A 121,896-nucleotide genomic window follows, 5' to 3' on the forward strand; every position below is an offset into this window, starting at 1 on the left:
ATTACCAAATGCCTATGGATAGCTCAGATTGGATATCCCATAGATGTTAAAAAAAAAACTGGACAAGTACAAAATTGAATTCACTATCTTTTCTCAAAAGCCATTCCCCCCAAAAGGATCTATATATAAGCTTAAGTGATCAACAAAACAATAAATCCAGCCTTGATTTGTCTTGTTTGCTAATTTCCAAAGTGTAACTGGTCACACTGAAAATTTAACAGTCTGTTCTTGAAAGCCTATGGGCTGGGTTCAAATCCAGTCTCAGACACTTAATAATTACCTAACTGTGTGGCCTTGGGCAAGCCACTTAACCCCATTTGCGCAAAAAAACCTTAAAAAAAAAAAGAGAGAAAAATTGGAAAGCCTATGGGCTCTGGCTCCAGGACACCTTACCTGTTCCTCAAATAAAACAGTTCATCTCTTGAACCCACATCTTTTCACTGGCTAACTCCCACACCATGGGAATTTCTGGCAGAAAGCAAAGAGGAATTAAGAAGACTTGCTGAGGATAAAAGAAGAGATTGTAAAAGTTCGCCTGAAACTTAACATTGAAGAATAAAAAAAAAAACCTAAGATCTTGGCAACTGATCCCATCACTTCCTGACAAACTGAGGGAGAGGATATGGAAGAATACCACAATTTCAGTCATGAAATTAAAAGGCATTTGCTCTTTGGAAGGAAAGTACAGCAAATCTGCGAGTCATCACTTTACTGAAAAAGATACATATAGTCAAAATTATGGTTTTTGCAGTAGCAATATAGGGCTGTGAGAGTTGAATTATAAGGAAAGCTGAATGTCACAGAATCAATGCTTTCCAATTACAGTGCTAGAGAAGTCCCTTGGACAGCATGGAGATCAAATCAGTCAATACTTAAAAGAAATTAATTCTGCCTACTCATTAGAAGGACAAATACTAAACCTTAAATACTTTGACCACATAATGAGAAGTCAGGACTTATTGGAAAAACTCCTGATGTTGGGAAAGATTGAAGGTAAAAGGAGAAGGAGATGGCAGAAGATGAGATAGATAAAGAGTCATGGAAACAATGAACGTGAACTTGGACAGTCGTTGAGACAGGTTAGAAGATAGAAGGGGCTGGCATACAGTATTCATGGGGTTATAGTCAGACAAGATTGAATGACTAAACAACAACATCCCCAATCCCTTCCTCACTTTTTCTATTCAGGTTTTCAGACTTTTTTCAAGGCTCAGCTTAAGGTCTACCTTTTGGCCCTCCCCATCCCCAAATCTCTTCTCAGGGTCTTCCTTCTGAGATTACCTCCCATTTATGTTCTATAGATTTATATGGTTATTTGCACAATGTCTCCTCCATTAGAACATGATTTCCTTAAAAGTTGGGATTGTGTTTTTTTCTTATTTTGTATTTTCAGCCTTTAACACACAGAAAGCTTGACAACCTGTCTATTTTTTATACCACCTACATTTCCCAATGTATCCCTCCCTTTGTCCTCTCAGAAAGCCATTCCTTACAATAAAGCATAAAAATATTTAAAGTGCTTTATAAATCCAGGACCATAATACTCATACAGATGGGGAAGGAATTTGTAGTTCCCTATATCTATTCCACTAAGTTTGGCTAAGACTACGCTGGTTGCTAAAGATTTTGTCTCCTCTACATGGCCAAGATGGAAAGAGCTGCCTACACTTTTGAGATCTGGGGAAATGAATAAACTGTGACCTGAACCCCTGGAAGTTTTGTCCAGTTACCTGACATGACCATGGCACAAGATGGTCCCAGGCAGCTCAAAGGACAGGGTCTGGAATCAAGGAAAAGAGACCTGAGGAAAGACATCATTGTGAAAATGTAATGTTTTTGTTATTGTTTGTGTTTCAGTTTCTATGAGGAAAGACAAATCTTGCAAAAATGCTTTTCTCTACACCATCATCCTTATTTTCAATTATAACCCTGACAACATTGAAAATTTCTCCCCAGGGCCCAGTTGGCTCTGCCTTCTGTACTATCAGCTAAGTGGAAATCTGTCTATCAATTGTTCAATCAGCAAGTCTGCATTGGGGCCTGACTATTGTTTTGATGGCCCTGATCTAGGCATGTGGGTCAGAAAGAGAAAATGCATTCCTTGCCAAAACAGAAATTGGGAATTCTGGTACTTGAGACAAATTCAGTTAAGTGATGGTTGTGAGTGAGGGAAATGCATAGATCTGGAGACCCTTAAGGCAGGCACAGGTACCAAAACCCTTGATCCTTGGCATTTTACTGGTCTTGGGTCTAGGCAATATCAATAATAACAATAATTAATATTTATATAATGTCTACTATGACCCAGGCAATGTGCACTTCACAGTTATTATTTCATTTGATCTTCACAACTTTAAAAGGCAAGTAGTATTATCCTCATTTTACAGATGACAAAACTGAGGCAAACAAAGGTTAAGTAACTTGCCCAGGGTCACACAGCTAGCTAGTGTTTATTGCTGGATTTGAACTCCGGTTTTCTTTACTCTAAGCCCATTGCTCTATCCATTTCAGCACCTAATTGTACGACTAGGAGGCACATGGGTGGTAGTCTTATTCTGGTTACTTGGATGGAATTGAAGGGGAAGACTGGGACATGACTATGATAGCAATGATGACTTGATACTGGTGAAAAGGGGGTATGCTTCCCTCCTCTCCTTTAGGGTGAGATCCCCAAAATAGCTACTCATAGGTTCCCATTAGGTAGCCAGGAAGCACAATGGTTAGACCATAGATATTTACTAGTTGTGTGAACCTGGGCAAGTAATTCAACTTCCATTTGCCTCATTAATTATTCAACTTCCATTTCCCTCAATTTTCTCAAATGTAAAATAGAGATAATAACAGGGTTATTGTGAAGCCCAAATGAGATAATATCTGAAAATCATTTAACACAGTGCCTGCCCTTTAACAGAGGTCTGTATATTCCTTTCCCCTTTCCTTCTGAGTGACTCAGAATCATTGCTCGCAAGCCCCCATTGATATATTTGCCTTTTCTCTAGTCAGCCTGAGGAACAATTAGTTCAAAGGAAAAGTATTTAAAGAAATGGCAAAATAAGGAAAGTCACAATAGAATGAGGGATGCAAATATAGGGGAGGTTACTCCTAATTTTGTTGCTGCAAGACCACAGATGTATTCACTTGAGATTATAACATTGCTTTTTCTGGATCTGATTGCTTCTCTAGTCTTGAGGAAACTGCTGGCCATGTGACCTCAAATGGATTTGAAGGGGACAGGTGAGTTTGCTAATCTCTAGTGAACATTGCTCCACTCATCTCAAATCATCTCTTTTTTTTTCTTTTTTGCTTTTTTGGGGGCTTTTTTGGCAAGGCAATGGGATTAAGTGATTTATCCAAGATCACACAATTAGGTATTGTGTCTGAGGTTGAATTTGAACTCAGGTCCACCTGACTAGGTGACACCGTGCCACTTTGCTTCCCCTAAGAACATCTTTTGATGGCTCCTAAACATACAGTCTTTGCTGGGCACTATCTCCTACTACCAGCTTCTGGGTACATATCTTTAGGGTCCTTTCCAACTTTCTCAGCTCCCATTTTTTAGAGCAGGAGTTGGCAGACTACTGGCTAAAAATCCAGTCCACCACTCCAGTTAGGAATGGTTTTTACATTTTTAATAAAAATTTTATTGTGCTTTAAAATGTAAAAAACTATTCTTAGCTTGTTGTTAAAAAAAAAAAAGCAGTAAAGTCAAATTTAGCCCTGAGCTATTGTTTGCTGAACCTTAATTCTAGGCTATAGTAGCTGTTTAAGACCATGGTTCTTAACTTGGAGTACACAGAGCCCCAAGAGGCAAATAGACACCTAAGATGTCCTTTAATTTGGAGAGGAAAAAAAGATTAAATCTTTATTTCAGTAGAATTGATATCCTTTTAAGTCCTATGTTTTTCATAGAAAATCCCCATTTCTTAGCTGAAAGGTTGATGGACCTTAGGGTTCTCTGGACCCCAGGTTAAAAGTCCTGACTTTAAAGATTCTAGCGACCTTGAAATGGGTTCCCCTATGACCTGATGACCAAATGTGACCTACAGTTGAGTTTTTTTTTTTATCATTACTAGAAAGTTAAGAATGATCATAGAATTTGACCTTCTAGCAGGAAAGGGGAAATTTCCTGAGTAGGGTCAGCCTTAGAGATTGCCTTGCAAATTACTCAAAGTTCAAAAATCTAGGAATCTAACTTTCTTCCAAAAGAGGGAGAATTTCCTGGGCAGCATGAACTCAAAGGGAGAAAAGTGGCATACGCATGTTTCCTGGTGCTGATACATCTGGAGAATCAAAGGACCTGAATTTTGCACTCTGTTATTATGATGAGCTAATTGAATGATATGGGTTTAAAAGGAACAGTGGTTCCCTGTCTAGCCCTCCATGTGATTTCCCAACTTGGGGTATCCAAGTCCACAAAGCAGTATTATATGCCTGAATAGCTCTTCATTGGCCATTCCAATTTCAGTTCTTCAGTTTTCTTCCAAGGGGAGTTCAATCAAGAGGATGGTTTTGAGTTAGGAGGATTTTAAGACCCTAGCAATAGAAAATAGGACTCAATGAAAAGGAAGACATGTAGTGATCATTTATGGCTATTGGACTCCTTTCTTTCTGTATTGATTTATGGAGTTCCTAAGAATCTTTTCCATTTTCTAGATGACAGAATTTTTCTGGACTGGATAAATGCATTTGTTTACTTGAGATGTCAAAATAAACCCCCTCAATGGAGTACTAACAAAATATAATGTGATAGTTTGGTGGATCGAACTCCCTAAGATCAAACTCAGAGCTTAGAATTTGGACATGGGGTAATCAATCAATATCAATAAACATTTATTAAAAGTGCCTACACACTCTGGATACAAAAAGAGGCAAAAGATAGTCCCTGCTCTCAAGAAGCTTACAATCCAATGGGGGAGACACCATGCAAACAAATGCATACAGGGGCATGTTATATACAAGTTAAATAGATATACAATTAAATACATAAATATATACAGGGCAAGTTATATACAAGATAAATAGGAAGTAATTATAATAGAAGGAAGGCAATGAAATTAATGGGAAAAGCTTCCTATAAAAGATGGAATTTTCTTTGGGACTGTGCTGAGGCCTGACACAGGTCAGACAATTTTGTAACTGCATAACTACCAAGTCCCATGAGAGAGATCATAAAAGAAACAACAAAAAAACAAACAAAAAACAACAACAAATAAACAAAATAGGAAAAATAAATGAAATAAACTGTGTCTCCGATTCTGGTTGTACCTACTAAGCTCACTCACCCATTCCTGGACAAGTCCTGCTCTCCTTTAGAATGAAATCACAACTTTTTCAATTCTCTCTAGAAGGGGTTAATGTTTTTTCCTAGTGCTGGGCTCCCAGCCCAGCCCAGTGAGAGGGCTTGGCCTCCCTCTTGTGAGTGAAAGAGCAAGCCTGTAACTGAGTGACAGGACAGAAGAAAGCCAGCCTCCCCATATTTTGAATTTTGACAGGAGAATGACTCCTAACATCTCTAATTTCTCTTAATCATTCTCTCTGACCCCAGGGGAACATTCTCCTCTTTAATTTGCCTGGCATTAGCTAGCCTCAAAATGGCTATAATTACCCCTGGGATTAAGTAAATGGCTGTTGGAGGCAGTGAAAAGCTTCAGAGACATGGGAAATGGGCAGCTAGCATTGTCTTCGCTCAGTTGGCTCTCCTTTCTCTCTTTCTCTTCCACCCCCGCCTTTTTCTCTCACTCTATTCCTCTGCCTCTATCTCTATCCTGGGTGAGAGTTTTAAACTGTCTAGATATAATGGCAGTATAATAAGTCATCAAAGCAGGACAAACTTAGTATCTCATTTTATTTTCACCAAAACCCTGGAAGGTAAAGTAGCAATTATGTTTCCATACCCATTTCATAGATGGAGAAACTGAGGCACAAAGAACCTGAGCAATTTGCTCAAGTTGAGAGGATTCTCCCCAATCTTCCCAGTAGATTTGCATGCCTTAGATAGAAGAGGAGGGGACCACATTTCTTCCTTCTGATACAAGCTTAATAAATTTGGAACAGACTGAAGCTCTCAAAGGAGGGGACTGGAAGGAATTCAGAGCTGAATGAACAGAGGAAAGAAGAGTTGGCGCAATGAAAGCATTGTTTCTGCCCACTCCTTCTCCTGGGGGATAGCTCTTATAGGGCTGGAGGGAGGAAGGGGAGGGAGGAAAGTAGGAGAGAAGGCTCTCTCTTAGCAGCTGGACAGCCAAAGCCCAGCTGCCAACATTTTCTGAGCTATTCTCTCTTCCAATCAAGCATGAGGAAATGGCAAAGGAGGTTTATATCCCTTTCATGTTGAGACCCAGATAGCCTGAAGCCCAGAAGAACAGAATGGAACAAGGTAAAACAGAACTAATTGGAATGAAAAGGATAGAATGGAATGACATAAAACAGAATAAAATGGTATTTAACATAGCTGAGAAATGGAATTGAATAGAATGGGACAAAAGGGGTGAAATGAAAAAAATGGAGTGGCACAAGATCCTATTAATATCTATTATTACCTATGGCACATTTAAATAGTTCCTTATAATGAATTATTAAAGATTTTCGGTTAAGGATTAGATTTTTCTCCTCCTGTGTTTTATCTCTTTATAGAGTCATTTATATCAAGTAAGGTCTAAATCATAGAATCTTAATCTTGGAAGGCTCCTCAAAGGTCATTTATTCCAACCCCTGTCTCATCAGGAGAGTCTTAATACATCTTCCCTGACAAGTAGCTATGCAGGCACTTCTTAAAAGTTTTCAGTAATTATTGTTGCTCAATCATCCAATCGTGTCTGACTCTTCATGACCTTGATCCATGGGGTTTTCTTGGCAAAACACAAGAACAGGTTATCATTTGCTTCTCTAGTGTGTCCCCATTTTAAAGATGAGCAACTGAGTCAAATAAGGGTTAAGTGATATGCTAAGGGTCAACAGCCAGTAAGAGGCTGAGGCTGGATTTTAACTTAGATCTTCCTGACACCTAGCTGCCCCCAGAAGAGGAAAATTTAGGAATGATTTAAGGAAATCCTTTAAAGCCAACTAGGCAATGGAATGGTCTGCTTTGGGAAATAATAGTTTCTTAATTACTGAAAGGAACAGGTAGGTGGTCCAGTGGATAGAGCACTGGGTCTGGAGTCAGGAAGACTTGAGTTCAAATGTGACCTCCAACACTTTCTGTGCGGCTCTGGATAAGTCACAACACTGCTTGCTTCAGTTTCCGCATCTGTAAAATGAGATGGAAAAGACAATAGCAAATCAATACAATATCTTTGCCAAGAATAACCCAAAAAGGGCATGAAGAGTCAAACATGACTGCAACAACTGAACACAAGTCCAAGGTCTCACTAATCCTTTTTGGATGCCACATCACCTTTAAAACATATGTGTTTTATGTTTTTTAAAATTTTATTTTTATTGGGGGGAAATTATAAAACTCAAACAATATCCTTAATAAAAAAATAAAAAAATTATTTTTAATCTATGAAATAAAATAAGCATTTCCATAACATAGTACAATTAAAAAGTTGATTATGTGTGAAACTGCAAATCTTCTATGCACAACTTACTATTCCATTCAACAAAATGATCATATAAATTTCTTTTTTTCTTCCTTCTCCCCCACCCCAACCTTAAAGATGGCTACCATTAGACTCAAATAAGTATATAGATGCAAAATTATTCTATACATACTTCTATTTATCAGTTCTTTCTCTGGATACATATAGTGTCATTCTTTATATGTCCTTTATAGCTAAATTGGGTTATAATAGACAAAATAACTTATTCACTCAAAGTCATTATTAAAACATTTTTGGGGGTGGCTAGGTGGCGCAGTGGATAGAGCACCAGCCCTGGAATCAGGAGTACTTGAATTCAAATCCAGCCTCAGACACTTAATAATTACCTAGTTCTGTGTGGCCTTGGGCAAGCCACTTAACCCCATTGCCTTGCAAAAAAAAAACTAAAAAGAAAAAAACAATATTGCTGTTACTGTATGCAATGTTCACTTGGTTCTGCTCACTTCATTCTTCATTATTTCATTCCTTACATCTTTTTTTCAGACAATGTTGTCTTTCATATCTTGTATTTGTGAAGTTGAATTTTTTCTAATAGGCCTCACTGGCATAATAGGGGGTAGGCAGTGTACAAACCCTAAAGCTGGCCTATCTCTCCTCTAGTCCCCAAGGCTAAAATTATATCAATCATCCATCAAATATCTCTAGTCTAGAAGCATAATGGTTAAGATGCTACCCAATCATTTTAAGGGCAAGGGTAGCTGTTAGATAAATCAGCTTAGCTCAATCCCAAAAAAATAGACACACAAAAACAGATATTTAAAAAGAACAAAAAACTACTAAAAAAAATCATCATGGATTTCAATAGCCAATTCAAATACTAAAGCAAAACAGCAAGCAGAAATTGAAAAAGTCCTATAAGTAACTTTTTTCTATACCAAGAATACATAGAGATAATTTCATTCTTCAGCTAGGAGAGAGAGGTAAGATAAGAGAGGAACAATTTCACCCATAGGAGGTCTACTCTTAGCAGTCTCTAGAATAGCAGAAAGGTCAAAGAAGATGACAGAGAGCCCTTCTCTGTGTGAGAATCAGAAGCCTCCAGAACAGCATTAGAAATTCTCTCAATGGGCTCCTGCCTTTTTGATGTCTGGACAATTGAAGTGAGTTCCTCACCAAAGATACACAGGACTTCAATCAACATTCTCCCAATCGGGAATTGTGCTTCTCAAGTACAAAACACTTACTGAAGAACTATCCATTTTCAGATCAACTCCATACTTGGAGACATTTATCCAACTGAATTTCATGTTATTTGTTTCATTCCAATTCTCTAGAAAAAAAGTCAAGATCTAAAAAGATTTAATAGACTAGAGCCTATCTTGGCTCTAACAACCAGTGTACTAGCAATCTTCCCCAGATTTTTTTACTAAAAGGACTTACTATAGGGCACCTTTCTCCCTTGCCTTCCTTTCATCCTTTCTCCAATTCTGACTGCCCAGACTCCATGGAATGTCTGGGCAGGAAGAATGACATATCAATTGGGTGAACTTGGAATCGCCAACTAAAAGTCTTTCAGTAAAATGGAGGACTACCAGGCCCAACCATTTGCTATGCCACTATTCTATCCTGAAACCTAAATACTTTCATCTGATATACTGGTACAACCTCCTAGATCCCTGGACCCTACCCTGTACCCTTAGTACTTTGGGGCCCTTCCATCTGCCAACAAGTTAAATGTTTTATACAATATGTTGTTTTCCCCAACTAGAGTGTGAGCTACCTGAGAACAGGGACTATCTGATTTTTTTCTTTTTGCATTAACAAATTATTTTTCTTTAATGTGTTCGTCTGTAAATTTGATTTACCATACCTGCCTTTATCCAAGTCATTGATAAAAATATTAAGTAGCACAAGGCTAAATGAAGGTTGCTAAGATACTCTACTGAATATCTCCTGCCACAATGATGCTGAACCCTGAATATCTATTCTTTGAGTTCAAAAGAATCTGAGTCCATAACATTGTATTATTTTCTAGTCTGGTGGTTTGTAAATTTTCTTGATTATGAATCCCTCTCAAAAATGAATTTTGGAGGGTGGCTAGGTGGTGCAGTGGATAGAGCACCGGCCCTGGAATCAGGAGTACCTGAGTTCAAATCCGGCCTCAAACACTTAATAATTACCTAGCTGTGTGGCCTTGGGCAAGCCACTTAACCCCATTTGCCTTGCAAAACCCTTAAAAAATGAATTTTGGGAGTATGAATCCATAACATATGTATATTTCCTCATTTGTGAATTGCTTGTATAATTAAGCTAATCATTATGTAGATGCACACAAAGACATACAAAAATGGACATTTAAAAAGAATAAAAGTAAAATAACATTTAATTCTAGAGTCAATAGGGAACCACTGGAGTTTATTAAAAATAACTTTGGCAATTGTAGGGTGAATTGGAATGGAGAAAGACTTAAGCAAGATGACCAAGTAGGAGCCTTTTCCAATAGTCCTAGTAAAAGGGTGTGAAGGCCTGGAATAAGGTAGTGGCTTTATGAGAGAAGAAAAAAAAATAAGAGAAATGTTGTGAAGAAAGTAACAAGATTTGGTAACTTATAAATATGTACAGGAAAGAGTGAGGAGTTAGATTACACTGAGGTTATGAACTCAGGTGACTGGAAAGATGGCAATGTTCTTGACAGTACCAGGGAAGACTGGAAAAGATTGGCGGGAGTGTAGGGGGGAAGACAACACAATGACATCTATGATGAAGACTTTAATCCATTCATTATCCTAGGTGACTCACTCTGACTCACTGAATTCCTTCTTCAAAGTGCCACTGACTTTGGTCATGAGGTGATCTAAGAAATAGGGAAGTATGGCATTTAAAAAGTTTGAAAGATAATTTCTAGATAATTTAATAATTTTATTAATAACATCAGTATTTTAAATAAAAGGGCCAATGGCACTCTCAAATGCTAAAGGTAATCATGGCAACAGCCTCACAATTTATATGCCCTTGGAAGAGAGGTGTTCCCAAGAGTGTCAATCAATTCTGATTAACTAACAATTAAAGGAAAATAAATATTGCAACAAGAGGCTAAATTTATTCTAATGAACTTTGATTATGTCATTTACTTCTCAGTTACCCTAGTCTTGGGCAATCTAGGCAAAGAATTTATCCCCCACCAAAACCTGAGCATAAAAGAGTTTCACCTTAGATTAGAAATCTTATCTATATCAAGACTGCCTTGGGGGGGGGAAGGGGGGAGGAAGTGTAAAATTCAAAACCATATAAAAATTATAAGTAGACCCTACTATTGTATATAATTGGAAAGCACATAAAATATTTTTTAAAAAGAAATCTGTTCTAATTGGATGGAATAGGAATACCCAGAAAAAAGGAGAATATTAATATCATCTTTCATTATCCCTGTCCTTGAGAGATTGGACAAAGAAATAGAACAGGAAAAAAAAAAAGCTTGGGTATCCCCCAGGTTTCATAACTGATTATTAATGTGAGAAGGAAATAATTTCTCTCAAGAGAATATGCAGATTAGTATAAATCTCTCCATATTCATAAGAATAATACAAGATCATTTATCAAAGGTTTAAATTTAGATTAAAATATGGTAGCTTTCCCTGAATTTACCTGTTTGGTAACTATTTAGAGTCATTATTTTACTAGCTATTCACTCTTCCTTGGCTGAATTCAGGAAACACCTATTTATTTGAGGAAATTCTCTCAATCTTCATTTTTTGTATAAAGATTTGTCTTTCAAGGGGCCGCTAGGTGACTCAGTGGATAGAGCACTGGCCCTGGAGTCAGGGGTACCTGAGTTCAACTCTGGCCTCAGACACTTAATAATTGCCTAGCTATGTGACCTTGGGCAAGTCACTTAACACCATTGCCTAAAATTTAAAAAAAAAGTTTAAAAAAGTTAAAGATTTGTCTTTCATAAGAATAGCATCTGTTTATGGAGATTGTATTAGTTTTAGTTTTCCTTTAAGGGGATTGTCTGGGATTTCACTGGCACAGGTCACTAGGATTTGACTTATTATTTTGGCTTCCTTGTCCCCAAATCATAAAAGGCCCAACTACTAAGAAATGGTTTTCTAGAAGTCTTAGCTGAATTTCCATTAAGATTAGCCTCCTGAGTAGTGGTACTTTTTTTGTCTGGTTCTGGTACCCATTATGAAAGGTAGACACAAGTGAACTCTCAGTGGCCCAATAATTTAGTAATGGGGTGGGGTGACACTCTGAGAGTCTGATGTCCTGCCAAATCCTCCCAGCAGACATAGCTACAAGCTGCATGGTTTACATATGAGAAAGCAGGCATGATTTCTGTTTATATTGATCCATGGGCAGTAGCCATGGGTCTGACTGAGAGGTCTGGGAGCCTATGGTGAACAGAATTAGAAAATTAAAGGAGGAAAAGAGGAATTTTCTGATGCCTACCACTTTATAAACTTATTTGTAAGGACATGTGTATTGATATCAATCAGAACATTATATGCTCTCTGCTGAACTGAAAAATAAAGTTAGGAACCTGACAAAAATATCTAAGTTTGGTGACTGAGTCCATTATCAATCAGTCTGGACATAGAGACCTTGGTGCTATCCTATATTGTAGTGGTCTCATTATTAAATGATTCCATTAGCTAAGAATGATGTAGCTCCTTTTGTTCAACAGTATTGCTTGTGCCAATCAGAAGCTTCACCTTTGAAAGATTATGGCTCTTGACCTGCCTCTGATTGGCAAATTAATGATAATGTCCCTTTTCCTCCATCTCTGAAGTTTGAGTGTGATTGATACTTATTCAGGATATAAGATTGCAGTGCCAGCTAAATCTGCTACTGAGGCAGCCAAGAGGAGTTAAATGTAATTTTCTAACTCCAAATGAGATAGTAGTCTGGGAGTGCCGAGCTCAAGTCCACAGGAAAAAAAAGGCAGACAGAAGAATAAACTTAATCTTAGCTGGGAATACTCTACTATCTTTTGTTAACTGCCTGGCTGGCTGCCTGCCTGGCTAGGTGTGATGGCTCATGGCCCTCCCTAACTGCACCGGGGTAGATGGTAACAGAGAGATTAGCTCTTCAATCATCAGCAGAAACACAACAACCGAAAGCATCATGATGACGCCATCAAAGGACATCAGCATCCCTCTAGTATCAGGGGGGTGAGTTGCCGTGACTACACTCTCAGCATGTATGCCTTCTCCCTAATAATGAGGTGGCATTCTATGGGAGAACATATCTTATATGAGCATGTGGGTATCTTCTATTCTCTCTTTGCTGTTCGATCAAATGTCTTTTATTAGGATTTTATTTGTCCTCTGGCTAACCAATATAAAATATGGGGAGAGAGGGACCCCATGAATGATAGTTTTGAGTGGGTGTTAACTCACAAAATGCTTTGAACTTAGAGTGACTTTTCTAGGGAGCCATATGGGTGGGGCAAGTGTTACACAATACCCAAATGCCACAAAGAGTGGGATTTTCTGGCAATAAAAATGTTTTTTTAAAAGACAAATGAAAAAAGTGTCCTTCATGAGCCTTCTTGCATGTGGTACCTTAGACAACTACCTCACTTGTCCCTAAGCATTCACTCTTCCAGTCCTGGCTATGGTTATGTCCAGCATGTATTCCTATAAGAGCAGGATAACCCCTAAGGAAAAAAAGTCTGTGGTTTGTTTTTCCAAGGAGTGGGGTCATTTGGGCTAGTAAAAAATGTTTTTCACTCCCCTGTCAAGAAAAATAAATTTGCTGCCTCTCCAAAGTCTTGCTGATTTGAACTATTACAATCTGTCTTCTCAAGTGCTTCCAACTTTTCCCTCAATTGTGCAGCAGCAGCATCATTGTTGTTTGAGGTATTGCCATCGAGCTAAACTAACAGGTGGCTTTTGTCAGTCATGTGCTCTAGGGTAAACATGCTACCCCTGTAACGAAGTTTTTCCTGCTGACGCTTGTAAATTCTTCACACAAGTCTCTCTCTTTCTCATATTTTCTTTTTCCCCTTCCTCCCTCCAAAGTGCCTATTTCTTTTTTTTTCTGGGTTCAAGTCTTTTTTTAATTTATTTTTTATTCTCATTTTGTACAAATGTTTTTCTTTACATTAATAAAATATACTTGTTTACAAGTAAACAAAATACCCCTCCCCCCATGAATATAGATAGACTTGCTTGGGCAAAAAAGTAAAGGGAGGAGAAAAAAATTAAAATTAAAAAAAATAATAGTAATAATTGTAGGTATGGCCAGGTGGTGCAATGGACGAAGCACCAGCCCTGGAGCCACGAGCACCCGAGTCCATATCCAGCCTCATAAACTCAATAATCACCCAGCCATGTGACATACAAGCCACCCGATCCCCACTGCCCTGCAAAAACCAAAAAGAAGAAAAAAAAAGACCCAAAATAAAATAAAATAGTAATAATAGTAGGGGTGGCTGGGTGGCAGACAGAGCATTGGCCCTTGAGCCAGGAGCACCTGGGTCCGAATCCAGCCCCAGACACCCAATGATCACCCTGCTATGTGGCCCCAGGTAGGCCACCCAGCCCCACTTGCCCTGCACCCTCCCCCAAATAATAACAAAAAATGTGTTTCAGTCTTCGTTCCAACACCATCAACTCTGTCGTGAGTGGATCACATTCTTTATGATAAGTCCATCACAAAAGTTACTTCCATATTTTTCCAACGTTGCCATTGCTGATCACAACTCCCTCCTTTCTTATTTCTCCACTACCATTTACTATATTTTCTCTGTCCTTTCACTCCGACTCTGCTGTAGGGTCGCTGAGTGGCGCAGCAGACAGATCCCTGGTCCTGGGACCAAGAAGCCCTGAGCCCCCATACCACCCCTTAGGCCCAGAATCCACCTGGCCCTATGGTCCTGGGCAGGCCATCCAACCCCAGCCCCTTGCAAGAGAGTTTTCTTATCTTTTTCCATCTGGCCAATTTTGCTTTTTAAAGCATTCTTCTCCTCAATAACTTTTTGAACTGTTTTATCCATTTGACCTAAGCTGGTTTTTAGCATGCTATTTTCTTCAGCATTTTTTTGGATTTCCTTGACTAAGCTGCTGACTTCATTTTCATATTTTTTCCTGCATCTCTCTCCTTTCTTTTCCCAGTTTTTCTTCTAACTCCCTCATTTGATTTTCAAAGTCTTTTTTGAGCTCTATCACATAGCCTGAGCCCAATTTCTGTTTTTCTTGGAGTCTTTAGATGCAGGAGCTTGTGCTTCCTCATCTTCCGACTGAGTATTTTGATCCTTCTTGGGCTCATTTGCAAAATATTTCTCAATGGTCTTCCTCTTGTTCCTTTGTTCATTTTCCCAGCCTAAGCCTGTTTTTGGGGGGTGCTTCCTGAGCTTTTGGGACACTCCCACAAGGGTCTCAGTGTGTGAGGTTCTGTCCTCCCTCCTGGTCTGTGAATGACCATAAGCGCCCCCCCTCTGCCATGGGGCTGATGTGGGGGGGGGGCTGCTGTTCTATTGGGGGGGCCTAAACTGGGATGAGGATCTGAATGTGGTCAGAGCCCCAGAATCCTGTTCCAGGAGCAGAGGACAGAGCTCTGCAGTCTCTCTCTCTTCACTCCCCTCCCTCAGCTCAATGGGCTCATGCCCTGGGGGCTCCTGTTTACTGGCTCCACCTGCTTCTGTTTCTGGGTCTAGGCTGCCCGAAAGACCAGGCTGTTGGCTGTGTGCCCTGAGGGCTGGGCTCCACGTGCTCGCTCTGGCAGAGGTCCCCTGCTGTTCCTCCACTTTGTGCCGGTGCTCCCCAGGGTGTAGCTCAGGAGACTCCCCCGCTGCTGTGAGCTGGGGCTCCCAGTGCCCTGGGGCTGCCTTCAGGAGGCTAAAGTTCTTTGGCTCTGGCGGGCCACCCCTCTGGCGGGACGCCCCTCCGGCCCCAGGGAGCAGAGCCTTTCTGCTCTTTTCCAGGTTGCCTTGAGTAGGAGAACTGCCTCACTGGGTCCCTTTGTGGGTTCTGTCTCTCGAAAGTTTAGTTAGAGTCCTTAGTTTATGAGTTTTTATCAGAGAGCTCCTAAAACTCGATCCCTTCATGTCACCATCTTGGCTCCGCCCCCCAAAGTGCCTATTTCTTTTGCATTAACCCCTCATTCCAAGGTCCCAATGTCCAATGGAAAGTGTGGTCCATCTCCTTGACCTTTTCCCTATCTACCATCAGTATTAGCAGTGGAGAAGTAGATAGAGGGATACTGGAAAAAGAGAGGAAGAAAAGTTTAGTTATAATCCAGCTCTCTCCATTCTTTGTTTGAGGGAAAGGGAGGACTGAAAGGTGTGTCTGTTCATGAACTCTGCGATTTGGGCAAGCTGCTTAACCTCTCTGGACCCCAACCTTCACATCTAGAAAATGAAAAGATTGGACTAGATTATATAATAGGTCCTTTCTAGCTGATGACCTTCATTTGACAGACTAGGAAGCTGAGACTCAGAGGTAAACAGTTGTTTCAGAGGTAAACAGATGCTACACAGGTCTAGGACTAGAACCCAGCTCTTCTGGCTTCCAGGCTAATGATCTTTCCATTGCAAGGCCCTTTCCCCAGGTTGGAGGTATATACACTCTATGTTCCAAGACAGGGAGATACCAGCAATTTATTGCTTCTGTCAAAATTTAGTTCATAGATTTATATTTAATAGAGTATTCAAATTAATTTTTATCTGGCAAGGTAAAGTAAATCCTTATTGGGAATTCTAGAAGTTGTAGTCTCCATAGCCCTGGATGAAACTTGGATCTATTATAAGGTTGGGTCAGAGTGTCGACTTCCCATGGCAGATAGGAGTTATTGAAGCAGTCTGGAATGGAGCTGATAGGAGACTCTGTCTAGCTACAAGAGATAAAGAGACAAAGCTGGGAGGGCAGTGGCAACAGAAACTGAGTGATGCCAGACACTTTGGATGAGGATTGATAAGGCGATTGGAGTTTCCCCTGCTCATTACTTTACCTACCTATTGAAGGAGCTATAGATTTGGCCTAGGAGGATGACTGGTCCTTCTTGCTTCAACCCTTCTCCCCATACCTGTTGGCTAACAGGTAGTTTTTAAATGATTTTTCTACATTTACTTTTAAGCTCATTCTTCAATCTTATTCTGCAACATTAAAATTCATAATTGAATGCTTTGACCTTCATATCTGTGAATTGGTTGAATGCAGGAGAGCTAATGGACAATGCCAGTGACTAGCTAGAGATACACAGAATGGAACAAGGTCAGAGAGTCAAGTCTCCAACCAAAATATTACAGTGTCTGGCTGGAGATTTCACAAAATGAAGATGTTTGAGAATATTTCCAGAATGGTAGAATTTAAAGTTGTTCTACAGTAGGAGATAGAGAAGAGGGGGTTGAGGGAGGAAGGGAGGAAAGAAGAGAGGAAGGGAGGAAGGAAGGAAAGAAGGGAGAAAGGGAAGAAGGAAGGAAGGAAGGAAGGAAGGAAGGAAGGAAGGAAGGAAGGAAGGAAGGAAGGAAGGAAGGAAGGAAGGAAGGAAAAAGAAAAACAGAAAGACAGACTCAGGGACTCCAGTCCCTTCTGTTCCTATCCTCTCTAGTAAGGTTTAAACATAGCAGGGCAGCTGCCCTATGAAATCAATACTAGGACAACAAGAAGAGAGATCAGTAAAGAGAGCCTGATCTTCTAAGCCTGGGTCCAGCTAGCTGGAGAAGTCCTTCAATATGCACTCCACCACATACACATACACATACACAGGATAGCTGAGCACAGGCTATAAGGCCAGGAAGATGGCAATTGATTTTCCAAACCCAACAAAAAGAACTTCTTCCCCTCCAACCAAGTGAAAAAAAATAAAACAAAATCTATGCCATATGTTATATCACTCTGTCAATAGCACTTTTTTGAAAATTGCAAAAATAGAGTCAGAAACTTTCTCAAGAAAATATAGCATGTAGGGCATGAATCAAGGTCAGATGTTTGCTGGGTGAATCTACTCCATTAGGTAGAAACTAGGGAAACGTCTCCTTCATTTTTTGCAGTTCCTAAGTAATTCTTTCCTCTCCAATGGTAGATAGAAGTCAGGAGATCTCAGATAGAAGTCAGGGTCTGACACATGTAGGATTAATCCACATCATCCTCCAGTCTTGCTTACGAAGGTTTGAAGGTAGAAGGTGATACCGCCATAACCGGGGTAAGGGAGATTTGGTTCCCTTCCTTGCCCCTAGATGAGTAATATAATCATTGAATTTAATCACAAATGATAAGATTTAATGTGTATAAGATGTTAACATCCTGTTTTTCTTTTTTTTTAGGGGTTGTTTTTTTTTTTTTTGCAAGGCAATTGGGATAAGTGGCTTGCCCAAGGCCACACAGCTAGGTACTTAGTAAGTGTCTGAGGCTGGATTTGAACTCATGTACTCCTGACTCCAGGGTCAGTGCTCATCCACTGTGCCACCTAGCTGCCCCCTTGTTTTTCTTTTATAAAGTAAGAACACCTGAACCAGGAAGTAGTCACTAGAGGATTGATTGGCCATACCTCCTTGCCCCTTGAATGACATAATTCAGTCAGTCCAAGGCAGTCAATTCTAGAAGACAGCAGGTAGAGTAGTAATCTGGTACTGTGAAGGACTCCCACTGGAGGAGGGAAACAGCAGTGAAGTTTAGGGAAGACAGAAATCTGGGTACATAAAAACTTCATAATTCCAAATCTATATTCAGGGTCCCTAATCTCCCTTGCCCATTAGAAACTCAGAATTCACATTCCACCTCCTCCTTTTGAAGCCTCTGAAAAACTGATCTCAAGATGGAAGATAATAAACTCATTCACACTGAGATAGAAGTGACTGATAAGGTTTTATGTGTCACCTTCCTAGGAGAACTGCATTTCAAAAGAAAATAAAACCTTAAGTCCCAGAAATAAAATTCAGAAATTGTGGAGTTTAAGCAGTGGAGGAGATACCTGAGAGCTGCCTATAGAATCAAGGGTCCATCTATGGCTGTAAATGACTGGCCAGGGGTCTACTTATAAAGCTGATCCTAAACTAGACATAGGGTCAATAAAAACAATATGACTCAGAGAAAAATCATGACACATCACTTCAAATCAGTGAGGAGAACAGGGATGATGGACAAGGATGAGAATGAGGGATAGGGAAAGAATGATAAAAGTTGGAAGTGAGGATAAAAACAATAGTTTCCTCTGTGGGTTTTCATGATTCTCTTCTCCTCTAGTCCTTCTGCCTTTCTAATAGCTCTTTCTCAGTCTCCTTTGCTGGTTCATCTTCTGTGTCATGACTATTGGTATTAAACAAGGCTCTGTCCTGAGATCTCTTCCCTTTTCTCTTTAGACACATCAGGTGAGCTTAACCACTCCCGTGGGTTTGCTTATCATCCCTATGCAAATGGATTTCAGATCTATATATCCAACCCTACTTTCTCTCTCCTGAGCTCCAATCCCCCCATCGTGAATGGAATACTTATTGAACATATTGAACTAGATATCCTGTGGGTATCTCTAACTCAAAATGTCTGAAACAGAATTCATCTTTCCCTTCCCCTGGAAGCAGAGAAAAGAACCAGATTCTCCCAAACAGACTTCCCAACACAGTCAAGGGGAGAATCTATACATATGTGCTTATACTTAATAAATTTTTTTCATTATACATTCATAATGCTAGCTTATGTAATACTTAATGTTTTACAAACACTTTAATATACATTATTTCATTTTATTTTCACAACCCTATAAGTCCAGGTATTATCTCCATCTTACAAATAAGAAAATCGAGGTTTAGAGAAATTATACTATGGCTTATTATAGATCACACAGTAATAATAAAGTTTCATAAGTGGAACTTGAACTAAAGAATCTACTGAATACAAATCTGGTACCACCTTCATGATGCAGACTATCTCTGAAATATATATGATATATTAAATATATACATATATGAAATATATTTTATATATACTGCACATATGCAAATAGATCATATATTTTAGAAGTAGTTTGGTATAGTGAAGATGATACCAGAAGCATGCATGTATATATATATATGTATTAAATATATTAATATACATATATAATGTATATTATTTATCTATCCATTGATATATTATATGTATATAAATATACATTATGTTTATATATGTGCATATAATATATATAATATAAACATGTATTTTATATGTAATACATAAATAGATGTAAAGGATTTCCAAAAAGTCTTTGCTAACAAAATTGTTCTGTCTATTAGTAGTTAAAAGATAGAATAGAAAGAATACTGGGTCTGGAGTTAGGAAGACTGGAGCTCAAATCCAGATTTGAATACTTCCTAGCTGTGTGATTACAGTCAAGCTACTCAATCTTTGTCTGCCTCGGTTTCCTCAGTTGTAAAATGGGGGTAATAATAGCCCCTATCTCCCAGGGTTGTTTTGAGAATCAAATAAGATATTTATAAAAACTGTCTGGCAAATAATGGGTGGGCACTTAATCAATACTTGTTCCCTTCCCTTATATGAACATATATGAAAAATATATATACTAAGACTAATCCATCAGGAAGAGACACAATACTGTGCAATAATGCTTCTACTCAATACTGAGAATACAGAGAAATAAAGAAAACAACCCTTTATGTAACAGTGAGTACAACATGCACCAAGACAATTTGGGAGGGAAAAAACACTAATATATTAAAGAGAGATCAGGTAAGATTTCATGAAGGGGGGCATCTGAGTTTAATCTTCAAGGTGTTCTTTTACCTATATTTAGCAAAAGAGGATCATAAAAGGGCTTCTACTACTTGAAATGGAAGACTGAATGCTAATGAAAACAAAAAAGACAAAACTACTTAATTCTCATTTTGCTTCTCTTCCCTGTCAAGGAATATGCTTCTGAGATTGGAAACAAAAATGGCAGTGGGGAGTTTAAGACCCAAAATAAGTAAGGAAATTAAAAGACAGCAGCTGGATGCATTTTTTAGTGAGTTCAAGTGACCAGTCTACTGCTTCTTATATAATCTGGCAGATATCATTGCTGAGCCAAAGGTGATCTTTTATTTTAATTTATTTATTTATTTTCATCCATATGCACATGAGAGGGGAGAGGAGAGGAAGGGAAGGAAGAGGAGGGGAGGGGAGAGAGATTAGAAAACTTTAAAACTAACATGCAGGATAGCATATAAACATACATAAATATGTACTACACACATACACACACACATATATGTGTGTGCATGTGTGTATATATATATATACATATATATGTATATATATATATATATATATATATATATATACACATATATACTCACAGAGAGAAGAACAGAGACAGAAACTGAGAGTGTATTATGGATCACATATACAGTTGCCCTGCACATTGCAGGGGTTAGGAGCATAGCACCACCACATTCTGAAAAATCCACATACAATTCTCTGGTTCTCCCTTTGTACCACAGAAAAAAGGCCTCCTTTGTACAAAAGAAGAATTGTTATGGTATTAAAAGATTAAACATGTTGATATTGTACAATACTATCCATATAATTTATGTGTTTCTGAGTTTCTAAACTTTTTCTGTGTCATCTCCTGGCCTTCCTATGTCATTCAACTTCCACAAAATTCCCATTTAATTTCTTAGGCCAACCTGAGATATATCAAAACTGAGATAGGAAAGGTTGTGATGTGAAAGGTATAACTGCACACACACACACACACACACACACACACACACACACACACACAGATCTTTTCAAATTGTTTAAAATAGAGATTGCTAATCTCACATTCAGAAGTCCCAGAGAAACAATGGAAGAAGAGAGACATGGACAAAAAGAAAAACAAAGACAGAGATGGAAAAAAAAAGACAGACTGACAGGCAATGAAAGATGGACAGAGATAAAGAGATAAACAGAGAAACAAACAGGGAGTCAGATACAGAGACAACCAGAGACAGAGAGAGGAATTAATCCCTTTTTAAGACCCCTCTAAATGGGTCACTTCCTGGAATGGTGGACAATCTTATCTAATAATAGCTTTCCTACAGTCATCCCTGAAGGGGAGGGGGATATGGGGGGGAACCAGGGACCACCCAAGGGTTGCTGCAACATTCCCAACATGTTTTTCCAAGATGAAAAGTTTTTTCCCCCAAAAAATGGCCAGAGTAACTCAATACATGCTACATGGGGTGGCATCATCTCTATACATCCTCTGTGATATAAAACAGCTGCTACAAAAGAAATGCTTCTATTCATTTTATCTTTTATTCTAAAGCAATTAGACTATTTAATAATATAAGTAGCCTTAGCACAAAGGCGTTTGATTGACTGCAGTTGTGTAGGGAAAAGCCATCAATAAGTTGGGGCACAAAATGAGCTGCTGAGTGAGGAGGCCGACCTGCCTTGAAATGACATCAGAGTCAGAGGGAGATTGACAGCCTGCTCTACCTAGGGCCTGTTGACGAAGCCCAATGGGGCTAGATGCACGTTACCACAGCGCCACCTAGTGACTCTATTGAGAATGATGTTGACATGACATGATAGCTGTCTTCAAGCATGTGGAAAGCTGTAAGGTGAAGGGAAATCATGTGTTCTGCCTGTTCCAAAAAAAGCAGAACTAGGAGCAACGGTGATTGTTAAATCATCACTGATGAAAGACAAATTTAGTCTTGATCTAGATAGTAGAAAAACATCCCAATGATCAGAGCTGTTGTGGCAAGAAATTAAAAACTAAGTATTCCTCAGCTAGAGAATGACTGAACAAATTATGGTATATGAATATAACATGGTGTCATTTATTGTACCATAAGAAATATAAAAGTACAGGGGCGGCTAAGTGGCGGCCCTGGAGTCAGGAGTACCTACCTGGGTTCAAATCCAATCTCAAACACTTAATAATTACCTAGCTGTGTGGCCTTGGGCAAGCCACTTAACCCCATTTGCCTTGCAAAAGCCTTAAAAAAAAAATATGAAAGTACAGATTTAGAAAAGCCTAGGAATTCTATGAACTGCTACAGAGTAAAGTGAGCAGAACTAGGAGAATAATTAATATAATTATTTTAACACTATAAAGGAAACAACTTTGAAAGGTTTAAGAACTCTGATAAATATAAAAACCAATCAGAGACAGCTGGTAGCACAATGGATAGAACTCTGGAATGGAATTAGAAAGACTCACGTTCAAATCTGGCCTCTTATTATCATTTATAAGTTATATGACTCTGAAAAAGTCATTTAACTTGTGTTTGCCTCATTTTCTCAACTATAAAATGGAGATAATAATAGAACCTTGCTCCAAGTGTTGCTGTAAGGATCAAATGAGATAATATTTGCAAAAAACACTTAGCAGAGTTTCTTGCACATAGATGCCCTCCTCCTTTCCCTTTCCAATCATACTCATACATCAAAACAAATTTGGTTAAGCCTATTTACTTTCTAACACTTGGCAGAAAAGTGAGTGATTCAGGTAGAGAAGAAAGTATACCTTTTCAGACATGTCCGATGTGTAGATTTGTTTTGTTCAACTATACTTATTTGCTACAAAGGATAGGCTTGTTTTATCATTTTTTTAATTTTATAATTTTTTCCCCAATCTCACTTCCCTCCCCCCATCCTCACAGAAGACAATCTGATGGGCTTTACATTGTTTCCATGCTATATTTTGATCAAATAGTAATGTGTTGAGGGAGAAGTCACATCCTTCAGGAAAAAATAAAAAATAAGAGATAGCAAAATTACATGTTACCTTTTTTTTTAAATTAAGGGTAATGGGGTGGCTAGGTGGTGCAGGTACCCACCCTGGAGTCAAGAGTACCTGAGTTCAAATCCGGTCTCAGACACTTAATAATTACCTAGCTGTGTGGCCCTGGGCAAGCCACTTGACCCTGTTTGCCTTGCAAAAACTTAAAAATAAACAAACAAATAAATACATAAATAAATAAATAAATGGTAATAGTCTTTGGTCTTTGTTTAAACTCCACAAATCTTTCTTTGGATGCAAATGGTATTCTTCATCTAAAATACCCTAAAATAGTCCCTGATTATTGCACTGATGAAATGAGCAAGTTCATTAAGGTTGATCATCACTCCCATCTTGCTATTATGGTGTACATTGTTTTTCTGGTTCTACTCATCTAGCTCAGCATCAGTGCATGCAAATCCCTCCAGGCTTCCCTGAATTCCCATCCCCCTAGTTTCTTTCTTTTTTTTTTTTTTTTTTAGGTTTTTGCAAGGCAAACAGGGTCAAGTGGCTTGCTCAGGGCCACACAGCTAGGTAATTATTAGGTGTCTGAGACCGGATTTGAACCCAGGTACTCCTGACTCCAGGGCCAGTGCTTTATCCACTATGCCACCTAGCTGCCCCAATACCCCTGGTTTCTTATAGAACAATAGTGTTCCATGACATACATATACCACAACCTGTTCAGCCATTCCCCAACTGATGGACATTTACTCAACTTCCAATTCTTTGCCACCACAAACAGTGCTGCTATGAATATTTAAGGATATATATTTTTTTAAATAATGGCAGATGAGTAATTGGAAAATAGTGATAGTCCACAAACTTATCTATGAGTAATTGATTAAGATAGATTGTCTTTAAGGGCCACTGTCTGTCTCTGGGATGATTTTATAAGGAGGAAAGTCACTTAATATTTCTACAATTAGCTGTGTAGTAGTATTGCATCTATCTCTCTGCTAATTGAATATTATTTCTCATTAAAACTGTCTCCTTGTTGAAGATTATTCAAGTATCACTTTTTTTTGATACAGTGGATCTATCTTACCTAGGCAGGATATCAAGCTAGAATTTTAGCTATCTTCTTCTTTAAATCTTGTTAAGTCAACAGGAAATAATTTTAAAATTCATGCTGTGCTACTGAATTCCTTAATAGGGAAGGAGGACCCCAGTCTCTATAAACAGAGCCTGACCTACATAGCAAATAGCAAATAGACCCATTTATCCAAATAGGTAACAAAAAAGGTAACCTAGATGGCAAAATGGATAGTGTTGGGCCTGGAGACAGGAAAATTCATCTTTTTTTTTTTAAGGAATTTTGCAAGGCAAATGGGGTTAAGTGGCTTGCCCAGGGCCACACAGCTAGGTAATTATTAAGTGTCTGAGACCGCATTTGAACCCAGGTACTCCTGACTCCAGGGCCTGTGCTTTATCCACTACACCACCTAGCCGACCCCTAAAAAGATGTATCACTCAATGTTCCTTCTCATGGACTCCTACATTATGTGACAAGGTGAGCTTTCCTTCAGAGTTTGACCAATGAAGGAAACTCATCACTGGCCCGTTTTTGTTTTATTGTTTTTATGTTTTTGCAAGGCAAATGGGGTTAAGTGGCTTGCCAAGGCCACACGGCTAGGTCATTATTAAGTGTCTGAGGCCGGATTTGAACTCAGGTACTCCTGACTCCAAGGCCCGTGCTTTATTCACTGCGCCACCTAGCTGCCCCTAGGAAAATTCATCTTCTTGAGTTCAAAAATGACCTCAGATACTTATTAGCTGTGTGACCTTGGGGAAAGTCACTTAATCCTGTTTGCCTCTGTTTCCTCATCTGTAAAATGAGTTGGGGAAGGAAATGGCTACACTCCAGTATCTCTGCCAAGAAAACCCCAAATGGGACCATGAAGAGTGAAATACAACTGAAAAATGACTTAATAACAACAAAAGCAAACAGAAAACAGAGAAAAAATTTAAAAAAACAAAAGGGAAAAGAGTAAAAAGAGAGTCTCAGATCTAGCCCAAGAGAATATCCTGAATTTACAGAGAAAGCTTCTCTGCAGTCTCCAGTATAGTGATCTGGGAATAGGACGTGGTCAAAGGGTCCTATATTCCTCAACATACCTGCTTCTCCCCAGTGTTTATCTCCTCTTGGGTTAAAGGGAGATTGAAACTTTCTCTTAAAGTTGGAAGTCAGAAGATTATAATCTCTCTTCTCTCTAGTTCTCATCAATTCTGCCCTTCACAGAGAGATAAAGCATTAAGTGATCAACCCCCATCAAAAAAGAGTGCCATACAAATGGAGGCTTGCATTATTCATATATATATTCATATATATATATATATATATATTCATATATACATATATATTCATATATATATTCATCTATATATATAAACAGATAATTTTGAATATATATTCAAAATTATCTGTTTTATCTTTTATAATTATCTCTATCCCTTGTTTAGTGAAAGGTGTATGATCTATTTTTCTTTATGGTGTGGTCTTTAATATTCAGATGTTGTGTACATGTTGAATATATTATGGAATATTATATAAGATGCCAGTGTGAATTTAATTTTTGTCAGACTGCTTTCCAATTTTCATAGCAGTTCTTATCAAAGAGGGAGTTCTATTTTTTAAATTTATGTTTGTAAAATGCTGGGTTATTTAGCTCAGTTATGACCAAATCTTCCTTGTCTAGTCTGCAATATTCATCTACTTTTCTATTTTTTTAACCAGTAACAAAAGATTTTGATACTACTTTATACTAGTTTGAGATCTATATTTTTTCATTATTTTCCTTGCTTTGTTTAGTTTTCCAAATGAATTTTGCTATTATTTTATCTAACTCTGTATAGTGTTACTTAAATAATTTGATTGACATAGCATTAAAGCTGTAAATTAACAGGTAATGCTATCATTTTTTTTTGGTTTATACATCTTCTATACCCTCATATTAGTTGCATCCTTATATTCTTCTATCTGTTTTCTTTATTGGTTTGATTCTAATTAAATTAAAACCACTTCTGGCCAAGATGGCGGAGAGAAGACAAGCACAGTTCTAAAGTCTCCTGATCTCTTCCCCATCTATCACATGAAACAAACCTCTTAAAAGAATTCCGAACCAGGAAACCCAGAAAGAAAAGCCAGGAGAGGAAAATCTACCTCAGGATTTGTCTCCCACAGCAGCCTTGGCTGAGTACCGGCAGGTGAGTCTGGGCTCCCAGGGAAGATCAGCCCGGGATCAGCCAGACTGACAGCTGAATTGGAACCAGGAGTCTGAGGGCCCGAGAGCTGGACCTGCTGGATCAGCGGTGGGGCTGGACGAAGGGGGCTTGGGTCTGCCGGGAAGCAGAGGCGCTGGTGTTGGTGCTGTCCCCCTGGAGCTTGGGGAAGGGGCTGCAGGGAGAGGTCTGGTGCAGGAGAGCAAGCAGACACCTGAGAAACTCTGAGCCCTCCATTGCACTGAGGCCTCCTCCCAAACAAATGCAAACTAATTCTGCCTCAGGCCCAGGTGTGTGAGCAGAAGAACCAGTCCAGCTGAGGAATCACCTCAGGCCAGGGTAAAGCCCACCATTGAGTGAAGGCAAAAGAATTCAATAGTTCCAACTCCTGCCTTCGGGCAAAGGGAGAAGGCCTCCCAACCAAGGTCACAGACACTCCAGAGAGGGCAACCAGCACCTCCTACTGGCCAGCTAGAGAAGCTGCAATCAGTAAAGCCTTCAGCGATCCCTAGCCCAGGTGAACCAGCCCCTCCCAAATCAAGGTCTTAGCATAATGAAGAAGGGTCAGCGGAAAGGTGGATCCATGGAAAAATTCCTGGAAGGGAAAGACCCCAACTCAGAGAGACCTGGAACCTCTGAGGAGAATACAATCTGGTCTCCAGCACAGAAAGACTTCCTTGAAGAAATAAGGAAGGAGCTTAAAAATTTGGGAGAGACAATTAATACCTTGCAACGAGAAAAAAAAATCTCAGAAAGTACAATTGGACAAACACAAAAGGAGAATAAATCTCTCAGATCCTCAAATGAGCAAATGCAAAAAAGAAATTAATTCTCTCAAAACTTCAATTGGTCAAATGGAAAGCTCTTTCAAAAGTAGAATTGACCAACTGGAAAAGGAGTTGCAAAAGGTTAATGAAGAAAACTCCTCCCCCCCCCAAAAAAGAACAGAGTCTACAGAAACTAATGATTCCATGAGATAGCAAGAGTCAGTTAAACAAAATCAAAAATAGAAAAAATAGAAGCAAATGTAAAATACCTCATCAACAAAACTACTGACCTCAAGAATAGATCGAGGAGGGGAAACCTGAAAATTATAGGACTTCCTGAAAACATTGAAGAGAAAAAAAGCCTGGACTTAATATTACAGGACCTAGTGATGGAAAACTGCCCTGATATCATGGAATCGGAGGGCAAAGTAGTTATTGAAAGAGTACATCGATCCCCACCAGAAAAAGATCCTAAAATGAAAACACCAAGGAATGTTGTGGCCAAATTGCAGAACTATCAGATAAAAGAGAAAATCCTGCAAGCAGCCAGAAAGCAGCCAGAAAGAAGCAATTTAAATATCAAGGAGCCACAGTAAGGATCACGCAGGACCTGGCTGCATCAACTTTAAAGGATCGAAGGGCCTGGAACGAGATATTTCAAAGAGCATGGGAGCTTGGAATGCAGCCAAGAATCTACTTTCCTGCAAAGCTGAGCCTTCTCTTCCAGGGAAAAAGATGGACATTTAACGAAATGGAAGAGTTCCAAAAATTTCTGATGAAAAGACCAGAGCTAAAAAGAAAATTTGGATATCAAACAGGAGGTTCAAGAGACACATGAAAAGGTTAAAAAAAAAGGGGGGGCAGTAAAAGGCAAAAAATGCAATCCAGTAAGTTGAAACTGGCTATATTCCAGCATGGGGGGGGGGGGAAGAGACTCTCATAAATCCTGAGGAAATGTAACTCTAACAGAGAGAAAACACCTAGCCAGAAATGATGGACATCCATGACCTATCCATGAGACTGCTATCTAATGGGATGTAACTGGCTTTAACCCCACTTGGGAGAAAAACTCTAATAACTCTCAGGAATTTTGACTCTATTGAATAGAATATACTGAACTAGAAGGGACAGACACTCAGAATTTTCTGACATAGATAGAATGATCTAAAAAAATACACTACCTCCCTAAAAAGGGGGACAGGAAAGAGATGGGAGGAGGGAGGGGATTGAATGGGACAAATCTTATTACACTAAGAGGTACAAAAAACCTATGGTAATAGAGGGGAAGAAGGGAGCAGAGGAGAAACACCTGAATCTTCTCATCAGACTTGCCTTAAAGTCAACCTACACATACTCAGTTAACTTATAAAACATCTAACCTTTCAAGTATTAAAAGAGGAAAAGGGGAGGGGGAACGGAGAAAGGGAAGGGGAGTGGGGGAAATAAGGGGAAATAACAAAAGGAAGGGAAGGGGAAAGGGAAAAAGGGAAAGGGGAAAGAAAGGGGAGGGTGTGATATAGGAGGACAAACATACTGAAGGGGGTGGTATTCAAAAACAAAATACTGGGGAATATGGATAAAAGGGGGGGAAAGGGGGAAAAATACAAACAGAGGGAAGATAGCACAGAGGGCAATAAAGAATTAGTAATCATAACCTTGAATGTGAATGGGATGAACTCTCCCATAAAATGTAAGCAAATAGCAGAGTGGATTAAAAACCAGAATCCTACAATATGCTGTTTACAAGAAACTCATTTGAAGCAGAGAGATACATATAGAGTAAAGGTAAAAGGTTGGAGCAAAATATATTTTGCTTCAGCTGAAGTAATTAAATTAAAACCAATATTTAGGGGTTTAATTTAATTGAATCTGTGCAAGAATTAAGTATGGATTAATCCCCAACTATTTTAGGCATTCTATAGATATTTTGAAAAGGTCTTCCCTTACTATTGTTGTCTCCTAGATTTTTGTTTTATATACAAACATTACTTTTTGTGGGCTCATTTTGAACCTGCATCTTTGCTGAAGTCATTGTCTCAATAGTTTATTTGTTGATTTTCTATGTAAATCAACATTTATCAGAAAATAGGGATCATTTTGTATCTTTTTTATATTTCTGGTTTTAACTTCTTTCTTTTGTAATGTCAAATAAGCAGGGGAAATGAAACATATTTGTTTTATTCAGGTATAAACAGGAAAATTTCCAGTGTTTCTCCATTTCACATAATGCTAGCTTTAATTTTAGGTATATAATTTTTTCATATTAAGAAAAGATCCTTCTATGACAATGCTATATAGAATTTTATTATAATTGGGTATTCTATTTTGCTCTAAGCTATTTCTGCAATGACTGATATGAAAATGGGTTGGGAAACTTTGTTTTTGATGTGATTAATTTTGTTCATTGCTTCCTAATGTTGACCCCTCAGGTTTCTATGATATAAATCCAACTTGATCATGATTTGGGGGGACAAATTAACACATTCATTTTGCCAAGGCTTTAAAATTTTTGAATTGATATTCATTCATGATATTGACAGGATACTCACCCTCTTTCTGACCCTAATAATTTATTAGAACTATTTCTAAATTCCCCCAAACTCAATCTTTCTTTTCTATCACTTCTCACATATTCTTTAAGTTCTTCTTATGCTGAGAGACTATCCCTATTTAGCCCCTTTACTATTTTCCCATGGATTTGATTATCTCCCACCTTGGGTTAAAGAAAGATCAAAATTCTCTCTCAAAGTTCTCAATTATATGTTCTCCTATCCTGTATTTCTACACAAAAAATACATTGATTTAACCTTAGAAGAGCATATAATTTAGTCCATGGTGCTCCAGTTTAGCATCTCCAATTTCACTTCTTTGGTTTCTTTAATTTCTGATTATATCCTTTTAAAGTAATTCTATGTTAGTTATTAGGTTTGGGGATTTTGTTATATCCTCACCCCGACTACCAACAGGTTAATCTTTCTCTTTTAAAAAGAATACCTTTTAGACAATTCTGAAAGACCTGTGATGGAAAATACCATCCATATTCAGAGAAAAAACAATGAAGTCTGAATGTAGAACAAAACACACTATTTTCACTTTTTAAAAATTTGTTTTATGGTTTGTTCCTTTCTCATGGTTTTTCCCCTTTTGTTCTGATTCTTCTTTCACAACTAATATGGAAATATTTAATATCATTGTTTATGCATAACCTACATTTTCCAACAGCCCTCTTCCCATACCCTCACCTAAAGAACTATTCCATGTAATTAAAAAAAAAAGAAAAAGAAGAAAAAAGTTCTTCAAAACTAGCCAACATATCCAAAAAAGTATGATTTTTAAAAATAATGTCTTTGGAAACAATGTAAAGATTAACAGACTGCCTTCTGTGGGGGGGGAACAAGAATGGGGGAAAAATTGTAAAATTCAAAATAAATATTTCTTAAAAAAAATGTCTTACACCCAAAGCCCTTCACTCCTCTCTTATCTCTTGTTTGGTGCCAAACTTAGCTATTATAATTTGACTGCATTCAGTTTCACTTTTGTCATAATTGATGTTCTTTTCATTTTCATTACTGTAGTCATTGTGTAAACATTTTCCTGGTTCTGCTTACCTTACTATATGATAGTTCATATGAATCTTTATATGCTTCTCTATATTCCCCACATCCAAAAGAAGAGTTGGGTAATCTCACTAAAATTTGAATCTTGCCTTGCCTTTGTTTGGAAAACCAATAAGGGATTAGGGGTTAGACTGACTGACTAATTTACCTGTACTTTCCATGACTCTCCTAGAATCTCCAGCTGTTTCCTAGATCCCAGAGAAAATTATTTCTTTGGCAGTAGTGATGTACCACTGTACCACTTTTGACTGCAAATTGTACACAGAAATTGTGCACTAACAAAGTGTTTAAAAAAAACTGCCCATGTATATAACTATCCAGAAAAACCACATACTAACCTTGAAGAGATTCTGTCAAATCAAGGAAAGGGGGGGGGCAGAGTTATAAGCACCTATTAATCATTTACTATATGTAGGTCAAAAGAGGATATAAATAAATTAGATTTTGTCTATTTTTTTAATATGGGGAGATCTTTTTGTATCCAGACTCATCAAAAAGGTTAGCAATCCTGCCTACCACACTGAATAAACACTCTTGATACCTTTATCCAAGTCACTGATTTAAAAACCAAATCAATAAACCAAAACACTTTAAATAGCACAGGGCCAAACACTGATCTCTGAGTCACTCTAATAGAGAGTACTTTCCATGTTGATATTAAACCATTCATAACTGTTCTCTGGGTCTGACTGTTCAAGACTGTTCTAAGCCCACACACCAAGTACTATTGCCTAATCAACATCACACAAGAACAGCTTTAGAGACTTAGTTAAATGTTTTGCTAAAAATCTAAGTAAACTGAAGATAGTTAATGAATACACCTCCCTCCTCTTTGTAGTAAGGAAAATAGGGGTAGAACTATCAGAGATTAGCAGTTGTTTGGACTGTAACTACTTCCACATATACCTATCAAGAAGCATCATAATGGATAAAACTATCCTCCGACATATTTTTGGATGGCTAATACTGGAATTAGATTTTACAAGGTTTTTTCCTTTCTTTTCTTTTTCAGTGTTGTGAAGAACATAGGAGGGAAAGAAAATAAATCACTGTTCATTGAAAATAATTTTTTTTGAAGTAGTATAATATTCAAGCTCATGATTAAGAGCTGAAATAAGGGGATAGAGAAATGAAGTGTCACTTGCTTCAGCTACACATGTTCCCAGTTATGTTGATTAGTTTCACTTAAACTGTCCTCGTTACAGGAGTATAGAAGTGATATGAGGGAGAAAAAAAGAAAACTAATGCAAAAAATAAAAGACAATTATAAATTCAAATTTTTTAATTAAAAACTAAAACTGAAAACCTAAGTAAAACTGCATCTATAGTATTCTCCTAATTTACCAGTCTAATAACCTATCAAAGAAGGAAATAAGATTAGTTTGGCATGACATTCTTTGTGATCACTTCCAGAATTCACTAAATATATCTTTAATAATCCATCCTAGAACCCTGTCAGGAACTGAAGTCAAACACTTGCTTTACCTTGTTCTTTGACAGTTACATTCTGTTTTTTGTTGTCAACCCCATTCAAATTCATGGTTCTTGAATTTTCTATATAACAATTAACTCCAAGTTCAAAAGTCCAGAAATTCAACCTTCTAGCCAGAGAAAATAGATTCCCTGGGCAACATGATCTCAAAATTGTACTTTCCAGACAAGAAAATGAATTTCCTGAGAAGCCTTAGACATAGCCTCTTGATTCACCCCAAGTAAGTTCTGGGTTTCAGTCTTTCCAGATATAAAATAAAATTGGGAAAAATGACCCAAGGGAACTAAGATCCCATCCAGTTTTAAACCTATGACTCTACTGAAGCCTGGTCTAGAGGTTGACTGGAGATCAGAGCTAGGATTCATTATGGGTGAAGAAATCACAAAAGCTCTCTGACTCAGGAGGGTAAGAAAAGGCTTAAATTTTAATTCACAGGTTACTGTAAAAAGTTCACAGGTTAAGTTCTTTGGGAAAGCAGCAGAATAGTGAGTTTCAATAGAAGTAGTGAAGTTAAGCAAAGAAACAGCTACAAACTGAGCTGGTGGGAACATCAAAGATAAGAAAGGGAAAAGGGAAGAGGAACAGTCAGGAGACAGGTAGCTGGGCTAGGATCTACTTGGATCCAGCAGCATGGAGAAGAGGGTGGGAAGAACTTTTATAGGGGGTCTAGCACACCTCCTGTGTGAGAAGTCGGGGGGAGGGGTCAAGGAGTGACCAACCTAGACAATGACTGAAGTCAGACTTAGAAGACTACAAAACAGAGAAGTGGAGGAGGGGTAGGGAAAGAGACTGAAATGGCTTTTTTTTTCAATTATTAAGATTTTATTTGAGTTTTACAATTTTTCCCCCAATCCTATTTTCTTCCCCCACTTCCCACAGAAGGCAATTTACCAGTCTTTACATTGCTTCCACGGTATACATTGATCCAAATTGAATGTGATGAGAGAAAAATCATATCCTTAAGGAAGAAACATAAAGTATAAGAGATAGCAAGATCAGACAATAAGATATCAGTTTTTTTTTCTAAATTAAAGGCAATAGTCCTTGGTCTTTGTTCAAACTCCACAGTTCTTTCTCTGGATACAGATGGTATTCTCCATTGCAGACAGCCCAGAATTGTCCCTGATTGTTGCACTGATGGAATGAGCAAGTCCATCAAGGTTGATCATCACCCCCATGTTGCTGTTAGGGTGTACAATGTTTTTCTGGTTCTGCTTATCTCACTCAGCATCAGTTCATGCAAATCTCTCCAGGCTTCCCTGAAATCCTGTCCCTCCTGGTTTCTAATAGAACAATACTGTTCCATGACATACATATGCCAGTTTGCTAGGCCATTGAAGGACATTTACTTGATTTCCAATTCTTTGCCACCACAAACAGGGCTGCTATGAATATTTTTGTACAAGTGATGTTTTTACCCTTTGAAATGACTTTTTTTTTTTAGGTTTTTGCAAGGCAAACAGGGTTAAGTGGCTTGCCCAAGGCCACACAGCTAGGTAATTATTAAGTGTCTGAGACCAGATTTGAACCCAGGTACTCCTGACTCCAAGGGTGCTTTATCCACTACGCCACCCAGCCGCCCTGAAATGACTTTCTATTATTTTAGTGAATTTGAGAAGAAAATTAGCCTGATCAATGGGGAGAAAGTGAAAGACTCACAGAAAAATGCCAGACTAGCCCAGATAATGATTCCTTAATATTACAGGAAAGGCTAGACAAATATTTCTCTAACATTTCATCATCTCCTCTGCAAATCTTTTCCCAAAATACTAACCCATCCTAATTTCTCTATTTTTGCATTTATCCTGTCAGAAAATTAAGGCCTTATTATATTAAAATATCCATACTTCAGATCTGCATGAACTGATGCTGAGTGAGATGAGCAGAATCAGAAAAAACATTGTACACCCCAACAGCAACATTGGGGTGATGATCAATATTGATGAATTTGCTCATTCCATCAGTGCAACAATCAGGGACAATTTTGGGCTATCTGCAATGGAGAATAGCATGTGTGTCCAGAGAAAGAATTGTGGAGTTCAAAGACCAAAGACTATTACCTTCAATTTCAGGGGGAAAACCCCATTATCTCATTATGTAATTTTGCTATTTCTTATACTTTAACTTTCTTCTTTAAGGATATAATTTCTCTCTCATCACATTCAACTTATATCAATGTATATACCATGGAAACAATGTAAAAACTAACAGACTACCTTCTGTGGGGGGGGGGAGCAAAAATAGGGGGAAAATTGTAAAACTCAAAAAACTCAAAATACTTTCTAGAAAAAAAAATCCATACTTCAATGAATCTGATTTCGTTGATGTAGGTATTAACTTAATTAGGGCAGATGGGGGAAGCTAGATGGTGCTAGTGGTCAGAACACTGACTTTGGAGTCAGGAGCACAGGAGTTCAAATCCAGCTTCAGACACTTGACAACTATCTGTGTGACCTTGGGCAAGTCACTTAACCCTGATTGCTCTCACATCCAGGATCATCTCCAGTTGTCCTAATTCATATCTGGCCACTGGATTCAAATGGTTCTGGAGGTTTCTGGAGAAACTGAGACTGGTAACTTAGCACAGAACCCTCTCACTCAAATCCATCTCACATGCTTATCATGGCATCACCCCCCCCCAGTGTCACAGTCCTCTTTAAGAACGAAGGACAAATATTATTATTATTAGGGCAGATTTATGATATACCCATATTTAATTTTTATAATTCTTGCCCGTGTTCTCCCATATTTCCTCTACCATCCTAGAGATCTTCCTCCAGGCATTTTTACAACTGAGTAGCAGTGCAATACTTGAGCTATCCATCCATTATCTTTCACTATCTCCATGTCTGATCACACTTTATTAAACTAGCATTTAATATTCTCTTAGAGAGGCCGTGTGGATAGAACTGGTCATAGTCAAGAAGTCTTGAGTTCAAGTTCCACCTCTGACTTCATAACCCTGGCCAAGTCTCAAACCCTTAGGTATAAAGCTATAAAGAAGGTTCCAGGATAAAGTGCCTCTTAGATTTTAGAAAAATCTGGATTCACAAACTGATACGAAGAAAGCAGAAATAGGAAAACAATGTAGAGTAACAGCAATATTTTATGATCAACTTAGATCTTAGCATTATAGTGATCCAAGATAATTTCAAAAGACTCATGATGGAAAATGCTATCCCTATCTAGAGAAAGAATTGTTTAAGTCTGAATGCAGATTGAAGCATACTATTTTCACTGTTATTTTCTTTTGATCTATTTCTTCTCATAACATGAATAATATGGAAATATATTTTACATGGTTGCATATATATATATATATATATATATATATAAACTTGCTTACTATTTTAGTGAGGGGAGAGGGAGAAAAATTTAAACTCAAAAATGTTTAAATGAATGCTAAAAATTATATTTACATGTAATTAGAAAAAATAAAATACAATTTATAAAAAAGGATAAAAAGTAAAAGTGCCTCATTAGGAACTTCCAACCTCCAATAACAGGTCCAATCTACCAAAAAAAATCACTTATTTGTTCTTATGCTCTTTTCTCTGAAGATAGTGGTTACATCTTAACATTCTGCAGTCTTGTTCCAACTTACTTCCTAAGCTTATTACACATTTCTCTTCAATCACTCTATGGCCCAATCAAACCTGCTTACATATTCTACCTCCTGCCCTGCCCCTCTAGAGTACATTGCATTCTCATCTCTCCCTCCTAGAATTCATACTTTCCTTCAAGAATCAGCTGAAGCCCCACCTCCTAAGAGGCCTGACTTCTCCCCATTTCTTACTGTCCTCCCTGATAAGATTTTCTATTTGATTTTCTCTGTGTGTGTGTGTATGTATGTATATATTTCTGCTAATAGAATGTAAACTTTAAAAATCAAAATAAAATATTAAGTTCTTTGAGGCAGGAATTTTTTTTTTGTCGGCATTCCCATCAATACCTAGAAAAGTAGCTAGATCCTTAAATTTTAAAACTAAATTCCCAACAGAGTTGGATAGAGAGCTGATAGTCAATACATACCTGCTAAATGTTTTATTACTTTTGATTGCCCTAACTTTGCACTTCAACAAGATTTGATCCTTAACCTGTAGCTCAAGGGTGCTCAGTGCTGCCGGAGTATACAGGTGAATATGGTAAGTTTCCTGCCATCAGAGCTGGGGGTTTTATCTATTGCCCTTGATTTTTCAGGTAGGGTATATGAAGGAAAGGAGTTAGCCAAAATAAAGCTCCAACCATAGGCCAGTAAGTTACAAATGAGGAACATGGTTCCATCACCCCTTCTGTACATATCAAAACAGGAAAAATCCCATTTCCTGTACATGCAGCAACTGCCCCCTTCTGCTCTAACTCAGCTCTACTTGTCATTTGGTTGTTTGTCCACAAGAGAAACACAGCCTTTGGCTCAGTTTGCTCATTTGTTAAAAAAAAAAAAAAAACCAACCAACTAGAATCCCTACAATACAAAATAAGGGTTCCTGGTTCTTTGTTTTTGAGAAAAGGGCTCCACTGTTCTCCTACTCCCAAGGGTGGGATATTTCATCTTCCAGCAAATCAAAATTCACCCAAAAAGTGTGTGCATCGAAGTGTAGCAATGGGGAGGAGTTGTGAAAGTTGGGTACAAATTAATGTTTTGTCAGTGTATTTTTTTTTAGCTTTGTGGAGGGATGGGGAATGCTAATAAAATAAGGGTGGGAGAGGGGTGCATTTGAAAATGTTCAGTCTTATCTTAATCTTCCTATTCCATTTGCAGTTTCTTTGACAAGGATACTGGAGTGATTTTGCTATTTCCTTCTCTAGCTCATTTTACAGATGAGGAATCTGAGACAAACATGGTGAAGTGTCACACCTAGGCCACTGGGTGGAGGAAAATGAGTCTTCCTGATGCCATGCCTAGCTTAGATCCACAGCACCACTTAGTTGCCCAAATTTGCAAACGGAGGTGATGTCAAAACAAAAGGCATCCATAAGAAACATATGCACAATGTGTAGCTAAAAAGTAATGTGACTGATTTAATAAACATACCAGTCCTAAATAAGGGATATCTCTAAGAAAGCCAGTTACTCCAACAATAGTATGTAGGATGACTCAAAGGTCCTTTTTGCCTTCAGAACCTGCAGCACATTCTCTGAAATATCCTTGGGCATGACAAATCTTTGCTTGTTGAGAATGGATTTGACTTTCAGAATGCCTTTTGGCTGGTTCCACAGCTCAGAGAGGAGGTGGAGGAGGAGCATCATTCATTGAGGGATTTAAAAAAAAAGTGACTAGAGCTATGAGTGCCGTTTTCCCTCTCCCCCCCCCCCCAAAAAGAGAACTCTTCAAAATATTTTAATAACCTCCCTGAAATAAGCATAGTGGCTTCCACCTTAGCTTTAAGGAGATAATCATTTGAACAGATAAATTCTGGTTAAAAAAATGTGATGCTCACTTCAGTTTTTCCCTGAAAGTCAGGTTGCCAGGAAGATGGAATTCCCCATTATGTCCAGAAGGTGTCATTAGTAATACACATATGATATTTAGCACTAGGTGGAAAATTCTGCCAGGGGTCTCTGAAAACAGGAGACTAGCAATCAATTCAGAATTGGCAAGCTCTGGAATAGTGGAAGGACTCCTTCTTTCCTGACACAAGTAAAATTCCTATTTTTTAGTGCTTTGCATAAAGTACTTCTCTACTACTGTGAGGTAGGATTGTTTTTATGGATACTAAAAGGTGAGGCTCAAAGAACTTGATCCATCGCACAGGATTGTGTAGAGCTTTGCTCATTGTTGTCTATGCATCGTCTCTGGGAAAACTGATTAATCAACACCTTATCCAGGTGTCTTCATCTATTCTGTATCTTGCATGTGTCTATGTTTTTTTTTCTTTTTAGGTTTTTTGCAAGGCAAACGGGGTTAAGTGGCTTGCCCAAGGCCACACAGCTAGGTAATTATTAAGTGTCTGAGACCGGATTTGAACCCAGGTACTCCTGACTCCAGGGTCAGTGCTTTATCCACTACGCCACCTAGCCGCCCCAGTGTCTATATGTTTTCATGCTGTCTCTCCCATTTGGATACAAGCTCTAAGGGCAGATACTTTTATTGCCTTTTGTCTCCCCATTGCTTGCTGCAATGCCTGGCAGATTAAATTGTGTCTAATAAATGCTTGATTCATTGTCTAAAGGGGACTTAGATCTAACTAGACTTGGGGTGGGGAATGAGTCTGGGAAAAGAGGATAAAAATGGAAGAGAGCAAACTAGTTCCAATATGAGGCAATATGGTGTTAGTAACTGTAACAGGAGGAAAGAGATCAGTCTCTGTCCATGGGCCTGTTCTTCATCTTTTACATTAGAGAGTTGAAACTAGATTACCACTAGCAGCCCTTCCAGCTCTCAGATTCAACTTTAATTTGATCTGAAAACCAACCACCTCTCCTCCTCCTTCTTACTTCATCTGGCACTAGTTACTATATAATTCTGAGTATTTCCTTCTAAATGAAGAGGCATGAGAGTTTATCTCAAGCTTCCAGTCCGTGGGAATTCACAAGATCATCACCTTCCTCACAGGAGAGCTTTTAGAGAATAAAGTCTTTAAAATGCTTTAGAAAACAAGTCTCTTTCCTATATTTTATTCTCAGCTCTAAAGAGCTAGGAGATTCTGGAGGAAGCATAAACAAAGGTTGTGCCTTGTAGGCACTCTCTTGGGTCACTATTTCCCCTGACCAGAGAGAACCAGACTGGAGTCAGAAAAGTATCTCCTGCACTTGGACAGAGTCCACCAGGAGTCTTTTCCTCTCTGGGATCCTATGATTCTAAGACCTCATCAGAAATTCCAGGCAAAGGAGTAGAATAACTTTCTGCTTCTGAGGGATGGGGTTCTGGGATATCTCCTGAACATACAGCAAAGATATTCTTTTACTGGGGGGAAGGGTGATGTGTTGCAATAAAGACCAAGGAAGGGCTGGATTTTTCACCTGGTGACCTCATTCTATCAAAGCTCAATCCCTTTCCTTTCTTCTTCTTGGGACAATTCAGTGGTGCTATCTTTCAGTGACCCTTCCTCAAATCCTTCCCTAAAGATTTGCAGGAACATTTTCTTGGCAATGGAACAGAGATCTAGAGGAGATTGTGATTTTTGCATAGGGTAAAGTGGGGTAAGAGACAGAGGATGCCAATGGGCAGCTGAAAGGCACTTGAGGGGGAAAACAGTTGGGTAAAGGGAGAAGTAAGAAGTTATTATAGTAAGGAGGAGACAGAAGGAGGTCATTCATTTTCGCTGAATTTCATCTTCACTGAGGTGGGATGTGGGATTCCCAACAGGGCAGTAGAGAAGGTGGTATATCCAAGATGTCTTAGGGGTGGGGCTGATTTCCAGGCTCTTTCTGTTCACACTGCTCACACTACTCCTTTTGCAATGCCAGCTCCTAACCCAGATAGGATATCAGAGAAGAAGCTGTGAGAATGAAGGCTTGTTGGCTTCCCTCACACATACACCTCATCCAGTTTGCACCAACATCTCTTACTCCAAAAGGAGGCTGGGAAGTCCTCATCAAAGTATGAGATGAAAGGACAAGTGGGAACAATAATGGACATGCAGTTTAGATCTAAGAGGTTTTCTGAAATCAGAAAAAAATAGATCAGGGTATGGTTAGGTTTTTCAAATTCACCAGCCTCAGAAAACCTGGACACCTGAGGACTTCCCTCGAACACTAAGAACCTCCAGCCATAGATTATTCTATGGCTCAATCATTAGGGCAGAAAAGAGGGCCCGAGTCCCATACTCTGGATGTGAGGGGCAAGATGATCTTATGTAAGGGATGTAAGACACCCTCCAAACAGGCAAAATAATACACCAAGAACATACCTTGACCCCAACCCCATTAAGAACAGGATGGGGGCATTAGAAGAATAGAATCTAGGTGAAAGAACATTTGGTACAGATAAAACCATCCCTCCCAGGACCAATCAAAATTCATTACAGGAAGGAGCAAGGGACAGCTCACCATTCATTGTCCCCCCATGACTCTGATCCCTCACCCTCCTCCCACCCAGATATTAGCCACAAAAACCCATTAGCTTGACATTTGATTTTGGGGCCTTTATGAGTACATAATATCTCTCTTGAGTAAATGATAGGGTTATAGTCTAGACTGGCTTGAGCAATATCAAGTGTGGTTTAAGGGATAGAGCGCTTTGTTCCAATGACAACCCTCTATTCAAGTGCTAGTCATAATTGTCTTGTCCCAGTTAACACCTTCTGGAGGGAATGGCCTCCAATGATTCCACTAAACACCAAAAGGCAAGAGTAAACTTCCCTTTTTGGCACATGCTAAAGTCTGATTTTTTTTTTTTAAAACCCAGTGGGGCAGTGGGGAAGGCAGTACATGAAGAGGCTCCAGAGCATCTGGACCGAGCAGAGACTAATGGTCATCAGATCCTTACTGAATTCAGTCTCCTTTCCTTCCAAAGCCTAGGGTAAGGAATTCAGAGCTACTTCCTCTCCTATTGGGAGGCTCCAATTCTTCCTAGTAAAGTTGCAAAGGAAGCCACTCACCTACCCACCTACTCTCCCTTATAACACTTATAGCTTATAACAACACCAGGCCTAAGACTTCTTCCCCACCCCAGAGAAGCAGGGGCCTGTCCCTTTAAGGAGGGAGGATTCAGTGTGTTGAAGAGCGCTTGCTGTCCAGGATTGCCTTCCAGTCATCGGTCCATGAATGGAGTCTCCTGTTGGGTGGCTGCAGCTGGAGGTGTCTGTTGTGGCAGGCAGTGAAGAGGATGTGCTCCCAGCTGGGGTTTGGCTCAGCCCCTGGGAATGGGGGGGGGGGAAGGAAAAAGGAGCTTTGTGAGGGGTCCCAGAGCTGTGCCCAAGGATTCCAGTGGTAGTTCAACAATTTGATGGGCATCCCATCCCCCAGTTCACTGATCTTTCCCTTCTATGAACATCAAGAATAGTCTGTAGTTCTTGACTATATATAGTTGTTTATCCCTCCTTTGTTTGTAGAAGCTTAGGATATTAGAGCTGGATTCCCTTTAGGAATCATCTAGGCCAGAGGTTCTTATTCGATTTAGCCTTCTTAGGAGTCAGGGAATATATTTAAGAGGTTGGAAGCAGAAAAGTACATCTTTATTTTCATTAAGCTCTAACTGAAATTTAACTCAACTTTCAATTACTTAAAAACATCATTCTGATAAGGAGTCTATAGACTTCACCAGGCTGTGGCACAAAATAAGGTTAGGAACCCCTGATTTAGGCCAACCCACTTATTTTACAGATGAAAAAATTAAGGCCAGGAAGGGCTAAATGATTATGCTACTACTAAATCCTAGGTATCCTCACTATTATTCCAATAAGGTTATATCATATAATTTAGGGTTGAAATTAAAGACAGAATCTGATCTCCCATTTGACAAGTGAAGAAACTAAGGAGACTTGCCCAAGTTCATAAAGCTATTGTCTGAGTCTGAGTCTTTAATACTTGGCATCACAGCATGCTGTTGTGTATAAACCAGAGGACAAGAATCATATCATATTTACTATGCCTGACACAATACTGGGCAGACAGTATTTAAGTGGTAATTGATAGGAGGGAGGGAAACTATATAGAAGGAAAAAGATAGGAACCAAGCCTTTTGGAATAAGTCATCCAGATGTCCTTTACCTGTTATATCTGGCCGGTCATCTATAAGGAGGTCTCCAGAGACCACAGTCTTATCCCGTGTGAGCACAATGTGCTCCAGAAACTCTTGGCCAAAGTGTTTCTCTACCCAGGCATACTAGAAGATAAGCGGGAAGAAATAAGAGTTTCATTAGTACCCTTATTTCAATTATTGATGGCAAGTGAGTTCCAGGGCACAGAAAAATCAATCGTGATAACATCCAAGGGGATACAAATGCTAAAAGCTTGGCAGTAAAAGTATCATAAGGTCAGCTTTTCCTGATACTGGACCATCAGTCTGTAATTACAATACCACCTAAACATTTAGGTATATAATGGGGACCAATCACTATACACAGGGTGGGAAGGAATCCCCTTTTCCCCTCCATAAACCTATAAGGAATGTGCCATGGAATTCCTAAAGCAGATCACGCAGCTGATTCATCCTAGATTAATGTGGGTGCTTGAGGTCCCTTCAATCTAGTAGTCAAAATAAAGATCTCAACAACTTGGGAAAAAGATAAGAATGAATGAAACCTCAAGTCTCCCTCCATGGTCTCTCAGAGACCTAAGGTCTATGTCTTACCTTCTCATAAGGACAGTACTTATATTTCTTGATGGGACTTGTGCAGATAAACACATCTGTGCTGTAGAAAGAAGAAAAGGAAACAAGAGAAGAAAAACTTCTAAGCCATTCCAAAAGCCATGATTAGACTTACCCTGCTATTTTCTACCATATTGTCACTGGAAAATGGTTTACTCTTACCTCTCATTAGCACTTAAAGATTCCCAGTCTGATTCCAGGTTACATTTCTAGACTAATTTCACATTATTCCCTCTTCCACTCTCTCCCTTGCCTTCCTGCCCAACTGACCTACTAACTCACAGGCATTTCATCTTCATAACTGCATTGGCAAATGCTATATCCCATGCTTGGGATGCCTTCTCTCCTCATTGCTAGCCCCCTTCAAGGTTCAAATCAAGTGAACACATCTTTTATAATTAAAGCCTTTTGGTATAAGATTAGAGATTAGGTAGTTGATACCAACAGTAAAGACCTAATCAAAATTTAGCAACTACAAATCAAAGTTAGGGAAAAAAAATCACACCTAACAAATATGTGTGAAGGAACCCTAGATGTTTTCTATAACTACTGAAATGGAACAAAACTATAATATTTTTAAAAACTCACTATAACGTTAGAATGTTCTCCAGATGTGAGATTGGGAAAAAATCCTCCCAAATAGAATCAATATTTTATTCAGTTAAAATTTTATTCAGTGTAATCAGTCTACTGTTAAGAAAAACAGAAAGAGCTGTCCCCACTGGAGAAAAGAGAAAATCAAGAGAATGTGGAGGAAAAAAAAACCCAGGTGCTCTCACCAACTCATCATCAGGAGGAAAACAGAGGTGTAGGAAAGGAAGGCTATACAGGAGCTGCAGTACAAGCAGGAAGATGAACTTACTTTTCTAAGCGGGCCATCTGTTTCACAGCTTCTACAGCCCCTGGTAGAGGTTCAAGTTCAATAAAGAAATTCTTTGACTCCCAAATGCTGATGGCTTTCTCCTGAGAGGGGGAAGATAAGCCAGTTATTGTTTAGAGTCCCCAGTCCCCAGTTCTACCCCCACCCACTGCAACATCCTTGAAAACAAGACTTAGTCATTCAAGTCTCCATCTGCCAGGATATCAAAAATATGTTTTAGGATGAAGATGGCATAGTCAGGTTCCCAATTCTTTCATTCATGGAAGTCACAATATTTAAGCTGATATCTATATTGGCTCTGAGCCTCCCTCTGGGGAGGAATCATATTCCTGTCAGAGTTCCACGTATACTGTCAAAGATCAATGGGTAGAATGGGATAGATGATGGTGGAATGGACAGCAATTACTCCCAAAGGTGTAAAGGGATCAAGAATTCACAGCAATATAGTGACAGGTCTGGGACTAAAACTATGACCCCAGTGTAATGATAAAGCAGAACCATAAAGTCTGGTCTTAAGTATGCTCTTGATGTTCTACCCATCCTGGCCTTTCAAATACATCCAGAAAGCCTATGCTAATTTTATTCTTCTACTAACTCAGAGTGGTGCAATGTGAAGAGTATCAATTTGAAATAAGAAAGCATGGGTTCAAATACCTGCCCTACCACTTACTATGACTTTAGGTAAGCCACTCTCTTAGGTCTCATCCCAATGTTTGAAGAATTTGTAATTCCATCAATGTGGGCATTTCCTTTATGCAAATCTTAGTACCTCTACCACTAATCTTTTTGAGCTATGCTGTAACCAAAAAATTTATCCTATAGGCAAAGACAATGTTGGAAGGGATGTGGGAAATCTGGGACACTAATACATTGTTGGTGGAGTTGTAAATTGATCCAACCATTCTGGAGAGCAATTTGGAACTATGCCCAAAGGGCAATGAAACTGTACATATTCTTTGTTGCAGCAATGCCACTACTAGGTCTATATCCCAAAGAGACCATAAAAGACTCACATATGCAGAAATATTTATAACAGCTCTTTTTGAAGTGGCAAAGAATTGGAAATTGAGGGGATGCCCATCAAATGGGGAATGATTGAACAAGTTATGGTATATGAATGTTAGAGTACTATTGTTCTGTAAGAAACCATGAACAGTCAGACTTTAGAATAAAGTCTAGATAGATTTTCATGAACTGAGTCTGAGTGAAGTGAGCAGAAACAGGAAAACATTGTACATATTGTGAGCATGGATCCCTGCAACACTGAGAGATAGATCAACAGTTCATTCCTGAGAAACCTGAGGGAAAATGATATCCACATTCAGAAAAAAAAAAAGCAAAATAACTATGGTCTGAATGCAGAAAAAAAATACTATGTTCACTTTTTAAAATTTCTTTTATGAAGAAATTGAAGGAATTAGAATTGGGAAGGAAGAGACAAAACTCTCACTCTCTGTAGATGACATGATGGTCTACCTAGAGAATCCCAAGAAATCATCCAAAAAACTACTAGAAACAATTAACAATTTTAGCAGAGTTGCAGGTTATAAAATAAACCCTCATAAATCCTCAACTTTTCTATATATATCTAGCAAGATACAGCAAGAAGAGCTAGAAAGAGATATCCCATTGAAAGTAACCTCAGACAATATAAAATATCTGGGAGTCTATTTGCCAAGACAGACTCAGAAACTTTTTGAAAACAATTATAAAACACTTCTCACACAAATTAAATCAGATTTAAATAACTGGGCAAATATCAACTGCTCATGGACAGGTAGAGCGAATATAATAAAAATGGCAATTCTACCTACCAAAACTAAACTACCTGTTCCCCACCAATCAAAATTCCAAAAAAAAAAGTATGTTAATGAGTTAGAAAAAGTTGTAAGTAAATTCATATGAAGAAATAAAAAGTCAAGAATTTCCAGTAATTTAATGAAAAAAAGTACAAAAGAAGGGGACTTAGCCCTACCTATCTAAAATTATATTATAAAGCATCAGTCATCAAAGCTGTTTGGTATTGGCTAAGAAACAGAGTGGTGGACCAGTGAAAAAGACTAGGTGCTATAGCAGGAAATTATTATAGTAATCTGCTGTTTGATAAACCCAAAGAGTCCAGCTATTGGGATAAAAACTCTCTCTTTGATAAAAACTTCTGGGAAAATTGGAAGTTAGTATGGAAGAAATTTAGATTAGACCAATATCTAACACCTATTACAAAAATAAGATCCAAATAGTTACAGGATTTAGACATAAAAAACACTATAAGCAAATTAGAAGATCAAGGACTAGTTTACCTGTCAGATCTATGAAAGGGGAACAGTTTATGACTAAGGAAGAGTTGGAGAACATCACCAAAAACAAACTAGATGATTTCGATTACATTAAATTTAAAAGCTTTTGCGCAGATAAAACCACTGTAATCAAGATCAAAAGAAATGTAGTAAATTGGGAAACAATCTATACAACTAATGATTCTGACAAAGGACTCATTTCTAAAATATACAGAGAACTGTGTCATTTTTTAAAAAAAAGAAAGCCATTCCCCAATTGACAAATGGTCAAAAGATGTACAAAGGACATTTACAGATGAAGATATCAAAGCCAATCCATAGCCATATGAAAAATTGCTCTAAATCATTAATTATTAGAGAAATGCAAATTAAAGCTTCTCTGAGGTACCACCTCACACCTCTCAGACTGGCCAGTATGACCAGAAAGGATAATGATCATTGTTGGAAGGGTTGTGGGAAATCTGGGACACTATTACACTGTTGGTGGAGCTGTGAACTCATCCAACCCTTCTGGAGAGCTATTTGGAACTATGCCCAAAGGGCAACAAATATGTGCATACCCCTTGACCCAGCAATACCACTACTGGGTCTATACCCTGAAGAGATGAGGAAAAAGGGTAAAAACATTACTTATGCAAAAATATTCATAGCAGCCCTGTTTGTGGCAGCAAAGAATTGGAAATCAAGTAAATGTCCTTCAATTGGGGAAGGGCTTAGCAAACTGTGGTTTTATGTATGTCATGGAACACTATTGTTCTATCAGAAACCAGGAGGGACGGGAATTCAGGGAAGCCTTGGAGGGACTTGCATGAACTGATGCTGAGTGAGATGAGCAGAACCAGAAAAACACTGTACACCCTAACAGCAACATGGGAGTGATGTTCAACCTTGATGGACTTGCTCATTCTATCTCATTCTATCAGTGCAACAATCAGGGACAATTTTGGGCTGTCTGCAATGGAGAATACCATCTGGATCCAGATAAAGAGCTGTGGAGTCTGATCAAAGTTCAAGGACTACTCCCTTTAATTTAGAAAAAAAAAGTTATCTTCTTGTCTGATCTTGTTATCTCGTATACATTTTGTTTCTTCCTTAAGGATATGATTTCTCTCTCATCACATTCAATTTGGATCAGTGTACAACATGGAAACAAAGTAAAGACTGATAGATTGCTTTCCGTGGTAGTGGGGTGAAGTAAGATTTGAGGGGGGAGTAAGATTGGGGAAAATTGTAAAACTCAAATAAAATCTTTAATAAAATTTATTTTATGTCTTTTCTTACTTTCTCATGGTTTTTCCCTTAAGTTCTAATTCCTCTTTCAGAACATGACTAATATGAAAATATAATTGTTAACATGTACAATTTTTACCAGATTGTTTGCTGCCATGGAGAGCAGGGAGGAAAAGGAGGGTGGTTGAAAAATATGGAACTCATAAACTTGCTAGTAAATGAATGTTGAAAGCTACTTTTGTTTGTATTTGGGGAAAAAAATAAAATTAAAAAAAATAAATATAACATGATGTATTCAGTCACTCCCCAGATGATGGGTATACCACTCACTTTCTAGTTCTTTGCCACCAAAATAGGAGAGTAGTTATAAAAACTTTAGAATATATATAGGTTCTTTTCTTTCTTCCCTAATCATCTTAGGAAACATCTAACAGTGGTGTGGGTTAGAAGATATACATAGCTATTTTCTGGGCATAATTCTAAATTGCTCTCCAAAGTGTTTGGATCAGTTAACAGTTCTGCCAACAGTGTATAGTGTCCCAGTTTTTCTATCCTTTCCAATGCAAGGTCATTTTTTAGTCAATCTGTTAGACATAAAATGATACCTCAAAGTTGTCTTGCACTTCTCTAATCAATAATCATTTAGAGCATTTATTCACATGACTATATTTAGCTTTGATTCTTTCTTCCAAAAACTGCCTGTTATATCCTTGGACCATTTATCAATTGGGGAATAATTCATATTATTGTAAATTTGGTTCAGTTCTCTCTCTTTTCATATTTGAGATGAGACCCTTATCTGAGAAACTAACTATAAATTTCCCCCCCCCAGTTTTCTGGTTTTCTTCTGATCTTAGCCACACTGGTTTTATTTGTACAAAACCTTTTTAATTTAACATAATCAAAATTATCCACTTTACATCCCTTAATACTATCTGGTTTATTCATAAATTCTTATCATCCATAAATCTGACAGGCACTATTTTTCATGCTATCTAGATCATATATCCATTCTGATCTTAGCTTAGCAAATAGTGTAAGATATTTATCTATACTTAGTTTCTTCCAGTTTTCCCAATAATTTTTTACCCAGAAAATGAGTTCTAAATATTAGATTTTCCTGCTTATCGAACATGTGGTTACTATAGTTATTTACTACTGTGTGCTATATACCTAATTTATTCTATTGATTTACCATTCTATTTCTTATTCAGTAGCAGATAGTTCTGGTAATTACTGCTTTATAATACAGTTTAAGGTCTAGCACTGCTAGACTTCTTTCTTTTACATCTTTTTCATTATTTCCTTTGATATTCTTGACTTTTTGTTCTCCCAAATTATTTTCTTATTTTTTTTTCTAGCTCAATAAAATATTTTTGGTAGTTTCCCTCTTTGATAAAAATTGCTGGGAAAATTTTAAGTTAGTATGGAAGAAACTTAGATTAGACCAACACCTCACACCCTTTACCAAGATAAGATCCAAATGGTTACAGGACATAGACATAAAAAACAATACTATAAGCAAATTAGAAGAGCAAGGACTAGTCTACCTGTCAGATCTATGGAAAGGGGAACAGTTTATGACTAAGGAAGAGTTGGAGAATATCACCAAAAACCAATTAGATGATTTTGATTACATTAAATTAAAAAGCTTGTGCACAGATAAAACCAATGTAACCAAGATCAAAAGAAATGTAGTAAATTGGGAAACAATCCTTACAACTAATGATTCTGACAAAGGACTCATTTCTAAAATATACAGAGAACTGAGACATATTTTTAAAACAAAAAGCCATTCCCCAATTGACAAATGGTCAAAGGATATGCAAAGGCAATTTACAGATGAGGAGATCAAAGTAATCCATAGCCATATGAAAAAATGTTCTAAATCATTAATTATTAGAGAAATACAAATTAAAGCTTCTCTGAGGTACCACCTCACACCTCTCAGATTGGCCAGTATGACCAGGAAGGATAATGATCATTGTTGGAAGGGTTGTGGGAAATCTGGGACACTATTACACTGTTGGTGGAGCTGTGAACTCATCCAACCCTTCTGGAGAGCTATTTGGAACTATGCCCAAAGGGCAACAAATATGTGCATACCCCTTGACCCAGCAATACCACTACTGGGTCTATACCCTGAAGAGATGAGGAAAAAGGGTAAAAACATTACTTATACAAAAGTATTTATAGCAGCCCTGTTTGTGGTGGTAAAGAATTGGAAATCCAGTAAATGTCCTTCAATTGGGGAATGGCTTAGCAAACTGTGGTATATGTATGTCATGGAACACTATTGTTCTATTAGAAACCAGGAGGGACGGGATTTCAGGGAAACCTGGAGGGATTTGCATGAACTGATGCTGAGTGAGATGAGCAGAACCAGAAAAACACTGTACACCCTAACAGCAACATGGAAGTGATGTTCAACCTTGAAGGACTTGCTCATTCCATCAGTGCAACAATCGGGAACAATTTTGGGCTGTCTGCAAAGGAGAGTACCATCTGTATCCAGAAAAGGAGGTATGGAGTTTGAACAAAGTATAAGGACTATTCCCTTTAATTTAGGGGAAAAAAAAGCCAGATAGCTTATCGTCTGATCTTGTTACCTCTTAGACTTCTCTTCTCTTTAAGGATATGATCTCTCTCTCATTACACCCAATTTGGAACAAGGTACAACATGGAAACAAAGTAAAGACTGACAGAGTGCTTTCTGTGGGGGGAAGGGGGGAGGGAAGCAAGATTGGGGGAAAATGTAAAACTCAAATAATATCTTTAATAAAAATAAATTAAAAAAAATATTTTTGGTAGTTTAATCAAGATGGCACTGAACAAAGTAAATTTCAGATAGAATTGTTATTTTTATCATATTGGCCCAATATTTCTCCAGTTATTTAAATCTGATTTTATTTGTATAAAAATGTTTTATAATTAAGTTTATATGGTTCTGGGTTTGTGTTGGCAGATATACTTTCAGGTATTTTATATTATCTACAGTCATTTTATATTACCATCTCTTCTTGTAGGGCTTTGTTAGTAATACACAAAAATGCTGATGTTTTCTGTATATTTCAAATTGAACATAGGAGTTCCAATGCTACCCTTTCCTGATCCCTCCCTCAAAATTTTCCCATGCTCTCTTGTGTTCATTTATTTAAGAACACATTAATACTCCTTTCTTCCCAATTTTTTTAGTATCACTATTACTATTTCCAAACCACCATATAACCCCTCCTTCTTTATCCTTTCCAAAAACTAAAAGCCCATCATTATAGCAAATATATCGCCTACGGTTTGAACATGTATATTATTCTATACCTCTAACCCATCACCTCTGCCAAGAGAAGGGAAGTATGATTTGTTGTCAGTTTTTTGGAGTTGTGATTGGTTACTGCCAGAGCCTTTTTTAAGTCTTTCACATTTTCCTTTAGTCACTGAATAAACTGTTCTCCTAGTTCCACTAATTTCACTCAGTATTGTTCATATCTTGAGTCTATCAGTCCCCTATCAGGAAGTGGATAGTTTGCTTCATCTTCCATTTTTGATCCTCTGGAATTCAAAATTCGTCATTCCATTGATCAGAATTCTTACATGTTTTAAAGTTGTTTTCTTTACAATGTTGTGTTTGTACAAGGCTCCCCAGGTTTCTCTGAAGCAATCCCTTCTGTTACTTTTTGCCGCACAATAATGTTGTATTTAGCTATGTATGTGACCTTGGGCAAGTCACTTAAACCCCCTGCCTTTCAAAAAACAAAAAAAAAACCCCAAAAGAACCAAAAATGTTGTATTCATATACAATATTTTATTCAGTCATTTCCTCATTAATAGGTTCTCCATTTGTTTTCAGTTCTTTGATAAAAACAAAAAAGAGTTCATATAAACATTCTTGTCCATATTGGCCCTTTCTTCTTTTTTTTGATCTCTATGGAATACAAGCCTAGTTAGTAATGATGTCCCAGGGTCAAAGGTTATGTACAATTTAGTGACTTTGAGGGTATAAATTACATTCAAGCACAGCTCTTAGAGTTCACAGCTCTATCAACAATAGTGTGTTAGTATGTTTGTTTTTCTTCAATAATTATAATTTTTATTTGTAGTCACTGTTTTAATTTGCATTTTTCTAATTATTAGTTATTTGAAGCACTTTTTTTTCCCCAAATAAGCTTGATAGCTTGATTTCTTCCTTTGAAAACTGCCTAGTCATAGCCTGTGACCATTTATCTATTGTGGAATACTTGTCATTCTTATATTCCTGAATCAATCTCTTAAATAATTTTTTAAATTTTGTTTAAGGTAGGGGAGGCTAGGTGGCGTAGTGGATAAAGCACTGGCCCTGGAGTCAGGAGTACCTGGGTTCAAATCTGGTCTCAGACACTTAATAATTACCTAGCTGTGTGGCCTTGGGCAAGCCACTTAACCCCATCTGCCTTGCAAAAAAAAAGACTTAAAAAAAAGTAATGGGGAAGGGGCAGCTAGGTGGCACAGTGGATAGAGCACTGGCCCTGGAGTCAGGAGGACCTGAGTTCAAATCTGACCTCAGACACTTAATAATGACCTAGCTGTGTGGCCTTGGGCAAGCCACTTAACCCCATTTGCCTTGTAAAAACCTAAAAAAAAACCAAATAAATTTTGTTTAAAGCAATGGGGTCAAGTGACTTGCCCAAGGTCACACAACTAGGCAATTATTAAGTGTATGAAGCTAGATTTGAACTCAGGTCCTTCTGACTCCAGGGCCGGTGCTCTATCCACCACACCCTCTAGCTGCTACCTCTTAAATATTTTGAATACAAAAATCTTTATCAGAGAGAACTGCTATAAGAATTTTTTCCCAATTAGCTGATATTTTTGTAATTTTAACTACACTCATTTGTTTGTATAGAAACTTTTCAATTTATTTCAATACATTTTCAATATTGCCTATTTTCTCTTATGATTTTTCCCTTATTCACAGCTATGAAAGTTATTTCCTTTCCTGTTTATGATGTGAACTCACAATTAGCTCAAATATCTGTTTTGAAGGTTATTGTAGATTATATGAAATGATACTTTCAATCTAATTTCTATAAGGTCAAATTCCAATTTTCCACCAACAGCGTTGAATAGTGAATCTTTACCCCAATAGTTAGTTTCTGTGGTTTTAATATCACTATGTTCAAATGTTTCTGGGTGATAATATGTACCTAATCTGTTCTACTAAATAATTTTTCTATTTTTTAACCTTATCAAGAAGTTTTAGTGCATAGTGTATGGAGGTACAGTTTGAGATCAGGTACGGTTTGGTCCATCACACTTATTTCATTATTTCCCTTGAGATTGTTGATGTTTTGTTTCTCCATAACAATTTTATTAATTTTTTTCTAATTCTACAAAATAACCTTTTGGTAGTTTAATTGGTATGGCACTGAATCTGTAAAGAAGTAATATTATTTTTATTATGTTGGCATGGCTCAACTATGATCAATAAAGAGCTCTCTAGTTATTTAAATCTTTCCTTACTTCCATAAAGTGTTGTGTGTATATAGCTACATGTAATTCGTGTGTATGCCTTGATATATGGATTCCCAGTTATTTTACATGTTCTATAATTGTTTTGAGAGAAATTTTTTTTTCTGTCTCTTCTTGTTAATTTTTTTTTGCAAGGTAATAGGGTTAAGTTACTTGTTCAAGGCCACACAGCCAGGTAATTATTAAGTGTCTGAATCTGGATTTGAACTCAGGTCCTCCTGACTCCAGGGCCTGTGCTCCATCCACTGCACCACCTATCTTCCCCTTCTCTTGTTGAATTTTGATGGTAACATATATAAAGGCCTTGTTGGGTTTATTTTATAATAAAATATTGTAGAATATAAGCTCCTTACAAGCCTAGATTACTTCATTCATGGTATTTATATCCCTAGAACCCAACAAAATGCTAATTTAGTGATAAAAATGCTTGTTAATTGATGACAACCTGCTAAATTATGCTGGAATTACTATTTAATTTTTATTGACTCTCTAGGGTTCTTTAAATAAACCACCATGAATCAGCAAAAAAAAAAAAACAACTAAGTTTGTTTCCTTTGTCTACACCTAATCACTTAATTTCTTTTCCTTCTTTAATACCTAGAGGTGATTCTGGAAGCATATCAAATAATAATAGTTCTAAAACAAGGAAAGCTTTGCTTTAGCCTTGATCTTCCTGGAAAGATTTCTAGCCTTTATAAATAAAGCAAGTTCTTAGTTTTAACTTGTTACTATTTATTATATTAAGGATAGGCTGTTTATTCAAGATTTTCAATATTTTAATAAAAATGGATGCTGTATTTTGTCAAAAGGCTTTTCTGCATAACTTTGCTATTTATATTGTTAATACTGTCATTAATATGACCTCTAATGTTTATAGTTTTCCTAATATTGAACCAATCCTATATTCCTGGCAAAAATTCAACATGATCATGGTATATAATCTTTTTAATAAGTTGATATAACCTCTTTGCTAATATTTTATTCAATAATTAATGTCAATATTCATTATAAGTATTTGTGTGCAATAGTCTCTATGTTTTTATCCTTTTATTATTCATTAAACATTTACTATTAACATATTAAACAATTAAATACAAATTATAATCAGTCAATGGGGAAGATTGAGCACATACTTATAGAAATCAATCAAGGAGGTAGGTAATCAAGGAAATCCATGCTGCTGAGTGTGCTTTATTTTTCCATGGTTTAGGTATCAGGGTGATAGAATTTGGTAGGATAGTTCCTTTCCTTATTTTTGCAAAAAAATTATATAATATTGAAAGGAATTGTTCTTTGAATATTGACTTGGAAATCTATGTGTTTTTTGAATTTTTTTCCTTTGGGAATTCTATTTCGATTTGTTCAATTTTTTCATATATTATTTTATTTAACTTTTTGGTTTCTTGTTATGTTCATCTAGACATAATTTTCTTAAATATTTATCCATGTCATTTATGTTATCAGCATTGTCGACATACTATTATGCAAAATAGTCACTAATAATTTATTTCCTACTCATTTGTTATAAATTATTTTTGTTATAACACATTAGCTAAGTTTATCTTTTATGTGTTTTTTATAAACAACTCCAATTCAATGATTTCAAAATTTTCAGTCCCTTTTTAACTCTGTATGAAAATAGACCAACTCTGATTTCCAAGAATTGATTTAGTTAATCACAGAGAAGACATCACCAGTAAGCTGGCTATCCTTGTTATACATTTTTTTTGGACACAACAATCTATGAAACAAAGAAAAAATGTTATATGGCCGTTAGTCCCATGTATTATCCCAATGCTTCGACTGTGATTGAGGCTGAGCAATGTGGGAAAAGGGGCACAGCATATCATGAATCACAAAGTTTTTAGGTTATCAAAAAATTTTAATTAGACTATTGGAACTCTGAATGTGAGATCCTTGTCCATTATTCAACAAAGGGACATACTGCCAAAAGAGCTGAATAGTATCAATCTTTTCATTCTTGCTATAAATAAAACCAAAAGAAAGAAATTGTAGTTAAATGCAAAGATGACTAGCTTGAAGGTATGTCAAAGAAGCAAAGAAAGAAGAATAGATTTTATTGTAGGTACCAAAGCTATAAGAAATATTTCTCATTATATTTTACATAACTGAAGACAAGTATTTGCAAAAAGACCTTCATTAAAAGAATTGCAACTTACATACCAGCATGGACTGCTAAGGACTAAATGGTAAAGAAATTCTACTAAAAATCTGATACATTACATATATTCTGATGCTTGGTAACTTTAATGCAAAGATGGAAAAAAGTAAGGTTAGGAAGAAACCAAAGACTTATAAAGAAGTCCCATGCTTATACAGCATGAACATTATCTTCAAAAAAGAAACGGGAAGTGCTAAACTTGACAAGCATCAAATAACAGCATAAAGACTGAAAATTGACATTTTTAAAAGATATGGTTAAGATAAAAGATCTTAGAGGATAAGACATAATTAAGTTCTCTCTGAATCAGCAGATTGTTGTATCTAAAAAAAATTTATAACAAGGCTAGCCAGCTTACTGGTGATGTCTTCTCTGTGATTAGCTAAATCAATATAGTCCTTTTCAGAGCTGCCAAGAAGAAAATACTGTAATAAAAAAATGAGATGGAGTAAAAAAAGATTTAAATCTGACTTATTTAAACAAGCTATTGAAAATGGAAAAGAAATGGACGATGGAAATGACATTGATACCAGTTATGATAATTTCATCCAACAATTAAACAATGTAAATTAATTGCTACAAGGAAACTAAAAGGGCCTAGCACACTTTAATCAGCAATTATTTGCCAAAAGATGAGCTAATGGCCAATGGTCATATGTTAGAACATAAACTGAGCCGCAAAAATCTTATGAATAATGATATTGCACAAATTATAAGGAGCATCATATCTGATAAAGCAGAGAAAAGCAATGGAAGGTAAAACCAGTAAAGAAAAATTGGCAAAATACCAGCCAAGCAAAGTAATTCCCAAAGATAGTCAAGGATGAAAATGGGAGAGGAGAAAGAAGAAAAGTGGAAAAGATTTGCAAAACCCATTTTAACCAACGTTTTGTTCACCAAGGAAAGTGAACTCCCACACTTGGACTTTAACATCATAGCTTCTAAGGTGCTTACAAAGAAAGCAGAAATGGTGGTAAAAGAATATCAGAAGGAGAAAACAGTCAGATTGTATCAGATATGCAGAGAGAAATTCATTGGGGAGAGTACACAATTATGAGAGCACTCTAGAACTAAGAAGGTATATGAAGGCTAGGAAACTATCAAAGGTATAGAATAAACTCAAACCCTTGTTAATATCCCTTAAAAGTGACTGAGAAGGGCAGCTAGGTGGCACCGTGGATAGAGCACTGGCCCTGAAGTCAGGAGTACCTGAATTCAAATCCGGCCTCGGACACTTATAATTATCTAGCTGTGTGGCCTTGGGCAAGCCACTTAACCCCATTGCCTTGCAAAAACTAACAAATAAATAAATAAATGAACAAACAAATAAATAAATAAACAAACAAATAAATAAATGAAGTGACTGAGAGAACAGCAATAACTATCAATTAATATACCTACTCTCCTGTCTAGACAAAATCTTTATGCCGTCATCTACAAATGAACCAAGGGCATCCTCAGTGGGGATTAGCAGAGAATAAGAAGGATTTTGCAAATAATACTGAATGATGGTCCACATGTCTACATTTCACAACTGACTGAAAGATGTAGAGAAGATAAAATTACAATGTGTTTACTATTTGTTGATGTCAACAACAATAGCAACAAACATTCAACTTGTCAGAACAAAAACACTAATAGCCTCTTTCACAACATGTCTCCAATCATAGAACAAAAGCATTCAGGAGTCCTTAAGAAGATGTAATAATATATTTCAATAATCCTCTGATAATAAACATCAGGTGAGGCATAAAACACGGAGATATTTGCTCACCAAAAGTATTTGCCAGATTGATGGAGGAGCTCCAGGTAGTAAAAAGATTTTCTGTGGGTGAAAAAGGTCCTCCAGATGCTCCTGTTTGTGGATGACACTGTACTGATTGCATCAAGTCCCAAGACACTGCAGAGCCTCCTGAAAAAGATCTTTAATCACTCAATGGAGTTTGGTACATCCATCCATATGAGAAAGACTAAACAGAGGCAGAATATTTATTGCCAGATTTCCATAGGAATCTGAACAGACCCTCCATAGAATATGTTCAATAACATGTTTACCTAATATAGTATAAATGGATGATGGCCCATAGCTGAAAAGGAAGAGGAAAAAGAGGGCTAGGTAGCTTTGAAGAAACTGCAGAGCACTCTTACTGATTCTCAAGATGCTCAAACTAGCAAAGATCTACCTTTTCAATACAAACAGTAGACCTGCTACATACAACTGCATCTAAAGAACTAAAGATAAGCATCACACAGAGGGCAATGAAAACTTAAACAGTGGGTATGAACACATTGTAACATAAAGTCAACCAAAAAACTTAGCAGAAGTAAAGGATATCATCAAGAAATAGTATGACAGAAGATGGGCAAGTGACATGGCAAGAATGAGGAATGATAGGTAGACAGAATGTTCTGCTTGTTTCCCTCTGATGGCCAGAGAATATTAGGAAGGCCTCTAGCAAGTTGGGTGGATCCTCTGTGGTTAAACTTCAGGGAGGATATAGAGTCTAATCCAGACAGAGTTGGGTTGGACTATCTATGAGGCTTTAGAGGGAAACTCTCAAACTGATGATATCAATATCCATTTGAGTATTGGGCAAATTTTTATGTTTTAAGAATCCAAGAGATTATTTGATTCTGCTTTCTAATCCACTCTCCTACCAACCTCTCATGAGTTCAGGCCATTCACATTCACTATTATGCTTTTTTAAATTGTATATCAACCTACCCTTTCATAGTTTTTCCTTTTTATCTTTAGAAGAATGGAGTGGGAAAAAAAATTGATGAATATTAGTACTCTGAAAATGAAATGCTCTGCTCCAATTTCCCTGTCCCTCCTTCCTTCACCAAAGCCAGATCCCCTTATACTTTCTCTTTTTTTAATTTTTTTAATTAAGGCAATGGGGTTAAGTGATTTGCCCAAGGTCACACAGCTAGGCAATTATTAAGTGTCTGGAGCTGAATTTGAACTCAGGTTCTCCTGACTCCAGGGCCGGTGCTCTATCCACTGTGCAACCTAGCTGCCCCCTCTTTGTCTTCTTAAATCCCCATTTATAATCAAGCATCTAAATTTGAAGTTCGTTTTAATCAAGACTATTATTAAACTTCCTCTTATGTCCCACCTTCCCTTTTCCTGACCCACTTATATTCCTATTGAGTATTAACACTGTTGTTTGTCCTTCATTTTTGAAGCAGACCAATGAAATTGCAGGGTGATATCTTGATTTGTGCTTGAACAGGATTTAAACAAAGCAGAATTTCACAATGTCATCAGTCTCACTCTCTCTTCCAGGGTCATCAAAGTCCATTGGCAAGACAAAAGTCAAGATGACTAGTGATGGTTCAGGATGCAGTGAATGACCTTGGCATCTTTAATGTCTAACCAAGCTCTGGCACATGGATATTGGAACAAACTGTTCTCATTCAACCATTCCACCAGAGTTACATTCATATGCTTGGGGTAACACCTCCTTAACTCACTAACAGGTTTTTAGCCCATTGGTTCTCCTCAATTTGGTGTAGCCCATCTTAGAAGAAAGACTACTGTGCATGCTACAAGCTTCAGAGTTGAATGCCAGGTACCATCCCTGAAAAGGGGAGCATCAAAGGTGCTAGTCCTTCTTGAATACCCATACACCCCTGAGTACAATGTAACACTGCAAAACTTTGTGTATGTCTGTTCAATCCTCCTTTAAGAAGTGGTTTGTTGGTACAAAGACCTGAGTTCACAGCCAGTCTCACTTACTACTTATGTGATCTTGGCACAGTCATGTCACTTGTTTGTCTCATTTTCTTCAACTGTAAAATAAGAATAACAATTATACCTACCTGGAAAGGTGGTTGTGAGGAACAAAAGAGATGATATTTGCTAAGTGCTTGGTACAGTATCTGGCACAATAGCTAGATAAATGCTTATTCTCTTTCTCTCTTTCTCTGGTTTTGATAAAAAATGAGATCATAAGATGGACACTTCCCCCATTCATTCCTTCATGTATACTGTTATCACATAGCCATTTGTGTGAAATGGCAAGTTCTTCCTAATTTCTTTTCTCTTAATATTTCTTCCTGCCTTCCCTTTTATTTCCTCTCTTAAACCCAACATAACAGAACACCCAGGCCCTGCATTTGTTTTATTTAGTTGATTTTGTGACCCTTAGAGATATCAAGATCCTGAAGGGACACTTGTCTCTTCTCTCCATTTGAATATAAGCACTTTCCCAAGAATGTATTTCCCTTTCTAAGATTTCTCTTGACTACAATGTATGAATTTCAAAGTTTCTATTAAGCTTTGGTTTTTCCATCAGGAATGCTTGAAAACTTTCTATTCTAGTAACAATACATTTTCCCCCTGATAGGTACCATTACTGCAGGGTAAATTACTCTTTATTGTTATCCCTTTACCTTTTGGAATACCACATTCTCCTTTTTAGTAGTTGCAGTACAATCTTGTGTGATACTGAATATGGGTGGTATTTGAACTCCTTTCTGCTTTCTTACAGTATATTTTTTCTTTGACTTGGAAGTTCTGACTCTTGATCATGACATTATAGTTATTTTCAGTTTGGAGTTGCAGGAAATTCTTTTTTTTACTCAAGACTAATAGATTCTTTTTTATTTTCACTTTTCCTTTAGTATTATTAGGTCTGAGATGTGGTAAGATTGGGGGACGGAGTTAATTGTAGATACCTTATACTTTCTTCTATTGGAACTTCTTTTCACCTTAGTCTATATTTTTATTTTTTTAGGTTTTTGCAAGGCAAATGGGGTTAAGTGACTTGCTCAAGGCCACACAGCTAGGGAATTATTAAGTGTTTGAAGCTGGATTTGAACACAGGTACTCCTGACTCCAGGGCCGGTGCTCTATCCACTGCACCACCTAGCCTCCCCCTTTTCACCTTATTCTAATATTTGTTTTCTCATAAGTGATTGAGTACTAATTGCTCCATTGGAATTTTTCTTTTTTTTAAAAACAGATTTTTTTTTCAGGGAGTATACTACTTAGATAAGGTTTCCAACCTTCTTCTCTAAGCTTTTTGTTCCCTTTTTTTCCCCTTCAGAGCTAAAATTCCATCTTTTAAATTTTGTACTTTATTTCCTATGGTCAAGTTTTTTTTTAAATTTTTCCTCCAAGGTTCAGTTTGTAGTAGTTGTAGTAGTGTTATTCTTTTTCAGAGGTTATCGCTTGAAGTTCTTTGTTAAGAGAAGAAACACCACTATTTGATTTTTTTTTCTATTCACTTGAATTTTCAGCTTCAGTTATTAGTTTGGTCATATGAAGTCAGATCAGTCCTCTCTTGAAGGATTAGATGCGTTTCCTCTTCTTATTTGATCCTTTCCTATATGTAGCCTGCTGACCTGATGTAGAACTGTTATATTATTAAATTAAAGTCCTCCCTTGTATCTGTGGCTAATGATAGATTCTGGCATCAGTCACTTCTTTGTCTTTTCCTGGCATAAATTCTAACTAAATATTGCTTCTAATCTCTATTTGTATTCTGATAGATCACAAGGGTATATTAAAGATGTCATTCACAGACCTCAGAACCAGTAGGGTTCACTTGGCAGTATCATCCAGAACTCTGCACAGGCACACTCCTGCTCCAAGAATTGCTCAGCTAGGCTCTGTCTTCTTGGACAGTAATCTACATAAGCTAGTTTTGTGTCCATATTTTGTTCTTAGAGGCCAGAGCCAGGATCTGGCTGAAGGCCTCTAATTACTACAAATTACACTGGTTTGCAACTCTGCCCCCCCCCTCATTTCAGAGTATTGGAAATTTCAGTTCAGTTTGAAGGAAATTTGTGCTGGCTTCCCTGGCATATTTCTCCCGCCTTCCTCTAGCTTCTCATTCATTTATCTGGCTTCCTTAATGCAGCTCCCTCTCTCTGTCTTTTGAATTAACTTGTGCATTAACTTGTACTTGTGTCAGTTTCTTTGACACCCCTTTCCCTACCTCAGTGGCTTTGGATCATTTTTTGTGCAGTTCTGGGCCAGATGGAAGAGGTTCCTGCTACTTGTTTTCAGATTTCTTCTTTGGTCTTTTTTGGGGTCCTCTTCAATATTTGTTGGGGTAAGAGAGCTGAGTTTCTCTTGCCCTTTCAAATCTCCATATGCAGAGGCAAGTAGGTGATGATGAGGACAGAATCTAGCTTCAAGTAGACCTTAGTTAAAATTTTGACTCTGATACTTATTATCTATGTGACTCTGGGCAAGTCACTTAACACCTGTCAGTAATTTCTACTGTAGAATGGAGATAGTAATTTTATCACAAGGGTACTGTGAGGATCAAATGAGATATTTGTAAAGTACTAAGCACAGGATCTGGCCATTGTAGGAACTTAATAAATGTATGTTTTCTTTCCTTTCCATCTTAACTAGAAATCATTCTCTTAATTTATAAATGTAATGTCCTTTAATTCTATAGTCCTTATACCACTGGATCCCTCTACTTCATTTGATAATGGGGACTACTGTACCAATCATTAATTTGGTTTCCTGGTCTCAAACCTACCCTCTCCAATCAATCTTTCAACAATCTATCAAAACTGTCTCAAGTCTGAAGACACCATCTTCTTGTTCAAAAAACTTCCAGTGGCAACCCTGACTGTAGGTAAAACTCCTTCGTTTAGCATGCTTACTGTTCTCCACTTCTGTCTCTGTGAATTCACAAAAACATTCCCTCAAACCTGAAATGCATATAAAGTCTTTTCTCCTCTGCCTCTTATAACTCCTAGCTTTATCAAAACTCACTCAACATCAGCATGATCTATCATATAGCCCTTCCCTGATATCACAGGAGTTACTGCCTTTCTTATCACTGTCTGATATTATTGGACATGCATATATTTATTTACTTAAATCCCTATATACTGTTTTTCCTTTTGGAATTTTAGTTCCTTTCATTTGATATTCATTTATAAAATTTTGTAATCTTCTAGTAAGTTGGATAGGAAAAGTATTCTGGATACCAGGTGAACACCACTGAAATTCCATCAACATATATTTTGCTATTCACATAGTCCATCCTGAAGTAATCAATAATTACTTCCCTGAAGTTCCCAAGGTCCCAGGGAACCAGGATTGAACTGTCATGGGTCACCCCCCCCATCTCATTTCTAAGGTCTTCCTCATTATTTCTTGATCACAAAGAACTTAAGGTAAATCTATTTCTCACAACATGCTTGAGTCTGCCCATCGATAAAATGAGGACCATCCTTTTATTTCTGAACAGGATTAACTGAATCACATTTTCAGTGTAATCCTATTTTGTGTTCATAATACAGGGCTATGCATCCTTGAAAAAAACACCAATTTTGTTTATTATATGTACTCATTTAAATTTAAACACAAACAGTTCTCTTTCCTCTCGTTAAGCTCTCTAATTAGCATTAGTTCTATAAAGTAACACTAAAAATGGTCTCAAAGTTTCATAGGGAGACAGATTTAACCCTTATAATAAAGAATTAAAAAAAGAAAAAAGAAAGCTAGCTTTACCCCCTTCATTTTACATTGAAAGAAATTGAGGGCAGAGAAGGGAAACTGACTTGTCAAAAAATGATAAAGGTACTAAGTAGTAGAGCTGTTAGAAAAAAGGACTAGATCAGAGATCAGTAAACTAAAGCCAGAGGACTTGTTTTTATATGCTTGCTTTTACATTTTAAATACAACAAAAACCTTGATTTTAAAAAAAGGAAAACCTACCCCTCCCAGATGGCCCCAGAGATAGACAGTAGTACACAATTAGGTGAATTTAGACAGTAATACAATTAGATGAATTTAGAGTAGCCCACCCCAAAGAAGAGTCATTAATGATTTGTCATTACTCTAAGTCAGGGGCCAAGAACCTCCGAATAAGGCCTTCAAAATCATTTAGTCTGGCACTGCCAAGGCAACTGTAAGCAGGACTCAAAATTCAATAAATTTAGGAGCTTTTTAGGGGTAAATTAATTAAATGTTTGACCAAATATAACAGGCTAATTTTTAAGTTTTGGTCCTTGTCAGAAAAAAGATTCCCCACCCCTAGAGATGGTAACAATTCCACTCAACTCTGCCTTGTTTATATCCACATTGTAATAATATTTTCAATTCTGGGTATCACATTTCTAGGAAGGGCAGTGATGGTTGTAAAACATCCACTGAGATCATGCTATGCTATATATGATAACATAAAATATCTGATTATTGGTTGAAGGAATCAGAAATGTTTAGCTGGGAGAAAATGAAAACTGTCTTCAAGAATCTGAAGAGCTGACAAGTGGAAAAGGGATTAGACTTCACAGAAGACCAAAACTGGGAGAAATAGGTAGGATCACCCCACTCCCACTCCCCCCCACATATACACAAAGGTAGCTTAGGCTAACTGTAAGGAAAAGTTCTAAAAGTACACTAGTCTCTCTCAGAAAGTAATGGGTTCCCCTTTACTACAGGTCTTTAAACAAACTGAATGGCCACTTGTCAAATATGTTATAGAAAAAAATTATTATTCAAGCATAGGTTGGACTAGATGTATTTTACGATCCTGTCCAACTCAGATTCTGTAATACATACAAGTGAGGATCTAATAAGACATAGATATGGTCACAAATCTTATTTCTTAGAACTTTTTTTTGATACATTATTTGGTTAGTTTTGATGAACTCTTTTTTTCCCTTCTTTTATTTTCATTTTCACTTTTTTAAATGCCTCATTTTGAGAAATGATGATCTAGGAGAAGAAGGAAAAACAATGGGGAACACAGATGATGTAAAAACAAAAGGTATCAATAAAATTTATATAATTTTTGTAATTTTTAAATAATTTAAATTGTTATTATATATTAAATATTAATTCAATTTTAAGATAATTTAAAATAAAATGTTTATAGGATCAAGGGTATATATACTAGGACAGAGAAAGGAGATTGAAGTAGGAAGACACAACACTGATGCAATCCTCCAATTTCTAATACATTGGGAAACTCACTGCAATATATTATACCTGGGGCGGCTAGGTGGCGGAGTAGATAAAGCACTGGCTCTGGAGTCAGGAGTACCTGGGTTCAAATCCGGTCTCAGACACTCAATAATTACCTAGCTGTGTGGCCTTGGGCAAGCCACTTAACCCCATTTGCCTTGCAAAAACCTAAAAAACAAATAGGCAAGTGTAATCATTTTATAACTGTTCTTGTTTTAAAAAAAGCTCAGAAAATTGGTATTAATTTTTTTAAAATGCTCCTTCCCTTCTGTATTTTGTGTCTGTATTAATATTCTTTATTGTTGTTTGTCCTTCATTCTCCAAGAGGACCATGACATCTAGAAGGTGTTGAGGAATAAGGAGAAATGAGGATAATTTAATAAGTCATCAGAAAAGGTTTAATGGTCTAAGGGAAATAAGCCAACCTCCTCTGCTCAAAATTAGTAAGTGGTTCCCTCCTGTATCATTCAGTTAAATGCCTGAGACTCTCCATAATCTGAAATAATCATTCATTCTTTTCAAGCTTACTTGCTTTTTTTTTTGCCATATTCTGTGGTTTGAACTAACTGGATTACATGATGTCCCCCAAAACATAGTCTCCATGTTTATCCATAACTGGAATATCCTCACCCTGGCAACCTACCTGTTAAATTACTCCCCTAAATTGGCTTTAAAGAGCCAAAATAAATACTATCTCTAAAGGAAAACCTTCCTGGGGTGGCTGGGTGGTACAGTGGATAGAGCACCAGCCTTGGAGTCAGGAGTACCTGAGTTCAAATCTGGCCTCAGACATTTAATAATTCCCTGTGTGGCCTTGGGCAAGCCACTTAACCCCACTGCCTTGAAAAATCTAAAAAAAAATAAACAAAGAAACCCTTTCCTTTAACTCCCTTTCTTCTAATTCAGTAATGAGTTTCAACCTCTTAGACATTACAATAGCACTTTTCTCCCCTTTTATGTACTTGCAGAATATAAATTCCCTGGTGGACAGGGGCTGAGTCCTTTCTAAACTTTGCATGTATCTATAGTAAATGAGAGGAAAAGCATAATCAGAAAGTCTCTGTTTGAAAGGTGGCTCTGCTATCTGTGACCTTGGAAGGTTACTTAACATTGCCAGGCCCAAGTTCTTTATAAAATGAAGGAATTCATAAAACTAACAAAGTAGGATGTGCCTAATCCCCCTTTTCAGGAGTTTTGCTTAACTATTTTCAAGGAGGGTGCTCAGAAAGTGGAAAAATTGTTAAGATGTTTTTTAAGAAATGTATCTTTTTCAAAATAAAGTGTATCTTTTAAAAAATGATGGCACAGATGTTATCTTTGAATCCTAAAGCCTGCAATTCCAATTTTTTTTTTTTAGGTTTTTGCAAGGCAAAGTGTCTGAGACCGCATTTGAACCCAGGTACTCCCGACTCCAGGGCCGGTGCTTTATCTACTACGCCACCTAGCCGCCCCCTGCAATTCCAATTTGAATTGAAGCTGTAATTGAGGAGAACTCATTTGTAGTCCCACAGAGCACGAGTCTATGGTTGAACCATAGAAGAAGAAACTGATACCCATCAATACCAGAGCATAGAGATCAACATCCCAATTCAAAATAGGAAGCTGAAGCTCAGAGGAAGTGACTTGCTAACTGTTGACTCTCAGTGTTGCTTGCTTCATCTATCTTCCTGTCTTCTTCATTGGGTTGAGGTGGTAAAGAAAATGCGATAATAAGCATGAAAATATTTGGAAAAACTCAAAAACAAAAACAAATTATGATTTATCCAAGCTGAGCCTGGCACTGACATAAAGCTGGGTGAACTGGCACATCTCGGCATAGACTGAACCAAGAGTTCTGGCTCTACTATCACTAATTTGTGATATGATCTTAAGCAATTACTTCCCTTTTCTTCTAATAACTATTAGCTGTGTGACTTCTATGAACTTGTTTCCCTATCTGCAAAATGTGAAAAATAATTCGCAGGGCTATTGGAAGGATTAAACGAGATCACGTTAGTGAAACTTTTGCAAAGTGTACAGCCAACAAGAGTGTGTCATCTTCATCATCATCGTGATGATTATTTGGAGTCAGAACTGATCCCTCCTGAGGCAGAAAAAGGCCGTTTCAGAAAGGCGAGGGGCTCAGGCTCGGGTTTCTGGTCGGGATGGGGCGCGGCGTCGGGGCGGGGAGACTCACACTCAGCTCGGGTCTCAGCCGTCCGTACTGTTCCGAAACCCAGAAGCCTCTCCGGTCCTCCAGCGCGATGTACGGCGTGTCGGGGAACCTGGCCTTGAACTTCTTCAGGAAGCCGCCCTCGAAGTCGGCCAGCACCCCGTCCATGTCCACGAGCACCCGCAGGGGCCTGGCCCCGGCCGGGCGGCCGGAGGAGGAGGAGGAGGAGAGCCGCAGCCCGCGGGGGCCCCGGCCCGGGGAGCAGCCCAGCAGCCAGCCCAGCCGCATCATGGCCCCCGGGAGATGGCGGAGGGCCCCGGCTCGGCGGCATAGGCGCCCGGGCGGGCGGGCAGGGCTCCCGCGGCGCCCCCTCCTCCCGGCTTTCCGCGCCTTTCTGCTCTCGTAGCTGCCCCGCCCTCCCCGGGCCCGCTCCAGTGCATGATCCCCGCCGGCCCCCGGCCACCCGAGCCTCAGCGGACCGGCAGCTATCCGGGCACGGCTGCGGACGCCAGGAAGCGTCGGGCCCGAGGAGCCGGGGGAAGCGCCTCGGCCGCCCGGCCGCGGGAAAGCGCCAGGACCCGGAACTTCCGGTCCCCGTCGCCGGGGAAGATTTAAAGCCGCAGGCGCCGCTTCGGAGGCCGGAACTAGGAGGAAGCCCGCTGCGAGGGCGTGTGGGCCTTTAAGAGGGAGCCGCCTTCCCTGCGCCGGTCCGGGGGAGTCCTCGGCCGTGGGAGGGCGGGGACAGTCGTACCCGCCGGGTGCGCGCGGTGGATGGAGCGCCGGCCGCACACACCTCCCCATCGCCTAGCTGTGTGGCCTGGGGCGAGCCGCTTAACCCCACTGCCTTGCAAAAACTAAAAAAACAAAACAAAACAAAAGGGAACAGTTTGGAACTGGGTTCAAAGGGTTATAAAATTATACCCAGCGGAAGGAGATCGGAAAAGCAGCTATTTACACACAAATACAGCAGCTCCTTGTGGTGGCGCGTCAAAGTATTGGGAATGGAGGGGCGGCCCATCAGTTAGGGAAGGACAACAAGCTGCTGGACAGTGGCTGTGAGGGGTTGGGGTGCTGGAACAAATAGTTACGGTTTCAGGAGAACCTGAGAAGACTTATACGAACTGATGCAAAGGGAAGATAGCAGAAACAATACTGTAGACGATAACAGCGATGATTGTTAGGATAGTCTGCTGCGGGAGCCTTAGTCTCAGCAGATACAATGATCCAAGACAATTCTGGGATGAAAAATGCCTTCTACCACCAGAGAAGTTAACTGATCGAGTCTGAATGCAGGTAGAAACATGCTTTTAAAACTTTATCCATTTTTCTTGTTTTTGCAAATACTGCTTTATTTTTCCAATTACAGTAAAGACAATTTTACACATTCATTTTTCAGTTTGAGTTCCACATTTTTCTCCCCCTCCTATAAGTTATATATGTACAATTATGCAAAACATTTCCACAAGTAGTCATGGGGGGGGAACAGAACAAAAGGGAAAAAATAGAAAAAACACCCCAAAGTGAAAGTAGTATGCTTTAATCTTCATTCAGACTCTTATCAATTCATTCTCTGGATGTAGATAGCATTTTCTATCATGAGTCTTTTGGAACTGTCTTGGATTATTTTTTGCTGGGAAAGAGGTAAGGATAATTGATCATCAAACAACGTTTCTGTTTTTGTGTACAACGTTCTTGTTCTGCTTACTTCATCAGTTTATGTAAGTCTCCAGGTTTTTCTGAAATTGACCTGCTTATCATTTCTTATAAAACAATAGTATTCCATACCATTAATATACCATAACTTATTCAGCCATTCTGCCACCAAAAAAGCAAATATAAAAATTTTTGTACATGTAGGTCCTCTTTTCTTTTTTATGATATCTTTGGGTTAGAGGGTCTTTGTTTTCCAACATGACAAACAGGGAAATGTTTTGTATGATTTCACAATTATAATCTATGTCTTATTGCTTGCCATCTCAAGGAGGGAGAAGGTGAAAAGGAGGGATATAATTGGACATTCAAAATTGCAAAAAAAAATTTTAATGTGTTACATGTAATTAGAAAAACTATAAAAAATTTCCAAAACAATATAAATATTTATATGTGTATATGTATATATGTATACAGACATATCTATATGTATGTATATATGTGTATATGTGCACATATATAGACACAAGACACAGACACATAAACTTTGCTAATGCTTCAGAAGGTCCCTTTGGCCCTGATCTATTGAACTTAAAAAATATTTACTTTTAAATATAATATGTGTATTACTATCCTTAGAATGGTAGATTCCACAAATATGTATTATACTTTTCTTGGCTGGGCTGGGGTGTGTGTGGGGGTGTTGGTTACCCCAAGTTCAAAGTACTTTATGAGTCACATCCATAAAACTATGGTCTATGAGCCCCCAGGAACTGATAGTAGATGCTTTTTAATGGTAAACCAGTATACATGATTAGCTCAAAGCAAAGGCATTTCTAGATAACAGCCTAAGAACAAACAGGAATCCCCCCCAATACACCTGGTATACATGATTAGCTCAAAGCAAAGGCATTTCTAGATAACAGCCTAAGAACAAACAGGAATCCCCCCCAATACACCTGGGGTGTACTCTCCTAGAATTATACACATGACCAATGTGAAGAATAGACATATACAGAGTACAATGGTAGGAAAGAATATCTAATGGACTTGTATAGCCAAGTCAAATCAGGGTAATATCTGGTGATCATTCCTTTCTAGGACTGTTATGCTGTTCACCCTGAGGACATTGTCTACCAGGCAGGTTACTCAGCTGGGCTCCCTGGGCCTGCTGCTCTTGGCAAATTAGTACCCAACAGTCAAGAGTTGGCTCTCTTCTTAACTCATGGATCTCACTTGCCACATTTCCTATTCTCTAACCATCTTAACTGTGACACTTGGGCAAGTCAATTAACACCATTACCTTAAATAAATAAAAAAGAAAAAACAAAGATGTTGCACAAACAAAACCAATATAGCCAAGATTAGAAGGAATGTAGATAGCTAGGAAATAATTTTCACAACTGGTGTACCTGATTTCTAAAATATATAGAACTGAATCAAAATTTAAAAGAAGTTAATTCTTCAATTGATAAATGGTCAAAGAATATGAACAGGCAGTTTTCAGATGAAGAAATTGAAGATTTTAAATAGTCATATGAAAAAATTCTCTTAATCATTACTGATTAGAGAAATGCAAATTAAAACAATTCTGGTACCTCCTCACATCCATCAGATTGGCTAAAAAAGGAAAATGATCAATGTTAGAGAGGATGTGGGAAAATTGCGATACTAATGCGCTGTTAGTGGAATTGTGAACTGATCCAACCAATCTGTAGAGCAATTTGGAAGTTTGTCCAAGGGCCAATAAAACTGTGCATACCCCTTAACCCAACTATACCATTATTAGGTCTAGATCCAAAAGAGATCATTAAAAAAGGGAAAAGACCCACATGTGTGTAAGGGGATAATAGATAGAGTATGTGGCCATGAGGAGTTCATCCTGAGAGTCATTGAGACCTGGGACAACAGGAAGGTCCATACCAGAGTGCTCTGAACTCAGGAAGGAGCTCTGGCCCTTCTCTCTCTTTGTTCTCCTGCCTTTCATCCTTATCTTGTTGAATATTTTCAGGAAGGACCTTTTGTCCTTATCCCTCTGCCTTTCATCCTCATATTGTTCAACTGTCCCAGGAAGGAGTTCTAGTCCTTATCTCTCTACCTTTCATCTTTATCTTGTTGAAGATTCCACATTTTTCCAGGATACAGACCTTTTGTGGCATACCCGTCATACTTCCACAGGCCTGGAGATGAGGGATGCTGATACAAGGGGACTAGGCTTATATATATACCCTTATTTCAACTATGTGAGTCGGAGATGTAGCATATACCTGCAATAAACTCCTTGCTTATCTCTCACTGGCTGACTTTCATTATTGAACATGCGGGACATGTCCGGCGGAGCTCCCCAAAGAGTTGTGTGAATTAAACTGAGACCCGGCTGCCCAGAGTGGACCGCAACACATGTGCAAAAATGTTTAGAGCAGCTCTTTTTGAAGTGGTGAAGAAATGGAAATTGAGGGGATGTCCATAAATTGGGGAAACAGCTGAACAAGTTATAGTATATGATTGTTATGGAGCGCTATTCTATAAGAAACATGAGAATCTGGACTTTAGGAAAGCCTGAAAAAACTTGCATGAATTGATGCTGAGGGAAATGAGCAGAAGCAGAACATCATACACATTAACTAAGCAGCATTGTGAGATGCATCAATTGTGATGGTTTTAGCTCTGCTCAGCAGTTCAGTAATCAAGGATAATCCTGAAAGACATGTTATGGAAAATGCCATCCACATCCAGAAAAAAAAAACTATGGAGTTTGAAATTTCTTTTATGTTTTTTCTTGCTTTCTCAAGGCTCCCCCCTTAGTTCTAATTCCTCTTTCACAACCAGACCAATATGGAAATATGTTAAACAGGATTGTACATGTACAACTTTTACCAGATTGCTGCCATGTGGAGGGGAGAGGGAATAGAGGGTGGTAGATAAACATGGAACTCATAAACTTGCAAATGATTAATGTTGAAAACTATCTTTGTAATTGAAAAAATAAAAGAAAATAATAAAGAAAAAATTGCTGGGGATACTAGAAAATAATATGGCAGAAACTTGGTATACGGCAACATCTCACATTGTGTATATACCAAGATAAGGTCTTAACAGGTATATAATTTAGACATAAAGGGTGATATCAAAGCAATTAGAAGAGCAAGAAATAGTTTGACCTGTCAAATTACAGACAGGGAAGAATTTGTGACCAAACAACAAATAGAAAACATTAGGAGATGCAAAATGGATAATTTTGTCTATTTTCAATTAAAAAGTGTTTATACAACAAAATCAATGCAATAAAGATTAGAAGAAAAGCAGAAAGATAGGAAACAATTTTTATATTATCTTTCATAAAGCCTTATTTCTTAAAGATATGGAGAACTAAGGCAATTTGTAAGTATAAAAGTCATTCCCCAATTGATTAAATGGTCAAAGGATATGAACAGGCAATTTTCAGATGAGGAAATCAAAGCTGTTTATATCATCTGAAAAAATGCTCTATATCACTATTAGGGAAATGCTAACTAAAATACCTCACACCAATCAGATTGGCTAATACAACAGAAAAGGAAAATGATAAATATTGGAAGGGATGTGGAAAAGCTAATGTAGGACACTAATTTATTGTTGGTGGAGTTGTGAACTGATCCATTCATTTTGGGGAGCAGCATAGAACCAAACTGTGTATATCTTTGATTCAGCAAAACTACTATTCAGACTATATCCCAAAAAGATCATAAAAAAGGAAAAGGACCTAAGGTACAGAAATATTTATAGCAGCTATTTTTTGTGGTGGCAAAGCATTGGAAATAAGAGGATGCCTATCAATTAAGAAATGACTGAACAAGCTGTGTTATATGAATGTAATGGAGTACTATTATTGTGTAAGAAACAATGAGCAGGCAGATTTCAGAAAAGCCTGAAAGATTTACATAAACAGATGTTGAATGAAGTCAGTAGAAGTAGTACTGTACACAATAACAGTACTTATAGATCAACTATGAATGGTTTAGCTCTTTTCAGCAATACAATAATTCAATACAAGACCAAAAGAATCATAATGGAAAATGCTGAGAAAGAACCATGGAGACTGAATGCTGATGGAAAAGCATACTATTTTCACTTTCATTATTTTTCATATTTTTTCCTTTCATTCTGTCTCTTCTTTTACAATATGACTGATATGGAAATATGTTTTACAGAATTGCACATATAACCTAGATCAAATTGCAAATTACTAGGGAGGAAGGAAGGAAGGAAATAGGGAGAAAAATTTGAAACTCAAAATCTTATAAAAATGAATGCTTAAAAATGTCTATATGTGATTAGAAAATACAAAATATAATTTATAAAATAAAATGAAATGCTCTGGGTAATGAATGGTTAACACCCTATAATTCCATCAAACTTGAAGGAAGAATCTCTTCCTAACTCAAAAAGAGGTAATAGTATAAATCTTTGAGTTCAAATCCAATCTCAGACACTTTCTAGATGTGCTGACCTTGGGCAAGTCACTTAATGCTGTTTGCCTCAGTTTCCTTATATGTAAAATAAGCTGGAGAAGGAAATGACAAACCACTCCAATATCTTTGCCAAGAAAACCCTAAAAGTTGTCATGAAGGTAGGACATAACTGAAAATGACTAAACAAAAGCAATAATAAACATTTCTTTATACTGCCTTTAAGATTCTTACATTAACAACTTATTAATCTGTTGTATACCACTTTAAAAATATAAATACACTAAAAATTTAATAGAAAGTTTCCTATGTTCATCAGTTTGAACTGGCTACAACACAACCCTGCCTGAAACCCAGTTGCATTTACTCCATTCTACCTTGTACCATACTAGTTATGTATTTGACTTATGAACTTGTAAGTGCTTTAATGATCAGAAAATGTATTTTGCTATTGGTATCTCTAGAATCCAGAATTGCCTTGAATAGACTAAGTACATTATATATTTGATGAATTGAATTCCCTCAAAAGCAAAAGTATAGGTTCTTGGGGAAAAAATCTTGTTGACTCTAGCCTAACACATTCAGGAAATTATGACAGATGATTCAGAGAATTATCTTGTTCTCCTAGTTAGGGCCCCAGAGTGCAGGAGTTTTTCTTTAAATCTGCCATCTTGTTTCAATTTCCTCATCTGAAAATTTTAGAAAGGGAGAAGGGGTGGATATTAGAACTAGATGATTTTTAAAGTTTCAATTCTAAATATAAAATTATGTAGCATAATGATAAGATAATAGACCTGGAATCTCTAAGGTAATTATCCTTCCCTGTCACTATCCTAATCTAATTCCTATTTGGACAATTTTCCAAGCTTCTCATGCTGCTAAGATTAGAGTGGGATATTCACCTTCACTTTCTTGTTCTTAAACTTATATGATGATGTTATTATGAGTTTGACCCATTACCAACCAAGCTCCTACATGAAGTGCTCTATAATTTAGAATTTTATAAACTTTTCAAAGCTTCAAAGAATTATAGGGATGCTCCTCACCTTTTTAATCCAGTTGTGTTTTGAATTTGTATCCTTCAGTAAATAGAGAACTTTTTTCAATTCCAAAAGAGTCTATTTTGACACCACCACCCCACCACCCTTTATCACCCCCTATTCCTCCTAGATCTTACCAAGATATCTATTTTCTTGACAATAAAAGATGGGGGCAGTTTTGCTCTAGAGATTTAGCATAGTGGTTGGATTGAATTCTGAGATTGCAAAAGAAGCTAAGATTGAAACCTGCATGGCCAAGAGCTATTGTGTTATAAAAGACCGACGAGGCAGATTTAAATGTTTTTAATTCATTATGAAGACAAAGAGGAAAAGAATTGTTAATTCAATTAACAAACGTTTTCCATCTTTCACTATGTGAAGGGTCTTGTGTTAAGCAGCAGTAGAGACAGAAATAAAAATGAAATACTTTCTGACTTCAAAGAGGTTGCACTTTTTAAGGGGAATGTTGCATGGATACAGATAAATATAAATACAAGGTAACTGGAAGAGGGAGAGAATACTCGAAACTGGGAAAGTTGAAAGCCTAGGTTTACTTATTGTGTGACTTTCCATATCTGGACTTCAGTTTCTTTGTCTGATAAATGAGGGAATTGAAATATTTCCTCTAGTTTAAAAGTTTTAATATTCCAAAACCAAATAGATGTGTCCAATTACTTATTTATGGGTAGGAAATGGCAATTATTAAATTGCAAAAATAGTAAAATATAAGTTTGGGAAAGTAAAGTAAGTTAATTATAAATATGCCAGAGGAAATGCTAAACTTTTAAAATTGTTGTTCTATAGTCTTTTTTTGCATGACTCTATACCCCAAAAGGGGTTTTCTAGGCAGACACTGGAATGGTGTGCCATTTTCTTCTCCAGCTCATTTTACTGATGAGGAAACTCAGACAACCAGGGTTAGGTGACTTGTCCCAGGTCATTCAGCTAGTGCCTGAGGCAGGATTTGTATTGAGGAAGATGTCTTCCTGTCTCTAGATCCAGTACTCTACCCACCTTACCACCCAGTTGCCTTAAATGTACAGATCCTGGGTTCATTATCTTTTAAAGTTCTCTGTTAGCATCTAGCTAACCTTTATATAGATTGAGAGACTCTAGTTTCCTTGTAGGTAGCAGCAGCCATGTCAGTAATTTAATGACTTCTATGTGTTAGGCTCCCTATCTCTGCCCTTGAGGACCTTAAAAATGGGAAAAGACAATACAAAATGGAAGATGAAATGGAGAAGAGGGTACTTGAGCTTTGGGACAGTAAATTTGTGGAATGTAAACCAAAAGGAGCAGCTAGTGGGAAATTGAAAGTTGGTTGGAAAGTTATGAGCCTTCTGAAAAGGAAAATGTTTTTCTGCCTTGTAGTCAGTACAGAAGAGGTATTCAATATCTAAAATAGGGGCAGTCTCCATGAGATTTCTGTTTATCCCAGGGGAAGCATAATATTCTTTTAGGTTTTTTTTTGAAATTCGGTGTTTATTTTTTTAGAAATATTTTCTTTATTTTGAATTTTGCAATTTCCCCCCAATCTTGCTTCCCTCCCCCACTCCCCACAGAAGGCATTGTTAGTCTTTACATTGTTTCCATAGTATACATTGTTCTAAGTTGAATATGAGAGAGAAATCATAACCCTTAGGAAGAAAAATAAAGTATAAGAGATAGCAAAATTACATAATTGAAGATAATAGTTTCTGGTTTTTATTCAAACTCCACAATTCTTGCTCTGGATACAGATGGTATTCTTCATTGAAGGAACCCCCAAATTGTGCCTGATTGTTGAACTGAAGGAATGAGCAAGTCCATTAAGGTTGATCATCACCCCCATGTTGCTTTTAGGGTATATAATGTTCTTCTGGTTCTTCTCATCTTGCTCAGTATCAGTTCATGTAAAGCCTTCCAGGCTTCCCTGAATTTCCATCCCTCCTGGTTTGTAATAGCACGATAATGTTCTATCACATACATATGCCACAGTTTGTTAAGCCATTCCCCAATTGAAGGACATTCATTTAATTTCCAATTCTTTGCCACTACAAACAGGGCTGCTATGAATATTTTTGTACAAGTGATGTTTTTCCCCTTTTTCATCATCTCTTCAGGGTATAGACCCAGTAGTGGTATTGCTGGATCAAAGGATAGGAAGCATAATATTCTTGAGTGGAAATCAATTGGAACAGCAAGTGGGAACTATATACATTTCATTTTTCATTTACAGGCACAGAATCAGTTTCCTTCTTACTACTCCTATACATGTTTATATTTCTTAGTACCCCCTGGTATTATACAGTACCTTATGAGATTGGTTATCTTTTCATATGTTTATTGGGAAAGGTAAAAGATGAAGTAAAGACCTCAGTTTCTTTTTTCAAAACTACTAAGCAAGAATAAAGTCTATCCAAAATACATGTTGTTTAGGTTTGAAATGATAACTTGTGATTAGTATCCTTAATTTATAGTAGAAAGAGCCTTCAAAGATAACTTAGTCCATGATGACTTAGTCCAAGATGACTAAGGATTGCATTTTATTTATTTTTCCAAATATTCCCAAATTACATACCATTAATTTTCAGACAAGGAAATTGAGGTATAAGAAAGTAAAATTATATTGTTGTCCTGGATTTTTTCCTGACCTGTTTTTTCCTTATAGCAGGTTTTAGTCTTGAAGCCCTTCTTCTCTTTATCCAAAAATTCTTTCCCCCTGACTAATTATTTTTGTTATGGTTCTGCAAACCATTCAGCCTCAACCTTTAGTCATTTTTATTATAATTTTTCCTTATATTTCTTTTTAAACCTGGCTGTATTTTTGTAGAATGGTGCATTGGGAGGATTAGTTAGATGTATCCTAATTTTCTACTGAGTTCAGGAAGCCCATCTGCAGCACCACCATGTGCTCCCCTTATCCCAAACAAAAATGGAATAAGGATTATTAATTATTTCTGTGTCAGTTAAGCCTAGAGTTTAAATGTTCCAATAAACCAATGATTTCATTGATAGGTTACCCTTCAACAAAACAAATAGCAAACTCATTCATGTCTGTCCATCTAATACAAATCTTATTCAAGTCTTCCTCTCAACACAGGGTGTCTATCCAACATGCTAGGAGCCTTCTTGAGTTCTAACATCTGGAGGATATAGGTGGAGGAAAAGGAGTATGCAGACTATCCATTAATTATCCTTCATTTTTACATGTGACCAGTCTATCTTCTTTTTCAATGTATATTTTTTGTTGACTTCCTTTGAACTGCTTAGGCTTGGTATTTATTTTCTTAGTACTATACTTCAATCTACTCTGTTCATGACCACCATCAATCTGCAAACATTTATTAAATATTCACTGCATTTCAGGAATTGAGATAAAAATACAAATTTTGCTCTTAAGGATTTTATATTCTACTGGGGGTTATAGTATCTTTGCAGACAAACAAGGATACAAAATAAATACACAATCACTGCAGGGCACTAACAATTGGGGAATCAGGCAAGGGTTTTAAGGAGATGACACTCAAGTTGAGCCTTGAAAAGAGCTAAGGTTTACTAAAGGTAGAGATGCCTAAAGAATAAGTTCCAAGAAGAAAGCATGGCTGTAGTAGATGCAATATTGTATAGAGGGAACAGTAAATAGGCTAGTTTGGCTAGAATGTAAAAGGGGAGTAATGTCAGTCAGTAAAGAAACAATTATTAAGAGATGAGTCATGACCAGCATAAATCGTAACATCAGGGACAACACATAAATAACTAGGTACATAGAAGATATATATACAAAGCAGATGGGAATTAATAGTTTAGGGGCTGGCAAAAGGTCTTTTTACAGGAAGTAGACTGAGTTTTAGCTTAAAGGAAGCCAAGGAAACTGAGAGGAGGAAGTGAGGAGGTAAGGATTCTAGGTCTGGAGAACAGCCAAGGCAAAGGACCAGAAAGGAAGAAAGGCTGTAGTGTTTGGAGAACAGTAAGTATTCCAGTGAACTTAAATCAGTAATGGAAAGGGTTAAGTTATTACTAATGTGTAATGATGTCAGGCTGGAGACAGATGGGAAGTCAATCAAGTCAGTCATTCAACAATTAGTGTTTACACAAAAGGCTCCTGCACTCAAGGAGGAAGAAGACAACATGAAAACAATTACAAACTAACTATAGACTGGATGAATTAGAGATAATCACCAGGAAAAAGATACTAGCTTTAAGGGGGAAAGGAGGGGGAAGGATGGGGAAGAGAAGACTTCTTGTATAAGGCAGGATTTTAACTGGGACTTGGAGGAAAATGGAAAACTCTGAAAACTAGGGAGAGAATTTTAAACAAAGAACAGGGAGCTCAAATGTTCCCTGTGGGAGACACAACACAGAGGCCAATTTCCCTGTATCAAAGAGTATGTGGAGGGGTAAAAAGGAAGACGAAGAGACGATGGTCAAAAATGCAGAATGACAAATACATGTTTGGACAAATGTTTTTTTCTTTCTCAGTTTCTTCTCTTGTTCCCTTCTTTCTTCCTTTTTCAGTAGGTAAGGAGAAAAAAACAAATGTTTGATAATACAAAAACTTATTTTAAAAAAGATCCTAAGTCAGGTTATAAAGCCAAAGAAAGGATTTTTATATTTGATCCTGGTGGGAATAAGGAGTAATATAGTTTATTGGATGAGGAGTATGGTGGCAGATCTGAATTTTAGGAACCTAAGTTTGATAGATGAGGGGCGGATGGACTGGAGTGGGGAGAGAGGCAAGGAGAGTAATCAGATATTACAAGGACAAAGTAATAATTCATGTCTACACAAGGTTGTGGTAGTATTCCAGAAGAAATGGGACCTTTGTACAGTGAGGTGTAATCAAGAAAAGGAGAAGGAGGATAGCCATTCAGTGCTCACCATGTATTAGGCACTTTGCTAAGCACTTTACAATGATCTCATTTGATCCTTACAACAACCCTTTAATAGGTGAGGAAGCTGAGGTTATAAAAGGTTATGAAAGTAGAATTAAAAATACTTGGCAGCCGATAAGATATGAGAGTAAGAAGGCCAGAAGGACTAGGTTTTGAGCCAGTTTAAGAGTTCGGTGGTCTGGAGAATAAAAATAGTAATAATAATAATAATAATAATAATAATAATGATAATAGCATTTACAAAGTGTTGTAAAAATTGGTCAAAAGCTTTACAAATATCTGCCAGTCTTGGGAGGTAAAGGCTATTATCCCCCCCTTTTCCAGATGAGGGAACTGAGTCTTTGAGTCTTTGAGAGGGGGACTGACTTGCTCATGATCACAGAACTAAGGAAGGGAGTGAGATCCAGGCCCAGCACTTTATCCATTGGGACACAACGACTTTGCCACCCAGCTGCCTGATAGGGACAAAAATAAAAATATCAAAAAAAAACCCAACCAAACTCCAAAAGTCCTCAATCTCCAATAAACCGTTTTCATATCAACAAGTATCTCGGAGTACGCCTTGTGACAACTTTGCTGAGGGAAGGAACAGCACTTGCGTGCAATTTTCCTAGCTATGAACCTCAGTTTCTCTTTCTGTAAAATGAAGGGGGGGAGAAGGTGGGACTAGATGACCCATCCCCACAGTCCATCGCTGCTCTCCATCTAGGAGCATCTTAAGATAACGCCCCGGGCAGATGCCTCAAAGTCCTTTTCCTCAGACCACAGAACAACATCCCCTTCCTGAGAAAGCGGACAACTGTTTCTATGACAACAGGAGCCCGTCTTCGCGCGGTCGTGATCTCGCGATACCTACCCCGACGGAAGTGACGTCAAGCAGGAGTTCCTGAGGGGCTCTTCCCCCCCCACCTCGGTCCATCGCTGCTAGTTCACAGAGCTCCAACCTTTTCCCGCCGAGGAGCTGCCGCCGCCTGGGCCTCCCTCTGCCCTCTCCCCTCCCCGCCTCCCCGTTCCCTTCCTCTCCGGGATGAACATGGCGTCCGCCCTGGAGCAGTTCGTGAACAGCGTCCGGCAGCTCTCGGCTCAAGGTCAGTCTCCGGGCCTCCCGGCCCGCTCCGGTCCGGTGCGGCCCGGCCCGGCCCACACTCCTTCTCCCGGGCTCCCCCCCTTGACAGGCAGCGAGGCCGCGGTGGAGAGGCGCCGTGCCGCCCGAGCTCCATTCATTGCCCTAGGCCCAGGCCTCCCAGCGCCCGCCTGGCTCCCGCGCCCAGCGGCGGCGGAGCCTCCTCCCCCGGCAGGGGCCCCGCTGGAGCTTCTGGAGACGGGGCTGCCCGGGGGGGCTTCCCCTCCCCCCCGGCTCCGCCTCCACCAGCCATTGTGGAGGGGGGAGCGGGCAGAGCGAGCCTTCTTCCCTTCCCCCGGCCCCGAGCCCGGATCCCGGCTCTCCTCGGCACCCAGGCCGGGTCCCCCTCGCAGAGAGTCGCCTTGCTTGACAGTTTGCTGGGCGGTGACTTCCGCCGTGCCTTTATCCTGCACGGTGATTGGCGAGGGGGTCCCCCTGCCCTTTCCATGATTGGCCGAACGCCTCTCTGTCCTATCCGCTACCCCCTCTGGGAGCTTCCGGGGAAGAAGGTGCACGATATAGTTTGAATTTAGGGACTCCTGCTTCCTATGGCCCTACCTGGACCGTCTGCTTCTCCCTGCGACTGCCGAAGGACGTGTGCACCGAAGGCTTCTTTCTCTGCTTTTATGCGTTTCTGCTTCCTGCCCCCTTTTCGGAATCAACAGCTGTGTGCCTTGGTCCCCAGATTAGGGGGCCGTTCTTCATGGAGTTCAGATTTTAAGGAATTAAGAGAATTCCTGGCAGAATTCGAAAACAAAATTATTGAAGGGAAGGAATTTTTTTTTTGTTTGTTTTGGGCTTTTTGCACTTGAGGTGATTAGTAAGAGCCCACCTGTGTTCTTTAAAGAGATACATAGTTTGGTTAAAGTACTGGGTTTGGAATTAGGAGGGCCTAAATTCAAATTCCTAATAATGATAAAAATAGCGACAATAGTGTCCTAAAAGGGTAACAAAAGGCTTAAATGAGGTACTGTGCTCACCTTGGAAAGCTAAGTGTGAATTGCTTTAAAGGATAGGTCTTATCAGACTAATCTCATTTCCTCTCTTGTCAGGGGGTTTAACTAGTAGATAGATCCGGGAAGTAATTTGACAAAGTCTTAGACCTGATCCTTATGCATTAGATAAACTAAATGACAGAACAGTTCACCTGGTTCTCCGAATATTGATTAATGTGTTGGAGAGAGGTGGATAATGATTTTACCCCAGAGTTCTGCCTTTGGCCCAGCAGTCAGTTATTGAGATTAAATAACTTAGATCAACTTGTTGATACTAGCTAATAAGACATAAGATGACAGAAGCTGAAACTAAACAATTTTGCTAGTTTGGTATAGGGGCCAAAATTAATAGGATGAAATGAAAAGAAATAAATATAAGGTCATGGATCTGAGTTCAAAAAACCAACTAGACAAATATAGAGGGAGACTTTTAGTGAACTGTGAGCTCAATGTTACAAAAAACTGATGTGATTTTTAGTCATCACTAAAGGAAGATAATCGCCCATGGTGTGGAACACAATTTACTTCTATGATATATACCACTACACTTTGACCTGTTTAGGTCATCTTGACATTATTGTGCCATAATTTAGGAAGATGAGGGGACTTAACCTCAAAGACAGATTGAAGAAACTAGTGATATTTATTTGATTTTTTTTTTGTAAGGCAAACGGGGTTAAGTGGCTTGCCTAAGGCCACACAGCTAGTTATTAAGTGTCTGAGACCGGATTTGAATCCAAGTACTCCTGACTCCAGGGCTGGTGCTTTATCCACTGCACCACCTAGCCACCCCTAAAACTAGTGATATTTAGACTAAAGAAGAGAAGATTTAGGGGGGATGTGACAGTGTTTTTTGAGGTAGTGAAGAATTGTAATGTGGAAGGTTTAGGCTTTTTCTGCTTGGTTTGAAGAATAGCACAGGAAGATACAAGAAGGCATATTTCAGTGAAATTTAAAGAATAATTAGAATTGCCTCAATACTGGACTATACTGACTTTGTGTGCAGTGAGTGGCTACATGTCAGTGATATTGTAAATTTGATCCATTATTTGGGTAGGAATTGGATTAGATAACTCAAATCTCTTCTAGTATTAAGATTGTGGTCTGAAAGAGGCAATATGCCTTATTCCTTCATATCCTCACTTAATTTCATGTCCTAGGTAAGGCTTTCAGGACAAAACCCTAGATAGGAGGAGTAATGGTAAAAGGGGCTCATGATTCAATAGTGAAAATGCTAAACTTGGAATCAGGAGACTTAGATTTAAGTGCCATTTTCACAATTCTTACCAAAATGGTCTTAAATTATTTCTTCTCTTTGAACCTCAATTTTCCTTAGATGTAAATAAAGTAAGGATAATAATTTCAGTGACCAACTCATAACATTAGGAGAGTCCAATGAGATAATTAAGGTTAGGTGTTTTGTTATTATTTAGCTTCATACATGAGCAAATTGTTATGGCAGTTCAGCTGTAGATGCGTTGGACATAAATTTAGCTATACTTCATAGGACCAAAGGATTTGGAGCTGAAAGGGATCATATTTATCATCTTTTCCAACTTTCATTTTGCAGATGAGTAAATAGGTTTAGAGGTTAATTGACATTTAAATATTAATGATTCTTTCAGAGATAATTGTTGATGCAAGATTTGTGAATTATTACATATGTATATGTGCTTTTTTATTCTCCCTGCTAAAATAAAAGCTTCCGGAAAAAAGTGATTGTTCTTCTTTTATTTGTGCATGCCCATGACCTTCAACAGTGGGTATCATATAGGAAATTTTATTATGCCCTTTGATTGGTGGGTTGATTGTCATTCTCTGTTAACTGATGTTTTATAACATCAATTCTTGATTGTTTCTTGCTCAAGAAAGAGAAAAACTCTTGATGAGATCCCATGTTTTTACTTCTCTAACTCTTAAGTTTTCCATTTTTTGTCTTTGCTATAGAATATATTTCTACTCTATCCCTTTTTGTGATTCTCTCATGTCAGTTTTGAAGGGGTAGGAAAATTCCCATAATGTGTCAGGGTCTATATTTCTTCTCATTTCTCTCCCATGAATTTGATTAATACTGTTAATGATGACATTATGAGGAAAAACTAGAGAAGCAAAGGTTCAAACTTGAAATGCTTAGTCATATTTTATATCTTGATTTGATCATTAGAAACTAGTTTACCTTAAAACACTTGTTACTGGGGGTGGCTAGGTGGCTAGGTAGCTCAGTGGATAGAGCACTGGCCTGGAGGGTTTTTTTGCAAGGCAAATGGAGTTAAGTGGCTTGCCCAAGGCCACACAGCTAGGTAATTATTAAGTGTCTGAGACCGGATTTGAACCCAGGTACTCCTGACTCCAGGGCCGGTGCTTTATCCACTATGCCACCTAGCCTCCCCTCCTTTTTCCTTTTTTAAATATCTCTCTGGGATGCAGACTTAGTGGTATTGCTGGATCAAAGAGTATGCACAGTTGATTGCCCTTTGGGCATAGTTTGATGTGCAAATTTAGAAATATCTCCACTCCAAATGTTCGTATGTACTATTTGTACCCAATCTGTGTTAGAGTCTTCTGAGCTCATATTGGACTGAGCAGCCACAATTGGACACACTGTACCTTAACTTCAACACATCTTGTTTTGGGAATGAAGGTTAACAACCTATACTTCTAGTGTCCTATCCCTTCCAACATTTATTGTTTCCCTTTTCTGTCATATTATATCTGATAGATATGAGGTGTTGTACACTAGAATTATTTTAATTATTAATTATTATTATTATTCAGTTAGTTGTTATTAATTCATTATTAATTTAATTATTGATCAGAATTATTTTAATTTGCATTTCTCTAATCAGTAGTGACCTAGAGCATTTTTTTTATATGACTATAAATGACTTTGCTTTCTTCATCTGAAAACTGCCTGTTCATATCTTTTGACCATTTATCAATTGGGTAATAATGTGGATCCTTAAAAATTTGACTCTGTTCTCTATATATTTGAGAAATCGGCATTTTTCAGAGATACTTGTTATTAAAAAAAATTGTTTCCTGTCTTTTCCTTTATTCTAATTTGGTTGTATTGGTTTTATTTAAACAAAAACTTGTAAATTTAATAATCAAATTGATCCATTTTATATCTTGTAATATCTTTTATTTAGTCATAAATTCTTCCCTCCTATAAAGAACATTTATTTATGGTATTAGCCTCAATGACAACTTAGTATTTAAATACTTTTATAAGTTTACTTTTTATTTTCTTATCTTTTTACTATGTTGTCTTTGACCCTTTGTGTCAGTTTACTGTACCATGAGTGAATTATACCTTTATTTGATGTTTTCTAGGTCAAATGACTCAACTTTGTGAATTGATAAACAAAAGTGGAGAACTTCTAGCAAAAAATTTATCCCATCTTGATACAGTGCTTGGTGCTTTGGATGTACAGGAGCATTCCTTAGGGGTCCTTGCAGTTCTGTAAGTGCTGTTTTATTATGATAGATATAAACTTACCTTATTCCCTAAGATAACTTTAAAACTTTATGAACTAGAGTTTTGTGGATTATTTTTTTATATGAGAAAGGAAGTATATTATCTAAAGAAAATTCAATTTTTCTGTTAAACCAAATCTATCATAGTAATGTTATTATAGTATTATAGTAACTGTACTGTTAGAATTTATCAAAACCATGTAATCTTAGTAGGTAAGATCTTTGTGGTCACTTAATTCAGTTTTGTAATTTCCCCGAAGAAGAAGCTGAGTCTGAGAGAGGTGAATGATTTCTTCAAAATTCTAAAAGTACTTGATTCCAAGGCTCCTAGCACCTGGTTTTATCAATTGTGCTATATTCAGTTTCATCAGATTTCCTCATTTTTATATGGACTGATAAATAGGGATTTTTTTCATATAAAATTATTTCTGAAAATGGAATGTGATTAAGGATGTGATTTCTCTCTCGTCACACTCAATTTGGATCAATGTACAACATGGAAACAAAATAAAGACTGACAGGTTGCTTTCCATGGGGGGGAGAGGGAAGTAAGATTGGGAGAAAAATTGTAAAACTCAAAACAAATAAAATCTTTAAAAATTGAAAAAAAAAGAAAACGGAAGGTGAATGTAATTGATGAGGTGAGGGGAAGGGAATTGGCGTTTATATCATACCTACTGTTTGTCAGGCACTACTAGATACTTTTTTTTTTAACAATAACTTTGCAGATAAATACTCTTATATTCCCCATTTTACAGTTGAGGAATATATAGCAATCAGAGTTTAAGTGATTTGCTCAGAATCAGACAGCTAATAATATCTAAGTCTGGATTTTAACTCAGACCTCCTTGACTCCAGCATTCTGTCCTTGGCATCACCAGTTCCCTCTGGTAAGTTCAGTTGCTAGGACCTCTGAATAGATACTTGAGACATTATTTTCCAGTACTTTATTCAAAGATTTCTAATTGGAGAAAAAAAAATCATAATGATGAAGAATATTGTAAAATTGCTATTGATCTTAAGCAAAATTATTTTTTAATTAAAGATTTTATTTAGAGTTTTACAATTTCCCCCCCAATCTTACTCCCTCCCCCCACAGAAAGCAATTTTTCAGTCTTTACATTGTTTCCATGTTGTACATTGATCCATATTGAGTGTGATGAGAGAGAAATCATATCTTCAAAGAAGAAATATAAAGTATAAGAGATAACAATATCAGACAATAAAATAGGGTTTTTTTTTCCAAATTAAAGGGAATAGTCCTTGAACTTTGTCCAAACTCCACAGTTTTTTATCTGGACACAGATGGTATTCTCCATTGCACACAGCCCCAAATCGTCCCTGATTGTTACACTGATGAAATAAGTGTGTCCATCAAGGTTGATCATGGCCTCCATGTTGCTGTTAGGATGTACAGTGTTTTTCTGGTTCTGCTCATCTCATTCAGCATCAGTTCATGCAAATCCCTCCAGGCTTCCCTGAATTCCTATCCCTCCTGGTTTCTAATAGAACAATAGTGTTCCGTGACATACATATTCCACAGTAGCAAAATTATTTCTTATACAAAATAACATCTTATGCAACTTTAGACTCAGTCAATTACAGTAAACTTCATTTAAGATCTAATTAAGTAGAACTTATTTTAAGCAGAATTCTCAGTAATAAAGTGTGTGATCTGGTGAGGACACTGAAGTTTAATCAGTCTTACTTCAGTATTATGTAATAAATCATTACAGCAAGTAATTATATTTGAAATAACTCATAAATTAGCTTAAAATGAGTTAACATAAGAAAACAACAAACAATGAAGAAATCTTTTCAGTTAAGAGAAGCCCAAGAAGCAAACTTTAAAGAAGTATGGAGTTAGAGGAGAGAATAATTTCATAAGTCAGAGGAAAAAAATATTTGGCTTCAAGGGACAATAGGAAATGAAATTGAAATAGAGAATTTAAAATCTTGCTTAAGTAATAGACTCCCTGAAAAATCAAATGGAGGAATTAGAACTGAATGACTCTATGAGACTATAGAAATAGTAGGGGGAGAGTCAAAACATAGTTATATTGGGGAAAAAAAGTAAGGTACCTATCATAAAAAAAAATTTGACCTGGGAAACTGATTGAGGAGACATAATTTAAGAGACATTGAGTTCTCTGGAAATTTTGAACAAACAAAAACTTGGATACTGTAGTTTGGGATATATAATTTTTTGAAAACTATCTAGAGTTCTTAGAACTAGAGGGCAAAGTCAAAGCAGAACCCACTGAACTTCTCCAGAAAGGAATACAAAACTGATCCAGATATCTCATATCCAGAATCCAGTTTTCAGATCAGCAAAAAATATTATAAACAACCAAAAAGAAGTTCATGTACCTAGGAACTTCAATCTAGAGCAAGCAGTAATGAATGAATGAAGCATTTATAATGTATATGCTATGTGCTGAATATTAGAGTTATACATAGTCAAGAACAACAGAGCTTGTCTCAAAGATCTTATATGCTTAAAGGGATCAGACCACACAAATGCAAGCCAAAACCCAAGTTCCATGGTCCTTGGGATGCAGCAGCAGCCTCTTTGTCATTTCCACTGATAAAATCATATTAGTTTTTGATGTTGAAGCTTTTTGACAATGCCAAAGATATTGGAGATAATCTCTGTCTTAAAATAAAGGTAGCTGTAGCATCTGCAGAACCATGTGCCAGATTACCTTTCCAATCACTTAGCAAAATTAAATACCTACTATCTTATCTGCTAAGCATTGTATTAAATTCTGGGGGGGGGTAAGAAAAAGAAAGACTGACCCTATCTCCAAGGAATTTACAATCTATTTGGGAAGAACTACACAAAAGGAACCTAGGGAGTCAAGAAGGGGAAGGTATCCTAGCACCACTTTGGAGAAGTCCAAAGAAATAGAGCCCAGTGGTAATTGAAGAGATGGCTGGCCTGGGTACTGTCCTTAAATGGAGATTTGGGGAGGAATTCATCATGTACCCTCAAGTTAAGAGGGGTAGAAGGTAATTTGAGTACCAAAGCTGATCTTGGAGGATGATGAAGTTCCTGATGATGAAGTTGGGGCTTGAGTTCAAAGGAATATTGGTGATATGGAAATGAAGAGATAGCTATAGTTTATGACCTTAGGTCACCTCCAGACCAACAGGCAAAAGAGACTTTTTTTTTCCCTCAGGTTGATGACTGAGGGCACTGTGTAGCAACTACTTAACAGGAAAGGAAAAAATCTTGGAATATGACATTCCAAAAGACATGCAGCAAGAATAACGTAGCCTGAAAAAACTGAATAATAACTCTGTCCTGTTTTATTGGGTTTTAGAGAAGAGGAAAGAAGCAATAGTTTAGAACAGAACTAGGCTTAAGGAGGAGAGCTTACTATTTCACATAAATGAGGTAAATGAAAAAAGTATACAAATATAGAAGAAAGTATAGAAGGATTGGAACCCTCATTAACTTCACTTTTTAACTGAGTTTCAGAGCCAGGAAAAGAGTTGCATCCACAGACATAGACAAAATGTAGTATAACTAGAATTTTAAAAAGTACTATTCAGGGGCGGCTAGGTGGCATAGTGGATAAAGCACCAGCCTTGGAGTCAGGAGTACCTGGGTTCAAATCTGGCCTCAGACACTTAATAATTACCTAGCTGTGTGGCCTTGGGCAAGCCACTTAACCCTGTTTGCCTTGCAAAAACCTAAAAAAAAAAGTAGTATTCAAACAAATCAGTACAGGATACAGATAAACTGCAGTTTATGTGTGACATACGCAATCAGTAGGAGGTGAGTTTGTGTGTGTGTGTGTGTGTGTGTGTGTGTGTGTGTGTGTGTGTGTTGGCAACTTAGCTACCACTATTTTCTCTCCTGAGCTATTTGACTCTGAGAGTACAAAGGAGAAATGATTTGCTTTTTACAAAGCAGTTTTGCTTAGAGCTGATATGAGGTACTTATAACAAAGGAGGATGCTTAAATTGTTACAAAAGAATGAATGTGTCCTTGTTAGCATAGTTCTTTACCATAGGAAAGAGAAAGCAGTACCTTCTTAGTCAATATATCTGAGAAAAAGAAAAATAGCAAATGCAATTGAAAATAACGTTTTTCTTTTTATTTAATTAAAGATTTTATTTATTTTGAGTTTTACAATTTTTCCCCTAATCTCACTTCCCTTTCCCCTCCCTACCCCCACAGAAGGCAAATTTTACATTGTTTCCATGGTAAACAATGATCCAAATTGAGTGTGATGAGAGAGAAATCATATCCTTAAGGAAGAAATATAAAGTATGAGAGATAGCAAGATCAGACAATAAGATATCAGGTTTTTTTTTTTTCTAAATTTAAGGTAATAGTCCCTGGTCTTTGTTCAAACTCCACAGTTGTTTCTCTGGATATAGATGTTGTTCTCCATTGCAGAGAGCCCCAAATTGTCCTTGATTGTTGCACTGATTGAATGAGTGAATTCATCAAGGTTGATCATTACTCCCATGTTACTGTTAAGGTTCTGCTCATCTCACTCAGCATCAGTTCATGCAAATCCCTCCAGGCTTCCCTGAATTCCCATCCCTCCTGGTTTCTAATAGAATAATAGTGTTCCATAACATACATATACCACAGTTTGGTAAGCCATTCCCCAATTGAAGGACATTTACTTGATTTCCAATTCTTTGCCACCACAAACAGGGCTGCTATGAATATTTTTGTACAAGTGATGTTTTTACCATTTGAAAATAACTTTTAACAGAAATACATTAGACTAAAAATAATACTCCCAGAAAGTTGTAAAATTCTAATGACCAAACTTGCATCCTAAGAAGAAGCCTTCCTCCATTATTTTGTAAAAGTTGGGGTTCATAATTATGAAATACTGTATATAACACGACACTTTAAAAATATATTGATAGTTTAAGGAACCTTGTTTTTTTCTTCCTGTTTTTCTTCTTTATTATAAGAGGTGGCTCTGTATGGGAAGGTGTAGGTTAAGGGTACAATGGGAAATATGTAGGTGGTGTAAAAACAAATGACCAATAAAAATTTGTATAAAAAAGAAAAGCCTTAAATTCAGAAACCTGGAAGTGGAGAATAGGTTGGGAGATGGTAAAAGGGCATAAGAAGTACAATAAATTTGAATTGTAAATAATAATCTCAACCAATCAAAGGAAAATAGGGAAAATGTAAAAAGAAAATGTAAGAATCAGAGCCTGGGTTGTAGTATTGGAAAGGATAGAAAGAACAAAGGACAAGGAACAGACAACTTCAATTATAATACACTTGAGTTGGATCAGATTCCTTCTTTTTACCTTCTTCACCCTGCCATTGCTGAAGGGAAAAGAATGGTGGGAAAGAAGTATGCTAACAACTAAGGACACCATAGAATAGTCAACAGGATGACAAAGACAAATTAAAAACTTACTGAGGGAAAGAAATAAAACACTCAATGAAAAGTTTCATCTTAGTGAACATCTATTTTGTAACTAATGGGATTAGGTCCAACTAAGATATGAAGATAAGGAAGGTGAGGGTATTATAAATGAAAGTGTCAATGAATAAGAAAGTAGATCCTTAAAGGGAATAAATCAGCAAATCTTAAGACAGGAATTTAGAATAAAATATTAGCATACTATTTGGTTTTTTAAGAGAATAATGGAATTAGTACATAAAATTTTAGGAATAGAAGAAAAAATTATTTTGAAGGAAGGACATCAGAACCAAATTATTGTAAACAAAGATACTTTTAAGTGCTGACTTAAGCGGGGGAAAAAATAAACACGATGATTTAGACCATTGTCAGACAGGTTAGATAATTATCATAAAATTACCATCAAGTGACAGGTTTAGTTTAACCCTACTGTCAGAAGATTATCGCCATAAAAATCACTGTATTTAGGTGAATAAAATAAGAGAGGAGAATCAATTGAATGTGTAGTTCAGTAGCCTAGAAAGTAAATTAGCAAGCCTACTTTGTACTGCAAATTTCATTGAAAAGGAGATGATGGGGCAGCTAGTGGCACAGTGGATAGAGCACCAGCCCTGGAGTCAGGAGCACCTGAGTTCAAATCCGCTTCAAACACTTAATAATTACCTAGCTGTGTGGCCTTGGGCAAGCCACTTAACTCCATTTGCCTTGCAAAAACCTAAGGAAAAAAAAGAATACTAGGAAGAAGCCATCATAACATGAGAAATTTCCTTCAGAATGTCAGCTAAAATGCATTAGCATAGCTAAAAATTAACTTACTAAGACAGAAGAGTAATAGAAGTACAGTTATAAAAAAACACTTAGCAAAAATAAAGAAAAATGCAAATAGGTAGATATTTCATCATTGATTGATTCCAAAATAACTTAGAAGGGATTCTATCAAAATTATTTTGTGATTTGATGCTAAATCAGTAAGGTTATAGGGAATATTTTATAGAATTTGATACAACAATTCATTTGGAGGAATAATAGGTCCAGAATCTCAAAAGAAATAATGAAAAGTAGAAAGAAGAATAAGATAAAGTACAAATGGAAAGGGACACAAAGAACTTTGCTTGACCTTGAACAGTAGTCATCAAAACTTTGGTACTAATTCAGGAAAAAAAAAAAGTAGATCATTGGAACAGACTGGTTAACCAGGAAACAGAAGCAACTGAAAAAAATAGTCTAGTGTTTGATAAACTCAAGTGCATAAATTCTATGGTGCAAATAATTGTCTTTTTGATAAGAAATGGTTGAAAATAATTTTGTAGAAATTCAATTGACATAATATCTTAGTCCAGGGCTGTCCAACCTTACTTTTAAAAGTTTTTATTGAAACAATAGACAATATATTTTGATTTGCCATTTTGGTGAGAGCTCTGATAGCTCAGCTTTATTTACTAAAGCATTTAGTAAACCACAGGGGACCACATAAAATCTACTGTGGGCTGCATTTTGGTCAACCCTGTCTTGGACCATACACCAAAAAATGGATATATAATCAACAAATTAAGGTACATCATAAAGCAATTAGAAGAGAGTTGGGGGGGGTATCTTTCACAACCAAAAGTATGGAGAGAATCTTAAACCAGAAAAAAAAGTTTTGGTCACATAAAATTTAAAAAGTTTATTCTATTATAAAATTGAAAAAAGAATAACAGGAAAAACTAAATGGGAAAATATTTGCATTTCCAATTCACTTACAAAAATTCAATTCCAATTCACCTGGCAAAAATTGAAATATGGGAATTGTCATTGTGGGACAAACTGTGAAGACCAATACTCTGAAATAGTGAATTGATCCATCTGTTCTGAATGTAATTTGGAATTATGAAAGAAGAGTGAACAAGTTGTCCATATCCTTGAACCAACAGTTTTATTCTAAAGTTAGAGGCAGAAACAATCAACGAGCATTAAAGGCCCTTCCTGTGCTTATCCCTATCCCCTGTACTAGGTCAATGTAGTTTTCAGAATTAGGATTACACCAATATTTCTGGAGAGAAATATGGATCTATGCCCAAAGGGCAACAAAAATATGCATACCCTTTGATCCAGCAATGCCACTACTGGGTCTATACCCTGAAGAGATGATGAAAAAGGATAAAAACATCACTTGTACAAAAATATTCATAGCAGTCCTAATTGTGGTGGCAAAGAATTGGAAATCAAGTAAATGTCCTTCAATTGGGGAATGGCTTACCAAACTGGTATATGTATGTCATGGAACACTATTATTCTATTAGAAACCAGGAGGATGGGAATTCAGGGAAGCCTGGGGGGATCTGCATGAACTGATGCTGAGTGAGATGAGCAGAACCAGAAAAACACTGTACATCCTAACAGCAACATGGGGGTTGATGATCAACCTTGATGAACTTGCTCATTCCATCAGTGTAACAATCAAGGACAATTTGGGGCTGTCCGCAATGGAGAATACCATCTGTATCCAGTTAAAGAACCATGAAGTTTGAACAAAGTTCAAGGACTATTCTCTTTAATTTAGGGGAAAAAAACCTGATATCTTATTGTCTGATCTTGTTATCTCTTATATTTTATGTTTCTCCCTTAAGGATATGATTTCTCACTCATCATACTGTTATGTGTGGCATGTTTTGTTTTTATAAACAAGAAAATAGCAAGTAGAGAAAGAAATTAAAGTTTAATGAGAGGTGGGGGGAGGGGTAGATAAAAGGACAATCTTATCAGAGAAGAGCAGATAAATGGGATCTTATGTGCTCTTGTAGAGAAGTTTTCCTTTAAAGGCAGAAGGACCTTTTCATGTAAGGTTAACAAAGCATACCAAGGAAAGGATATTCAAGACTTTTTTTTTTTTTTTTAGGTTTTTGTAAGGCAGATGGGGTTAAGTGGCTTGCCCAAGGCCACACAGCTAGGACATTATTAAGTGTCTGAGACCAGATTTGAACCCAGGTACTCCTGACTCCAGGGCCGGTGCTTTATCCTCTGCACCACCTAACCACCCCTATTCAGGACTTTCTTGATTGAACTGAGGATAGCATTCCTATGGCAGTGGCAGTTTTGTTCCTGAGTCTTCAGTGAAAAACCTAAACTAGGAGCTCTACCCTCTTCTATGTTGTCTGTTTTTTACTCAGGTGAACAGGAACCCATGTCAACAGCACAAAACTTAGTTCCCTGAGTCAATTAAATCTTGAGGACAGTTTCAGTATCTTTTAAGAAAAAATTACCCTAATCTTTATGAGGAGCCTTAGGATTTGGACCCATCATAAATGGTAAAGAAAGGGGCAGTGAGGTTGTCCAGTTGATAGAGTTCTGACTCTGGAGTCAGGAGAACTTGAGTTCAAATGTGGCTTCAGACACTTAATATTTACCTAGTTTTGTGACCTTGGGCAAGTCAATTAACCCCATTGTCTTGCAAAAATTAAAAAAATGTAATGAAATATAATGAGTTAGAATGTAAAAAATTCAGAGAAGCACTGAAGATTTTTATGAAGTGATGTGACCTACCTTTCACACTTCTAAGTAGCTCGACACCCAATGCCCCTTTTCCTTTGTGGATAGTATTAGAATTGATATTGATTTACCTCTCTAAGAAGAACTTAATAACCTGAGATCCATGGGGGTAATTGACCCTTGGAGGCAGAGGAAGTGGAAGCTCTCACTTTAGTTCAATAATGTATTTTACATCTTAAAAACAATTCTTTTTCATTATGAACTATTAATAAGAAGTCATCCACATGAAACAGTGACATGATGTCAACAGCACTGGTGCTGGAGTAAGGGCCAACTAAAATTCAAATCCTACCTCTGACTATTTGACTGACTATTTGAGTCTCTTTGGGTACATCACTTTACGAACTGATACAGAATAAAATAAGCAGAGCTAAATGAATATACACTATGACTATGTAATTTTATTAGTAATATTGGAGTATGAAATTTCATCGATTTATACAGCAGAATTGATAATGAAGCATAATCTTTCAGCAAATAGGCAAGAAGTTTGTTGTAAGGGAAGGTTGAGTTTTGAGAAGGAGGGAAGGATTTTAGAAATGACTGAGATAAAATTATATTATAAAGCATCAGTCATCAAAACTCTAGTAATGGCTAAGAAATAGTGGTGTTTCAGTGGAATAGATTAGGTGCAAAAGAGACAGCAGGAAATGATTATAATACTCTGCTGTTTGATAAACCCAAAGAGTTCAGCTTCTGGGCTAAAAACTCACTCTTAGATAAAAACTGCTGGGAAAACCGGAAGAAACTAGGATTAGACCCACATATAACACCCTATACCAAGATAAGATCAAAATGGGTGCAAGGTTTATACAATATTAGGGGGCAGTTAAGTGGGCAGTGGATAGTGCACCAGCCCTGAAGTCAGGAGGACTGAGCTCAAATGTGGCCTCAGACATTACCTAGCTGTGTGACCTTGGGCAAGTCACTTAACCCCATTGCCTTGCAAAGAAAAAAGACAATATTATAAGCAAATTAGGAGAACAAGGAAGTTTACCTATCAGATCTATGGAAAGGAGAACAGTTTATGACCAAGGAAGAGAGAGAGAACATTATAAAAAACAAACTGGATAGTTTTGATTGCATTAAATTAAAAAGCTTTTGTACAAACAAAACCATTCTAACCAAGATCAATAGAAATGTAATTAATTGGGAAATAATTTTTATAACTAGTGTTTCTGACAAATATATAGAGAATGGAGTCAAATTTATAAAAAAAATTGGCAATTGACAAATGGTCAAATGATATGCAAAGGCAATTTGGAGATGAGGAAATCAAAGCTGTCCATAGTCATATGAAAAATTGTTCTAAATCATTACTGTTTTAAGGAATGCAAATTAAAAAATCTCTGGGGTACTACCTCACACCTCTCAGATTGACCAATATAACCAGAAAGAACAATGATCACTGTTGGAAGGGATGTGGGAATTCTGGAACCTAATGCATTGTTTGTGGAGCTGTGAACTGCTCCAGTCTTTCTGGAGAGCAATTAGGAATTATGCCCAAAGGGCAATAAAAATGTGTATACCCTTTGATCTAGCAATACCACTGCTGGATCTATTTCCTGAAGGGATCATGAAAAAGGGTAAAAACTCCACATGTACAAAAATTTTCATAGCAGCTGTTTTTGTAGTGGCAAAGAATTGGAAACCAAGAGAATGGCTGTCAATTGGGAAGTGGCTCAACAAATTGAACAACTTTCACGAATTGAGGCTGAGTGAGATGAACAGAACCAGAAGAACATTGTACAGCTTAACAACAACATGGGGTGATGATCAAACTTGATGGACCTGCTCACTCCATCATTGTAAAGATCAGGGACAATTTTAAGGGATCCTTGATAGAGAATATCATCTGTATCCAGAGAATGAAGTTTAAACCAAGACCAAAGATTATCTTCAATTTTTTTCTTGTTTTCAATTTAATATTTATTTATTCTCATTTTGTACAATTTTTTATATATGAATAAAATATTTTTGTTTAAAAGTAAAAAAAATACCCCCACCCCCCAAAAAATATAGACTCAACTTGGGCAATAAAGTACAGGGGAGAGAAAAAAATTAAAATTAAAAAATATATAGTAATAATTGTAGGTATGGCCAGGTGGTGCAGTGGACGGAGCACCAGCCCTGGAGCCAGGAGCACCTGAGCCCATATCCGGTCCTGTACACCCAACAATCACCCAGCTGTGTGACATGCAAGCCACCCCAACCCCACTGCCTTGCATAAACCTCCCCCAAAAGAAGGGAAAAAAAGACCTAAAATAAAGTAGAATAGTAATAATAGTAGGGGCAGCTGGGTGGCAGACAGAACACTGGCACTTGAGCCAGGAGCACCCGGGTCTGCATCCGGCCTCAGACACCAAATGATCGCCCTGCTATGCGGCCCCAGGCAGGTCATCCAGCCCCATTTGCCCTGCACCCCCCCAAAAAAAATAATAATAAAAAATGTGCTTCAGTCTGTGTTCCAACATCACCAAGTCTGTCGCGGGTGGATCACATTCTTTATGATAAGTCCATCACAAAAGTTACTTGCAAATTTTTCCACCATTGCCATTGCTGATTGCAACTCCCTCCTTTCCTATTTCTCCACTATCATGTACTATATTTTCTCTGTCTCTGTTGTAGGGTATCTGAGTGGTGCAGCAGACAGATCCCTGGCCCTGGGGCCAAGAGGCCCTGAGCCCCCAACCCACCCACCCCCACCCCCCCGCCCCGGCCCAGCATCTACCCGGCCCTATGGCCCCGGACAGGCCATCCAATCCCAGCCCCTTTCAAGAAGTAAAAAAGAAAATGTGTTATATCTGACCAATCTCCCCCCATGGTCCATCCTCTCCTCCTTCATTCACATCCCCCCCTTCCCTCGTCCACCCCCCTCCTTCTTACTCCAGATGCCTATACCCCATTGAGTATATATGCTGTTTCCTCTCCTAACCACCTCTGATGAGAGCAAAGATTCCCTCCAATTCAGCTTTCTCTTGTGCTTCAACTATAAAAGCTCCTACCTGCTCCATTAACTGAGAAGGTTCATATGAGTATTATCAGTGTCATTTTTCTATGTAGGAATATATGCAGTTCATCATCATTAAGTTCCTCATATTTTCCCCTTCTCCAATCTCTATGCTTCACCTGAGTCCTGTATTTGAAGATCAAACCTTGTGTTCAGCTCTGGCCATTCCAACAGGAACATTTGAAATTTCCCTGGTTCATTGAAAGTCCATCTTTTTCCCTGGAAGAGGATATTCAGTTTTTCTGCGTAGTTGATTCTTGGTTGCATTCCAAGCTCTTTTGCCTTCCAGTATATTATATTCCAAGCCCTATGAGCTTTTTTTTAGGTTTTTTTTTTTGCAAGGCAAATGGGGTTAAGTGGCTTGCCCAAGGCCACACAGCTAGGTAATTATTAAGTCTCTGAGACCAGATTTGAACCCAGGTACTCCTGACTCCAGGGCCGGTGCTTTATCCACTGCACCACCTAGCCGCCCCCCTACGAGCTTTTAATGTAGTTGTTGCTAAGTCCTGTGTGATCCTGACTGCAGCACCACGATATTTGAACTGTGTCCTTCTGGCTGCTTGTAATATTTTCTCTTTGACTTGGGAGTTCTGGAACTTGGCTATAATATTTCTAGGGGTTGGTTTTTTGGGATCTGTTTCTTGAGGGGATCAATGGATTCTCTCCATTTCTATGTTGCCCTCTGCTTCTAGGATATCAGGGCAATTTTCCTGTAGTAATTCTTTGAAAATGATGTCAAGGCTCTTCCTGATCATGACTTTCAGGTATTCCAATAATTTTTAAATTATCTTTCCTAAATCTGTTTTCCAGATCAGTTGTTTTTTCAATGAGATAGATAGTTCACATTTTCTTCTAATTTTTATTCTTTTGGTTTTGAAGTTTTGAGTCCTGATTTCTCATAAATTTATCAATCTCTCTAAGTTCTCTTCTTTGTCTAAAGGATTTGTTTTCCTCAGAGAGCTTTCTTAGCTTTTTCTCCATCTGGTCAATTCTGCTTTTTAAAGCATTCTTCTCCTCAATAACTTTTTGAACTGTTTTATCCATTTGACCTAAGCTGGTTTTTAGCATGCTATTTTCTTCAGCATTTTTTTTGGATTTCCTTGACTAAGCTGCTGACTTCATTTTCATGTTTTTCCTGCATCTCTCTCCTTTCTTTTCCCAGTTTTTCTTCTAACTCCCTCTTGATTTTCAAAGTCTTTTTTGAGCTCTGTCATAGCCTGACCCCAATTTCTGTTTTTCTTGGAGTCTTTAGATGCAGGAGCTTGTGCTTCCTCATCTTCGGACTGAGTGTTTTGATCCTTCTTGGGATCACAGGCAAAATATTTCTCAATGGTCTTCCTCATTTTTTTCTGCTTGCTCATTTTCCCAGCCTGGGTCTGGTTTTGGGGTGCTTCTTGAGCTTTTGGGACACTCCCACAAGGGTCTCAGTGTGTGAGGCTCTGTCCTCCCTCCTGGTGTGTGAAATAAGTGCCCCCCTCTGCCACAGGGCTGAGGTGGGGGGGCCCTGTTGTTCTATGGGGGGGCCTAGACTGTGATCAGGATCTGAATGTGGTCTGAACCCCAGAGTCCTTTCCAGGGGCAGAGGGCAGAGCTCGGCAGTCTCTCTTCACTCCCCTCCCTCAGCTCAATGGGCTCATGCCCTGAGGGCTCCTGCTTGCTGGCTCTGCCTGCTTCTGTTTCCTGGATCTGGACTGCCATAGCCACTGCTGGCTGTGTGCCCTAAGGGCTGGGCTTCACATGCTAGCTCTGGCAGAGGTGTCCCCCCTCCACTGTTCCCCCAATTTGTGCCCGGTGATCCCCGGGGTGCAGCTCAGGAGACTCCCCCGCTGCTGTGAGCCACAGCTCCCAGTGCCCTGGGGCTGCCTCCAGGAGGCTAAAGTTCTTTCGCTCTGGCGGGACGCCCCTCCGACCCTGGGGAGCAGAGCCTTTTCTGTTCTTCTCCAGGTTACCTTGAGTAGGAGAACTGCCTCCCTGGGTCCCTCTGTGGGTTCTGTCTCTCGAAAATTTAGTTAGAGTCCTTAGTTTAGAAGTTTTATGAGAGAGCACCTAACACACAATCCTTTCTTATGGCCATCTTGGCTCTGCCCCCCATCTTTAATTTTTAAAAAGTTTTCTTATGTGTTACATAATTTTGCTATCTTTAATATTTTATTTCTTCCTTAATGGATTTTTTTTTTCTCTCAACACATTCAATTTTGTTCTATGCATATCATGGAAACAAATGTAAACACTATATCAAGATCACCTTCTGTAGGGGGTGAGAAAAAATTGTAAAATTCAAAACCTTGCAACAAAAAATGACTAGTAGAAACTACTATGGTATATAATTGGAAAACAAATAAAATATATATGTAATTAAAAAAGAAATGACAGATAAAAACAAAAGAAATCAATGAGCTATTTCTAAAAGGTGAGTTTAAAGTATATTTCAAATAAAAAGTAGAACATTTGTGTATTTGTGGCATTCAGATTCATAAGTTATTTTTCCAGGTATCTGCTTGTTTCCCCCTCCCCAAAAATGAAAGTAATTGATTCTTTGTCTCCTTATTTTAGGTTTGTGAAGTTTTCAATGCCCAGTGTACCTGACTTCGAAACATTATTCTCACAGGTTCAGCTTTTTATCAGCACTTGTAATGGGGAACATATTAGATATGCAACAGACACTTGTAAGTTATATGTTAATTTATTATTTTCTGTTGAAAATTTTTATGTTTATTATAGTTAACTTGAATTTTTAAAATTTTTATTGTTTTATGTAGTTGCTGGTCTTTGCCATCAGTTAACAAATGCTCTTGTGGAAAGAAAACAGGTAAGAAATTTTATTTAGTGATTAATAGTCTATTATATAATGTTGTTTATCTTGTTTAGATTGAAGGTAAAAGCTAATAATATTAATAATTTATATATAGTACCTCCTGAGCAGTTCAGAGAACCTTTTCCATATCAGTTTAGCATTTGTGTAGAAGAAATGGGCATAAGGAGATTATTTAAGATAATCAAACTAGTCAGCAGTGACTGAAGTTTAAGGTACTTTTCTTAGGACTAAATCTAAATTATAACATATTGTTTTTCTATCACATTTAAAATAGTTTTCAATATGTTGGTCTGAGAGACTAGAATTAGAAAATATGCTTTAGCTCTTATTAAGAGTACTGTAGGGGGCGGCTAGGTGGCGCAGTGGATAAAGCACCGGCCTTGGAGTCAGGAGTACCTGGGTTCAAATCCAGTCTCAGACACTTAATAATTACCTAGCTGTATGGCCTTGGGCAAGCCACTTAACCCCATTGCCTTACAAAAAAAATAAAATAAAAAATAAAAAGAGTACTGTAGGGGTGGCTAGGTGGCACAGTGAATAAAGCACCGGCCTTGGAGTCAGGAGTACCTGAGTTCAAATCCGGCCTCAGTCACTTAATAATTCCCAACTGTGTGGTCTTGGGCAAGCCACTCAACCCCATTTCCTTGCAAACACTTAAAAAAAAAAGAGTACTGTAGTTTGAAAGAAAGACTCATAGTATCAAACCAGTCTCTTAGTATATGAGTTCTTCAGTGTGACTGTAAAATAATGCTGCTTATAAAAATCAATGAGGATTTTTCTTGTAGTCATACCTCTCAAAGTGTAAGGGCCTATATTTGATAATATTTTGTTTCAGTGTTAAGTTCAAGTATGAGATAATGTTCTTGGGAGGAGGGTTTTTTTTACTGTTCTGATTGCCTTTCCCAAAGAATAAATATTAACATTTTTAATTTTATTAACAATGAAAAGTTTTCTAATTTACTTTATATAAGCTAGAGCTTATATATCAAAAATAGTTGTACTTTTGATTTCATCAATATTGCATTCCCTTAATTGATGCAAATCACCTTTCTACATTTCCTTATCTTAAAGTGATTCTTATTATCCCGTTAGTCACCCAAAGAAAGAATCAGCATAGTGTGTTGGTAGTCATTTTCTTGTTCTTTTAATAGTTTAGAGATATTAATATAAAATTGATTGTTGTCTCTTGAATTTGGTACATGCCTTGGTTACTTTATTTTTGTTAGATGTATTCTGGGAAAAGTCTTTCATAATGTTTCCATCATATAAAAGCTTGGTGATATGTCAGAACTTCTTTATAGATTAAAAACTTCTGTGTTTTGTTTGTTAATTAAAAATGAAAACTTATTTATTTAAAAATCAAAGAAGTAAGTATTAGTACTTTGAGAGCCTGACTTCAATAGTAAATAAATAGTCTTCTGGTTTTCAAATTCAGTGCTGAAATTGCATTGGATATTTAAAGGTCAATTTTTCCTATTACATAAAAGCAACGGGTTCCTCAAAGGATATGGAAACCTCAAATTGTTGTTTAAAGGAACCTATCAATTAGTATTTTTTTTATTTGTAAGTGACAACATAAGATCCATTGTGCTGCCATCTATGAGAACTTATCTGAAAGAGATGTCATTTCTGACAGCCCCTGCGAGGAATTGGTATCCTCAGACAAGCCATAGACAAGATGCAGATGAATACAAACCAGCTGACCTCAATACATGCAGATCTCTGCCAGGTAAGAAGTAGTATTATTTAAGATGTTCGATATTTGTGTATTTCATCTCATAAGACCTATAGCTGGAAAATGACAGCTTTCTGAGATTTGTCAAAATTGATAGCTATCCATTTTTAATGATTCACGTAAGGACAGATGATATTAATAGAATGTATTGCTAAGGTACAGCTAGATGGTGAGGGGATAGAGTACTGGCCTTGAAGTCAGGAGGGTGGGACTTTGAATCTGGTCTCAGACACTTGACACTTACTAGCTGTGTGACCTCAGGCCAGACACTTAACCCTGGTTGCCTCATAACCAGGGCCCATCTCCAGTTGTCATGATTCGCATCTTACCTTTTTTCATCATCTCTTCAGGGTATAGACCCAGTAGTAGCATTGATGGATCAGAGGGTATACACATTTTTGTTGCCCTTTGGGCGTAGTTTGAAATTTCTCTCCAGAAAGGTTGGATGAGTTTATAGCTCTACCAACAATGTTATAGTGTCCCAGATTTCCCACAACCCTTCCAACAATGATCATTATCTTTTCTGATCATATTGGCCTGTCTGAGAGGTGTGAGGTGGTACCTCAGAGAAGCTTTAATTTGCATTTCTTTAATAATTAATGATTTAAGAGCAATTTTTCATATGGTTATGGATTGCTTTGATTTCCTCATCTGTAAATTGCCTTTGCATATCCTTTGACCATTTGTCAACTGGGGAATGATTTTTTTTATAAATATGACTCGGTTCTCTGTATATTTTAGAAATGAGTCCTTTGTCAGAATCCTTAGTTGTAAAGATTGTTTCCCAGTTTTACTGCATTTATTTTGATCTTGGTTACAGTGGTTTTATCTATGCAAAAGCTTTTTAATTTAATGTAATCGAAATCATCTAGTTTGTTTTCATATGTTCTCCATATCTTCTTTAGTCATAAACTGCTCCCCTTTCCATAGATCTGACACATAAACCAGTCCTTGATCTTCTAATTTGCTTATATTATTGTTTTTTTACGTCTAAATCCTGTATCCATTTGGATCTTAGTAAAGGGTGGGTTATTCTCTTTTGAGAATTTTTAATTTCCAATGTCATTTCTATCCTGATAATTTCATTGAAATCTTCTTTTGAATCGTTCTTAAATTTCTTTTTGATTTCCCCTGCTCTCTGGAGAGTCCATAGAATTTTCTTTTTAATTGGACATTTTTCATTAACTTTTTTTATTAACTTTTATTAACTTAATTTCATAGTAAAATATTTGTTAATATTATGGCCCTTCTCTAAACTTTTGCTCATATTTATTTCTGTTTTATGAGTCTCATTGTTATTTTAGCTATTTAGGAGTTAGGCTTCTACCCGGTCTTTCTCTTCTGGAGTTTTGTCTTTTGGCCTCCTTTCTTTTTCTTATGTTTCGATTTATTTTTATATTTTAATAAATTTTATTTCTTCTCATCTGTTTTTTTCTTATATTCTTAGTAGCTCATCTCTACCTTCCCTCCTCACTCATGGTCTTTTCCTCATCTGCTGACGTAACATGGACCTTTTCTCCTGCATTATGTATTATTTTCTTTTTTTAAATTTAAAAAAAAAAATTTTCATGGAATTGATGATCAACCTTGATGGACTTGCTCATTCCATCAGTGCAACAATCAGGGACAATTTTGAGCTTTCTACAATGGAGAATATCATCTGTATCTAGATAAAGAACCATGGAGTTTGAACAAAGTTCAAGGACTATTCCCTTTAGGGGGGAAAAAAAAGATATCTTATTGTCTGATCTTGTTATCTCTTATACTTTTCGTTTCTTCCTTAAGGATATGATTTCTCTCTCATCACACTCAATTTGCATCAATGTACAACATGGAAACAAAGCAAAGACTGACAAATTGCTTTCTGTGAGGGGGTGGGGGGAGGGAAGTAAGATTGGGGCAAAAATTGTAAAACTCTAAATAAAATCTTTATTGAAAAGTTTTTTTTATTTGTTAACATTTTATTTGTTTTCAAATTATATACAATAGTAATATGTACCTATCATTTTTTGTAAGGTTTTGAATTTTACAATTTTTCTCCCACCCCCCCCCACAGAAGGCTGTCTGACAGTCTTTACATTATTTCCATGCTATACATTGATACATATTGAATGTGTTATAAGAGTAAACATAAATCCCCTCCCCCCAAGAAGATGAGAAACCTCAAGAATAGAGAGAGAGAGAGAGAAAATGTACTTCAGTCTGTATTAAAATTCCAATGGCTCTGTCTCTGGGGTGAGTTGCTTTCTTTATTTTTTAAGTCCACTAGAGAAGTTGGTTCAATGTTTTTCCCACAGTTGCTATTACTAGCTGTACCTCCACTCTATTCCTCCCCACTCTTATTTATTCTATTCTCTCTCTCTCTCTCTCTCCTTTCATCCTGGCCCTGTCCAAAAGTGTGTTGAATCTGAGTACCTTCTCCCTCAGTCTTCTCTCTCTCTCTCTTCTATCACCTATGCCCCCTTCCCTCCCCCCATTCCGCCTTATCTTGTCCATTTCTTCTTATTTTTCTCTAGGGTAAGATAGGTTTCCTCACCCTATTAAGTGTGTGTGTTATTTCCTCTCTGAGCCATTTCTGATGAGAATGAAGGCTCACTCATTCCTCCTTGCCTTCCCCCTTTCCATTCCATTGAAAAAAACTTTTTCTTGTGAAATTCTTTGTGAAATTCTTATGTGAAATTTCTTAGCTTCTTTTTCTTCCTCCCAGTACTTTCCTTTATCACCCATTGACTCCATCTTTTTACTATCTTATACCATTATATTCTGCTCCTTACTATGTCCTGTTTATATATATGCCCCTTCTAACAGCTCTTATAATTGAGAAAGTTCATATGAGTTAAAAATATCTTCTTCCCATGCTGGAATACAAACTGTTCAATACCATTAAATTCTCATAGTTAGTCCTTCTCTTCCACTCCCTCTATGATTCACCAGAGTCCTGTACTTGGAGATCAAACTTTCTGTTCAGCTCTGGTTGTTTCAGTAGGAAAGTTTGAAAGTCCCTGTTTTATTGAAGTCCAACTTTTCCCCTGAAAGAGGATGTTCAGTTTTGCTGGGTAGTTGATTCTCAGTTGTCAACCAAGATCTTTTGCCTTCTGGAATATCATATTCCAATCCCTGAGAGCCCTTAATGTAGATGCTGCTAGATCCTGTGTAATCCTGACTATGGAGCCTCAGTAGTTGAATTATTTGTTTCTGGCAACTTTTAGAATTTTCTCTCTGATTTGGGAGTTTTGGAATTTTGTTATAATATTCCTGGAAGTTTTTCTTTTGGGATATCTTTCAGGAGGTGACTGGGAATTCTCTCAATTAATTTCTGTTTTACCCTCTGCTTCTAGGATCTCAGGGCAATTTTGCTGTATTATTTTTTGAAAAATGAAGTCTAGGATCTTCTCCTGATCGTGGCTTTCAGATAGCCCAATAATTTTTAAATTATTTCTTCTGGAATTGTTTTCAGGGTTGGTTTTTTTCAGTGAGATTACTTCAATTTTCTTCTAATTTTTGAGTTTTTTGGAAGAGTTTTATTTCTTCCTGATTTCTTGCAATGTCATCAGCTTCCTTTAGTTCCATTCTGCATTTGAAGGAGTTATTTTCTTCAGAGAGCTTTTTTATCTCCTTTTCCAGCTGTCCAGTTCTACTTTTTAAGGCATTCTTCTCATTTGCCTTTTGTTTTGCTTTTTTCCATTAGGCCTAAACTGGTTTTTAACGTTATTTTCTTCAGTATTTTTTTGTATATCTTTCACCAAACTGTTGATTTGGTTTTCATGATATTTCTGCATTGGTCTTATTTCTCCTCCCAATATTTCCTCCATCTCCCTTAATTTCTTTTCAAAGTCTTTTTTGAGCTCATCCATAGTCTGAGCCCATTTTCTATTTCTCTGTGAGGTTTTGTATACAACTTTGATTTGTCATCATCTGAGTATATGTTTTGATCTTCTATGGGACTAAAGTAATTCTCTATGGTCAGATTCTTCTTTTTCTGTTGTTTAATAATTTCCTTAGCCCAGGACAGCACTTCCAAGGCTTTGGGGTTTTTTTGGGGGGTACACCCCACTGGGACCTTTATTCCTTCAGGGTCTTATGCTCTCTTGTCTGTGCTTTGATACGTAGATGCCCCCCCCCCCACTTCCCTCTGCCCCTGGAGCTATAAGGAGGATCTTGCTATCTTAGTATGGAAACCCAAACTGCAACCTGAATCCGAGTTTAGGCAAACAGTCAAGTCCTACCCCAAGGGAGAGAAGAGAAATCTCTACAGGCTGCCCTGACCCTTACCATCTCTGGGGGTGCAGGCTGCTTTCTTCAGATTCTTACTGCAGATTCTGCAGCCAGTGCCCTCATTCCACACTCATTCTGGTGTAGCAGAGTTCTCTCACCAGCCCTTAAAGCTGTTGTTGGTGATCTCTGGGCTGCAGTGTGCTACAACCATGGCTTTTTTCCCAGCCCCCAGTCCTGGGAAAATGTACCTTTTCCATGGAACTTCTAAGTTATCTTGGACTGGGAAAATGAATCACTCAGTCTTTCTGTGGGTTCTGCCCCTCTAAATTTTGGTTAGAGTCATCATTTATTGGATTTTGTAGTTTTGGGGGTAAGGAATTCCCAGGAAATGCTGCCTTCATGCCTGCATCTTGGGTTCACCCCCTGCATTGTGTATTCTTAGCCTCCTTTGGTTGTTTAGGGATTTGGGGGAGTATTACTGGAACTTGACACACTCTTTTTCTTTTCTTTTCTTTTCTTTCTTTCTTTTTTTCTTTTTTTTTTTTAGGTTTTGCAAGGCAATAGGGTTAAGTGACTTGCCCCAGGCCACACCACTAGGTAATTATTAAGTGTCTGAGGCCGGATTTGAACTCAAGTACTCCTGACTCCAGGGCCAGTGCTCTATCCACTGCGCCACCTAGCCGCCACCCCCACTCTTTTTTCTGAAGCATTTTTTCTTAACCTGGAGTTCATGGACTTAATATTTTGATAATTGAATTTCAATATAATTTATTTCCTTTGTATTGCTATGCATTTTATTTTATTTATTTAAATAAATGTTTCTGAAGAAACTTACTCAGATACCCAAAACACACATTAATAACTAACATTTATATAGTACTTACTAAGAACCAGCCATTGTGCTAAGCACTTTACAAATATTATCTCATTTAATCCTCACAATAGCCCTGGGAGATAGGTTACTATCCCCATTTTAAAATTGAGGAAACTGGACAGCCAAATAGTGCAGTGAATAGAGCAGCAGCCCTGGAGTCAGAAGGACCTGAGTTCAAATCTGGCCTCAGACACTTAATAATTACCTAGCTGTGTGACCTTGGGCAATTCACTTAACTCTATTGCCTTGCAAAAACCAAAAAGGAAAAATAAAGTAGAGGAAACTGAGACAGAAGGAGGTGAAGTGATTTGTCTGGGGTTATACAGCTAGTAAGTGTCTGACATAGGATTTGGAAGTCCAGCTCTCTCTGCTTGCTTCACTACCAACTGCCCAAGCAAGAGGACAGACCCAGGCTAAATTTCTAAAGCTCTTGTTGTCAGGTATATAAGCCCACTCTTCTAGTGGGTACTGCCTTGAGATGTGTTTCTTCTTTCACCCAACCCCCAATTATACTTCCTTTGCATAACCATACCCAGTGCCCTTTTTCCTTTCTGGAGAATGTTAAAGTTCATGTTGACTCACCTTTTTAGGAAGATCTAGATGGGCAGGGACTCGGGTCTTGAGGGTTCTGGTACTTGTTGAAGAGCTCTCACTTTAGTTCAATAATGAGTTTTACATTAAAAAAAATATTTCATTATGAACTTAAAAGTCATCCACATAGGCACAGTCGCATGGTATCAAGAGCACCGACCCTGGAGTAAAAGCCAACCAGAATTCAAGTTTTGCCTCTGACATTGTTTGAATTATGTTGGGTAGGTCACTTAGGCTCCCTGAGTTTTCAAATGATGGAACTTCAAAGGGTCTTTCCAGATCTACGCCTTTAGTCCTATAAACATTTCACTATATAAGAAACAGAAAAGATGATTGGTATATAAAACCATGAACTTTGATTTAATAAGTATATATATGAAATTTTATATGGTAGTCACAAAATTGCCTTATTTGGATATCCTTCTAAATTAGTTTTGTTTTCTTCTTTGCATTATCAATACTTTATTGATGATATTTTCTAGTTTTGTCTACTTATTCACTTCATTCATGCTTGGAACAAATAAGAATACTCAAGTAAAGCAAGTCACCACACTGTGTCTGAAAATCTTTGTTCTCTTTTGTACTTCTAGACCATCACCTCTCCAATGAGAAGTGGAAAGTGTGCTTTGTTCTTATACTTCTGAACTCATGATTGATTAGAGCTCTGAAGTCTTTTAGCAATTTTCTTTTCCATTATTGTGGTCATTATTTAAATTGTACTTGTAGTTCTATCCATTTCATTTTCCTTCTGTTTGTACAAATCTTTCCAAGTTTCTCTTACTGTGTCTTAGTCATAAATTCTTATGGCACAACAATATTCTAATGTTCATGAACTCAATTAATTCTTCTGTTCCCTGGCTGATGATCAATCACCTGCTTTGTTTCTGATCTTCTTTTTCAACATAAAGAGCTATTATATGGTTTTGTTTTTGTTCACAGTTCTTCCTCATAAGAGCTTAATAAATGTTTGACTAATTTTTCCCTTTGTTCTCAACTTCTTTCCTCTAAATTATGCACTGTCCAATGACTTTTGGGATTATGTTGCAAATTGTTTTCCAGAATGGTTGAATTCGTTCAAAGTTCCACCAGTGCATTATTTATTAATATGCTTGTCCTTCCACAGCCCCTCGACCCCCACCCCCCCATAGTTTTGTTTTCCTCTTTGCCAATTTGATAGGTGTGAGGTAGAAACTCACAGTTGTTTTGATTTACATTTATCTTATAATCAGTGATTGGAAGGAATCTTTCATTTGGTGATTAAGAAGTTCATACTCTTATTCCATTTATTCACTGGGGAGAACTACTTGGTCTTTTAGATTTGTGTTTATTCTCTCTATTGTGCTTAGATTCTTGCACATAGCATGCTCTTAATCATTGTTTATTGAATTGAGATTGGAATTTGAATTTCTGAATCATACAAGCAGGCATAGAATTTTTATCATCTACCTACAGCTGATAAAAATTATTTTTGGTAGCTGCTATGTATTTTCATGAAGTCTTGTGGATTTCATTTCTTAACTGAAAATTAAAGGGCGATTTTCAACCAAAACATAAAACAAAGGAGGCTAACAGGCCAGATATAGAAAAGAGAATATTAAGTAGTGAGGACCAATAATTCATAGGAAACTATCAAAAAGTAGAGACAACAGTTAAAGCCATGTTTTTTCATGTCTGTACATAAAGTTCAATAAACTAAAGATTTTAACATAATGAACTAAATTTGACTTCATATAGGTTATCAGTGAGACTTTTGACAGGATGGAACTTGACCAGAATGTGACTGTGGAATAATAAACTTTATAAAGGGAAAAATATAGATAAAATAGGCAAGAAACTAGCATTATATTTTAAGAAGTTAAATTCTGATGAGGAAATCCAGAAGCATGGTAGGAAAATATTTGGGGTAGAATAAAGACAAAAAAGAAATAGATGATATGTGAATAGAATATCCTATCATTCCTCTATACAGAGAAGAAAATCATTATAATTGTACCATAGAGGATACAATTGTGAAAGAAGAATTCATTTATTCTACATGTGCTGGAATGCTTTCTTTTCCAAATCTGAACAACCACTATGTTAGTGGCTTGCCTTACTGAGAATTTAATTCTTCAAAACATGAATAATAAGGGGAACTTCTATGCTGTACTTGATTTTCCCCAATAAGGAAGAAAACTGGTTGCTGAAGTAGAAACCATCGGAATCTTCAGAGGAAATATCTACTCCCATCTCTTGCTAGTGGAAGAAAGGACAGTGAGGTGTGGTTTGATGTGTACCATAAGTTCAGGAAAGAATTGACTTCAGAGTCAGAGAGAGGGAATGCTAAGAATCCTCTGACCCAAAATCTAATAGGTAAATCAACCCAACTGGATTGGAAAAATGCTCTCAGGCATGAAATTTTGATGACAAATTATTTGGATGTGGAAAAAAAAGTTCTCAAAAAAGAAGCAGATGTAGATACTATGTATATAGTCACTTTGAATTATAAAAGATATATTTAGTGAATCATAAGCAGATAACTGAGGATGAATGAAGAAAAGTGGCATGGTCCTAAGGAACATCAGGAATTCTAAATGAACTGGGGCTGAAGACGACCACTGGGTATATACTTTTTTAATCAGTGATGATGCAGAGAATTCTTGATACGGAAATTGCTTCTACTAATGCAGATAAACAAGTCATTAAAGAATTGGCTAGGAGTGAGCCCCAAAAGATTTTTGAATCACTCTGGCTTACATAATTCGTATGTGTCAGAGGCAAGACTTGAACCCAAGGCTTCTTTACTCCAAGACCAGCCAGCCATTCAAAATTTGAGGTATTTGAAGGGCTTTAATATGGAATTCCCCATCCCCAACTTTTTTTCCCCAGAAGATAGAACTATATAGAGTGATTTCAGAGAGATATAAATGGACTTGATGAAAAGGTGGCCAAGGGGGAGGGGGACCTGTAGCAGCATGAATCTTAAAAATTAGAATTGTCCAAAAGTAGAATAGAATGATCTAAAAAGTAATAGGTTTCTTATAACTGGAGATCTGAAATTAATTTAATTGTCCATATTGATAACCATTTGACTGAGTAATGTCAATTTCTTATGAATGGTTAAAAGAGTAATGTGCTTTCTCCTTCAAGTTTAACTTTTCAATTAATATTTTATTTTTTCCAGTTACAGTAAAGATAGTTTTCAAATTTCAATTTTGTAAGATTTTAAGTTCCAATTTTCCCCCTCCTTCCTTTTCCTCCCAATGACAGCTAATAATCTTACATAGGTTATACATATACAATCATAGCTTTTAAAAATATAATGAATGTAAGCTTAAACATATTAACACCATTTCTCCTTCCATCCCCCCCCCAAATTCTTTGGCTATGAAATTACTTTTATTCATTAATATAATGCTTGGGTCTTTTCTTATAGCTTTGCTTATTGGCAAAATGCTTTAAACCTGCCCTTCCCTATCTGGATGTGGATATGATGGACATTTGTAAAGAGAATGGAGCTTATGATGCAAAGCACTTTTTATGTTACTACTACTATGGTGGAATGATCTACACGGGGCTAAAGAATTTTGAAAGAGCACTCTACTTTTATGAACAGGTAATTATTTCTTAACTTTTATGAGCAAAGGAATACAATTTTGCATATTTGATATAAAACACTAGAGTTTTATGCATAGGTATTCCTTTTCTTTTGTTATCATAAACAATGTTTTAATATTGATTTAAATTTTTTGTGAAATATGATATGGATTGTCTTTTTGAATCTTTAGTTTCTAAAGGTAAATAAATAATATATTTGTGAATTAGAATAACCTAAAGAATACCCTAATTAAGGAAACTTGGATGTTGAATTAATAATAGTAATAATAATTACATTTATATGGTACTTCAAAATTGACAAGTTGGACCCCTTTCACATCACATAACATAGCTACAAAATAACCACTGAATTAGAGGTATAATATTGAGGATCGGCCCTAAGTAGCTATTGGACAAAATCATTTCACCTCTATGTTTCCTGATTCATAAAATAAGGAGGTTGGATTAAATAATTTCTTTTTGTTTTTTGGTGTTTTTTTTTTTGTTGTTGTTTTTAGTTTTTGCAAGGCAATGGGGTTAAGTGGCTTGCCCAAGGTCGCACAGCTAGGTAATTATTAAGTGTCTGAAGTCGGATTTGAACTCAGGTACTCCTGACTCCAAGGCCAGTGCTCTATCCACTGCACCACCTAGCCGCTCCTATTAAATAATTTCTAATTAGTCATTTCCAACTCTGATATCTTGTGATTCTAATGAATAAGCTTTTAAGTAATCCAAATATATACGGTCCTTGTGATGAAAGGTTGATGAGAGGCATTGTAATGGATAAAGAATGCTGACCTCAGTTAGGAAGACCTGACTGATAGGTCTCCTCCAATACATATTGGTGTGACCTTGGAGAAGTGATTCATCCTCTTAGTGCCCCAGGTCTGAGATTGTGAATTGCAAAGCAATTGTAGATATGTGTTGGTAGAAATTATTTCTTCACTAAAAACTTTACTTATGAAATCAAAAGTCCAGACCAAAATGGAAGACTAGAGAAAACAGTTAGATGGCACCATGAATAGAATATCAGACTTGGAGTGAGGAAGATGACCTGAGTTCACATTTGGCCCCTGTTACTTATTAGAATTGAGACTTCTGTCTCAAAGTCCCATTATCTTTTATTTGTGCCTGAGTCATCAGGAAGATATTATGATCTTCATTTTCCTTTGTTTCAAGGATATCTGTTTAAGAAAATACTATTTACCATAGTTCAGAATTTTCAACTTGGAGGGGAAATGTTAGTTATCTAAAAACTAATGTATAAAATGACAGTATCAAATAAATGAGGCATGTACCTTTCATGTGAGTAAAGTCTTGTCCTGGAAATTAACTTTATAACCTTGGGCAGATCATTTAACTTCTTATTTACAAAATGAGGATATTGAAATATTAGAAATGAGAGCATCAGATGAGAAATTATATGTAAAGAAATTTACAAACCTTAAGTTAGCTTTCATTAATAGTTAACATTAAATCTAACATCTTTTTCTTGCTCAGGCTATAACTACTCCTGCCATGGCAGTCAGTCATATTATGTTGGAATCTTATAAAAAGTATATTCTAGTTTCTTTGATATTACTGGGCAAAGTTCAACAGCTGCCGAAATACACTTCTCAGATTGTTGGTAGATTTATTAAGGTGAGTATTCTAAAGAAAAATAATTATTCTTCTTTGGAAAATTAAGTTAAAAATAAATTTAGTGTAATTGCAAAATCAACATAAAGGAGAATTAATATTACTTGCATAGTGTGTTTTGTATTAAAAATCTTATACTTTATAAAGAATCAGATTTGGGTTAGCCTTTATTTACTGAATTTAAAATGCTTTAAGTTCCAGTGAAGAAATTCTTACTTGGGGGGAAGTTCTTCCTTAACTGTTAAATAATCCCTTTGCTTCCCCCATGTTCCAGGCAAAATCAGAGCACAGCATTTCTCATGATTGAAAATTCCTAATGTTGGGCTTTCAAGTTAGTTTGTCGCAGATGACAAGGCAAACTATTCAATATTCAGAACACGTTCACTCCTATACTAGTTGAAGCAGCATTCTGAACAAGTAATGATAGAACACTTGGCAGCCATTTCCAAGAAATAGTTAGGGGACACTTGAGTCCTTCAGATGACCCAGGGGCTAATCTCTTTAATATTCCATGGTTTCTTCCTGGTAATGCCTAATTTTTTTATTTCTGCATAAGTATAATATTAATATGACATCCATAGCAAAACCATTTATCCTGTTAATTCTAGTGAGGGAGGTTGATGAAGTTCATCTTTTGGTTTTCTTCCATTGAATGATCAACTTCTAGAAAAAAGGGTGAGGGTTAAGAAAAACCAGAATATTTCCTTGTTAATTTTTTACCAGTAGATAGCCAGGAAATTTTGTTGATACTTTCCTTTTGAAAAAGAAAATTGTATTGCCTGAACTATCCATAATATCTTAAGTCATTTGCTTTATTGCAAGTAATAATCTGTGTGTGTGTATATATATATACATATATATATATATATAGCATAAAAGAATTATTTAGACAATTTTTGTTCCTCACTTTTGTTTGTATTTTTGATATTTTTCTTATACATTATTTGTACTTAGAAAATATCACCACTTTCTATATACCTAACTTTGTGTATTGATTTGTTTTCTCCATTTTAAACTATAGCCCCTTAGCAATGCTTACCATGAATTAGCACAAGTTTATTCAACCAATAATCCATCAGAACTCCGAAATCTGGTAAACAAACATAGTGAAACTTTCACTAGAGATAACAATATGGGACTGGTTAAACAGTGTTTGTCCTCTCTTTACAAGAAGAACATCCAAAGGTTAACAAAGGTAAGATGAATTCTCATACTTTGTCTCATGATTCTTCTGAGGCTTTACAAAATCTCTTCTCCAAAATTATTGTGGTTTATTTTTTAGGAAAATAGTTGGATTTTTAACCTATCTAGGACTGAATTTGGGTAGCCAAGAGAAGAGAGAAAAGCAGGTACAGAATGATTGAAAGGACTGAGGAGTAAATCAAGTTACAATGCATTGCAGATGAGGTATATCAATAGATACTAGGACCAGTTTCCATATTTTACTTGAAATTTTCTAAGTGTGTTGACCTTCAGTATGAGACACACTACTCTTACGTTGGTCATTTAAACAAATTTTTCCATTATATGAGATGAGATCACCAACACTGTGGGACTAAATTGTAATACATGGATAGGTTTATATTTTTTAAAATATGAAAAAAAATTTTCCCAACTAGCCATTTCCAGGAATGCTTACTTTTAATCCTTTAATTGCATTTCTATTTTTACATGAGAAACATTGTTTCATAGAGAAATTAGAGAGATGGCCTGGAGTCTGGACAACCTTAATTTATGTGCAGACTCTGACTTTAAGTCCAAGTCCTTGATATTGTCTTTATGATCTTGAGCAAGTCATTTAAACTCTAGTACCTCAAGCAGCTCTCTAAGACTAAAAATTACAGGACTATTGTAGATCTATATTGGTAGAAGTTCCTTTATCACGGAGCTCTTTTCGTTGATGAAAGCAGTTTTGAACCAAAAATAACCCTATTTTATTAATTCTTGATTTTATCAACTCAGATGATTGTAGTACCACAGAATAAATGAATAGACTTTTTGGATAATGACTTAGAAAGAATACTGACTTATATGTAGATATACCCAAAACTCAGAATATAAATGTTACAATTCTAGCCAATGGTGAAAGATATTCCAGTATCCATTTCATCACTTTTGAACCTCAGAAGAGGATAGTTTATTCATTTCAAGGGAGAGAAAGTGTACCATCAAAGATAAATGACCTGGTTTTTTTTCTTTAAATTTCTACTCTCCTATATGACTGACTTTTGGAGGGTATGGATTTTTCAGTTTCAAATCCCATAACATAGAGAGTTCATGTTAAAATACTTTAGTATATTGATGGGTAGCTAGATGTTGCAGTGGATTGAGCACTGACCTGAGAATCAGGAGGATGAGAGTTTGAATTCAACCTTTGACATTTACTAGCTATGTGACCTTGGGCAATTTACTTAACCCTAAAACATCCAGGGGTATCTCCAGCCATCATGATTCATATCTGGCCACTGGACTCAGATGGCTCTGGAGGAGAAAGTTGAGGCTGGTGATTTAGCACAGCACCCCCGCATTCAAAACCCATTCACGTGCTTGTCCTGGCATCACCTCCCTGATATTGTGGTCTTCTTCAAAAATGAAGGACAGGGGTGGCTAGGTGGGGCAGTGGATAGAGCACCAGCCCTGGAGTCAGGAGTACCTGAGTTCAAATCTGGCCCCAGACACTTAATAATTACCTAGCTGTGTGGCCTTGGGCAAGCCACTTAACCCCATTGCCTTGCAAAAAAGCCTTTAAAAAAAAGAAAAAAGAAATAGAAAATGAAGGACAAATATCATCATCATCATTATTATTATTACTACTACTACTACATTGGTAGTTTGTCCATTAAGATAAGTGAAACTGTTTACTTGATACAGTTCTCATAGCAGTTGTTTCTAGTTATGTCTAAATTCTGCTTCTCAATTTCAGACATTTTTAACATTGTCTTTACAAGACATGGCCAGCCGTGTACAGTTGTCAGGACCTCAGGAAGCCGAAAAATATGTCCTTCACATGGTAAGCAGGGTCAATTTTGAGATTATTATGTAGATGAAATTTGACTATTTCTTCCTAAAAATATTCATGCTGCCTAAGTGATAGACAATAGTAGACATTTACTTATGAACTTTAGTACTTCAAAACATTTCATCAGTGTCAGTCAATCAACTAACATACAATGCACCAGGCATGGTGGTGATCACCATGGTGATACAAAGGAAGGCCAAAAATAGTTCTGGCTCTTAGAGATCACAGTTTAATGGGAGAGATAATAAACAAATATCTCTCAAACAAGACATATGTGGAATAAATTGGAGAAAATCAACAGAGAGAGAGAGAGAGAGAGAGAGAGAGAGAGAGAGAGAGAGAAAGAGACAACATCAAGAGGGGTCAAGAAAGGCTTTTGATAAAAGGCTAGACTTTAGATGAGATTTGAAGCAATCCAGGAAAGAAAGGGAGAATATGAGTTCTTCCTACACTGATACAGATAGCAGTCCCTCCTCACTTTAATAAAGAATTTTATGTCTTGGGACCATTGAAATCCAAATTAAGCTAGACTAGTGTTTGCATAATGCATAGCATCCATCACTAGGCCCATAGGTGAAGCCTTGCTAGTTTTTTATATGTGTAAGCCTCTACATATTTGCTTCCATTAAAGTCCCATTCTAAATGTATAAATATGTAAATGTTGACATTTTAGTACTTCACATTTTTTCCTGTTGTCCATCACAGTCCCTAATGGAATTATTAGTTCCTGAAATTTGCTACTTCCCCTTTCAAACTGGAACATTGAATCCTGCTAGTCCATTTAGCAAAGGCATTATGATTCTTTAAAATTAAGTTCTCTAAAAATCACAGTTAAAGTTAATTTTCCAGCTGTTATAAAGCAGACTTGTAATTGAAGTGTCACTCATTTTTACCTTAATGGCTGGTATCAAATGTTTAACAAAGTTCTGTTCCCTGTATTTGTTTTATCTATAGATAGAAGATGGTGAAATTTTTGCAAGTATTAATCAAAAGGATGGTATGGTCAGTTTCCATGATAATCCTGAAAAATATAACAATCCAGCTATGCTTCACAACATTGATCAAGAGGTAAATATTAATATAAAATGTTCTAGTTTGGTTATTGAGATTTTTCAGGGTTTAAATGACTCTTTAGCATTTCTGTTACCTTAAAAATTCATTCTTAGAACCAAGGGCAGGCACTTCTCAGAGTACTAATGGGTTGTGTTCTAAAAGTGTTATAAATGTGCAGTTCAGCATGCATTTTCCTTTTTTAATATTTTCTTTATTTTTCCAACTATGCAAAATAGTTTTCAACAGTCATTTTTTGCAGGGTTTTGAGTTTCATAATTTCTTTCTCCCTTCACTCTCCTCTACCCTACCCCTGAGAGAAAGCAGTCTAATATAGATTGTTCATGTATAACTGTGTTAAACATAAATCCATATTTTGTTATGAAAGAAAAATCAAATTGAAATGAGGAAAAAAGCAATAGAAAAAAATAATATATAAGAAAACTTTTTAAAAATTGAAGAAAGTAAGCTTCACAGTTCCTTCTCTGGATATGGATGGTATTTTGTATCACAAGGCAATTTTAGAATTGTCTTTGATTATTGTTCTGCTTAAATGAACAAGTCCATCATAGTTGATTCTCACCTAATGTTGTTGTTAATGTGTACAACATTCTTCTGGTTTTGCTTACTTCTCTGCATCAGTTCATGCAGGTCTTTCCAATCTACTCTGAAGTTCTGCTCCTCATGATATCTTACAGGACAATAATACTCCATCACATTCGTATACCACAATTTGTTCAGCCATTCCTCAATTCATACGTATCCCTTACAAAAGAGCTATCATAAATATTTTTGTACATGTGGGTTTTTTTAACCCTTTCTTGTGATCTCTTTGGGATACAAACTTAGTAGTGGGATTGCTGGACCAAAGGGTATGCAGTTTTATTGCCATTTGGGTATATAATTCCAAATTGCCCTCTAGAAAGATTGGATCCATTCACAGTGCATTAGTGTCCTAGTTTACCCACATCCTCTTCAGTATTGATCATTTTTCTTTTTAGTCATATTGGCCAGTCTGATAGAGGTGAGATTGTACTTTGGAGTTGTTGTAAATTTGCATTTCTCTAATCAATAATGATTTAGAGTATTTTTTCATATGACTAGATAGCTTGAATATCTTTATCTGAAAACTACTTGATCATATCCTTTGACCATTTATCAATTGGAGAAAGACTTATAGTCTTAACAAATTTTACTCAGTTCTCTATATTTTATTTTATCTTAATTTTTAAAATTTTTCTCTATATTTTATAAATGAGTTCTTCATTAGGAACAGTAATTATAAAATTTGTTTACCAACTTATTGCCTTCCTTTCAATCTGGTTGCGTTGATCTTATTTGTGCAAAACCTTTTTAATTTATTATAATCAAAATTATCCATTTCAAATTTTATCATGTTCTCTATCTCTTCTTTGGTTATAAACTACTCCCCCTTCAATAGATCTAACAGCTAAGCTATTCCTTGTTCTCCTAATTGGTTTATGATATATTACCTTTTATTTCTAATTCCTGTGCCCATTTCGACCTTTTCTTGGTATAGTCTATGCTTAGTTATACTATGTTCCAGTTTTCTCAGAAGTTTTTGTGAGAGTAAATTCTTATCCCAGAAGCTGGAATCCCCATTTATCAAACAGCAGATTACTGTAATCATTTACTACTGTGTAATTTGTACCTAATCTATTCCACTAATCCACCACTTTTATTTTTTAAATAAATTTATTTATTTTTGAATTTTACAATTTTCCCCCAAATCTCACTTCCCTCTCCCCACCCCCCACAGAAGGCAGTCTGTTGGTCTTTACATTGTTTCCATGCTATACATTGATCTAAATTGAATGTGTTGAGAGAGAAATCAAATCCTTAAGGGAAAAAAAATAAAATATAAGAGATAGCAAAATTACATAATATAACTTTTTTTTAAATTAAAGGTAATAGTCTTTGGTCTTTGTTCAAACTCCACAGTTCTCTAGATACAGATGGTATTCTCCATTGCAGATACCCCAAAATTGTCCCTGATTGTTGCACTTAGGAAATGAGCAAGTCCATTACGGTTGATCTTCAACCCCATGTTGTTATGGTGTACAATGTTCTTCTGGTTCTGCTCATTTCTCTCAGCATCAGTTCATGCAAATCTTTCCAGGCTTCTCTGAATTCCCATCCCTCCTGGTTTCCTTTTTTTTTTTTTTTGCAAGGCAATGGGGTTAAGTGGCTTGCCCAAGGCCACACAGCTAGGTAATTATTAAGTGTCTCGGGCCAAATTTGAACTCAGGTACTCCTGACTCCAGGGCCAGTGCTCTATCCACTGCGCCACCTAGCCGCCCCACCCTCCTGATTTCTAATAGAACAGTGTTCCTTAATGTACATAGACCAGTTTGTTCAGCCATTCCCAATTGATGGACATTCGCTCAATTTCCAATTCTTTGCTACCACAAACAGGGCTGCTACGAATATTTTTGTACAAGTGATGGTTTTACCCTTTTTCATGATCATTTCAAGGTATAGTCCCAGTAGTTGTATTTCTGGATCAAAGGGCATGCACGTTTTTATTGCCCTTTGGACATAATTCCAAATTGCTCTTCAGAAAGGTTGGATCAGTTCCCAGTTCCACTAACAATGCATTAGTGTCCCAGATTCCCCACATCCCTCCCAACATTGCTCATTGTCCTTTCTGGTCATATTGGCCAGTCTAAGAGGTGTGAGGTGGTACCTCAGAGATGCTTTAATTTGCATTTCTCCAGTGAGAGCCATATGACTGGATCATCTTAATGTCCTCATCTATAAATTGCTTCTGCATATCCTTTGACCATTTGTCAATTGGGGAATGGCTTTTTTTATATATAAATTTGACTCAGTTCTCTAGGTATTTTAGAAATGAGTCTTTGTCAGAAATGCTAGTTGTAAAAATTGTTTGCCAATTTACTACATTTCTTTTGATCTTGGTTACAATCACTCTTATTTCTTAACCAGTACCAAATCGTTTTGATGGCTGATGCTTTATAACATAATTTTAGATCTAGTAAGTATTTCTCATATTTACAAAGCTTATAAAAATATTTAGGTTCCCAGGTCAGATTACTCATTTCATATTGTGCCTAGTATTATAGACTCATCATTTATAATGTTTCAGTGTAAAAATGCATTTTTATATTCTAACTCATAATATTAGTAACACATAAACTCCTGTCCTTCCCATTCCTCTCTCTACTCCCAACAGGAGTGCCTCCTTGATGGAGGTTGCACTGTTAAGGGATGGGTTTTTGAACTTTGGTGACATTGTCATTAATATTTTTTGCAAAAGCAGGAGCTCTAAGTGGCAGTACTCCTGAGTATGGATACCTTGTTAACTCACTGAATCTACAAAGTATAGAGTAAATTAGTTACTAATATTCTGAGTGTTTTGAATTGGGAAACAAGGAGCGGCAGACTTTATAGCAACTTCCCTATGTCTTTTCCTATATATTGGTCTTCATCGGCTGAGGACTACTGTAATTAGAGGAAGTGAGAAATAGGGAGCTTCTTGTATAATTTTTTTTTTAATCATTCAAGTCTTTGAATGTATTAAAATAATAAATGCTTTAATCTTAGGGGTAAATGTAGGCCTAGCAAAGTTTCCATTTTTAAAAAATTGTTTCATTCTTTTTATTTTGTTTGACTGGTTTTTTAAATTAATTTATTTTTCCAACTTCATGAAAAGATGGTTTTCAACATTCATTTTTTTTAGTAAGATTTTTGAGTTACACTTTTTTCCTTCCCTCTCCCCTCCCCTTGAAAGTGAATAGTCTGATATAGGTTATACATGTATAAGTATGTTAAACATATTTCCGTATCACTCATATTGTGAAAGAAGAATCAGAATAAAAGGGGGGGAAATGAGAAAAAATAATAAATTTAAAAAATTCAAAATATTATGCTTTGGTCAATATTCAGATTACACCTGAATGTGGATAGTATTTTCCATAAGTCTTATAGAACTATCTTTGATCATTATACTGTTGAGAAGAGCTAAGTCTGTCAAAGTTGATCATCACACAATATGTTCAACATTCTCTTGATTCTGCTCACCGTACATAAAAGTCTTTCCAGGCTTTTGTTTGACTGATTCTTGATGTCTCATAGTCATTAGCTTTCACTTGCCCAAATCTTGAATTTTAAGGAATTTTCTTCAATTAGCTTTTAGTACCTCCTTTTCCATTTGGCCCATTCTATTTTTTGAATTGTTTTCTTCAGTGGATTTTTTTTTTCCATTTGGCCAATTATATTTTTTAAGGATTATCACTGCCTTTTTGCACCAGGCCCTCAGGTGCTGGCAGTTTGATCAATGTGCTGGGATGGCCCAGTCTACTAGACATTCCTGTTGTGCCCTGGATTCTGAGACTGGTAGTTAGTCTTCTGTGCTGGGGCTAGAGGGCTCACAACTGGCCTGCTTTTGTTTATTAACTGGCTGAGCCTGGACCATGGGGCATCGATTGCTGATCTATGCTGTGGCAATGAATCTTTTGCTAACTTACTGAGAGCATCTAAGCTGGACTGTCCTCCTATTTTAACTAATTAAGATAGACCTATAGACCTTTCCTGAAGTTCTTCTAGGTTATCTTAAGCTGGAAAATTGTCACTCTGTCTTTTTGTAGCTCTGTCATTCCAGAATTCTTGACTTAATGTTATTTCTCAAGAAAAATTGGGGAGAACTCAGGCAACTTCCTGACTTTTCTCCACTGTCATCCTAGCAAAGTTTCATAGTGAATTTGAAATTCTTGTATATTTTGTGGACATATTAGTGATGTAGGTAATGATGATGGGAAAAAGAGGTATGTAAACTGTTTATTTGTGTGAGGGAAAAATATTTGTTTTAAGACTTGGAATCCTAATTGCAATGTAGTTTTGGTTAATATACCTTTTAATGTCTATATTTTAGACAAACTATAATTTTAAGCCACTTTTCATTTTATCATATTAAGTATAAATTTATATATCTCAGATGCTGAAATGTATAGAACTTGATGAGCGACTCAAGGCCATGGATCAAGAAATCACAGTGAATCCTCAGTTTGTGCAAAAGGTGGCTACTTTTTCCTCTATTTAAAGTGGGGAGTGGGAGGCTGAAGAAGGAAGGTACATAAATTTTTACATCTGGAATATAATTAGAAATTCAGATTAATGTAATATTTAAATGCCAAAGTGTCCTATTATGTATTGTGAAAGAGAAATATTCTTCTAGCTTGGTGTGGTAGGGCTTTCAGTTCTTAACATGATGACTATTAGATAATTTAATTTAGAGAAGATTGAGGACTGATTCCTTGAAATGAATTTTTCACGCAAGAAGTGAGATTACTATATGAGAAAAATTACTGTAACTTTGTATAAATGAAAAATAAATCAATGGAAAGAGAAAAAATAAACTTTCTTTTTCTGTTCTGCAGAGTATGGGCTCACAAGAAGATGATTCAGGAAGCAAGCCATCCAGTTATTCTTGAAATTAACATTTTTGTGTTTTAAACTGAAAGAACCATCCACTTTCGCCATTGGAAAATATGAGAATGACAGGGAAGACTGAGACTGTTTTATCTGGACATTAAGAAATTAAATTTTTTTTTGACATCTTCAGTCCTATATGCTTTCAAAAGTTTTCTCTCTACAAAGAAAGGAAAAGATCTCAAACTTTTAAAGTCTCTTGTGGATTTATTTATCTTCAGATTAACATCGCTAATGCATTAAATAATCTACCTTTGGTTTTAAATGGCTTGAATGTTGCTGTGTTCCTGTAGCACTTTTTCCCCCCTTCTGGAAACAGTTTTCTTTGGTGAGAAACAGGGACATAAGAGTACTAGTCATTATTTGAAAGGTTTTTTTGGCTTCTTAAAAATTGATGATAGTTTGGTTTTACCACCCCACCCAAAAAAAAGTAATGGGAGAGGGGAGGGGAAACTATGTGAGACTATATGGTCTTTGTAGTCTTGGACATTGCCTACTAGATTTGATAAAATTAGTTTTTAGTTTTCAGTTTTCAGAGGAACCAAAATATTTACAGTTTGTTGGTACTGGTGTAGAATTGAGAATTAAAGGGATGTTATCAAACTTTTTAAAGCACTTTCCAAAATAATGGTGCATGCGATACCCTTTTATAGTCTTGAATATAGCATTTTTTTCCTCTGCCCATTTTAGTCTCTTCATTTGGTATGCACCTAATTTGTTTTCTGCTTTTACTTCTTGTTAGTAGCATTTTCAATTAAGCTGCAATTAGCATGATTTTGTTTTGATTACTCAGTGAATCTCATTCAGAATTCTGAAATTAATTTGGCTGTCACTTTCACGAAGTTCACTCTATAATGTTGCAGAGCCTATATAAATTATAACTTTTGAATTTTGTTATTGAAAAATGTCTGATAAAAACTTCAAGATTGGTTTGGTCTCAGAGCTAAAGATTTTTTTTTAACAACATTCAGTTTTTTAAAAATGTTGACATGCTTTTGTGTGCCTTTTTTATTGGAGGGTGTTAGCAAATCAGGTTTTCCTTATTTAAAATTCATGAGCCTCATTGTCATTACCCATATTATGGACTAAATGTAGGCCATTACTTGCAATGAAGGATTTTGTAAAGCAACATAGCCCTTTTTTAAGAATTTCTCATTTCTACTTTTACTTCATTATTTTTAAACAGATTGTACTTTTGTGCTCCTTTAGCTGAAGTGTCTTAAAGTTATAGTTCTGAAATGGACTTAAATTACTGTGATGGAAAAATAGTGTCCTATTGTTGAAAGTCAGTAATTGAAAAAAGGACATAATCTAAAGTATTTTCAGTGTATATTTCGAATCTCCAAACATAATTTATGAAATTAGTAATGAAACGCTGTACATTTTAGAGAAACTTTGCATTATAGTAGAGCACTGGACTGGTTTTTAGAGAATCTTAATTCTAGTCCAAGTTTTGCCTCTTACCAGATTGGTATCTTTGGACAAGACTTTCATTCTTGGGACCTCATTTTTCTCATCTGTAAAATGAGGAGGTTAGATTAGATCTCTAAGATCCTTTGCAATTCTGAATTCTAT

General features: G+C 37.1%; 2 protein-coding genes across 2 annotated transcripts; one reads left to right on the forward strand and one right to left on the reverse strand.

Annotated features, from left to right (window-relative positions):
• Positions 1-33,130: 33,130 nt before the first annotated feature.
• NT5M (5',3'-nucleotidase, mitochondrial) lies at positions 33,131-66,356 on the reverse strand. Its single transcript, XM_074206985.1, has 5 exons — positions 65,805-66,356; positions 43,450-43,550; positions 42,570-42,630; positions 41,987-42,101; positions 33,131-41,133 (listed from the first exon to the last, which is right to left on the reverse strand). Exons 1-5 carry the CDS (start codon positions 66,069-66,071, stop codon positions 40,985-40,987), a joined length of 693 nt encoding a protein of 230 aa, XP_074063086.1. The 5' UTR covers positions 66,072-66,356; the 3' UTR covers positions 33,131-40,984.
• Positions 66,357-78,673: 12,317 nt separating this feature from the next.
• Positions 78,674-120,515, forward strand: COPS3 (COP9 signalosome subunit 3). The gene is made up of 12 exons (XM_074207628.1): positions 78,674-78,880; positions 83,244-83,373; positions 97,893-98,005; positions 98,099-98,148; positions 99,791-99,883; positions 108,985-109,164; positions 110,646-110,786; positions 111,805-111,978; positions 113,707-113,793; positions 114,757-114,870; positions 119,828-119,908; positions 120,270-120,515. Exons 1-12 carry the CDS (start codon positions 78,820-78,822, stop codon positions 120,321-120,323), a joined length of 1,278 nt encoding a protein of 425 aa, XP_074063729.1. The 5' UTR covers positions 78,674-78,819; the 3' UTR covers positions 120,324-120,515.
• The last annotated feature ends 1,381 nt before the right edge of the window (positions 120,516-121,896 follow it).

The sequence above is a fragment of the Macrotis lagotis genome, chromosome X (genome assembly GCF_037893015.1).
Source record: "Macrotis lagotis isolate mMagLag1 chromosome X, bilby.v1.9.chrom.fasta, whole genome shotgun sequence".
Taxonomy (NCBI): domain Eukaryota; kingdom Metazoa; phylum Chordata; class Mammalia; order Peramelemorphia; family Peramelidae; genus Macrotis; species Macrotis lagotis.

Excerpts from the sequence above, each read along its gene's own strand:
- NT5M (XM_074206985.1), bottom strand. The coding sequence starts at position 66,071 with ATGATGCGGCTGGGCTGGCTGCTGGGCTGCTCCCCGGGCCGGGGCCCC. Across the intron at positions 42,631-43,449 it reads CAGATGGCCCGCTTAGAAAA|CACAGATGTGTTTATCTGCA; the intron begins GTAAGTTCATCT and ends TTCTTTCTACAG. Across the intron at positions 41,134-41,986 it reads TGACCGGCCAGATATAACAG|GGGCTGAGCCAAACCCCAGC; the intron begins GTAAAGGACATC and ends CCCCATTCCCAG.
- COPS3 (XM_074207628.1), top strand. The coding sequence starts at position 78,820 with ATGAACATGGCGTCCGCCCTGGAGCAGTTCGTGAACAGCGTCCGGCAG. Across the intron at positions 98,149-99,790 it reads CTCTTGTGGAAAGAAAACAG|CCCCTGCGAGGAATTGGTAT; the intron begins GTAAGAAATTTT and ends CATTTCTGACAG. Across the intron at positions 111,979-113,706 it reads ACATCCAAAGGTTAACAAAG|ACATTTTTAACATTGTCTTT; the intron begins GTAAGATGAATT and ends TCTCAATTTCAG.